This window comes from Lygodium microphyllum, chromosome 8 (genome assembly GCF_053477565.2).
Source record: "Lygodium microphyllum isolate KBCC chromosome 8, Lygodium_microphyllum_v1.1.10, whole genome shotgun sequence".
Classification (NCBI taxonomy): domain Eukaryota; kingdom Viridiplantae; phylum Streptophyta; class Polypodiopsida; order Schizaeales; family Lygodiaceae; genus Lygodium; species Lygodium microphyllum.
This window is the reverse complement of record NC_141142.1, coordinates 99,619,699-99,763,877: the sequence shown is the minus strand read 5'-3', so window position 1 is coordinate 99,763,877 and position 144,179 is coordinate 99,619,699. Positions and strand designations below refer to the sequence as shown.

The 144,179-nt window shown below is 42.0% G+C and overlaps 1 protein-coding gene across 1 annotated transcript; it reads left to right on the top strand.

Annotated features, from left to right (window-relative positions):
* The first annotated feature begins 24,322 nt into the window (after positions 1-24,322).
* Positions 24,323-85,292, top strand: MGP1 (MALE GAMETOPHYTE DEFECTIVE 1). The gene is made up of 7 exons (XM_087683280.1): positions 24,323-24,499; positions 24,692-24,794; positions 53,699-53,843; positions 63,062-63,172; positions 78,146-78,292; positions 78,417-78,539; positions 84,796-85,292. Exons 1-7 carry the CDS (start codon positions 24,461-24,463, stop codon positions 84,854-84,856), a joined length of 729 nt encoding a protein of 242 aa, XP_087539406.1. The 5' UTR covers positions 24,323-24,460; the 3' UTR covers positions 84,857-85,292.
* The last annotated feature ends 58,887 nt before the right edge of the window (positions 85,293-144,179 follow it).

Sequence of the window (144,179 nt, the reverse complement as noted above, 5' to 3'; positions counted from 1 at the left end):
GTTCTTTTTGTAAGAAAAAAGGGCATATTGTAAACAACTGTTGGAAGAAGTATCCCGAAAAAATGAAATGTAAAAAATGCAAGACGACAGGGCATATCACTAGTAAATGCCCCAACATTCCTAAAGTACCCAAAGAACTGGTGGCCAACTATGTCTCCAATCCATCTGATGATCAACTTTTTTGAGTCTCTAAACCATCTACCTATAAACACTCTTGTTACCTGATCTATAAAGGCATCCCATTTGTTTGGGGAGGGGGGGACATCTTACATGCTTTGTAATCCAATTCCACCCTGGCATTAAGGGGGGGCGTTAGAAGATAGGCATAGGAACCCATTGTAAGCAAGGGTATATGAGGGAAGATGGGTGTGAATAGCATAAAGGACAGGGGAAACCTTAACCCTAGCTAGGCAAAGGCTATAAAAACAGCCTATGGGTCACTGTCAAGTGTGAGAGAGTGTACCCAAGTTGTACTTGTAAGCAACTTAGTAAACAAGATTTTGTTCTTGTACTTTGAGCTCTCTTCTCCCTCTTATGCACACATTCCAATGCTTGCCTCTCTGATATTCTCACAGGTACTTTTGAAGAAACTTTTGCTTGTCAACTACATCCCATACCATCTAAAAATCTTTTTCATTACTTGTATTCTCAACTAATACCTATATAAATGCATAGAGAGAGAGAGAGAGAGAGAGAGTGTGTGTGTGTGTGTGTGTGTGCACGTGCATGCACACATGCACATGCTTGTGCACACAATCCTTTACAAATGCATACATATCTCTATGCACATATATGTTTATCATTGCAATAAACTAAATTTTAATACATATAGGTCTATCGTTAGTAAATACAATAAGTGCAAAGCCTTCTCAATAAAAGCTTGTTGTCCACACTATTACTACAGTGAATACCCTATCAAAACAAAGCCAACCAAGATCAAAACACCAAAACAAGCACTTCAATACATACTCCAAGCATTTGGGCAACAATACATGAGCATATGAGCACCCAAAGAAGACTGAATGGTTTGTGTGCAACCGCATTCATCCAAAGGCTAGGACTATTTGCTATCAGGACTTTCCAGTGTATTGGGTGTGGAATGCATGACATAAGATGTGGACTAGGAGGAAGCATGGGAATACATGTGGTCAGATGTATTTTGTAGTGCCTACCTGTGGTGAGCTCTACTATTTGCGGATGCTTTTAACAGAGTGTCGGGGATGTACCTCTTTTGAAGATTTGCATGATGTTGATAATGTAATCTATGACACTTTTAGGGATGCTTGCATTGCAAGGGGCATGTTAGAGAGTGATGATGAATATGTTGTGTGCTTAGAAGAAGCTGCGTCTGTGCAAACTAGTGCTCAACTCCATAACTTATTTGTTGCAATTTTGGTCTTTTGTGAGCCAGCTCAGCCTGGCCATCTATGGGAAAGATTTTTGGTGCCAATGGTAGAGGATATCATATATAGATTACAACTACAGCACATGCACACCTCTCTTGATGTTCTGCATCATGAGGCATCTAGCATGGCTTTATTACATTTGCAAGACCTTTTGCACCATGTAGGGTGAAGACTTTGTGATTTTCATGGGTTGCCTGAACCTCATCAACCAAACTCACAACTACATGCTAACCCTCTCTTGCAAGATGAATATGCATACAACACATCAGAATAACATAGGGTTTCTGAATCCATGGAGGGAATGTTGAATGAGGGACAAAGAATTGCCTTTAGTGCAATTATGGATGCTGTTGACACAGATACTTGGGATGTATTCCTTTTGAATGGCCCTGGTGGGTCTAGGAAGACTTTCCTGTATAAATGTTTACTTGTGAAGGTGCGCAATGGCGGCCATATAGCACTGGCAATATCATCATGTGGCATTGCTGCCTTGCTTTTACCAGGTGGTCATATAGCTCACTCACGATTTAAAATCCCATTAGAATTAAATAATCGATACACTTGCAATATTCATGTTCAAAGTGACCTTGCTCAGTTATTGAGACATCCGAGCCTTATTTTGTGGGATGAGGCTCCTATGACCCATTGATATGCCTTTGAAGCAGTTGATAGAACTCTAAGAGATGTTATGAGTTGTGATAAGCCATTTGGTGGAAAACTTGTTTTGTTTGGAAGGGATTTTAGGCAGGTCTTGCCAGTTGTGGTAAAGGGAACGCGTGAGGATATTGTTAATGCTGCATTGTGTTACTCTGATTTGTGGCATTACATAAGGGTACTAAGGCTATCTGGGAATATGCGAGTGTCAACAACAACTGGTAGTGTAGCAGACAATGGGTTCATATGTTGGATTCAAGGAATAGGGGATGGAGTGGGTATTACCGAAAGTTGTAATAAGTTGTGTGTTCCACCTAGCATGGTATTAAAAGGACAATCTATCGAAACCTTGATTGATAGTTTGTACAGTGATGTGTCCAATGTGGGTGACTACACATCATATTTTAGTGAGCGGGCTATACTTGCCTCATGGAATACAGAGGTGGCTACTTTGAATGATCATGCATTGCAACTGATGCCAGGGGAGGTCAGACAGTATTATAGTGCAGATTCGATTGGAGAGACTAACGACTCATTTTTGTACTCTATTGAGTATTTAAATACATTGGACCTTGGAGGTGGATTTCCTCCTCATTTATTATTGCTAAAGATAAATGCACATATTGTTCTTCTTAGAAACCTAAACCTAGGAAGGCGTATGTGTAATGGTACATGGTTGATATGTAGAGCTTTCAATAGGAAAGTGATAGATGCTGAGATAATAACAGGGGCAAATGTGGATGAATGAGTTTTTATTCCCCGGATTACTTTTATTTCGAATGCTATACAATTACCATTTACTATGAAACGGAGACAATTTCCTATCCTATTGGCATTCGCTATGACAATCAACAAGTCATAGGGGCAGACTTTGTCCATTGTTGGGCTTTATTTAAAGGTGCCAATATTTACACAGGGTCAACTATATGTTGCATTTTCAAGGGTAGAATCTTCGCATGGTGTGAAAGTCCTATTGGGTGAAAAGGATGGGGATATGACCACAAACATTGTATACAAGGATGTTCTTTGAAAGCTGCAGTAATGTGCATTGCTTTCTTTGTGGAGACGTAGTTATTGACAACCATGTAGGGACATTGGTTTTAGGTATATGTGAATTGCTCTCTATGCCCTGTTTGGTTGGCATATACTCTCTTGGAAGTAAACATGCTTCATCTTTCACTATTCATTTAACTTTTGCAAATGCCTACCCTAGAGTCGCACAATTACCCAGCTTCTGACTATCAAAAGGAGCTACAATGTACGTTGCGCACAGTAACGAGTGATGATATCATAAGAAGGACACTTGCAAGGGTCATCGAGCATTTATATGATGATGTTAATATTGACATCAAGCTCCCAGTTTTTATTGAAGTTGTACATTGTTTTTAATTTTAAGTTTTGTGTGTGTGTGTGTGAGAGAGAGAGACACTGAGAAAGGGTGCTTAGAGAGAATTGGAGAGAGAGAGTAAAAGAGAAAGAGGAGAAATGGATTATTGAGCGAAGTTGTCGTGTGATAGTACGGCAACTTTGCATGCCGCGAAGTGGCCTAGCGTTCCACGTGAGAATTGGAGAGAGAGAAAGAGAGAAAGAGAGAGAGAGAGAGAGAGAGAGAGAGAGAGAGAGAGGAGAAATGGATTATTCAGCAAAGTTGTATAATTTATCACATAATTCGCAAGCCTTTCATTTACAACTTCAGCTGGAACTTCATTTCCCATTTTCTTGGTTTGTGCAACGATTCGCCTCTTTAATTCATCTGATGCAAAACTACTATCTTACGAAATTTCTAAAAGGCTTCAGTTTTTGTATTCTTGCTAGCCCGTATGCATTTGTCTGATCATATGAATAGTTGAAATTTCCATGAACAGAAACCAAAAAGTCCTCCCTTGAATTCTGATCTTGAATATGCATTGATGGTGTTGACTATGATCTCGTGTGTACTTTACCTCTTGACTCTCAAAATACCTACTACTTAACTCAATAGAATTTTTGCATGAGGAGATGCATTGCTGTTCCTCTTCATAACATTATGTCAAATCCAACTGATCTCTCAAACTCTTCAAATATGGGAAAATGGTATGTGACCACTTTAAAGAGCTAGCGAAGCACATTGCATAGTAGAATAGGTCCACAAAAGTTAAGATAGGGTTTTTTCACCACTCTCCAACTTAAATTGAAGAAGCCTCCTCCAAGATCAAAGGTTCGAGCTTAAATTAACTTTCCCCTTGGTTCTTCAAAGACTAAGACTTTCCATACGTACCTAGTTTCATTTATGCAATGCGTCCTAGAGAATATGCTTTAAAATGAACTTTGTGCCCAATCATTCATATGATTTGAAGAAGACATGCAATATTGAATCCATGCTATGCAACCAATCAAGTGATGCTTCCACATGAAAATTATGTTTCCCCTGAAGAAATTGTGCCTAGCCTATCTACATGTGTTCATGCGTCATGCAAAATGCAAATACAGTTCCTTGATTATTTAAAATCCTTATCCTCATGACCTCTCAACGCTCATCAAGAAAATATATCAAACTCCACTCCACCCACCCAAAATCTCACTGTCGCTCAAGAAAAATGATGGTCCTCAAGATGTTGACTAGAAAACAACCTATCTCACAACTGGCGACATCCTTCACGACCCTTAGACTCACCCAACTACCATACCCACTCAATCAGAAGTCCCTAACTTATGATGAATATTCCCAACTCTCATGCGTGCAAAAACAATGTGTGCTTATTAAAAGGTGCTCTCTGAAGTATGCATGCAACTAGGATTTACTATATATAGCTGCATCGGGCCTGATGTCGTGCTAGTGCTCAACAACAATGCAAAACGTGCATAAACCCAACCCATGGCATGGAAGTATTTTGAAGAGATCAAGAGATGACCCCTAAGTGCAGTGCATCAAACAAGTGCATCCTGAAGTGCTCGTAAACCCATAATCCTTTGTGATGTGCAAGAGTCTCGACAAGAAAACATACCTATTCCTCCACAATGTTCCGTAGTAGCTGGTAGTGAACTCTAGCTCCAACCTGTCCCAAAAAAACCAAACTTGACCAAGGCCATCAAGTTTCCACATTCAAAAATCCAAAACTTAACAAAAACAAAATCCTAAGCTAGACAAACACAAAAAATCCAACTATGAAATGACAAAACAATCAACCATGCAAACAACTAAGCTAACAAAAATCAAACCTAGCTACAGTTTCACAAAGGGTTTTCAGTTTTCAAAAAAACATTGACAGCGACAATGGGTCTGGGTAGTTTTGGTATTCCTATTGGAATCGTAGGATAGTATGGTTGTGGGTAGGGCTAAGGATATGGCAATCTCCTAGCAATCAATAATCCATGGCCTTGTGGGGCCAACCCTTCTACAACTCGTGCAGGTGAATGGTTGTAGGTCCAGAGATTCTAATGGATGTTATAAAGGGTAGCCTTTTGTGGAGGAAGGATGGCGACAACAATGGTATCCATCTTAGAGGATTGAGAGGTCATATTGATGACTAGGGAATCAATAGGTGGAGAAGGAGTTGTCAACGAGTGCAAAGGAGCTAGTGATCCTTTATTTTCAATGGGAGTGTTGTGTGAAGATTCAATGGGGGTTGGTTTGCTTGACTTATGAGGTCATCAGAGTGAGAGTAGTGATTTGTGTATGGGGAGGAGCCATATGTGTGGTTGTGGATGATTTTAGTAGCCAAGTGCTTGAGCTCTTCGAAGCAATGTTGCCAAACTCTAGTTCCTTTGTAGAATTCTCAGTTAGCAATGTGTAGGCTAGGGACTAAAAACTCTATGAGCATGATGGCAACATCTGTACCATATATAAGTCAGAAGAGAGTTTGTACCATGGCAGTCATGTAGGTCATTTGATAGGCCCATAGTGCTACCATGATCTTATGATCCCAATTGAATGTGATGCTAAGGCGATTTTTTTCAGTCTCTTTTCAATACACTAATGAGAAGTTTATTTGTGGCTTTGATTGGAGATAGTAAGGACTACACAACCTATGAATGACCAGGAATGTAGATAGCAAGTACTTAATTACATCATTGAGAAAGTGTGTCTTAGTCTCACTAACAATTTCCATGGAGCAACCAAATCGTGAGATAACTTGCTCCCAAAGAAACTATGGTGCTTCACGCATCATTCCTACAAGTTGCCATGGCCTTAGTCCATTTAATAATGCAGTTTGTGCTATGATGATGTGTTGAGTCTATAAATATTGTGGGACTAGACCAATAGGTCCCATGAAGTCTATACCCCATTTCTCAAAGCATTGATGTTGCAATTATCAGTGTGAGTTCCATTTTATTATTTCGAATAGGTAACTTCACGTCTTAGCACTCATCATAGTGTTTGACAAATCTGGTCTTCTATCTCCCTTTGCACTCTATACTCCACTTCTTCCCTCTCTCTTTGACGTTCCTCTTTTTCTTGTGCTCTCTTTGCCTTTAGTGTAGTGAGCTCTTCCATGTCCTCCTAGAGCCTTCTCATATGTGTTTCAAGCGTTGCATGCTGAAGGACTAGGAGCTTGTACTCCTTTGCATTCCAACGAGCTCCTAGTTCTTTTCTTTTAGTCTTTTTTTGCAAGTATTCTGTCTTATCTTCCTTGGTCTTGAGCCCTGCTTTTAGCTCCTTGATCTCTTTTTGTTGCATGGCCAGTTGGCGTGTCTTTTCTCATTGGAAAGCAGCCAACATTTCTCTTTGAGCTTCTAGCTTTGCCACTGTCGATTTCTTCTCCTCCTTTGCTCTTTCCAATTGAGCATAAAGCTCCTTGATATGCTCATCATGAGTAGTGGGATGCGGCCTTGCAGTGGTGGTGACCTCAACTCTTGGTTGCTTGTGCCCCTGCTGGGATTCAACATCCGCAACTACTAGTCTTTTCATTCATGTCATTGGGCTCCCTGCACTAGAGTTGAGTGTTGAGCTATGTGCTTTGTCTACTAAGAACTGCACCCATGCCATGAGGTTGCTGGCATCAACTGTAATTGGGGTGCCTTATGTTGCTGCAACGGTTGGGGTGGCTGGCAGTATGGTGGGTGGGATCGGGTGAAGTGTAGCCTTGCCTTTTCCTTTTGGAACAATCAGAGAAAGTCTTCATGCACTTGACCATTAGTCCCCGTCCTGTCTTGCCCATGTGGGCTCATTGCTGCCAATTCCTCGTGTTTGCAATACTGCTCAATGGACATGTGCATAGCTTGTGCCAAATCCTCTTCTTCCTTCCTCCTCAACTCATCGTCTTCTTCTTTTGCCTTCCTTCTCCTTTCCTCCTCTGCCCTTTGATTCTTCTGCTATTCTCTGTAGTTCAACCTTCTCTTTGTTTCTTCTCTCTTCTTCGGTTTTCTTGGACTCTCTTTGCACTTTTAGTAGCTCTTTCTTCTCCTTATTTGTCATTCTCTCTTCCTTCTTCTCTTGTGTTGTCTTTTTCTTGGACTTTTTTGGTTTTCTTTCGCTAGACTGTCCTTTTGGTTCTCCCTCCTCCTCGGTAACTGTTCCCTTGCTTGACTGCTCTCGTTCATGATGGGGAGGTGACCTTCTAGGTGAAAATTTCCCCATACCTGATGAATGATGCTTTGGAAGATGGTTTCTTTCTCTTAGCTCCCTTTGATACTGGGGATTCTCCATCAGCCAGATTGCTTCCCAGGGCTAGTGCCTTAGCGGATTGATCAATGGTTTTCCACACATAACCATTCCGATCTATTTCATCCAACGAGTGAGCTGCCAAGCTCTCCAACATGGGCACACTGATTTTGTGCATGAGAGAGTTGTATATTTGACTGGAGAAGAGGGAATGGACAAATTTTGCATGCATTCTGGTTTTTGGGCCAGGGATGTCTTGAATGCTTATGCCACCATTCGTTAAGACTTGCTCCTTCTTCATGTTCAACATGGCATAAACGTCTCGCTTCTGTCTCCTTTCCACCTTGGCTTCTAGACCCAATGCCTTCTCGATCAAGGCCTTACTGAGCTGAATATGCACTCGCTTAGCTCTTTCTCCCCTCCCCACAGTCACCGTCCCACATTCCCTGTCAAGGTTGTAGGTCCTCAAAACTTCCACACATTTGGTGTGGTTAGGTTCTTGTCCAAATTTCTCGAGGTACTTGGCTAGGTTGCATTGCTCCATGACCCTTCTGGCAGCCTTTTCCTTAGCCACCACCTCTTCAATATTGTGGATACTTCGAAACTTGAGCTAGTTATAGGCACAATTTTTAGGAAAAGGCCATACTTCACTCTTTCCTCATCCATGAACGGAAGATGGTGGGCACGATTCTGTTTTGTTGCCATCTTCAACTCCTGTCATGAAACCATGTTTCACCATTAGCTTTAAGACACTTTCTTGCTAGAAGATAAGCAGAAGTTGATCATGCTTTTATGGAAGAATAACATGCTTAAGTACAAAAAGAGAAATTTCCTTCGAGCAGTACTATTTATTTCCAAAAATTTATGACACTTTTTCTCAATCACAAGTTAATTTTCATGTATTTTGGATGTTGATTGAGACTTAAAATTTTTTCTTGCATGTTTCATTCCCCTTACATGTTTGATTTCACCTTACTTCACCTTACCCCCTCCCCCCTTTGGAATGAGAAGAATCCTTTCTAGGAGTAGAGGTTGAGAGGTCAAGGGCATTTAGCGCATATTCTTGGTGCTTTACTTCTGCATGAGCTAAGCACAGAATTTCAATTTGTATTCTAGATTAGCATAGTGGTCCATGTTGAAAGGATGGATACCTACTTGAGTGATCTAGGTGAGAACATCCATGAGGAAGTCACCGGAGTCTACTCAACTGGCAATGCGTAACTCTTCCTCAGTCAAAATTCGATCTAAATATGGGTGGGCCAGGAGGTGCTCTTTTAGGGGTTGGTTATTACAAATGGTGGTCAGCACCCTATAGGAGGTTAGAGCTACATAAGTGGGGTCATACTAAGAGGTTTTGCTAGCACATTGTTGTTTAGTGTTAGTCATGATTTGGTAGCCCTCTAGCTCCCATTGAAGTCAGAGAGTATACCATTTCCTCAAAAAAGAGGAGTCGATATCAGTGAGTTGTTTTAACTCCTCTATTGCTTAGTCTGTGGCAAGGATAGTGCTCTTGCCATAGGACGTAATGAGGCATTTCTTTCGTGCGTGTTTTATGGAGATCTTAATTGCAATTAGCTTCTCAGTTGCTTCAGAAGCTTTAATGAATACAAATTCTGATTCTTCCTAAGAACAAGGGAATGTACGCATTTTCATTGCTATCGGCTCATCTAAAAGACCTAAATCCAGCCTATCATAGCTTTTAGCAAGTGTCATAAAGGTGGCATCTAAGCATCTAAGGCAAGCAACCAAGTCATCTACTAAGTCTAGAGCCAAGGTTAGAATGGATCTCCCCTCATAAGAGTGTCTAAGGCTAGTCAGTGGTTGGGGTTGACTGAACTAGATAGTTCAGTAGGTGATTGTTGCAGCTTGGGTCACTCTTGAGGTTGTGGCTTGGCCTCTTGTTCGGGCGGGGGCTTGGTTGGAGCTAGGTGTGTTGTGCTACTAGTAGATGCTTCTAAGGCCTGAAGGGCACAAGTGGGATTAGGTTGAGGCAGCTTGTGAGTAGCGGGATGTAGTTTTTGTTGATAGCTTGGTTTAGGCTCTGTTGGCCGTCTAGGCTTTGGAGGTTCTATTCGCAGCCAGAGTCTCTTGTGGTATGTATACCTGATTCATCTTGATGCTTTGGGTGGTCAAGCTTGAGGGCAATTCTTGAGTAGCGCCCTTGGCCATCGTGGATTTAGATACCCATATCCATGTATTACCTCGTAATAGCCTTAAGCTTGCAATAAGGTCTTGGAGACCCAGCGCGGTTGACCGTTCATCGATGTCAGTAGTTTCGTCTCGGCCTTCTAGGTTTCGAATGCAGGTTCTTAACCTTGTGGGGTTGTGGGAGTCTGCTCCTAGGTGGCAGCCCTTGATGTTTAGGTGTCCATTGAAGCTTTGGTTCATAGGCCTCAGCTTTAGCTTCAATGATTTGCCTGTCTTAATGTTTGGTGGGTTGTGATGGCTCATGACTCCCCTCCTTAGACTTGATAGTGGGTTTCTCTACTAGTGGCTTTGCGGACTTTGAAGGAGTCACCCAACCCTTGTTGAAAGTGGTGACTATATGTATGTTGCCTATGGCGAGGTGAATACTCTAGGACTCGTAGTCAACATTGCAATGAGCTTGCTTTTTAAATGTGCATCCTAACAGCGATTCCATATCTGCATCTTTAGTGTTCGGTAACAAATAGAAGATCATTGGTATGCTCTCAAACTCAATAGAGATTGCTATTTTGAACTTTCCCAAAAGTGTATATGATTGGCCCCCAAATGGGCTAAGTTTGGCATTAGTTGGCTGTAATTGTGGTTTGCCAATTTGGGTCTAATGATCATGAGTTAGGACATTAAAGTCAGCTTCCTCATCAATCAGTGCATTGAGGGTGGATGTGTGCTTGGTAGTGACCATCATGCTTAGGTAAGCTAGTTCTAGTGCTTCCTCATCCTCATCTTCAATCTTCATAATTGTGGCCACTCGGATGTTGGCAGGGGATTCTAGCATTGGAGACTCATGTAATGGGTGCGTGGGAGGGTAGTAATTCTTGATGCAACTGTCATTGAAGAAGCTTATTCCCTCTCCCTCTAGGGTTTCAAGTTCCACATTACTAGTTCTGTTGATGGTGCGGACTCTAAAAGGCCCTAGCCCTCTAAACTTCATCTTTTGTTTGACCCTTGACTGAATACAAGAGTACTAAGTCTTCCTATTCGAAAACTCACTGCTAGTTTGACATGCTTGTCAAACTAGCTTTTGCATCTAGACTTCTTTACCAACCACTCTCTCGAGCATGTGCTCAGTGTATGTCAATGGATAATTGTCTCTCTTTGTAGTAGCGTTTACCTTTTTGTAGTTGACGCACACTTTGATCTTTCCATTCTTTTTCAGCATGATCATTATGGGTGAGACCCAGTCCATGTGCTCAATCTCATAAATGAATCCTGCTCTCAATAGCTTATCAGTTTCCTCTTTCACTACATGAGCGTGCATGGGATTCATTGGATACAGTCACTGCTTAACTGGTGTTGCATTGGGTGTCATGGGTATGTTGTCAGTCACTACACTCAGATCTACCCCTTTTAGCTCATCAAGGGACCAAGCAAACATGTCTATATACTCTCGCAAGAGAGCAATGAGACTTGCTTCCTCTTCCTCAGTCAAGTCATCGGCTATAAAGATAGGTCGGGGTGTCTCCACTTCCTTGGATAAATTGACCTCCTTGACCTTGGTGAGTCCTTCTATTGGTTTGTTGGCTTGCCCCTGGCATTTGGCTCAATATCACTACCCTATTGCCTTTTTAAAACTTTATGAATCGCTTTGGTAGGTCTTGCGGCTTTCTTTGCTCATCAACCTATGGTTCCTTGGGCTACTTCCTCCTTTCCACCTTTATTCTTCGGCACCTTAGGTGAACGGGTAAGTCCCCTTTGGTGCGTCTAGTCTTAGGAGGTTGAGGTATTTCAGGATGACTATTTGAGCTTACTAGAGTTCAAAACATACTTTGAGCCAATTATGTTGGCCCACCCTCTTTAAAGATGTATAGTGGCCCTATCACAAAGGCAAAGTGAAGGCTTGAAATAAATGAAAAAGAAGGCAAAGGAATGGGAGGCCAAGAGTGAGAAGAAAGTGAAAGACCTAGTGAGCCATTTGGCCCTCATGGTGGAAGGAAGAAAAATACTAGCAAAAAGTAGGGTAGATGCTGCTCAAGCAAGTCTAGAGGCCTAGCAACATGCCTTCCTCAACACAATCTTAGACACACAATCTCTAAAGAGGAGAAGGCAGTTGATGCGCTTAAAAGGAAGTTGGAAATAGCTTGCAAGGCAATAAAACAAGGGTTGTGCTCCCCAAATCCAAGATGCAAGACTCAATCTAACTTGGCAAGATCAACAATAAAATTTGTTGAGAGTGGGCTTGATGCCACTGGAGGTTAATGCATTAGGACTCCAAGAGGAACAACCACTGGAAGCAGAAGCAAGATCAAGCCATGATGGGGCACAATGAGATAAGAAGTGGGCTCCCCCACCTCCCTTGCCACAACCAGAACCCCCTTAAGAGCAAGATACCACAACAAAAAGGAAAGCCGAGGGTTAAAAGAAAAGAGCTAGAATGCTTGAGCATGCATGCAAAAGAGCAAAAGCACAACTGCCTATAGTCCCAGAGCCTCCTATCCCACTAAAGAAAGACTGCTTACCCATGAGCTGGAACACGAAGCTATCAATGTGGGAGCAATGGGAAAACCATCACCAACCGTTTGATTTCAGTTTCCGATACCCATCGGCCCTGAGCAGACTACTATCAACAGAAGTGGTAGATGAAGTGATCGCCATGGGAAGAAAGCTCAATGACCGATGGCTCTCCAAAAGAGAAGAATCCAAGCACATGGGGGACAGAATCTCCAAACTATTGGGAAAATAAGGTTGAGGAGGTACCCCACACGGTGAAGGACTTTGAATCCCAACCTAAATGGAGGAGAAGAGTCTAGAATGGTAATGTAGATGCCTAGATGTCATTTTGTAGCTCCTTGCCCTTCAAGCAAAATGATCTGGCCTACCTATCGTATCCTTGGAGGGTAAGAGTAAATTTTGATCCTGATATCCATGGCTGATATGACTTCCCTAACTTCCCTAAGATCTACAATGTCAATGCCACAACACCTAAGGAAGCACTCACCTTCTCAAAAAAAGATTTAGGGGACTCCATGGCCCACTTCTTAGGTGAATTCTCTTCCTGTCCGGATCCCACCTTTGTAACGACATGTAGCTATATAAGATTACTTAGGACACTCCTCAAGCAACACCTCACATCAACAAAGTACCATCTTCTACTGTTGCTCTTTTTTTATATTAATGCGGGAATAGATAGCTATGCCATGACTCGACCGATGTTGCGTGCTGCTCTACTCCCATCATTTTGCATGGCCCTCCTTGCAGACATGAACGACAACCATTTCACCAGCTGTAGTCATCCATTTTTGTCCACCACTCCTCTCCATGTTAGGATAGGCCAAAAAGGATATATGCTAAGTAAGAACTTCCTTAGTAAATCATTGAAGGCCCCTACCTCCATATCTCACACTCAAGAGCCCAAGGAATAGATCCTCTATTTTGTATTGCCCCTTGAAGGTCGTAATCAAGAAAAGAAAAGAAAGAGCCAAAAAAAGGGGCCATCTTTCTCCACTGAGAGTCACCATCACTGCACCTAGGGAGTACCCTAGCCCTTTCTCCCATTGCACACTGAGGGCACATCAAGGGCAAGACACACCAAGGGGAGCTCATGCTCACCTTTGGTTAGACCTATCTCCCTAAGTTATGTCCATAGCACCTCCCCCTACACAAACTGGGTCCTTAAGTGTGAGACAACGACCAAGTTGGCTCGACCCGACTCCCAGTTCCACATCACAAGCACACGAATACAGCACAGTGACATAGGCACACCCCTAGGAAACTGCAAAATCTTTCCTTTTTCAGGTACAATGAAGGCAATGAACCCCCAACTTCAGAGGCCCACCATCCACTCCAATAACTTGTCTTCAAGCTCTCAGCTCAAGAATGCCAAGCTTTCCGCACATCGGCAGTGTAGGGTCAAGGCCCTCAATTCAAGTGTAGTCAGAGGGAATATTAATAGAGATTCGACCGAGCCCATGATGTCAAGTGACCTTTCTTCTTAAAGCATAGCAGCAGCAACAAAATATTAATGATCATTGATAGGTCATCATCAGTCTGACAAACGTAAGTTGCCAAACCTTAGTACAGTCCTGCCAATGGTGCTTATAATAGCTCTTCCTCTACTTCCCCCATTATAATTCCCAAGGTGACCCATAGCAGCATCCAAGTTCTAGCAATTACTTCAGTAACCCTAACCAAACATCTAGCTTCCAGCAGGTGCAAGCAAGAGTCCTAGGTCCTACTACAAGAGTTTGATTTGCAATTGCCATGACCACCCATCCAATCCCTAAGCCCTCATCAGTACCTTGCCAATGCCATGGGACTAGCACTCATCTAGGAGGGGGTAATGTTAACCCCAACGCAAGGCAAAGAATGTGTTCCTTCTTATTACAAAGGTAGCATTCTACATCTTTTTTACTAGATGACTTACTTCTTGATTTCTCTCTCACACGAGAGTTACCCCTAGCATTTAACCTTCCTCTCACCATAAGTGCACTAGAGCTCTTTGGCCCTTTATTGTTATTTCTATTCACCTCCTTGGTGAGCAAGATCCTCTCAACACTAGTATTCATAAGACCGCCTACAAGTGCAAAGTTACTCCTGAAAGTAGCCCAACTCTTAGTAAGGTGACTAATAATATTATATCATTCACTAAATCATAAAGATGATGTTTCGAGATATTAATTGATTAAAAAATGTGTTAAAATCATTGAGGTGATTAGACATCAAAGCCCCCTCATCCATGCAGAGATCAATGAGTTTTTTTAGCCAATAAATGTACGAGACTGCACTTTCATTTTTCATACAAGTCACCAAGCTTTTTTCATACACCATAGGCATATGCTATGTCTTCCACATTAAAATACATGAACTTTCAGAGTATTAACATAATAGTAGAGTGTGCTAGCTCATCTAATTCCTCCCATACATCTGGATCCATGTCCTTAGCCTGAATACCACTACATGTGATTGGCTTTACCTACTTCTTCTGGACCAATACATTGTATATATGCTCTTTTCAATATGAAAAGTTTGTGTTGTCAAGCTTTTCAATATTAAAAATTTCATTCTTTGAACTTGATAAAGAAGCCACAATGACAAAAATATGTCTCCACACCAAAACCATCAAGTTATATCCAAGTGCTAGCTTAAAATAGACTAATGGACTATAAACAAAGTGCCCCATAAGGCCAAACAATGGCTATCCAAAAACCAAACTAGCATAAATTTGATGTAAAAATGATATTTAAGTACTCCCAAAGGCATATGAGTTTTTTGCAAGCTGTCCCAAGTATTCCAACTATCTTCTCAGCATAAAACAATCACCACTAGAGACCAAGCACACACAAACTACCTTCACAAATCAATTTCAGGCCACATAAGCTCTGCAAAGTGAGCATAAACTAGCATGAAGAATCCTCCAAACTAACAAATTCATCAAAATCTATATGTGATCCAAAGCTTGGACTAATCTAAGGACCTCCTAATGCGAACAAGTCATTGCCAAACCTGATATATAGGTTTAGAGATAAAATGGATATCCTAAGCTTTGAGATAGTGAAAAAATGTGAGGAGTAGCCTGACAGACAAAAATGCATCAACACAAGTACTTTTTGACATAAATTGCCTTCTAAATAAGCCCATAAATATCACTATCTCAACAAATCATCAAATCTCTCTCGCTTTCTATTTCTTTGTTATCGAACAAGTAGATTCAATGGTTCAAAACAAGTAGAGCTTGACCTTAAGAAAGTCCTCTACTAGATCCAATTAGAACCCTTGTTTAAATCCCTTGCTTTTGAAAAACAAGCTACCCTTGTGCTTGAGCAACCCCTGTGCTTGCATGCATCAAAATCATGTACCAAGCTCTCTTCATTAGCATCCAAAGCCAAGCTATTTTGCTCCACACCAAACACAAATGGCTACCAAATCACTACTAAAGTGGGATACTGTAGCCCCAAATTGAGCTTCAATGGCTTAAGCACCTACTTAACTTGGATCTAGATCTTGACACAATGAGAATAGTGGGATACTGTAGCCCCAAATTGAGCTTCAATGGCTTAAGCACCTACTTAACTTGGATCTAGATCTTGACACAATGAGAATAGTACCTCTATCAATGTGTAAGCTAGTAGGCATTAATGTTGAAGAAGAAGCTCAAATTCTTGACCTTTGTGACAAAGCTTCACTCCTTTCACTCCTCGCTCCAAGCACAAGCTTCCAAAAATATTGAACATTGCTCTAATACTAGTTGAGAGGGAAGAAATGGTAGGATGCGAGCTAAAAGTTATGGTTGAGAGAGAAAAGAACACTAGAGAGTAATGTAGGTACCCTTATATTGTACCCTTATTCTTTGTTATTTTCACTTATATATGATTGTACAATGGATACATATACAAGGGGTACTATTGGGTAGCACATGCTCAACAATGGGACTTTGGACACACTCCTATGGATTTAGGGGCTTCAATCACAAAGCACAATGGCTATCTCTCACCTAGCTTCTTGCACATCACAAATTCTACAATTTGTTTGTAGTGGACATGCATACCTTCCTTTGAGAATAAAAGACACACGTTGCAAGCTCAATCCATGCTACACTCCCTTGATCTTCAAACTCTCTATGACCTCTACATTCAAAAGAGAAGCATAGGCATAGGCATGAGAGGGCAGGAGAGAGAAGAAAGAAGGCTTCACCACTTAGTCCCTCACCCTCACACTCTCACTCCCTTACTCTTAATCTCACCCTCTCTCTCTCTCTCTCTCTCTCTCTCTCTCTCTCTCTCTCTCTCTCTCTCTCTCTCTCTCTCTCTCTCTCTCTCTCTCTCTCTCTCTCACACACACACACACACACACACACACACACACACACACACACACACACACAATGGCAAAAAGCAAGAAGGCAAGAACAAGTTTGTACAAATGAATATCTTGTTCTATTCAATCACATCCTTTAATTACACTTTTTTAGGGTTAGGGTTTTTCCATCACAAGGGATTGATAAAATTGTTAGCTTTTTCAAAAACTCATTTGATGATGGGGTTCCCAATTATCCATTTGGAGGTTTATGAGTGTGAAGGCGAGATGATACCCCACAAAGACCTACACTTGTGAGGTGGTTCACATGCAAGAGAATAGTGTGCATGAGTATTTATGAGCTCTTCCTATCATGCATGAGTGGTAGAGTGGTCCAAGGCATGAATAAGTGTGATGATGCAATGTGCCTATTTTTCAAAAATAATTAGCATTCTGAAAAAGATTGGCCCACATAAACCATAATCCGACCATCATAAGGACATCAATCTCTTATCAAAATTTTGGTTGCTTAATCAATAATCAGCCCAATCTTAAACAATTTAGTGAAATTTGAATGATTTAGTCTAATTTTAAATGGATCAACCCATTACATAAAAGTCGGCCTATTGAAAGTAAATTAGCTTGTAAACCACACAATCGAACCACTAAAATAATTTGGCCCATTAGATCAATTTTGGCCCATAAAAGATCATTCAACCCAATTCTAGAATAACAGCCACAGTTCAGCCTATAGGATCAACACTCAGCCCAATAATTTCACCTAACAAAAGAAAATTTGGCCCACACAAATAAAATTTGTTGCCTCATTAAAGCATTGCCTACACCAAGGCCTCTTATTAGGTGTAATGTTGAGAATGGCAAATGATGCTTGCCCATAGAGGCTAGATGTATGCCTTGAAAAGGCTAGAAGATAGATAAAAAATGTATGCTCTAGGAAGAGATGTTCAGAATCCCATATGCACAATGAGGAGAATGGCACTAACCAAAAAGCTATAAAGGCATGTACTTGGTTGACACTCATAACAAGGTAATGGTACTATCAGTTTGAGTCATTGTCCATTTTACACAAGAATGTGTTTATGAGTCCAAGGTAATCTATCTTGGAACCTAATTCGCTTGCGTAGCAGTTAGTCTATCTAAGTCTATGTCATCATGAGTTGTATCTTCATTTTTCATCCCCCATAGCTCCTGCCATGCTCTAGATCTGCACTTTTGACATGGTATCAGAGTGCAGTCGGGCATGGCACTACTCCTCCAGCTCCATTTCACTCTCATCTAGCTTAACTTGAGCTCAATCCAGGTCAAGACAAGTCTAGAACCCCATCTCCTACTCCTTCTTCTCACTACCCTGCTTGGCAACCATAGCCACCATGCTTGAAGCTCTTAGATCTCACCAATCAGACAATATCTTAACAAGCTTTCTTTTGGAGATCTCTACTCTTGCTCCCGGAGCTCCTCTCTGTCACCTCAGAGCTCAACATTAGGTCATCTGTAGCTGAGCATTGTCAACTGTGCCAACTTCTACTCCATGTGTCCTCCATAGCCAAACAGGACCTGCAACTAATTGAGCTCTTGAATCTCACAATAGAGACCATTTCAGCTCACAATTTCTTTTGTGGATCTCTTCAGCAACTCAGGGCACAACTTCCTGCCACAACAGCTCACAACATTGAGCACTCTATGCTCAAGCATTTCCAGAATTCAGCATCGTTGCCTGTTTGGCACCAACGTCTATTCTTATGGCCTGCTCTCCCTATACACAACGTGATTCTTACCGAGTTCATAGGGCAAGTGAAGCTCCATACCTAAGCTCTCTCCCACTCAAACGCTTTTCGAAATGGTCATCTTTGTGAGTTGCACAAGTGAAAGTTCAGGCCCCTATCCTGAAACCCTAAACATGAAGCCATAGCCATTTGGGTTGAAGCTCATAAAACACTACATTTTCTCACTCTTGCCACTTGAACCAAGTTCTTGCCACTTTGATCACTTGATTTAGTAAGCTCTTAGCAAGATTTGCACATCAAACTAGCAAAGGAGGGGAAGATCTATGAAGATTTGAAGGATTCAAGCTCATCATCAAGCTTGACATCAAACTAGTATCTCTTGATACTACTTTAGTGCTTCTTGGCACTTGTTCTTTTTTAGCACAGTCAAGATCATCTAGGTTGCTGATCATTTGAAGTTGATTTTCTATCACAGAATGCCAAGCATGAAGAATTTTAAACAGATGTTTCTCATGAAGAGTAACATGACTCATACTACTCATCTATACTACATGGAAGAACTAGTTGTTTCACTTGCAGGGATGGTTGGATTTATTTGTTTTGAAGAGCAATCAATGATCCTATTTGAAGAATTCGAAGACATTTCTGTTGCCTCAAAAATAATGATACCTTTGCTAGAGGAAGATAAGAAGAGCAAAGTCAAAGTCAAAGAAGCTACAAGCAAAGTATAGAGTGATAAAGCAAGCAAAATGAAGGACAATATGTTGTATGATCTCAAAAGAAAATCCAATGCAATGTCAAGTCATGAGTCAAAGCCACATGAAATCCCAAAAGCTATGTATCCCAAGATTTATGAAATAGTTCAACAAGTCATGTCAAATCACAACAATGTACCCATCTCAAACTCACTAAGAAAGAAGACCAAAAGGACCTCACAAAGAAGACTAGAGCACAAGATAATGAAGAGCATGAAGACCAAGGAGTCCAAGAAGATCGAAGACACCCAGAAGATCAAGAAAAACAAGGATACCAAAGAAGCATGAAGAAGATAAAGAAATCTCCGCTATTGACAACAAATAATATTTCTATAGTGGATCTCATATTCCCTTAGTGGATTTGCTTCCCATAGTGGATGTAACAAACCCTATTGAAAATCCTATTGAAAATGTAAAGTTTCAAGCTTGAGCTGACTAAGGCTGCCAAAGAGCTAGTCTCTTGGTCCATGTGCGCATGTAGGGGGGGAAAATGCCAATAGGTGTAGGAACTCATCATTTGAGGGGAGGTATTGAGAATTGCAAATGATGCTTGCCCATAGAGGCTATATGTATGCCCTGAAGAGGCTAGAAGATAGATAAAAAAGGTATGCTCTAGGAGGAGATATTCAAAATCCCATATGCACAATGAGGAGAATGGTACTATCAAAAAAATTGTAACGTGCCTGCCTATCGACTATCCCATATGCATAGTGAGGAGAATGGTACTATCAAAAAATTTGTAGCGTGCCTGCCTATTGACTATCCAAGCATGTTTTAACGGTCCATCCAAAAACAATTCTAAGCGTCACCGCCCGGCACTCCCAAGGAATGTTCCAGGGTTTGTCGCCTAGGGTTTCCCGAGTCCACCTTGCAACGGAATGTTTATAGCCAAACCCACTAGGATCGACTTGAAATCTGGATTCCTAGGGCCAAGGTCTCCTAACAGCATTCTAGCGTCAGGTGTTGGACATCCTACTTTACGCAGAGATACCTAATCCGAAGCAGATCCATACCGCACTTGGTTCAAAGAGAATGGAAAATGAGAGGGATGCACCGCTCAACCTCTCTGCCCGTAGGGCATAGTCCCATTCCAGTCCCCTAAAATGACATGAATCGGATTCTAACTTAACAATACCTAAAGTCGAATGGCAATCAATCCTTGTGAGAAGCCTCCCAGTTCTTTGGGACCACCCTACCGTAGGGCGGACCCGTCGAGGATTCCGTCCACCCACTTCCCTTGATAGCTTTAGTTTTCTAATTAGGTTGTACCACATTTATGTACGACATTTAAAATCAGCTTCATTAAATAAGCCTTTTAGGGAACAGGGGTTCGTTCCTGTGGTTTACATCACAAACACGAAAACAAGACAAACAATCCTTTTGACAAACAAGTTCCTTAACTTATCTTTAAGTTAATCTTTGTCTCCTGCCCATACAGGAGAATTATATATCCCTTCTGTCCAACAAAAGTATCCGGTCCAAATCACATGGCACCATAATTTCCATCCATTATCTAGAATAGGATTTCCATTGTCCTGGACGTTGGGCTCATGGCAGTCTACAACTCTAGCAAGGGGTGTCCAAAGCTCCATTGACCCTGAGCGACCTAGGAATGAGACACACTTTTCGTGGTTGGCCTTTTCACCACTCGACCTACGGCTCGTGAATTGAGCAGTGCCCTTTCGAGTTGAAACGCGGCATGACCTTGGAGATGATCCACCCGCGCAAAATATCCTTCCTTAATTACTCCAATTAAGAACCAAGCACAATCAAAGCAATCAACCTAATATCATCTTCTAAGAAGAACATTCCTTCATTCCTATGGCAACTTGTCATTACAGACCCTTGCCATGCTTTTACCATCAAACACAAGCACTTGGAATAATCATCCAATTCACATCCCACAATTAGTTTAATGCAAAAGCATTTAGGATGTTATCTAATCAATCCACAAAACAATGGTATCCTTTTCCAAACATTGCAAAAATAGTCGCGATAGCCTTCCATCGCGTGTTTGCTCTCCCCCTGGGAATCTAAATAATTCCATGCAAAAATTACTTGACGCTTCCTCCATTCAGCCTAGGGTATTGCTCAAGACATGAGTTCTAATAATGCCTTACTTTGATTGATAACCGAACCTTCTTCCTAACAAGTACAAAAGCATCAGTCTTCCTAACCCTTGAGCCTTCACTTGCCCTAGAGTTGGTGTTGCATCTACCCAAACCTAAATAGGATTAATAAACATAGCCACTATTGGATCGATTTCAAGGCACCTAAGTCCTAACCCTTATGGTCGTTGTTTGTGTTAACTATGCACTAGAGTTTCGAGATTGATTTTCCTCTGGGATAGATTACTTACCATGTGATATGTCAAGCGTGCAAGCTCTACGTACTTCAAGTATAGTAAGATACTTTATCTATTAATTTCTAGGAGGGGAGAGTCGACAATACCTTGGAACCTTGTATGCTGTTCATACTACATGTGGATTTGTTGCATAGCATCTAGGTGCAGCTAACTTCCCTAGATACATGCACTTCGTAAACTCCATCTTTCGATTGTTGCGATAAACTTACCCTTTTCAATAATCCCTTCCTGTGTGGCTTATTGCAGGTCTAACACATCTCACGCAACACATCTCATGTGTGAATCAAAGCGAGCATTCATTAACTTGGAAATACATTACTTACGTCTGATACCGTTGTTGGATGGGTAGTGATGTCCTTGCCCAAGGCTTCATTGCTCGTTGTGGGGTGTCCATCTGCGCCCGTCATTTTTCACTTGGGGGCCATTCCCAATCTTTGCAAGTCGCGCAAGACTTCCACACATTGTGCTCGAGTAGTGGAGCCATTTGCGAGTGATGGATAATCTTTCGAACATGTATAGGTCCGCAACCATGGGGGAAGGAGATGCGTGTGCCACCCCCTTCGGAGGGGAAGGGGAAGAATCTCTCTTCCTCTCTCTCTCTCTCTCTTTTACCCTTTTCTTCTTCTTTCTCTCTCTCTCTCTCTCTCTCTCTTTTACCCTTTTCTTCTTCTCTCTCTCTCTCTCTCTCTTTTCCTCCTCTTCTTCTTCCCTTCTTCTCCTCCTCCTCTTCTTCTCTCCTCTCTCTCTCCCTCTCTCTTACTCTTATTCTCTTATTCTCCCTCTCTCTCCCTCTCTTCTTCTCTTCTTCTTCTCCTCTCCTCCTCTTCTCTCTCTCCCCCTCTCTCTTACTCTCTTACTCTCTCCCTCTCTTCTTCTCCCTCTCTCTCCCTCTCTTCTTCTCCTCTTCTCTTCTTCTTCACCTCCTTCTCTCCTCTCTCTCTCTTTCTCTCTACTCACCTCTCCCTTTCTCTCTCTCACTCTCTCTCTCTCTCTCTCTCCCCTTCTTCTCCTTCTATTCTTCTCTCCTCCCTCTCTCCCTCTTCCCTTCTCTCTCTCTCTCTCTCTCTCTCTCTCTCTCTCTCTCTCTCTCTCTCTCTCTCCCCTTCTCCTCCTCTTCTCCTTCTACTCTTCTTTCCTCCCTCTCTCCCTCTTCCCTTCTCTCTCTCTCTCTCTCTCTCCCCTCTTCTTCTCCTTCTATTCTTCTCTCCTCCCTCTCTCCCTCTTTCCTTCTCTCTCTCTCTCTCTCTCTCTCTCTCTCTCTCCTTGCAGCGTCCTGGCTCCCTCTCTGGCTTTTTTTTCTACATGCTAATTGGGGGGGTTTTATAGTGGAAAGGGTGAGGGGTATTATGGGGGGAGGGGGAGAGGGGGGGTGTGGAGAGGAGGTGGAGTCACTGGTGTCTCCCTCCACCCACCTCTCACGGATGCATGGTGGCGGGGGTTCTAGGTGGCTATGGTTGGTCGAGGGAAATCAGGGGGGGATGGGCCGTGTGGCCTCCCCCTCTCCATCATCGTCATCTTCGTCTACGTCGATGGCTCCCTTCCACCCGCCAGGTCATCCTCCTCTCCCATCATCTTCCCCTCGTTCAGTCATCCTTATCCTTTCCCTCCCCCCTCGCCACCTGTTGTCAGCAACGACATGGGGGGGGGGGGGGGGATTCCATTAATTTTTTTAGGGAGGGGTCATTTTTTGCTTGTGCCCCTTGACTGAGTATAGGAGCACTAGGTCGCCTTGTTTGAAGTCGCGTTGCTTGACATGTTTTTCAAACCAGTGATGAGGCCATTGGTGGTGATAGATATAGGCTACATACTTAGGTAATCTTGTGAATGTTGATTAGTTTGGGGACTAGGCTTACTAATTCTACATAGCTATGTGGCTCTATCTATGCTGACACAAGATAGACCTTTATTGGTTGAATCAATAATAGTGCTTGAGCATGTGCTAGTGGTGCTATGACCTCAAAGAACTCCACAAGTATGTATTGCCAATGTTGTGTGTAAAAGGTAGAGTCTAAGATATCTTTGATCAACAAATGTCATAATTTGATGTAGTGGGCCAAATATCTCTTGGAAGAGGCAATGATAGTAGCCCCATATATTGCATTAGCTCAAGAATATATAGTTATGGTTAGAGATCATAGCTTGGATCGCCACATAATCTCGTGGATCTCCATAGCTCTATCAATAGCAATTTATTGGGTGGAGTTGATACTTGTGGCTGAGCATTTGTCTGTGGTGCTATGACTGTGAGGAAGTTTCTAATTGCTTGATGTATTATGTCATCCAAACCCACTTACTGCTTGGGTTCCTTCAATGCATCTTAATGTTCCAAAAGGTAGAGTCCCATTTCATCTTTAGCTGGTGAGTGTCATTACAATGGTCTCATATCTCATACTAAGTATGACATTTGCATATATAGTGCTTTTTTGTCTCCACCTCTTCCATTTGGTATGTCTAATAGCTAGTTAGTTACGTCTCTCTAGAGTACCTCCATGCCCTGCCCCCTTCTCTAATTGAGTGGTTGCCCATTGTTATAGCATCCAAACAAAAATAATGTAAGGTATTTGGTATCTCTTGTTTGCGAGCACTAACTAGCACTTCAAACAAATAATCAATGTGGGTGTGAAATGTAATACATGTAGATGTATCTACATACTACACATGAATATGTATGTAAATACTTATGTATAAAGTTGTTCTACGTAAAGTACGTGACACACATTATGTTGCATATGTGAAGCAGTTCTGGATGCGAACATTGAGCTAGTATTTAGCACTCTGGAATCAATTGTTAGACGTGGGAACATAAAACCAAGCGACTCTGTAGTATGGAATCAATTGTGAGAGTTATCCCTAGTCTAGTATGGAATCCAATATACTAAGTGTTAGGGGTACATCTACATGGTGAGATAAATTCCAAAATTCTCAGAGGCCCGTTTACATCGGAACGCTGTAGGTATTCTTCATCGTCGTCCTCCTGCGTCTGCTGCATCGAGCATTCGTATCAAAGCACAGACGAAGACATGTGGAGATCGATGGCTTTCAGTAGGCAAGCACAACAGGTGAGAGCACTCTGTTAGGGTTTCGGCTGTACGATCTGTTGCGCAGACATGTACATTGACGCTTTCCGAGTCAATGAGAAAGCGTCAATGTACCCCGTTTCACAAGTCTGCGCTGTGACCTACTGTTCCCGCGATTAAGAAATGGAAGTATTTGGCTACTTTCGAGTAAAATTTGCACTGCCCTTTTTGCAGCTTCCGAGAGCAGCTGTCCTTCTCCAACCACATGTTGATCGGCCGATTTTACTAGCCCGCCATTTTGCTGCATCGGCGTCTGCTCCTCCCACCGAAGAGCAAGGTGTTTTTAAATAAAAACGTCTAACTGATTGTGCCTTTCAAAAAATTTCGTCTTGACAGAACGGAAAATGCTGTTCGGTTGTTGTTTATGTACATACATTTGTCGTTCAAGCCTTATGGAGAGACATCATAGTTATTGTTTAAACACATGCACTTGTCCAAGCCTCAAGTTGTATTCTATTACGGAGAGATATCATAGTTATCCAATGTTGCTGTTCTTGGATTCTGGGAGCTTCAACTTAGTGATCTCATGATTGAATTTGTGAGTTGTCTAGCAGAAGAAGCAATCTGAGAAAGAGGTGATTTTTAGAACATGCAATATGGGTGACCCAGAGGTGCTTACTGTCACCAGGAACACATTTGGATCAATGTTATTACCACGGAGTTAAGATCCTTCTGTGATCTTGAATGCTGAAACACTTGGGAGGAGGGGTTCTGTCTGCAGTGTTGAGATTAGGTAAAAGCTGATGCTTCTCCCAACCAGGAGCAAGATGAATCTGCATACTGCCCCAAATAAATATCGTTTAAGGAAAGTCTAGAAATGTAGGCCTGGGATCTTTGACATTGGACTACTGGGCCTTGCTACATGGCAGGATACTTTAAAGGTAATCGGCAACTGGCTTGATTAAGAGCTTAGGGCACACTGAAATTAGAATCAGTCTGAATCCCAAACAAACTTCTTACTTCAGCTCTGAAAATAACAAATTTGAGATATTTAGACCTGTCCTTATATATATATATATATATATATATATATAATATATATATATATATATATATATATATAGATAGATAGATAGATAGATAGATAGATAGATAGATAGATAGATAGATAGATAGATAGATAGATAGATAGATAGATAGAGAGAGAGAGAGAGAGAGAGAGAGAGAGAGAGAGAGAGAGAGAGAGAGAGAGAGAGAGAGAGAGAGAGAGAGAGAGAGAGAGAGAGAGAGAGAGAGAGAGAGAGAGAGAGAGAGAGAGAGAGAGAGACTCACCCTTTCGATAACTTAAAAAATGCAAGGTAACAAATCAACACTAGGATCCTCATTAAGGACAATTACATGGCAAGGGAGTGGTGATCACTGCTAATAATTGAGATTGGAGCAAAACACAGTCCACCACAATGGTTTGAGAAAGAAGGATTGAAAAGAAATTCTTGTACCTTAGCTGGGAACTTGGAGAAGCATAGTAGTCAAGGTGAATTAGCATAGTAGTCAAGGTGAATTAAAGGTTCGTGAAACTTGACCAAGGTAGAGAAGCTTCTTGTGTGTGATCTTGTGCCTCCAAAGAGAGAACACTATCATTGCCTCATCGTTGGACAAAATGTGAACAAAACTACAAAGTCATGTTGAAAAATCAAGGGTTCTTTCTTAGGTAGATCTTCGGTGTCGATATTGATAAAGGTAGAGAAAAAGGCCCAGCCTTGTTGCCATGACATCATGTTCACATGTGAAGAGAACAAAATGTAGTCCTTTGATGAGTGATTGCAATGCACCATGATGCATTGTTGAATACCCCTTTGAAGGGGGTGGGGGGGAGAATCCAAAAACTCATGAATGATGGCCTCTAGGTAGTTGGAAGAAGAGGAAACTTCTCCCAAAAGAGCTAAAGAAGGTAATTGGGACTAGGGTTGTTTGGAAGGGTGTGAAATGTGGTCCTTCAAGTAGGTATCAGAGGGGCCTTGTGTCGTTGAATAGAAGAGGGATGGGCATTACAAATGATCTTCTCGATGTTTGTAGTGGAATTTGTATTTGTGGAGTCATATGAGGAAGTGGGAATGTGCAATTCTTATGGAGCCATAGATGGGTGACATCTTTTTGTCTCTTGATAGAGTAGGTTGCAAAGCCAAAGGTGGCGAATAGCCATTCTCTCTCGATGGAGCAGATTGCAGAGCTTAGGTTGTGGAAGCCACAAACTAGAAAATAGCTAGGAGAAATCTTTGTCACTAATTGTAGCTATCTTGTGGAGGGCTTATTGGCTTGTGAGGTCTTATGGCCTCTAGGTGCTAGAAAGGGCTCAATGTGTATCATAAGCGTCTTTATTGCCTTAAGCATAGAACTCCAATAGGTGATGCAAAATGATCTTTGTCACTTAGTATGGAGAGTTGGCACACAAGATAAACACACAAGTGGTACTCATGACATAGAACCTTGAAGAGGACGGACATTTATAATGCACTTGGCCATTGCCCACATACACGTGCTCATAGATTGGGCAGTTGATGGGAGAGGTGGAGGATGACATGGTTATGGGAGCACGGGAGGAAGGATTGCTTCAAGTGCTCCAGAGGATTGTGTGAGATGCAAGATGCATGTCCTTGTAGTGTACCTTTGACGAGGCAACATTTTCTCCACAAAACACATTGTTTGGCGATGATGGAAAGAGTTAAAACCCTTTCAAAAATGTACTTTGACCGTGAGCACACAGTTGCATAAAGTTTTGGACAATTAAAATGGTCCTAGATGGTTATTTTAATGGTCAAAAAGTGGCTTATAACGATTTGATTGACTTTGTCATTATTTTGAAAACTTGGCCTATTTTGTAAATTTTTTGAAGAGTTTTGGGCTATTTAAAGCTACTCTTGGTTTTCAATATGTCAATTGCAAGGGATCTTCATGGAGATCATCTTGGTAGCATTGAACTATTGCTTCTTCTTCTTCTGTTCGTGTTGAGTTGCTAAGAGTAGCAAACGAGTCCATTTGTGAGTTAGAGTTTGTGCTAGATTGAGGTGAGCTGGAGTGTTTGTGCTTGATCAAAAAGGTTGTTCATGGTGGATTGAAATAGAGTGAATAGCTGTTCATGGTGGATCGAAAAAGGTTGTTCATGGTGGATCAAAAAAGGTTGTTCATGGTGAATCTCTCTTTTATTGGTGTAATAAAGATTTTAGGATCTGTTCTATGACTTGTCAATTGTTGTAGTAGCTATGGTAGCCTTCTCTTCTCTTTGTCTCTATTAGGTCGCACAAGGTTGGAACAACCCTATCTCTCTTTGTCTTCCCTAGCTGAAAAATGTATTTTCCACTTGCACGGGCAAGTTTTGCCAAGTGGCAACCTTCTAATTCCATTTTTCAGCATTATTTGCACTATTAAATTAATTTCAGTATTAAAAGTTTAAAAATTAATTTAATAATTATTTTAGTGCCCAAAAAACTAGTCTTACCAACCAATAATTAAATTGACGAGGTCAATTCATCTCCCAAGTGTTTTCGAGTTTTCTTTACCCCCTCGGATTGGCTTTAAGTATCATTAAATGCTAAATCCCTATTGTTACCAGCTGACACTTATGGCTATTAAAATGTCTTAGGCCAATTTTCGGCACTAGATACCACCTAGTATCTATGTAACATTACTTAAGACAACTTTTGCCTTTGACATCCATTGATTTCCTTGGGTCCTTGGCTCGTAAATATGAAATAATTTGAGTTGCACTTCACATGTGCAACACATACTTAAACATTTGATTAATAATTAATCCAAATGTTACGTAAGGCAAACCAAATTTCACGTCCTTGTGGTAGCCCTCCCCTTTGAAATCTTTGTAGTCGTTCCGGATTGCATTGTTGGATGCATCAAAAGCAAAGTATTGCACCAAAATTTTCACAAGGCATCATTGTCCACAGCTACAAAACCATGCTATTGCCAAACACTGGAAATTACCAGTTAGTATAACATAGCATAAGGCTCCCCAGTAATCTCAAAAGTGTTGCCAATATCATGGGATGCATCCATCACTCATAAGCTCAACTTATTTGGCAAAACCAAACCATAGAATAGCAGAAACTAAGTATAAACCATGGTTGAAACATCAATGGCATCATAACACATACTGCTGTCTATACAATCAACTGAATTCCATTGAAAATCAATGACCATTTATCACAAATCAATATAAGATAAGCAGTTTGTAATGATAAAAAACCAGTGATGCAATGCTGATCATAGCTGATGCTACACCAAGCATAAAGTGATGCAAATGTATAGCTCTAGAGTTGTAGATAATAAACCATACCATATGCATACCAAACGTTGTGATTAGTACATTGAATTGTGATCTCCTGGCAAACATACTGTTAGCTATAGTTTCCTGAATTTATGCTGAATACATTTGAGATCCACTACATCTAGACCTGTCCATCACTAAGTAGCGGAGGTGCTAGCTCCCTCACGAGCATAAGGTAATACTTCGGACCCTTCCTCAGTTAAATGAACTTGACTGAGCTTGGCTCTAATTGGAAAGCATCAAGGTAAAGTTGCAACAGCTAAGGATGGTTTACTAAGTCATCCTCCTCCATTTGTTTGGCATCCATGTTGAATAGTTTTGACTCTTCACCGAATACCATCTGGAAACCTTATCCCTAAATCTTTCACTCCTTATATGCCAATATTTGCTCAGGTACTAATATCTCATCTAGCTCCTTAACTTTGGGTGGAATTTCAGCAGATACATTCTCTAGCACATCACCATGAAAGGCCTTAGTAAGCTCATATGAAAGGCATTGTGTATCTGCCAATCCGAAGGCAATTTCAGCCTATAACATACATCACTGATCCTCTCCAACACTTGGAATGGCTCACAGAATCTCACACTTAGCTTTGGGTATAATCTCTCTTTGCTCTTCATCTTTTTCGACCTTGCCTTTTCAAAACGCAGAAATATATAATCACCCTCTACAAACTGCAAAGCATGTCTATGACTATTAGCTACCCACTTTTGCTTATTTTGCGACCTTTGAAGTGCATACTTAATCTTCTTATAAGTTGCATCCATGCTCTCCACATAGTGATTAGCCTAAATTTTTTTATCCTTTGTGTGCATAATAGGGGGTATTTTCTTATCTCCCTTTACCACTTCAAAAGGAGTCTTATTATGGTATGCAAACTCAACCAATGGCAAATATTGTGCCCATTGTGCTTTGTGGTCTGATATATGGCACTTGAAAAGATCCAAAAGTGTGGAGTTAGCATTGTTATATTGACCATTAATTTTTGGATGGAAGAATGAAGAGAATTTCAGTAGTATCTATAATCTCAAATAGCCCTTTTTTCTTCTTCCTTGGGATAAAATGGGTTTGTTTATTGAACCTGTGTAGTGTTTGACAAGCAATGGAGGTTCAATGTTAGGCAATGGCGATGGCGGAGAGAGAGAGAGAGAGAGAGAGAGAGAGAGAGAGAGAGAGAGAGTGTGTGTGTGTGTGTGTGCGTGTGAGTACTGGTAGTAGAGAGTGATGCACGATGTGTGGTTACGAAAAGATGTACCACTCTTTAGGTTTTTGATAGTTATATGTAAAGGACTAAAGTACAAGTACAAGGATGTGTTCGCAGTTGAGCACGTATAAAAGGCACGGTGGCCCTTTATTCCCAACAACCTTCCACCTAAAGGCAGTGGTCCTGAAGCTCGAGAAAAGAATCAGCTAAGTCTAAGTATGTATAAAGCTGAAATACATATACTATCCAATTCCCATCATCTGTTGGCAATGAACAAAGCACTTTGTTGGAAGTCCCTTCGTGAGAAGTCTACAAGATTATTACCTGTATGTACCTTGACAAGCTCAATGCTTTTGTTGTTAAGTACATCCTTGATAAAGTGATACTTTCATGTGTGTGCTTTGTCTTTGCATGAAAGACGGGATTCCGTGCTAGCATGATAGCACTCTGACTATCATAGTGGAGGATAGGAGTTTCAATAATGCCAAGCTCTCCCACCAGACACGAAAGCCATAAGGCCTTCTTGCATGCCTCAATGGTAGCCATATACTTTGCCTTTGTAGTAGAAAATGCAACACTTTTTTGTAGCTTGGAGATCGAAGAAATTGCTCACTTTGTGAAGGTGAATACATACCCTGAAGTAGACTTTTTGCAATCTGCATGACCAACATAGTTTGCATTGGTAAAGCCAACGATAGATGCCTTTTGCTTTCCAAAGCAGATGCACAAATCCTTTGTGCCCGTAAGATATCTCATGATACCTTTCACTGCTTCCAGGATGTGCCATGTACTTGCTAACCACTCCCACCGCAAATGCTATGTCAGGACGTGTAGCAACCATAGCATAAATCAAGCTATTCACAATTGAAGCATATGGGATCTTGGCCATTTCAACCTTTTCATCATCTGATGTAGGGCTGTTCTGTGCACCAAGTTTCACATATGGAGGTAATGGTACACCAAATGCTTACCCCCCTTTCCCCCCCTTTGTATTGAAACGCTGCAAAATCTTGGATACATACTCGTGCTGTGATAGATAAAGAAGATGTTTTGATCTGTCTTTTGAGTATACACATGCTAAGAATATGATTTGCTTCACCAAGATCCTTCATATCAAAGCTGCTATGTAGGTTTTGCTTCAGTGTGTCTAACCCATGAACATCCCTACCACCAATCAGCATATCATCCACATACAAAATCAATATAATAAGGCTACCATCTGCTGCCTTCTTGGTATACAAGCAGTGATCCACTTGACTTCTTTGAAAACCTTGAGATTGCATGAATGTACTAAACTTATGATACGATTCATGCGGTGCTTGTTTCAGCCCATACAAGCTTTTGTTGAGTTTACATACCATCTTTTCTTACCCCTTAGCCACAAAACCTTTTGGTTGTTGCACATATATGTCCTCATGCAGATTACCATGTAAGAAAGCAATCTTTACATTGATTTGTATGAGTTCCATATCCTCACATGCAACCAAGCCCAACATGGTTCGTAAAGTAGTCATTTTGACTATAGGAGAAAAGATCTCATCAAAGTCAATCCCATGTTCCTACTTGTACCCTTTGGCAACCAGTCGTGCTTTGTACTTTGGTGAGGAACTAGAGGTTACCTTCATTTTGTGAACCCATTTGCATGATAGGATTTTTTGCCCCTTAGGCAAATGCACCAATAGTACCATTTTTCTTTAGAGATTCCATCTTTGACAGCATAGTTTATGCCATTTCTTGTTGTTCTTTTGGTCCATTGCTTCCTTGAAGCATGACGGTTCACCACAATCTATCAACATGACATAATCAGCAACATAATTTGCACCAAGAACAAACCTATATGGTTGTTTGGTATTTCTGGTCGACCTATGGACCCAATGATCAATGTTTGTTGGTTGTTCAGCTTGCAAATCTGCATTATAAGCTTGCTGTTCCAACGTTTCAGCATGCTGTATTGCCTGTTCTTGCTGTTCCAAAGGCACATTTTCTTGCTGAAATTGTGGTATATCATGGGTAACTTCTTGCTAATCAATTTCAACATCATTCCTTGCATTTTTAGGGTCATTTACAGCAAGTATTTGTTGCTGTACAATAGGCACTCTTTGCTGTTCTACAAGTATTTCTTCTTGGAACACAACCCTTTTCACTTCTTCCATCTTTTTGGGCTGTTTATGCATGTGATCTTCTCGGAAGATTACATCATTACTGTGTACAGTTTTCCTTTTTTCGGGATCCCATAACTTACACCCCATTTCTCCCTCATTGCCATATCCTAGGAAAATGCATTTATAGGACTTTGCCTTCAATTTGCTGTGTTGTTCTTTGCATATGTGCATAAATGTCTCATAGCCAAACACTCTCAAGTGTGCATACAAAGGTGGCTTGCCCGACCACACTTCTTTAGGAACTCTCTTTCCCCAAGACTTGTTTGGTGACTAATTTATCAAGTGTACGGTTGTCATAGTAGCCTCTGTCCAAAACCCATGAGGTAATGTAGCATGAGACAGCATGGCACTATTAGAAGTGGATGCAACAATGGAAGCATAAATGTGTGCTAAAATAAATTGCTAAACACAAGACAAAAGAGAAAGGAAAGAAGGAACCCCAAAGAGCACTATACAGATGAGAACTTAGATGTATGCTCAGGAAATGGAATCCATATATCCAATACGAGACAATAGCATACAATAGTGAGTCATTGGTTGTGTGGGCACTGATACCTACTCTATCTCGTAGAAGATCCATCCGTGATGGTGATTGAATGATTGAGGAGGAGGAGCCTAAATAAATAAGACAAAAATATGTCCTCATTATGATTAGGTTGGCCAGCAATAAATGCTAAATATGACCAAAATGAAGACCATAAAAATGGCTAAAATTATCTAAATAATGCCTAGTCCTAAAGCTTGCACATGCTTACCCATGAGTTGACATATATGCTAATACCCTCTCTTAGAGCATGGGTGATTTGATACAACAAAATGGTACAATGATAATGAATCATAAACCATGCAACATAGAACCACCAAGTAGAATCATGGATACCCAAGCAGTGGGTGCGCAAGCCACCACCAAGGTGTCTTGGAGAAAACTTGATGTCGATGTCAATTGTACTAGCACCTAAAAATAGAGAAGATCATAATATATCTCTATGTTTGTCACAATGTCTCCTAGTAGCATACATGAAGATCCTCTCAAAAACGCCTCTGGAATATACGTGACCATGGATTCTCTGTCTTTGGCCAAACTGCCAAAGTGTCCTCTCATGTGAGCTCATGATTAGAACCAATCTCGTTCTTTGTCAGACAGCCCATCATGAACCTGGATGTCAATACCTGTGCTAGGATTTGAATCTGCCAAACTTTGATCGATGCGTTAGGGAAGCCTCTCTTTGGATTTTGTGCGTTTGTATAGATGTATAGATGAGATGCGGTTGCCTCATCTGTCCATCCACTCACGCTCCCTCTTTGGCAGTGGAGAGTTGTGAGGGATGTTGTCATCATCACCACTAGTAAGCAACAAAGGAAGGGGTCATCAAGTCGTCCTTGCGATTCGAAGAAGTTTATCCTTTCTGTGCCTTGGCCTCTCTTTGGCCGGAGGATCAGAGTTTGAGTTTGAGGCAGATGATGACTTGTCGGAGGAGTCCGCATCCCACTTCTTCTTTGTCTCTTGTAGCTTTCTAGAAGTTGCTAACTCTTTGTAGTCCTTTCGTCAATGACTTTCTTTCCACAATGGTAACACTGGGTCTTCAACGTCTTCTTCTTTAAGCCCCTCTCTAAAGCTGCAAAAGCCTCATTGAAACCTCCATAAGATGACCAAAGTCTCCCTTGTAACCGCAAGGACACCTATGCTGAAGTAGCATGGTCATATGTGTAAAATTGATAGAAGTGGATGATGTTTGTGTCCTTAAAGCATTTGCCACTCCATCAAACACCGGAGAGAGTTTAGAGAGTACGAGTTCAATAAGATAAGCCTTTGGAAGTGCAGACTTGATTTGTCGAAGCTGGTCTTGGATCTAGGTCACATGAAGTAGAAAAGATTGGATAATATCTTTAGTCTTGAGCGTAGTTTTTTGGAGCTATTTGTGAAGAGTGACTGCCCTCGTGGGGGAAGGTGCCGCATACATCAATTGCAACTTCTTCCATACTTTAGAAGATGTCCGGCAGGAGGTAGCCGTCCGTAGGACTTTTTTAGAAATACACTGAAGCAAGGCCGAATAGACACGTGTATTGTCCGAATCCCATGTAAGCACTGCTTCCTCATGGTTGTTTTCATTAAAATCATCCGATGTCGGAGTAGGGCGTTGAGGACGGGGAATAGCTCCATATATTAGGTACCATAACCGCTTCTGCACAAACCAAGCTTTCATCACAATACTCAATGTGAGATAGTGAGGTTCATGTAACTTATCATCAGTGGATGTGCCCGGAGGAGCCATCTGTAGAGGATGAGAAGACAAGGAGAGAAAATAAGGTATTTGGAGAGGGAACACTGAAACCAGCCTTCCTTGGATAGGGTGGTAAATAATCTGATTAAGTACTATTTATAGCAATTAACAAATTCACAAAAATGAAATGCACACTTTACCATATAATCTTGGACATTGGACACCTTGTTGGCCCCAAAATTGGCGCCCCTTTCGGTATTTATATAACTTAATTGAAGAAGAAGTTGATGTACAATGGGATTCTCCCAATTCCTTGCGGGATTCCAACTCCCCTTGCTGTCCAAAATGACCAACAAGTCTTCAATGTGATTTCCCCTTGATTTGGGCAATATAGTGGCCTTCACTCGCTTTGATGGAGATGAAAAATGCTCCAAATTCAATGATTTGCTAGTCCCTCCACTTGAACAGGCTAAAAATGGCTTCAGCCTTGTTGAATCCAAGTCTTGGATCTTCCAAATTTTGGCACGCTTCCTGAGGCTACTGCTAAACCCTAATTTCTGCTGTAGATTAGGGTTTATAGCAAAGAAATCTGAAATTTCTCAGCCTCTGGTGATCTCAATGTTGTAAACTTCATAGCAAGGTTTTAGAAAGGCTAAGGGATGAGAGAGAATGCTGATGAGAGAGAAAATTCAGACTTTCTTCGCGAAGAACTGAAGAAAATTTATTATTTACTGCTGTTGTTCTGTCTCAACAGCTTGTAGATGCAAAGAATTGAAGAAAATCAGTCATTTAATGTTGCTGCCCTGTCTAAATAGCTTGTAGAAGCTGTCACCTGTTGTTGATTGGTCTTCTCTTGTCCTTGGCTGCCTCAAAAGGTGCCCCAATGGCTGCAAATCAGACCAGTAGCATCTACTCCCCCTCTCTTACAGGCTGAATACACTAAAAATGCCTCTCTCCAACCTGTAAAGACGTTTTTCAGTTTTGCATGGGCTTTTTTGGCAAGTGACATCCTTCCCAAATGGTTTTTCTAATATTATCCATAATTAAATATTAATTTTCAGTCTCTGAATATGAAAAATTAATCCAATAATTATTTCGGTGCCTTAAAAAATAATTTGAGTGGCCAATAATTAGATTGGCTAGGCAACTTCTATTCGCGAGTGTGACCATCAAATTGGCATTAGGTATCATTAAACGCCACTCCCCTAGTGTCACCTACTCACACTTATGGCCAAATGAATGACCTAGGCCAACAACTGGCACGAGATACCACCAAGTACTAGTGCGGCATAACTTAAAGTAACTTTTGCCTTTGATATCCCGTGATTTGCTCGGGTCTCGAGCTTGTAAATTTACTCTAGCCGTAGTTACACCTCACATGTGTAGCATCTACTTAACCATGTGATTATAAATTAATTCACATGTTAAGCGAGGTTTCAAAAATACATGCTCTCATGACAAACACAATCAAACCACAAGCATAGACTACAGGAAATGAGAGTTCACTTGCAGTATTCACCTAAATTTGGCCAAAACAAGAAGAAAATTGCTGCAAAAATAAGAAAATGTGCCATAAATTGCATGATACGACAAAAACGGCTTGATGATGCAGTCGTCCAACCAGGAGGAGATGCAAAAACACCAAAACGTAGGCTGAACACTGTTGCCAACAGGAGAAAATTGTCACAAACGCAAGTTGGATCAGAAATGCAAGCAATAGAGGGGATGACACAGGTTGTACGGATGTTGACGTCAGCAAATGCAGTATTAATTGCAGGAAAACAGCTCGCCTTGGTTGGAACAGCCATCGCTTGATTAGCAATGGTCAAAACAGTCGTGATATTAGCAAAGAAAACATAGTAGGAGCACATAACTTGAAATCCGATACCATGTTAAAAGTGGATGCAGCAATGGAAGCATAAATGTGTGTTGACATAAACTGTTGAACACAAGACAAAAGAGAAAGGAAAGAAGGAATATTGAAGAACACAATACGGTTGAGAACTTAGATGTATGCTCAAGAAATGGAATCCATATATCCAACACGAAGTAGTCACATACAATAGTGAGTCACTGGTTGTGTGGGCACCGGAACTTACTCCTCTGGCTAGCAGAAGATCCGTACATGTGATGGTGATTGAATGATTGAGGAGGAGCCTAAATAAATAGGACACAAATATGTCCTCAATATGATCAGGTTGGCTAGCAATAAATGCTAAATATGACCAAAATGAAGACTATAAAAATGCCTAAAATAATGTCCAGTCCTAAAGCATGCACAAACTCACATATAAGTTGACATATTTGCTAACAGATACGAACCTTCTCTTGTGAGTAATTAATGGTAAATATGACCAAAATGAAGACTATAAAAAATGCCTAAAACTCACATTATGCAAAGTAAAATTGAACCATATCGAAATGTCAACTGCACATTACCATTCCGTGCAATGTTACATGCATAATCGTTCCCCAGGTGGACAACACATGTGTACTGTCAAAAGATGACATACTAGCGAGACAGTAGGGTTTGCGGGGAGGAACATGGAGTGAACTCGAAAAACATGGAGAAGAGAGAAGAAACTCTGATGAATGAAATGATAAAGATTTGAATCATGGAGTGAATGTGATACAAGGGTGCCGTAGCACAAGGAAGATGATGAAGATAGCTACGAACCATGAGCCACAATGTCCTCTTGAAGGGATGTGAGAGTAGTGGAGAGGCTGGAGAGAAGAAGTGACGGACTAAATGAATCAGCCGTGAGGAATGAATGAAAGAGTGGCCTATAAATAGGCACAGTCAGTCTAGGGTGGTGCCCCTTTTTGGGGTTGGAAATCTTGAACGCAAAACGTAGAAATGCAAAAAACGTAAACTGCGGGTGAAGGGTTTCTCAACACCCCCTCTCAGGGCCAAAAAGGGGAACAAGAGAAGAGTGAGATGGAGATGGAATCCTACATGCTGAAGAATGCTCATGCAGCATGTGCCTCTTGGAGAGTGTCCCTCATGGGGAAATTATTCACTTGCCCAAGTGCCCTAGCACAAAGATGATGAAAACATGCAATGCATAGGAGGAATGTCGGACTTTGTGTGGTGCCGAGAACCATAAGGAATGGAAGAAGATGCACTTTGTGATATGAGAATACCACTTGAAAGGAGACTTTTGAAGATAGTCAGGAGATTGGATGAGCTGTAGAACCCGAAAGTCAACCTCGGGAGAGAAGCCACTAGGTTCGTGGCTCCATGCTGGAAGGAATATGAAGGCCTAGTCACCAAGTTGCTGCTAAAGATCCAAGGGTCCCTCTTTGGGTCAGAAGGAGTAGAATTAGGAATTGGAAGCCCCCTTTGAGGGTGAAGTAAGAAAATCATCCTTTGAATCCCAGTTTGGAGAGAAAGTAAATCCAACAACTCATGGCTCACGAACTGTGAAGCATCAGATGACGAAAGGAGTGCCGCCAGTCGTGCCGAAGAAGGTATTTGGGGCTTGGAAGGAGTCGGAAAGCACCTAGAAGTGGCCTATTGAACTTGAGTGGAAGAGGGTGGGGAAGAAGGAGGCTTAAGATGAGCCAAGGGTGGGGAACAGTTGCTGGCTTTCAAGAGAGGATTGGGAAGCTGAAGAAGAGGAAAGAGTCGAGCAGCCATTATCTCTTGAAGGAGTGAACTGATGAGGAGACGATATCAAACAATCACTGTCTCTCGATAGAGCGGACTGCAGAACTGTGGGCCGTGGTAGCCACTGTACCCGCAAATAGATTGGAGAAGACTGCCGCTGGCATTGTAACGGTCTCCAGGAAGTCGTAGCGTCAATCGATCCTCCACGTGCTCAAAAGGACTAAGTGTTCATCGGATGCGTCTTATTGCTTCGAGCATAGTAGTACTTTGATAGCTGATGCAGAATGATCTCTGTGGCCCAAAACGAAGAGGTGGCATAAGGAGTGCTTGGTGGAAGATGCATATACTCTGGGGAGGGAGGGGGGTGGGAATGGGAGCAAAGGCCGAAGTTGGCAAGCATCGGTGGTGTGTCCGGTGATGCCACAGTATGAGCACCCATTACTTTGGTCATCTGTTGGTAAAGAAGCCATGGGTACTAGTGTGCCTTGTTGAAGAATGAAGAGCTCAGCCACGAACCATGAACTAGAATATTTGCCTCAAGGGCTAGGAGGGCAATGGAAGGGCTGGAAGCGAGTTGCCAGTGGGAGGAGGATGCGACTAGCAATAAGAGGTTGCAACCAGTAGAAAACGCAAGTGAGGAGAGAGAATAAAAACGCAGATTGCAGGAGAGAGAGAACAGTAAATGCAGGCAATGGAGAGAGAAAATCTGTTGTGACAGGCTGAGGGGAGAGGTAAACAGCAGCAGCAGCAAGGAGTGAGAAAATCTGTTGTGACAGATTGAGGAGAGAGAAAAACAGCAGCTAGGTTGCAGAGAACAGTTGCGAGCAGTAGGGAGGAGCCGCTGTCTGGTTGAGTTGCCAGCAACAAGGAGGTGGAGGTGGCAGTAGCAGCCTTGAATGCAGGCTGGAAAACAACAATCGTAGGAGGGAGCAACCGCTAGTTAGGATCTTGATGCAACGGAAGAAGAAGAGAAGTGGATGCCGAACCCACCATCGGTATTTACCTTCACTGGAGTGGAGGATCTTTGCTGTTGTTGAGTAGATCTGGCTCTGATACCATGTGAAAAGATGACGTACCAGTGAGATAGTAGGGTTTGCAGGGAGGAACATGGAGTGAACTCGGCAAACATGGAGAAGAGAAGAGAAGAGAGAAGAAACTTTGATGAATGGGATGATAAAGATCTGAATCATGGAGTGAATGTGATACAAGGGAGCAAGGGTGCCATAGCACAAGGAAGATGATGAAGACAACCACGAACCATGAACTACAATGTCCTCCTGAAGAGGTGTGAGGGTAGCGGGGAGGTTGGAGAGAAGAGGTGACGGACTGAATGAATTAGTCGTGAGGAATGAATGAGAGAGTGGCCTATAAATAGGCACAGTCAGTCTACGGCGGCGCCCCTTTTTGGGGCTGCAAATCCTAAACGCAAAATGTAGAAACACAAAAAACGTAAACTGCGAGTGAAGGGTTTCTCAACATCCACCACCATTGTAATCAGATAGCCGCTCACGGTGTGGTGTTACATGGAATGAGACACTTGAATCAAGAATCCAGGTGTGCATGTCATCATCAGAATCTGCAATCAATGATTGTGCACTAAAAGAAGCAAAGAGTACATCATTGCCACTGTCACTCTTGTGACAGACTACATTGACTTTCTCTATCTTCACACTAGTCTTCTTTGCATGTTGACTATCCTTTTTCTCATATTGTGTTATCATTAGTGTTCTTTTCTTTGCCCTTTTTTTTTCTTCTACTTAAAGCAATCCTGTTTGAAGTGCCCTTTCTTGCCACAATGATGACACTCCACATTTTTCCCACGAGACTTGCTACGTGCTTTGCTGTCAGAATTGCCCTTTTGTTGGGATCTGCCTCTAGTATGCAGTGCATTGGAAGACTTGTTTGCTGATATATTTTGCCTATTGAGCTCCTCCATGAGTAAAGAGCTTTCCACACGTGAATATAATAGCATAGTATTCGAGTTACTCATTGCTGTCCTAAAAATGTCCCAACTTTCAAGCAAGGTGCAAAAAATGTTGCCTTGGAACTCCTCATGAATGTGAAATTCCAATTCAATTAGCTGGCTGAAAATAGAGTTAAACTCATTCAAATGTATAGACATGGCTGTACCTTCCTTCATAGGAAGGTCCATCAAAAATTTTCAACCAATAAACCTTACCGGCTGCAGTTTTTTGAGCATATGACTCCTCAAACCTTTGCCACATAGGAAGGTAGATTTCAGTTTCTCGATGTTGAAAAGCAAAATGTCTGACATTGAAAGCTCTATGATAGAGCATGCAAGCTCATCTAAATTATCCCACTCCTCTTGATCCATAGTTGCTGGTTTTACTCCTTTTGTTTTGATGGGCTTCACTTGTTTCTTTTGCACCAAGACATTATAGCACTGCTTTTGCCATATAGCAAAGTTGTGTGCACCTTCAAGCTTCTTAATGTGCAAAAGATTGCTGCTATCCTGCTGCTAGCCACGATTTATAGCTTAAAGATGACTTAAAGGCCAACAAATGTGAGCCCAAATGTCACACAAATGAGCAAGGTTCAAAGCAAGTACCAACCAACAATGAAAATTTAAATAATTGCAGAAATTTCTCATTTGCAAATTAATTTTCAGAGTTACAAAATGTGTGCTACAGCACACCACAAGCAATTGCAGCCATATCACAGGCCAATACATCAGTACATGAGAAAGCCCCAAATTTTAGCTGCAATTTTTGCTCCAAATGCATCCATGGGCACCGATTTGACTCTCATGGTCAAAAGCCCTAAAATTTATCTGCTCAAAACTGCTCAAATGACATTAAACATAACTCCCGAATGGATTGCACAAGCCAATTTCACAAAAATTGTCCAGGGTCTTATGTGCTTATTTTTCATAGAAACTGCATTGCTGGTACGTACTATGACCAAATTTGACCCAAATTTTGCAAATTTTGCAGAAGCCCCAAATTGTATGGGGTCCAATGTGTCAAAATTTCAAGAGTCGTACTTTGATGAGTAAAATGTCCCATGTATGCCAAAATCCCCAAATTTTTGGGTTAGAAGCATATGCCCAATCTCTAAGATTTGTTGAACTATGCTTGTGTGCATGTGAAGGCCCGCAAATTTTAAACAAAGGATAGACTTTTGATGGAAAATAAATGATTTCTAAAAAAAAGGGGAAGGCGTGACAAGCAATGGCTGATTGCGCATTGAATCTTGTGCCTGCGTTGACCTGCCTTGCGACAACCTGCTCTACATTGACCTACCCGTCGACGGCCTGTTGCATGGACAACCAGCTACATTGCCCGTTGAGGGCTTGTCTACCGTGCGCTGACTTGTCCACCCTACCGAGAGCATGTCGGCTGTTGTATGCTTGACTAGAATTGATGACCTGCAACCTTCATCTCTAATACCAGTTTGTGGTGCTTGGCAAGCAGTGGAGGTTCAATGTTAGGCAATGGTGATGGTGGAGAGATAGAGAGTGAGCAACAATAGTAGAGAGATGCACGATGTGTGGGTACAAAAAGATGTTTGGTAAGTAGTGGAGGTTCAATGTTTGGCAATGGTGATGGTGGAGAGATAGAGAGTGAGAGAGTGAGCAACAGTAGTAAGAGAGATGCACGATGTGTGGGTACAAAAAGATGTATTACTCTTTAGGTTTTTGATAGTTACATGTAAAGGTCTAAAGTACAAGTACAAGGGTGTGCTCACACTTGAGCATGTATAAAAGGCACAATGGCCTTTTATTCCCAATAACTTGCAAATATAGTTCATATCCCATCATTCTCAAAGATAAAATCCATAGCAATGTTGTGCCAAGGCTTTTTTGGAATAGACAAGGTTTGCTAAATACCCAACATCTTTTGCCTATCATACTTCACTTTCTAGCACACAGTGTATGTCTTGACAAACTGCTCAGCATCATGTTTCAAAGCTGGCCAATAAAAGAAGTGCCCCACTACCTTAACTGTGGCATCAATACCTCTATACCTCGCATAAGCATGACTCTTAGTTATCACCTCGGCCCTCAATTGCTTTGTAACACACAGTCATCCATGTGTCATCAGAAAACCCTCTTTAAGCAGAAAGTGCACATGTCTCCGGCCATTGCAAAGCTGATTATATACATTCTCAAAGTTTGAATCAGTAGTATATTGATCTCTCATGGCATCCAACACAGTGTGGTAAACCATATTGATAGTTGATAACTGAGGCTTATGTGATAGTGCATTGGCCACTGCATTCTTTTTCCCATGAATGTGTACAATTTGAAAATGAAACATAGAGAGAAAATTGAAAGTTTGCCCATCTCATATGCCTCATTGACAACTTTGTTTGCGTCAAAAAGTACCTCAATGTTTGATAATCTGTGTACATTGTGAGATCAGCCCCTAACAAGTAGTGTTTCCATGTAGATAGTGCATGAATTACAATCAAGAGCTCTTTCTTATAGACTTGTAAATTTCTATCTGCACCATGGAGAATGCACCTTTCATAAGCTACTACAGGGCCATCTTGCATTAAAACAACCTTTATGTTGTTTCCACATGCATTACACTACACAACAAATAACTTCTTGAGATTAGGCAACATAAGCACAAGATCCAAAGTCATTCTGCAAAGCATGCAAGTAATTTTAGCAAAGTTTTGTACATACTTTTTGCAATACGAACAAAGTCCCATAAAGGAACGAATCTCATGAACATTCCTAAGATATGGCTATGAATGAATTGCCTCAACTTTTGTAGGATCCATATGAATGCCATTAGCTAATACAATGTGCCCCAAAAAGTGGATCTCATGCAAGAAGAATTCAATTTTCTTATCATTTATCAACATTTGGTGCTTACGTAACTCATTAAATACTATTGCCAAGTGCTTCTGATGCTCGATTTCATTCATTGAAAAGATAATCATGTCATCAAAGAAAGTACCCACAAATGCCCTATGCTGTTGATAAATGCAATCCATTATTCTATTGAATGTGGCAAGAGCATTAGTAAGCCCAAATGGCATGACAAGAAACTCATATAAACCAAAAGATGATCAGAAAGCTGTCTTAGATACATCTTCTGGCCTAATCCGAATTTGATGGTATTTGCAATCTATGCAAGATGTCATTGATTCTAGGGATTGGAAATGTGTTTTGTTTCAATCTATACGGTTGGAAATGGCTGCCCCTTGCAATCTATGCAAGATGTCATTGATTCTAGGGATTGAAAATCTGTTCTTTATTGTGATTTTATTTAGCGCACAATAATCAATGCACATGCACCATGAACCATCCTTTTTTTGCACTAGAAGCACTAGTGAACAAAATGGAGATGAACTGGGTTGAATCAGCCCTTTCTCTAACAGCTCATTCACTTGACTCATAATCTCCTCTTGTTGGGTTGCACTAACTATGTAAGGTGGCTTGTTAGGGGGGCTACTACTGGGGATCAAGTCTATGCTATGCTCCTTAGGCCTTTTAGGTGGAAGCTACCTCGGAAGTGATTGAGAAAAGCAATCAGAATACATTTTTAGAAATGACATGCGATCTTTATCCAAGTGAGTCACATTCCCAACATTTTCATCATCACTTTTATCTTTAATGAAAACTAAGTAAGGTGGAAGATGATTTTTCATTACTTTGGAAATGGCAAAAGCAGATACAAGAGGAACTGATTCCCCTTTCACTTTTACATCCAAAGTATGAACTTTACCTCTATGATAAAGGGTCACAATTTTATCATGAGTATCAACAATTGTATGTACATGATAGTTGATCTCTAATTTTGCCCTATGCTCTCGTACTATCATCCTTACCAGCTTGCTGTTTATTAGGACATCTCCTTGCCATATGCCCCTCTTGCTCACAAATAAAGCATTTATTTGCAGCCATGAATTCCTTACTATGTGCATCATGTTTCCTAGACTGCTGTATCGACTGTAGTAGCAGTTCCTATAAGCTGTGACATGCTGGAAATTATGGATTTAATGCAAAAATCCTGAATTCCCTTTGGTCATATAACATACATACTTCACCACTTGCTCATGAAGGAGAATTGACCAGTAAGATGTAATGGGCAGCAAAGCATCCTAAAACCACTTATTGTATTGGTCTAAGTTTTTGCAATTTTTTTGCATATAACTCGTTCCATGCTGTCAGCAAGTCCATTTCAAATGTGCTTGTGAACAAGTTTGAAGCAAACATTTGCTTGAACTTAACCCTAGTGGTAGAGGTGCTTTTCCCTGAATAAGAAGTGTAGACCATCATTGTAAAGCATTTCCCTTCAAAAATATGGCTGCCTTATGAATTTTAGACGCCTCTGAGAAGTTGCCTCCTGAATAGGCTGCATCAAATTGTTTGAACGTGAGAGCTTTCAGCTTGTCTTGTGCACCACTGAAAGTTTCAAACTTCACAATTTTGCCACCCTTATCATAGTTCTTTGTTGGACCTATGGGAGTCAAATTGTCAAAAATAGGCTGTTGCTAAAAGGGTGTACATTGCTGCATTTCCATCATAACCAGCACTAGCAAGTGCATTTGCATGACTAGGACTAAATCCTTGTGCTCCAACAGCTCCAAGGGGTGCAAATACATTTCCATATGGCCCACTTTGTGCCCCAAGCATCATGCTTATGTTGCTATACATGGGATTGTGCATTCCACCTCTGTTACTTGGATACATTAGGTGTTGAGAACCATGCATTGGCTATTGCATACCATAGGGATTGGTGCCATACAATCCAGTATGTGGTCCTTGACCAAACATTGTATGAAAAGTGGTGCCACCACCAAAGTATCCTTGTTGTCCCATGTTTGAATTTGTATGAATACCCTGCTGTCCATATTCCTATAGATTGGCACTACCCAGTTGGCCATGCATTTGCACTTGTTGTCTCATGGTTACCTAGTGTTTGTGCTCATTAGTAGCTTTGGGCTCTTCTAACGTAGGCTTAGGCATTTCCTTCTTTTCTTCTGGTTGTTCCGAAGCTCTAGAAGGTGTCCTCTTCTCTTTGCCTTTGCTGTCCTTCTTTGGGGCATTCAAGAATCGAGTAAGTTGAGGATCCTTTGCTAATTCAGCAAAGATTCTTGTTGCTGTCCTTATCCGGTCTTTGAACCTATCATCAAATTCTTCATCCTTTTGCTGGTCATCAGCATCTTGAGGCATGGAAGTCCTTGCATTTGGGTCATTTCCCACCTTTTCAGCTTGCTGTCCATGCTGAGAACCATAGAAACATGAAACGGGGAACGGGAATGAGAAATTGGAATGGGGGCGCCAAACCTAGGGAACGGGGACGTGGGAATGAGAACGGCATTTAAAAAATTAAAATTCATGAAAAAAATTAATATTTCACTCATAATCTATGTGGACTTTGGAGTGTTAAAACCAAGGTATATAATCCAGAAGAACAAATCATTTTAAGTTTTAACTTTAAGATATCATGCATCATTCTAAAACTACTCATTAGAAATTGAATTGCAACTTACAAGGCTCAAGAGGTAAGCTATTCGATTATAAAATGCATAATACATATGCCATAAATGATTAAACAATGAACAATGAACTAAACTTTAAAGTCTAAGCTTAAAGAATATGCCTATGGTCCCATTGCTAAAAAACCTAAAAGTTTACAGATATGAATTTTAATTTTGAAAGAACATACTCATTGCCCCAAAAAAGACTACAAATATAAAGTCTAATCTCTAGACTGAAGCAAAATGCGGCATTGCCAAAATAGCCCAAAGGGCAACTGCAAGATTGCAAGTACAAATATAATATCGGCATGGCACAACAACCCAAGTGTCAGAGGCTGCTCTAGCTACTCCTGAAGTGCCAGCCTCATCATCATGTGTACCATGAATTGCTGCATCTTTCTCAACATCAGCATGTGTCTCCTCTTCTTGCTACATCTCCCACTCTGTGAATGGATCGGGCTTTGTTGTCATACTGTTACATAACATCCTCAAATTGGTACTAACGAATACTAGATCATTTGTCCTCTCCATACCAAGACTGTTCCTCCTCTTTGAAGCAATGTGAGCGTATGTACTCCACAATTGCTCCAAATAAGAGGAGCTAATTGACTGACTTAAAATATGAATGGCTAGTTGTTGCAACTCAAGACCATTCGAACCATAGTCCTCCCACCACAAAGCTGCCTCAATCTTACAACGATCTTGTGCATCCCCACAACCAAAAGAACCCCAAAAGGTCCTATAACATGAAAGCTGATCTCTGATCTTTCGTCTAATGCCATGATTAGGCACTAGACGAGACAATATAAGTCTCCATGCATCCATAACACTCAGTGTCATTCTCTTAACCCTTGCCTTGGAACTCAAGATTCACAATAAATGCAGCTGCATGCATGGGTGAGCTATAGAAGTTTCACCTCATCACAACTAAATGATGTATGTTCTCATACGTCTCATCATTTGACGCCAACTCCTACAACTTTTCCTTCAGCCTATCTATAGCCTCATATACCTTGCCAATGCAAGGTTGCATAACATCCATAACCCTCAATAAATGCACAATAGGTGATACCATAACATCTATCCGCTTTACATTATCCTAAAAGTGGAGTTATTTGCTTTCTCCAAGCACAAGATACTTGTGGGAGTATCTGCCAATGTTAATGAGGTGAACTCATCACTAAGAAATAACTGTCTCAAGGCACCACTGCATTCTCTTAATCAGTCTAGCATCAAGAAGTTAAAGGCAAATCTGGTATCATAGCAGCTAAGAAATCCGTTTCTTTGAATTTAAAACTTACGAAATGTTTCTTAAAGTACGAGACGTTTCCGAGAGTAAAAAACGTAGACGTTTTTAAAATTTTTCATTTTTTTGGTGAGTTGGAACCCAAAATATGGTTTTTTTAATAAAAACTATTGGGCAATGTTAAATATGATGATGATGATGTGTAATGACTTATGAGGGCTTAAGGTTTTGGACGAGAGACTGATTTTTTTGTGATTTTATTTAGTTATTGGACTTTTTAAATCTAGTATCTATTCTTGTCTTGAGATTTAAATATTATACGACTTTAGTCCATTTATGAGTTATTTATGATATATTATGATTCATTTTTGATTTTGACATTTTGTTAGTTTGTTTTGAAATGAGAATCATGATGTTGCAACTTGACTCAGTCCATATTATAGATAGGCTATTTACATGTTAATTTCAATTTTCTTTGTATAATATGTACGATTCATAATCTTTGAGTTTCAAACCATAGTATAGCTTGTCCAAAGACTAACTTTGACATAAGTGACAAGTCAATAATGGATCATGGATATATAAAGTATAATGTATTATTCTCAATTGACTCTATTACTAGTCAAGCTCAATTAGCCATCCTTTGTTTAAGAGAGAGTTTCATAGAGGTTTAGAACATCTTTCCCTAGTCAAAACTATTAAAAATCCCTATATAAAAAAACACGCATTTTTTATTTTACCCCCTCTTGAAAGAAACTTACGAAACATGTTTCTGACGTTTCGTTTTTAAATGTTTTTGACATTTCTGGCTGCTATGTCTGGTATCAGAGTATTTTAAAAGTTTATTCTTCGATCGAAAGAGAAGTGATAGATGAAGAAACTAGTGATTCAAAACAAAGGTAACCATTTGAGCTCTTTACTCTATGATAGGTGCAATCCATGACAGGTTACCAATATCCTTTAGTAGGTTGTTCAAGCAATGAGCCATACAATATGAAACTGTGATATGTGGATAATATCCCTTTATAATAGCACCTGTTGCCCTATTTGCGGGCTCTCCATCTGCAACAAATCCCACAATATGCTCTGGGCCAATAAGCTCAATACCTGTAATCCACTCTGCTGCAAGTACATTTGTTGACTTTCCTGTTCCTGATGCATCATGTGAAGATTTGACATGCATTTTCCCACGAGAATAAGCAACCATACCATGAATGGATCGCTTGCATGTATCACTCCAACCATCAACAATCAAGGAAACTCCATTTTTAGCCCACATGCTCTTTCTAGTCATTACTGCTTGCTTAACAAGGCGCTTTTCCTTGTCGAGCAAAGTGGTGCGTAAGGTCTCTGATGATGGAGGTACATACGAAGGGCCATACTCACCAATCTTCTTGCACATCAATTTAAAATACTTTGACTTGGTTGCATGAAATTGAATGTGGTTATGATAAAAAAACATGCCACTTATGTATCCACCTCTTTTTTCTTCTTGGGATCCCAACTAGCATCAAGTGTGCTCTGTCTATGTGCAACATGTGGTGTTGTTGATGCCATGGTTGATGCAATGCTTGCAGTAGGTGTGGAGGTAGCACTTCTTGATATTGACCCTGCTCTAGACACATTTGATGGGGATGGTGTCACAAAAGTTGCAGGGTTAATTGCAACATGCCGTGGTCTAGATGCAAGATAAGCTTGTTGACGTGCTACACGGTCATGAAGCTCCCTTTGCTTCTCCAAGGTCACATTCGGACAAAACTGTACCTTTGAATTTGACTCATGTAGGAGATGAGCTCGGGCCTGATTATGCATAAAACGGAACAAGTGGCAATTGGTATTCCATATTCTAATATTTAAGTAACTTTGAAAAATTAAAATCAATAAAAATTCGAAATACTAATGCTCGGCTCAATAGATTACCTTGTTTGCTCCACTAGTTCTCTTGTATGGGCAAAGCTTGCAAGTCCATGGTCGAGATCCTCCACCAGTTAATGGGCGGTTAGCATTTACTTCTTCCCACCATGACCAATCATCGGACCTTCTTCCTCGATCACCAGCCCGACGAGTGGGACGGAAAGATGAAGCCATTTCAGGCTGAAAATTGAAATAAAAATGGCTCAAGAGAAGTGAGAACTGGAGGTTGAGAGAAGGGAGAAGGCTCAAGAGTCAAGAGTCAAGAGTCAAGAGAGAAGGGAGAAGGAAGAAGAGAAGAGCCTAGAGGAGAAGAATGGAGAACTTGGAACTTAAAGAATAATGAAGACTGAAGGGAAGAGGAGAAGAAAGAAGAGAAGGGAGAAGGTCCAAGGAAGAAGGAAGAAGAGAAGGGAGAAGTGAAGAGAAGGAAGAAGAAGGAAGAAGAGAAGAAAGAGAAGGAAGAAGAAAGAAGGGAGGTTGGAGGTGAGGCGGGAGGAGACGGGGGCGGGGGGATTGGCGCTGGCCACTGATGGGAGAACAGGGATATGTGCCGTGTGAACTGGTCACGGGGGTCGAAAACAGGATCGCGCGGGAGTAGCATGCAAGAAATGCGCGGCAGACGATCGGGCGTAGAGTCGCAGATGATTGCGGGTGGGAGCAGTGGCCGATCGAAGGTAAGTGGGTGCCACGTGGCGTTTCTTGTCCCGTTTCAGATAGGGAACGCATTCCAAAAGCAGCAAGGAATGCGTTCCCTGTTGCGTTCCCCGTTTGAAACGGGACAAGGAACGTTCCATTGACTTGCAATACGTCCCATGACGGCTTCGCGTCGGGGATGGCGATTCCGTGTGCTGGGGGGCCGTTCCAGTCATTTCATGTTTCTATGCTGAGAACCTTGTCCAGGATCATGCACTACATATCTCCCTTTGGCTTCCAATCAAAGGCACCCTCAAGGTTTGAGAACCCTTCCTTTGCACGTGCCACATTCATCCCACACTTTTGATGCACCATCAGATGGTCTTAATAGTGATAGTGTCAATGTAGTTCTAGCCTCCCATGACTTTACAATGACTACCTTCAACATCTTTATGAAGTGTATTTGAGCATCTCTCCTTTAGTACTCCTTTTTTTGTTAGGCCATATTGTCTTTTGTTGTTTCTCATTCACGTATCCCATTCCATCCAGTTCACCACGTGAATGACCAAGTTGAGATGCATCACCACCACACGATCCCATATCATTGTGTGAAGACATACTTGTTGTAATCAATAGAGCTAAGCACAATTTCAGCAATAATGCAAAGCCTTTGATTTGCAATCAGGTGCCTTGGGCCCACCAATTCAAATGATTTGATAGTATCCCAACGATGGAACCATGAAACCACCTTTTTTCTATGGAGGGGTGGTAATAACTTGATTATAACTTACTTACAACGAGCAATAATTAATGAAATGTCGAAACACAAACATTTACCAATCAATCTTGGACATTAGACACCTTGTTGGCCCCAAAACCATGGCCCCAAAACCGGCGCCCCTTTCGGTATTTCTTTATCTTTAATCAAAATTGAATTCTAAAACAATGGGATTTCTTCAATCCCTTGCGCAACCCAAAAGCCCTTGCTGTCAATAATGGCCAACAAGTCTTTAAATTAATTTGCAATTTTTTCCCTAGCGAGCAAGAGACACGAAACCAACCTTCCTTCCGTGGAGGGGGTGGTAATAACTTGAAAAAAATTAATTACAGCAGGCAATAATTAATGAAATGCTGAAACACAAACATTTACCAATCAATCTTGGATATTGGACACCTTGTTGGCCTTAAAACTGGTGTCCCTTTTAGTATTTCTTTATCTTTAGTCACAATTAAATTCGAATACAATGGGATTCCTTCAATCACCTTCACAATCCAAAAGCCCCTTGCTGTCAATAATGATGAGTAAGTCTTCAAATTGATTAGCCCTTTGATTTGCTCAGGCAATTGGTCTTCACCGACTCCTTGGGAAATGAAATTTGCCCTAAATTCAAATGTTCGTTGGTCCTTCACTTGAATCTTGCTGAGAATTAATTTTGAGCCTTGAAAATTCAAGTCTTGAGGCTTCAATCTCTTGGCACAGCGTCTTGAGTTTGCTGTCAAACCCTAATTTTTGTTGTAAGTTAGGGTTTACAGTACAGAAAAATACAATTTCTCAGCCTCCAAGGATTAGAATGCTGAGATCTTTGGAGCAAGGCTGGGAGATGGTTGGAGAATGAGAGAGAATGTTGAATAGAGAGAGAATTCAGACTTCTATCACAAGAAAATGGAAGAAATCAGCAGCTGCCTTGTCTAGACAGCCATGAAAGCTGACTCCATTGATGCGACACATCGGATATGATGTTCGTTTGGCTGAAACAGGCTCAAACTGTTGTCACTTTGCTGTAGTTTCTTGGGGGCATGTCACCAGCTCTTGGAAGGTCTCTTGCTAGCTAGAAATGGCATGTCAATTGTTGTAGCAACAATGACAGCCTTCTCTCAGTCTCTCTCGGCTCACACAAGGTTGGAAGGACCCTCTCTCTTTGTGTCCCCTAGCCTCAAAAATGTATTTCTCACTTGCGTAGGTGAGTTTTGCCAAGTGGCAGCCTTGTAATCCCATTTGCCAACATCATCATTTGCATTATTAAGTTAATTTTTAGCTTTAAAATTTTGAAAATTAATTTAATAATTATTTAAGTGTCGCCAACTGACACTTATGGCTAATGAAATGTCTTAGGCCAATTTTTGGCACTAGATACCACCTAATATTTGTGCAACATTACTTAAGACAACTTTTGCCTTTGACATCCACTGATTCCCTGGAGTCCTTGGTTCGTAAATATGAAATAGTTTGAGTTGCACTTCACATGTGCAACACGCACTTAAACATTTGATTAAAAATTATTCCAAATGTTAAGTAAAGCAAATAAAATTTCACGTCCTCGCGACAGCCCAAATGTTTAAGTAGAGCAAACAAAAAATCACATCCTTGTGACAATTTCCTATGAAGAGGAAGAGCAAGACATTACTATTCATGACAACTTGGAAGATGAGGAAGATAATGAAGATGAAGAGGCCAAATATGCTGAAGACTAAAAGAGATGGCACATGCAGGATGTGCAGTTTTAGAGAGGGTGGATTTCATGTGGTGTTAAAGGCAAGACATTGGAATATGCATATAACTAGAGTCGAACAAGAGATAAAGCAAGCAGCCCACAGGTAGTCATGGAGTAGGGAGTGATCAGGGCAAATATTGGCGCATTTCCCGGGCTGATGTCTGTTGTCTTCTTCTCTGCCTTACACATGGTATTGGTGGCATGCTCCTAGGCTGAAGATTGAAGGGTTTTTTGTCTGCCTTTGGACTGAGAACAAGGCATAGTTCAAGGCTGCTTTGCGCATGTTTAGGGCTGATCTTTGAAGGCTGAAAACAGTGTATTACAGGACTGATTTACAGCAGCCTATTGTTGTAATAAAATTCACTGTTATTGTGGGTGCTTTGCTGCCCTGAATCAAGAGATATGGTGGACTGTTTTGCATGATTTATGGTTCAGTGCTGTCATGGGTGCAAACCTGATGTATAGGGCTGAAAAAGAGGTATTTTGGTGACTCAATGCAGTGATTTCTATGTCTATATGGGTAGAGTAAGTTCAGGATTGTTCATATGTATGTATGGGACTGTTTTTGAAATACAAATACATTGTTTATTGTCTAGACTTTTGTATGTGATTTATTTGCATATGGGCTGAACATAGCCGTGTTTATACTGAGCAATAGTCTCAAAACCTGATGTGCATGTCGTATGTGGTTTGGATACAAGCTATCATGAATTATATAGAGGCTACATTTGGGATTTGAGTTGAATTGGTTTCCTATTAGTGCTATTGTTATCTTCTCTCTTTCTTTTCTTTTTTTACACTGAAATTTATTTCTCGATGTTGTGAGCTTTAATTTCTTGAGACCCAGTGTTTTTTGGCCATACACGCCATGTTTCTCGACAAAGTGAATTTTTAACTTTACACTCTTTCGACACTCAAGTTGTGACACTTAGGTTGTGCACATGTGAGGTGCACAAGTAAGATTAAGTTTGATGTGTGCCACGGTGACCAATTGTCCTAGCCTTTGCAATGTAGAAGAGGAGGGACAATGTGGTATATGTCAAAGATGTCAAAGACTGTTTGGTGTGCATGGGAGGCTTCCAGGAACTATCACAACTATGGCAAATTTTAAAAGAACTCATTGGTCGAGAACTTGTTACTAAGGTGGACTTCTATGCTTTATTACCTACAAATATTTGGTAGGCCAAAACAATGATGTTGGTTTATTGGACTTGGCCAGAACCATTATGTTGATTTATTGGACTCTATTTGGACTTAGCTAAAATATTATAGTATTGAAAGGGAAACAAATTTGTGGGAGTATTTATGAGTGGTGGGAGTGGTAAATAGATCAAAGCCAAGGTGCTGCCCTTTATGTAGACAAAAGAGAACATAATTGTTGTGGATCAAACAATGGTACAGGTGTAGCTGGTTATTGAGAGGCTCCAAACGAAGCCAATGCAGCAGCTAAGAAAAAAGAGTGATGCACTGATTCTTACAGAAGGGTAGTGGGTGCTTGTGAGGTTTGAGGTGGTTGAGGAAGCAAAGTGGAAACAAGAGCTAATTTTGAAACTCCTTTTAGGTATAGGGTTTCTTTAAAATCACTTAAGAGGATCAATTCTATTGCCTTTAAATTGGAGCTGCCTGAGCATTGGAAGATCCCTGTATATTTTGTACCTGAGTATTGTCACTACCCTTCCTAATCCTGAGGAGTCACTTTTTTACTTTTTCCGGGACTTAACCTCTTCATGTAGCTCATACTTTTAGGTCTTTTGCATCAACCAAACTTAATGCAGTTGAGCTAATTTTTGCAATGAATTGTTGTTTGTTGAAGTGCAAGTGTAAGATCAATGTCAAAAACCTGTTGGGTATGTGTTGATGAATGAATAGTCTATTGGTATTTATCACTATCTAAGATTAGAGACTGAGGGCGCTTTCAGCTCTTGTAGAAGTCTCAGTTAGTCTTCTCTTCTGCATGCAGATCCTCTTAAAAGAATATTTTTCAATATGATGAAAAGATACAGAACTTTTGTTGATGGTTTGATGAGCTCAAAGGTTACATTGGATCCTGATGATCCTCAAGCAGTTAGTGAGTACAGGGGTCTTATGGATAACATCCGGAAAAAGTGAGTTTGTGATCACTGTCTTCTGCATAGTCGTTCTTATGCATATCTAATCTTAAGTTGAATTGAGGATGCAAGCGTTATTCTGAATCATGTTACTCAAGTGTTGTTCCTTTTGTTGAAGAATTGTTTATTGATGATAATGATGTTGTTCTAATCACAGTTGGCTATGCCTGCCATTGTCATACCCAGTGATTGCTTTTGGCACAAAGGAGTGCTTCAACTTAGTGAATATGCTGTTGTAGTGGTTCAGTTTGTAGTGGGGTAATGTTCACCCTTAAAGTTTCTACAACAAGCATCCGCTGGTTAATCACCAATTTGTCCCTCCTATTACCCTTAGGAATGAGATGGATCAATCTGTTGGTTAGTCTTTCTTGCATGAGCCTGATCTCGCTCTCTCTTTGGCAGCCTCTACTGGGTAAAATTAGCTCCATCTGGTAATAAGGTTTTATGCATGTGATGCTATACATATGTAAGTTGGCTTCATCTCGGTAAAAGTTCAATGTTCTGGTATTTGTTATGCCGAGTTAGGTCTGGACATCTGCTGCTCTTCTCTAGGAAAGCATTTACAAAGACTCTTTCTAGATTCTGACATATTTGGTGAGTTCTTCTAGTTAGTATGGATTCCATTCCAATGTTTCTGACTACATTTGCGACTCTCTCTTTTGTCTATAGTCTATTCTGTTTGATTTGCTGAATACATTTTGTCTGTTTAATGTTCATTTGTGGCCTTCATTGTTTACATGTAGGACATCCTCAACCAGCAAGAAGTATGCTGGTACCTAAACTGTGCCTCTGTACTTTCACATTCTTCTGTCATTTTGATGCTAATGTACCAAGTGTAGGGACAAGCTGTTAACTTTTGTGAAATACATGAATGCAACCTATTTCATGTCTCAAAAGTTGAAGTCTGAGTTTTTATAGATGCACTATGTACATTGTAAACCAGTTTGGTTGGGCCTTTGTTGTATCACACATATACAAGACAGGAACTGACTTTTTGGATGTATGTTCTCAGTTTTCAACATCCTTGTGTTGGTGCAAGTGTCTAAACAAGCTGTTAAAGTTGACAAGATGTATGACTTTAAATCTGTCCCTTAGTCAAATTTAAATCTCTAAAGATGATTCTTCTCCTGCTTTCATAGATGTGTCATTGTCCAATAGTGTATCTCTTTGTTGTATTCAACACACACAAGACAAGACAATACAAGCTTCAACCTTCCCCATTGAAGCTAAATAGTAGAGAGTTTACAAGCTCTTTTTTAAGCAATTCAAGTTTTAGTGTGGCTTTACAACTTTGTAACATGCATATAATTTTAAGACTTTGCATGTTACTTTATTTTGTGACAGTCGTGGCATAATTTTCTTTTGAAGAATCCAATTTCTTTCTAGAATAAAGAAATTTCGTGTATCATATCATTTCATAAGAGAGTAGTTGTTATTCACCGTGTTATCCAGTGTCTCAAGATGCTTTTGTTGAACCTGTACTCAAGAAAGCATGAGGTTGCTACCCACTAGTAGAAGATAGGTATTCTCAGAGATCCCACACCTAGGGAAAAGTTCATCATAAATACTGTGTTGCACCATCTTTGATGCACAAAGGATATGCCATATGATCTCCTTACTTGGCTTGGAGGAAGCTACATTGTGCACTAGACATGGTCTGCTGCCTAGTGTTTTGGCTTGGCTCTGAAATCCCTTTGTAAGGAAAGTGCTTTTGTTGCTTCAATTCTTGGGGCACAACTAGCAATTTCTTATATATATCAACTTGACCTATCTCATGAGTTCTTTGATCCATTCTAGGTTCTAGAGTGCACACCCCCGCTGAATTTGTTGGTCTAGACCATGAAGAAACATTGACAAAGCCTCATCATCTTACTTGCCTAATTAGAAAGCCATTGCAAGGACCATGCCACTAAACTAATTGATTGAAAGCATGCCTCCTTCAAATGAGCAAACTCATTCTCGTACCAAGCAGGATACTATGGGGTAATGGATATATTCTCAAGGGACTTGCAAAAATCTGACCCACTATAGGTGAGTATGCTAGTTTCTAGGCCAATATGACTGTCAAGTTGTGCTGCCACCGCACACATACTGCACTAGTAAGATGACATGCGGTTAATGAACTTTCTCCTTACCTATGCATGCAGCAAGAAGTTGATACAGAACTCGTGCGAAAATGCATTAACTTGAGGATAATCCACTATAGCATCATACTAATAAAAGGAAGCCTTGGGTTGACCTTTGAGTGGAAGATTTTAAGTCCTTTTGGACATGGACCATCTTTTGGCAAGTGCCTGCGAGGTAGCCCCACGTGGAACTACTGCCTTAGTGTGTCTAGTCTAGAGTGCTGCTCATTGAGGATCTCTCATTTGTGCTTGGATTATCTCATGCGACACTCGTGACTTACTCCTAAACATGTAGGAGATCATCATTGCCAATAGTTTGTCCATCTTTTGTCACTCATCATAGAACTCGCTTATGCTTGATGTTGGTTGCCATGTTGTGGATCCACTCATCTGTGTATAAGTAGTACGTCCAATAATGAGAGCTTTGTTCGAGGCTCACGAGTTTGGATGTTTGCACATTGGGTTTCCATGTGCAACACAATCTATAGTTAGTCTCTTCTTTGCGGTTCTCTCGATAAAGCGTAGTCTAATAAAAGTAACCTTCAAATAAACATATCACCTTTCTTTGTGCGCTATCTCGCCATTGTAAGTGAAACTCAATAGTTTGTCTACTCACTATTGTAAGGTGTTAAACACCATTACTTTGGTTTGGCTAAGGCTCACTATGACAGATATTGGAAACCTCTTGAAACCCTATTTTTTTGCCACTTCAATGTTTTCATTTTTGTTTCTATTGCCGTTTCCATTTCTACCTTTCTCATCTCTATAGTTATTGGAAACTCCTTGTTTTTTTTTGTTTTTTGTTTTTTTGAGTTTCCATTTCTCTTTTCGTTTCTTGGTTCCCATAATTATGTTCATTGCATTATGAGGTTGCTGTTGAAATCGGCTTCAGAAGCCCAAAGGGCAGTAGATCACATTTTAGCAAACACTTAATTCAGTTTAACAATAAATTTGGCAAGAAAAATCCACACACAACTAGAGCTAGAGTGTTCTTGTACCACAAACGACACTTGTTGATCCCAAAGCTTGGTACCTCTTTTGGTATTACTTTAGATTATTGATGTATGCTTGAAACTGGTTACAAATGGCTATACTTCAACGATTTCTCATGGCACAACTCATCCATGGGTGTAGAATGACCTTGTCTCCTTCAAAATTGGCCCCTAATCAGCTGTAGAGTGTCCAAAAATGTGAAGGAACTGTTCAGCTTGCCAAACCCTACAAATGACAGTGAGCATTTAAACCGAATTTCACGAAGCATTTGCCTAGACACCTTGGTCTTCTCTGTCCGTGGATTTCATAGCAAATCTTCCCAAATCAAATAAATATGGCTCTATTCTTGTTGTGGTAGATAGGTACACAAAAATGGCACACTTCATGCCTACCACCAAGACTAACACAGGCGCAGCTACTACTAGACTCTTTCTCAGATACATTTTCAGATTACATATGGGGTCCCCAATTTATATCTAGTTTTTGGAAGAGCCTTTGCAACCTCCTTGGAGTCCTAGTTAAGTTATCCACAACTAGTCATCTACAAACCAATGGTTAAATAAACAGAACGGGACTTGGACCAAACTACCAAGCCTCTTTGCATGGAACTCGTTGTTAGAGAAGGGGTGATGTCACGGACATGCCACGATCAAGTGTATAGATTAATTCTGCTCATGTCATATGAATCTAGACCCCATGCAAATGCACCCTTAATAGGACTTCCTAGAGCCAACCATGCGAATCCACCCTTTCCATGTCATTGTAGGACTTTCTAGAAGATATGCCATGCTTTTGCCTGTATCATTGATGATGTCATCATGGAACATTCTAGAAGATCTTTAGCCACCCTCTAGCATCTATAAAAGGAGGGGCTCGTCATAGAGCTCCTCAGTCTTGCCAATGCTAGTCTTGGGAGCTCAAGGAGTTCTCTAAGTAAGTAACTTTGAGTTCCAGTTCTAGTTCTTATCTCGTCATGGCATCTAGTTTGTTTTATCTTCCATTACACTCCTGTTATCTTGTCACCTTGTAATCTCATAGTACGAGATCTTGTCTAGTATTGTCTTGTATCTTGTTCATCCCTATCGAGGGAGATCTTGTAATTTTGATATCTTGTATTCATACTTACGGTCTTGAATTGTGGGATTTTTCGTATCTTGTTAAGTTATCATTGTACCTTATGCCCCTACATGGGATTATCTTGTAATTAGAATTCTTCTAACAAATCTTGCATCTAGTCTAGTCTCTCGAGCACAGTAGTCTAGTGCTTCCATCACACTCTGAGATCTCAAGCCTAGTACACTTTCTTGCAACTTTGTCCAGGAAAAAAGCAACATTTCACAGTTGGGCAAGGGTTGCAGGAGGCCATGTGGTTTGTGATGAGATACCTTGGCCCTATTGCAAGTATTACATGATTTTATATATTCCTTAACTTCTTTCCACATCTGGGGCCACCAATAATCTCTTGAAATAAGCTCTAAGGTCATATTAACTCCAAAGTGTCTTGCTGTTGTGGTGTCATTGTGTTGTTGAAGTATTTGGAGTCTCGGCTTTCTTGGAGGGATGTAAAGTAGATCCTTATAGTATAACAATCCATTAGTTTCTTAAAACTCATGAACTTCATTTCCTTTTCCCTCTTGATTTTTTCTCTTGACATTGTTGACCAAATCATCATGCGGTAGGGCTTCATGGATTAATTGGATCAAGGTAGGGTTGTCTTGGTGAGTGGAGATGGCTGCTAGCAAGAGGTGCTTTGGCTTGAGTAGTATTGCTTGTTGTTGATCAAAAGCTTCTTCTTCTTTCTTAGGTGCTAGGTAGGATCTTCTTGATAAAGCACTTGCGGAGTTCCCAGAGTTGACCATGTCTTTGAGGGAAAGGGTCTTTCTCGGTAGGATCATTTGGATTGCGACAAGGAAAGTTTCCGTGGGTGTAGTTGGGATCAAGAGACCCTTTCTTATATCAAGGTCCGGTTGTACGGTCTCATTTACGATCAGATATGGTCCGGTTTTTTTTCTGATTGGGTCTCCGATTGGGGCTGGGTTCTATTGGCAAGGCCTTATTTCTTTTCACTTTTCTTGCTTCCTCTTGAACAATCTATTATTGCGCTGGTGGCTTGCATGATATAATCGTCGAGTGTTTTTTCCTCAAGTACAATGAGCATGAGGTCCTTGATGTCATCTCGAAGACCCCATCTGAATTGACTGATAAAATACTCCTAATGCGAAGTGAGGTCACAGATAAAGTGCCTATATTTAGATGCATAAGCAGAGGCTGTGCGGTTACCTTTTCGTAGCTTTCGAAGTTTTGCTTCTGTTACTCGACCAGTGTTTGCATTTCCAAATGTGGAAGTGAGCTCACAAAGAAATGCCTCATAGTTATGGAGTATTGGTATATTCTTTTCCAAGATTGGGACGAACCAAGATAAACCTTGATTACAAAGCAAAGTCCCAATGAATCCCACATTGGAAGCGTAATCTAGATACCTATCCAGTTGCATGCGGATATAGAGCTTTGCTTGTGCAGGAATGCCCTGAACTTCGAATGGTCACCATTGAACTTCTTTGGCATGCTGATCTCGAGTTCTCTTGTTGGAGGTTGATAAACATGTGGAATCATCTGATCACTTGCTCTGTTATTTTGCAAGCCTCGGATTTGGTCTTGCATCTCTTGAAGCGTAGGGCCTAGATGCATAGGGTGTTTTATTTGAAGCTACGCTTGTTGTTCATTCAAGTCTTGAATTTGTTGTTGGAGGTTTTGAAGGGAGGCCATGATTCTTTAAAGGGTCATCTCCACGGTGCTTGGTTGGGGCTAGAAAGGAGTCTTCATAAACTGTTATGGGAGCACTAGACTATACTCAAGAGACTAGACTAGATGCAAGATTTGTTACAAGAATCTTGATTACAAGATAATCCTATGTAGGGGCACAATGTACAATGATAACTTCACAGAATAGGGAAAATCCCCTAACCCAAGAATGTAGATATAGACAGTTGGACTCGATAGGATATAAAGGATCCCATAACTTGAGACCGTAGATATGGATACAAGATATCGGAATTACAAAATCTCCTCAATGGGAATGAACATAATACAAGACAATACTAGAAAAGATCTCGTACTACGAGATTACAAGGTCTCGAACTTACTTACTTGGAGGTCTCAACCTTGAGCTCCCAAGTTTGGCATGGCAAGACCGAGGAGCTCTATGGTGAGCCCCTGCTTTTATAGGTGTTGGAGGGTGGCTAAAGTCTTCTAGAATGTTCCATGATGATATCATTGATAAGGCCTTCACTTTGTTTCTTTTGAGACAAATTTAGCCCTAAATTTCAAATTGGTTGGTTGGCCTCTTCAATTTTCTTGAAACTCTTCACTTTCAGTTGCTAGAATTCAAGTCCTTGGCCCTCAATTGTGAGTAGACATCCCAAGATGGCTGTTAAACCTTAATTTCTACTTGTAAATTAGGGGTTATAGCAGAGATTAGTCAAAACCTTCATCTCCAATGGCTGATTTTGTTGGAAGTTGTTGAGGAAGTGTGAGAATTGGTTGAAGGATAAGGAAATACTGAGAAGAGAGAAGATTTGGACTTTCGTTATGAAAAAATGGAAGACATCAATTGTTGCCTTGTTTAGACAGCCATGAAAGTTATCTTCATTGATGGAATACCTTGAATATGATGTTGTTTGGTGGAAACAACCCTCAAACAATTGTCATCTATTGTTGTACTCTTTTGGGTATGTCACCAATTCTTGGAGGGTCTCTTGTTGGCATAGTCACAAGTGATGCAAAATGGGACAGGGGCGGGGAGGAATTGCCATCACTTGGACTATATACTCACATGGAAGGGACATGGAATGGAAAGTAGCTATTGTCCCTGCAATCCTTAAGTTCAAAAATGACAGTCTCTTGTGAATATGCCTGTTGGCTTGAAAAAACATTCACAGTATTAATGGTAGCCTTCTCTCTCTGTCTCATATTGTGCACAAGGTTGGAATGACCCTCTCTCTCTCTGTCAGCCTCAAAAGCCTTTTTCTCACTTGTATGGGCAAGTTTTGCCAAGTGGCAGCCTTCTAATCTCATTTTCTAGCATTATCTAACTTACTAAATTATTTTTGGAACATTAATTTTAAAAATCAATTTATGAATTGCTCTAATGCTCAAAAAATCAATTTCACCAGCCAATAAATAAATTGGCTAGGCTAGTTTTGTCTCTAAAGTGTCCCTAAGCAGTTATTAATCCATTAGACCAACATTAATTAAGTAATTAATACCTAGTCTCTAATGTCACCACTAGGATTAGTGGCCAATAAATTGGACTAGGCCTAAATTTGACACAGGGTACTATCTAATGCTTGTTAATCATAACTTACTACAACTTTTTTCTTTGGCACCAATTGATATCTTGGGGTCCTAGGTTTCACATTGTGAAATAATCGACTTGCACCTCACTTGTGCAAGTCACATTTGCACATTTGATTAACTTCTAATCAAATGCTAAGCAAAGTAATAAAAATTTATTTCTTTGTGACATGTCCTTTGAATGTGAATTGATACAAAGATTTGGTCACCCATGCTTTTGAAGTGTCAAAAACCACGACCTTGGTATTTCTCAGGGTCACTCTATCTCTACAAAAGACATGTAGTGTATCCAAGTGGTGCTACAAGCCCTTCGGTGAGATTGGTAAGTACAATGTCATCAATATACAACATAATTATTATCAATACTCAAGATAGGCTAGCTTTAGCTTCATCTCCCTTGTCATTGTAGTTGGACATCTCATGTAAGTATAATTCAAATAGTATGAGTTAAAGTGGGCATCTTTTGGTGTTTTTTTAGGATCTTAGGGTGGGATGTTTTATTTTTTTGGTGGGGGTTCAAGAGGGGGGATGGAATTGTCAAGCATTTTAGACACCCACCCACCCTCACCACCAGGCACAAAAGCACACCCCACATACACCACCCCACCACACCCACACGCAGCCACCACCCACCCCTAGCCATACCCCCCCTGTCAAGATCACTTAGAGAACGCCAATATAATTCTATCTCTTATCATGGCCCTGAGGGTAAGATAGTTCTAACACATCACATTGATGTGGCTCAACATCTACAATTTGGAGCTAATTTAGTTTATCTCATGGTGTTATGTAAAGCAGTCAAAGTAATAGGTCTGCTAGTGTAATGAAAATGGTCCTTATGTGTAACTATTTTTGAGTTCTACGCTTTGAATTATATCTACTCAATGTAACCATCATGCCTTGATCTGTTTTGAGAGCATGGGTTAATGGATACATTGTAATCAAACAAGAAATCAAGTAATTGTTCACACAACTTGACAAACAACTAACTACTGACTAACATTATCACAATAAAAAAATACTAGCACAGGGCAATGCGTCAGTGCATGACACATGCTCTTGTTCTAGATAGAAGTGGGTATGCAAGGTCCAAAATCAGTGCCCTTGCAGTACTTATTGGAAGATGCTTTACTTTAAAGATGGTAGTGGACCATGTTGTGTGTGATAATACAGTGATGGTGGGTTTATTGCTGCAAATTAGCTTTTCAATGTTTGTTGTGCAAGTATCTAACTCATGGGGGCAAGTTTTGCAAAATTGCATGTTAATATTTAATAAATGTGGCATATCATGTTGGGTCCCTCCACAAGAAGGTTTTAAGTATTTTAAAACTGTTGCAGCGTAAACAATTGCCATTATATTGCCTTGGCATATACTTCATTGACATGCATTCTCATGTGTTCTTTTCCTATTTAAAAGAAGCACTAAGTTGATAATGGATCTATTCAATGTGGTATGGGGCTTGCGTCTGTTTTTTTCTAGTGCTATCTTAGATGTGCAAGTTTGGTTTTTGGATGTGTGTGTCGCATTGGTTCATTAAGGAAAGTCCCATCAAACATTTGCACAAATTTGTGCTGAACTTTAGGAAGGTGTAAACTTACTGCCAATAAATTTAAACCACAAGAGAGACCATTTTTGGGGCTAGTTTTATTCATTTGTTATTATTTCAAAGTGTCATTTATAAGCATTTCTTCACACTCTTATGGAGAGGTAAACTCTGAAACCTAACTTTTTATTATGGATAGGGTGGGAGCACCTACGAGGACTGAGAAGATTGGTATGATTCTTGACAAAGAGGCTGAGGCTGCTCCTGACGTAAAAACATTTTTCAAATTCTTGCCAAAGCTAAAGGCAAAGTATGTTGTATCTTACTAGTCTGCTCTGATGTCTCTTAAGGTCATGTGGCTTTTGCAAATATTAGAGTTGAATTATTGATCAGCTTATTCTGTTTTTCATTGTAAAATTACAATTTACAGTCCATTGTTAGTGCTACCTGCCTATCCTCCACATTTGTGAGCCTGTTTGAGAGCACACTTCCTAGTTTGCACTTTTCATTTAGGTATTTATTTGATCTATGCATTTTGAGCTTGGAGCTGCCTTATTTTCACATGAGGTGTGGTTCTTGTAGTGCATCCCATATCGTGTAGCACTTTTATGGAATATAGATATCTTGAACTTCGTTTTTTCTGTCTAGGTACCAGGCACTGTTATTGACACTTACTGTATTAGTTATCAGTAAAAGAGCATGTTGATGGATAATGTGGGTTCACATTCTTTCTAAACTTCAAGAAAAGGCTTTCAAAAAATAGTATCAGACTTCTGTATACCCATTGTAACATGAGAATGTAAAAGTTTGAAGCATATGAGTTTGCCTACAAACACAATAGAAGAGCTGGAAAAGCCAGTAAATCATCGCATGTGAACATTTTCCTGCAAACACTATCGAAGAACTAGAAAGGCCAGTAAATCATTGCATGTGAACATGCACCATGTCAAAAGCCCCAAGCCCCAATGGCATTTACGTCACCATCAATAATCCATTGATCGAGAAATGAAACTAGGATGCTATGAAATAGTATGCCCCTGATGAAAGTAATATCATAGAAATGTAGTGAGTACAAAATAGACATATGATCATCGTTGTCCATTGTTATGAATTGTCACGGAATTATGATTATCATGAACAGTGCTATTAGTGAGTACAAACTGTCGTGCAGAATTATCAATATAGTGGGCCAGTGTCACTCAATAGGAATTTGTGCCCTCATGGGTGAGAGCTATTTTGTGCAGTTGCCTAGAGAGGAGCATTTGTAGGCAGTCCTGGCTTTTGTATTATATTGCACTGACCTTGTTGATATCTAGTGTGTGTATATATATTTGTCAGAATATTTGTGTGTCTGTTACAGACATAGAATCATACTTATTCCCCTTGACTTTCACCCGTTCACAAGCTCACTACAAGATTGCCTTGAGATGGTTGCCATAAAGGTTGGTTTCTTGCTCTCATTGTTACTCTCATGGCTGCTTTGGAGGATCGAGTTTCAGCTTGGGAGGCTCTTTGGACTTCATCCACAGGCAGACAGCTTTCAAGAGCTCATGACAACTTGAGTTTTGGGAAACCTGAGTTTAAAGCAGACAGGTTATCTTTGACCCAGACATACTTCACTATTATCGAGGTTTTAGGTTGGAGTTGGACATAGATAGCCAGTGTATGCTACTTTGTCAGCAGATACACTCTCTTGGTTGTTAGAAGTGGAGCAGCAATAGAAGTGTGAACATATGCCGTAATAAACCGTTGAAGCACAAGACAAAAGAGAAAGGGAAAGAAAGAATAGTGAAGAACACAATACAGATGAGAACTCAGATGTATACTCGGGAAATGGAATCCATATATCCAACACGATATAGTCGCATACAACAGTGAGTCAGTGGTTGCGTGGGCACTGTCACTTGCTCCTCTCTCCATGGAGTCTCTACACGTGTGATGGCAAATGAGTGATTGAGTGAGGAGGAGGAGCCTGAATATATAGGCTGAAAAAGGAGCATAAAATGCTGGTCGGTCAGCCATAAATGCTACAAATGACCATAAATGGCACAAATAAAAAATGCATAAATATATCCTAAATAATGTGCTCAGCCTCTACATGGACAAACTCACATGAGTTGACATATTTGCTAACACCCTCTCACAGATCATGGGTGATCTGATACAATACAATGGTACAATGAGAAGGAATCATAAACCGTACAACATAGAACCATCAAGTAGAACCATGGATACTTAAGCAGTGGGTGATCAAGCTATCACCAAGTTGCCTCGGAGAGAACCTAATGTCGATGTCGATCGTACGAACTCCTAAAAATAGAGAAGAGCATAACATATCTTTGTGTTTGTCCCAATGTCTCTTAGTAGCATACATGACCATCTTGTCAAAAATGCCTCTGGAACATACGTGACCATGGATTCTCCACCTTTGGCTAGATTGCCAAAGTGTCCTCTCATGTGAGCTCATGACTAGGAACCAATCTCGTGCTCTATTAGATAGCCCATCATGAATCTGGATGTCAATCCTGCTCTAGGATTTGAACTTGCTAGACTTCGGTTGATGCATCAGGGACGTCTCTTGTTGGATCCTATGTATCTATATAGTTGCTGCCCCATCTCGCCACGTGCTCACACTCCCTCTTTGGCACTGGAGAGTCATGAGGGATGTCACCATCACCACCCCTAGAAAGCAACTGAGAAAGGGGCCATCAATCCCTTCCCGCGATCCGAAGAAGCTGATCCTTTCCGAAGCCTAAATCATCTCAAATACCACTGGTTTGTGTGGCCAATAAAAAGCACTTCAAATTCTGTTTTGTGGTCAAATGCTTAGGCAAGATTCCTTATTCGAAGGGATGCTCTTTATAATTGGCAATGAGAATATTTTTCTTGGACAACATGTTGCTAGTATATAACCAATTGAAGTGAGATGGAGAGGTTCCAGGTAGGCAAGTTTGCAGTTACAAAAAAGAAAGCAATGCAACAATAATCTTTACATGTGTGTATATTCTAGTTTGCTAGTATTTGGGATGTATTTTATTTAATGGAACACAAGCAATACTCAATTATTGGTGCTATCTATGTATAGAAGGATTATATTGTTTTCTTTAGTGATAATGGTCCTCATCGATTTGGGGTAATGTTGGCTGTTCTTCTTCATTGCAGTCATCCTAACTTTATCAGGATGTTCTAGGTTGATTCTTGACAGTGAAGTTTATGTATGAGGGCGAGGTTTTATGGCTAGTGGGAGTATATATACCCAATTTAGCTTGGGATTGTTGTGAACTATGGAAATACATGTAGTGTCTCTCTATGGTTTGATTCTGTGGTGGATGGCCTCAAGTGCTAGGCTTTGGATGCTTTGATGGCTTCCTCATTGAATCAAGATATGTGGTCTTTGCTCCACCCTTCCGTGCCTAGATATACATACGGTTCTCTTGAGCATCTCGATACTTGGGCTAGATTGGATAGATGTATGTTTGCCGCAATGACTCTTTTCTTTCTGCATTGTTCAATATGTGGATGGAAACATTACATGTTCTTTCAAAGCATTACCCTTTGGTGTTAGAAATGTTAAATACACCTTGTATATTTCCTCAAGTCGTTTTGGTTTGAACACACCCTATCCACGGGCACTTTTTGCTCTCTTGTGTGGGAGGGGGTTTTTCCCCATGTGAACACACTTCAGTGTGTAGGCTTATATAACCTTATGGTTGTACCTTGTATTCTCATTCTTGTGATTTATTTTAGCGAAAGTACTCTTAAATGCTTTTTTGTGTGTCTACTTTCACTCTCACTCTCTACTCCACTTCTTGTCTATGGAGCTGTCCATTCGATAAAATAGTGGTGTCAGAACCATTGTGCCACTAGTCTCATCACCATTGCTGCATCAGTTGCGTCACCAGCTCCCACGTGTGGAGTCCCTCATGGCATTGCTCCCCACAGCTGCTGTCACCTCAGTTGTGACATTTTGTGCTGCATTCTCTCTCTGTGCAGCCAGTGCTGCGATTTTACGTGCAGTTTTGCGCACAGCCCTTGCACCTGATGTCTCTCAGCCTTGCATGCAGCCTCTCTCAGCCCTGCCCACTAGTTTTTGCAAATCTTTAAAAAGAAACAAAACTCAAAAACCCTAATTTTCAAATTTGGGGGGTTTCTGAATTTCTGAAATTTTTGGTCTGTTTTGCCTGGCTCTACCCTCAAAATTGTAGAAACCATAATTTTTGGATTTGGGGGTTTTCAGAACTTTTTGCAATTTCCAATTCTTCTTGCCCGTCTCTTCCTTGATTTCTAAGAAATTTTGAGTTTCACATGCTTGGCACTGCCGACCAACCCAATTTTTGCAGCTTCATGAAAATTTCACCATAATATTTGGGGTTTTTTCTAGAATCACCTTCCATTGTGTGGACCTTCATTGAACTTGTGCAAATTCAGCAATTTCTCCAACATTTTTAATCAAAATTTTGAAATTCCGAAACATTTCAGCTTGCTGCCCCAAATATTTCTGTGTGCAAATGCCCGAATAGCATCTACAGCAACATTTGTATTGGTTGTAAGCTCTTTCTCATCTCATGTTACTTTTTAGCCTTTTTTTTTTCACACATAGGTGTTGGGACAACAACTCCCTTGTCCATTTTCAGATAACTTTGAGTAGTTGTCTTAGTTGCATTTGTGTATCTTGCATGTACTAAGATAGCATATAATCAGAATGAGTTGTTTGTGATGCTTTCTATTGGTGACAAATTGGATAGTAGCAACTATTTTACTTGGTTGTACATGATGAAATATATACTGGTTACAAAAGGCTTTTGGGGAATTGTCATGGGTTTAGAGGTTCAGCCAGCAAGCCCTAATACATTGTAGGTGTTACTGCTTCTACTTTTGGTGGTTCCACTACGTGTTCTAGCTCTTTAGGAGTTACTACTCTTGGTCCTCCTACTATCGATTAGGTACATTGGGATATGTGTGATGCTCAAGCAAAGCTTTTGATCGCTCTTTCAATCAAGAGACTCATTGTTCCACACATATGCCCTTTTCTGATTGTGAAGAGTGCTTGTGATCTCTATTAGATCAGGAAGCAATTAGATTCGAGGATGGCATGGATGCCTATCCTATACAAATTATAGATTGGCATGAGGAGTTGGTGAACATTGATAAGGAGATATGTGAGAGCTATCTTGTCCCTAGTGTGCTTGATAGACTTCCACAGTCCTATGAGATGTTTGCTACCACCTTACAATTGGTTTCTCAAGGTAATGGGTATTGATATTCTCTTGATGTGCTGACAGTGTTAGCAGATTAGTTAGCTCAGGTGCGAGTTTGTGCTCCAGAGGCTGTGGCCTTTTTGTGGTATTTTTTTCTAGCATTTTTGGTGCCCTTTTTAGGGCTGGGGAGCATTTAATTTTGGCCGACCAGCATTAAATGCTGGCCGACTGCATTTATTGCTCCCCCCATTTTATGCCGATATATTGCTGGGGCTCCTCCCCCCCTGGTGTACTTCATCCATCATTTGTGGATTCTTTTGGGGAGAGATGAGCCGGTGCCAGGGTGCCCACACAGCTAGTGATTCATTGTTGTATGCTGTTGTCTCATGTTCGATATGGATTCCGTTTCCCGAGCATACATTTGAGTTCTCATCTGTATTTGTGTTCATTCATTCATTCTCTTGTCTTGTGTTTCAGCAGTTTATTTCAGCATGTTATTTATGCTTCCATTGCTACACCAGTTCTGACATGGTATCAGATTTCAGGTTGTGCACACCTTGTGTTGTGTTTTATTGCTGATTTCAGGACCGATTTACCCCTCTGCTGCCTTGGCGACTGCTGTCAACTTGATTGCAACCAGATTTTGGCTTCCATACTTTGCGTTTTGATCAGCATCTGCATTGCCTACCTGTCCAACACCTCTTGTTGCCTGTGTTTTCCTTATCAGGCTGCTGGTGACAGTTCCCTATACCTGTTTAGGCAGTGTGTAGCCTGCGTTTTGCCGTTTACAGCACTATTTTGGGCTGGGCGATTGGCAGAACAGGCCGTTTTTGCTGTTTCTAGCAGATTTGAATTGATTTTTTGACTTTGTGCAGCAGATTTGGGCTTATTTTGATAGCTTTTGGGTTATACTGCATGTAAACTCTTGCTTTTTGCAGTCTGTGCTCGTGGTTCTCCCAATCCCTTCTTTTCTCTACTTCTTTTCTGAATCTTCTCCAGATGGCTCCTCCATGCACATCCACTGATGACAAGCTCCATGGATATGATTATTACACGTGGAGTGCGGTGATGAAGGCTTGGTTTATACAGAAACGATTATGGTACGTGGTTGGCGGAGTTATGACACGTCCTCAACAACCTTCTCTTGTTCCATTTGATTTTGAGGAAGACAACCATGAGGAGGCTGTGCTTACATGGGATTTGGATGATGCTCGTGCTTATTTGGCATTACTTTGGTGTATTTCCAAAGAAGTCCTACCGGCAGTCACCTCCTGTACGACAGCTTCAGATGTATGGTTAAAGTTAGAGTTGATGTACGAGGCTCCTTCTACTGTGAGGGCCGTTACTCTCTATGGCCAGCTCCAACAACTGAAGTTTGAATCCACAGATACGATTCAATCCTTCCTACTTCGTATTACCCAACTCCAAGACTAGCTTCGCACTATGCAGTCTGCCCTATCAGAGGCGCATCTTGTTGGTACGGTGCTCTATAAGCTTCCTCTGGAGTTTGATGGAGTGGCGAATGCTTTACGGGCGTAGACATCTACAACTCCTGTCAGTTTTCTTCACATGTCCTCGATGCTACTTGAGCATGAGGCTACTTTGCAACTACAGGGGAGGCTTCCGTCACATTATGGAGGTTCAGGTGAGGCTCTTGCAGTTTCAGAGAGGGGTTCAAAGATGAAGAAGTCGAAGGCCCAGTGTTACCACTGTGGCAAGAAAGGTCATTTAAGGAAGGATTGCAAAGAGTTAGCGGCTTTTAGGAAGAAAAAGGAGCAGAAGACGAAGCGGGATGTGGACTCCTCCGACGAGTCATCATCTGCCTCAGTTTCTGATTCCAATCCTCTAGCCAAGGTGAAGTCCAAGGCGCGGAAGGGATTCTCTTCTTCGGATTGTGGGAAGGGCTTAGTGGCTCCTTCATTAGCTGCTTTCTAGTGGTGGTGATGTAGACATCTCTCACGAATCTCTAGTGCCAGAGAGGGACTGTGAGATGGGGCAGCCGTGCCTTATCTATATGTCTATACAGATGCACAAGATCCACAGAAGGACATCCCTGACACATTGACCGAAGTGTGGCAGGTACAAATCTTGGAGCTAGGATTGATATCCAGGTCCAGGCTTTCGTCTAGAGCCCACATGAGGGGATACTTTGGCGGCTCTAGCCGAAGGTGGGGATTCCATGGTCACATGTTCAGAGACACATTTGATAGATTGGTCTCGTATGTCCTGAGTGACATAGGTGACATAACACAGAGAGTTACTATGATTCTTCTCTATTTTCAGGTGGTGCTCTTATGATTGACATTGACGTTAGATACTCTTCGAGGCATCTTGGTGGTGGGCTGGTGAAACCAGCCTTCCTTCTTGGAATGGGTGGTGATAACCTGATTTAAGAGTTAATTACAATAATAAATGATTGCACATAAAATGAAATACACACTTTACCATAACATTCTTGGACAGTAGACACCTTGTTGGCCCCAAAATTGGCGCCCCTTGCGGTATTTTTTTAGCTTTCATTTAATTGGAAGGAGTACAACTTGAGATTCTTCAATCTCCTCCTGCTAACCAATTGCTCTTGCTGTCATAAATGACCAGCAAGCCTTTTGGGTCATTTGCCCCTTGATTCACCCAGGACTTCTTCTCCAATTTGACCCTTGGCTGGCCAAATGTTGCCCCAAATCAATTTGGGATGGGCTGGCTCTTGAAATCCCTTGACAATCTTCAATTATCAGCTGGTGATTTTAGTCTCTTGAGCCTTCAATCTCTGGCATGGATCCCAAGGTGGCTGCTAACCCCTAATTTCTACTGTAAATTAAGGTTTATTGCAGAAATTACAGATCAGCCCACGAAAAATGGCCGAAATCTCCTCCAAATGGTTGAGAATGGCTGAACATAGGCTGAAGGAGATGGGAGAATGCTGTATAGAGAGAAAATTTTGAGATTTGTTGCGAAGAACTGATCAAAATCAGCTGTTGCCCTGCTGTACCAGCCCCAAACGGATGCACCAACAACAATAAGAGCATCAGAGACTGTGATCTTCAGGAGAAAGTGCATCAGCAGCAATTGTTAGCTTCCCAAGGTCAAGAATATGCAATCTCCATCACCAAAATGGTTTCCAATGGTTGGGAAATGGCCCCAAAAGCTGGTAGCCACAATCCAACACCTCTTTCCAACATCTCCAAAATGAAAAAACGAGATTTCCCTCTCCCTTCAGCCCTATTTAGCCTTTCCCCCACTTGCACGGGAAAGTTTTGCCAAGTGGCAGCTTTCTTAATCCATTTTCAACAATTTCCAGTCATTTAATTAATTTTCAGAATTAATTAATTCTGAAAATTAATTCAGCCCTTAATCCATGCCCAAAAAATTGACCTTGCCCATCCAAAAATTAATTGGCTAGGCCATTTGCAACCCAAAGTGGTCCCATGCAGTAATTGACCCTTGGACAAGCATTAATCCATTAATTAATGCCTAGTCCCTAGTGTCACCACTGACACTTAATGGCCAATTAATGGTCCTAGGGGCACACTGACACCAAAATTCACCTAGAATCTAACAAGTGTAACTTGTTACAACTTTTACCTTCGACACCCATATTTTTCACAGGGTCCTTGGGTCTCCAACTGTGAGAAAGTAGCTTGCACCTCACATGTACAACACATGTGCATCTTTTAATTCCACATTTGATTAATCCTTTAATCGAATGTCAATTAAACATAAGCAAAGCATCAAATTTTCACGTCCTCATGACAACTGGCCACTCACTGCTTGGATATCCATGGTTCTTCTGGTGGTTCTATGTTGTATAGTTTATGATTCCCCATCATTGTACTATTGTATTGTATCAGATCATGGTTCAACTCTGATCTGAGAGAGGATGTTAGCAGATTAGTCAGCTCAGGTGTGAGTCTGTGCTGCAAAGATTGTGGCCTTTTTGTAGTATTTTTTTCTGGTATTTTTTGGTGTCCTTTTTATGGCTAGGGAGCATTTAATGCTGGCCGACCATCATTAAATGCTAGCCGATTGCATTTATTGCTCTCTTCATTTTATGCCTACATATTGTTGGGGCTCCTCCTCCGGTGTACTTCAGCCATCATTTGTGGATTCTTCTGGGGAGAGAGAAGCTAGTGCCAAGGTGCCCACACAGTCTGTGATTCACTGTTGTATGTTGCTATCTCGTGTTCGATATGGATTCTGTTTCCCGAGCATACATCTGAGTTCTCATCTGTATTTGTGTTCATTCATTCATTCTCTTGTCTTGTGTTTCAACAGTTTATTTCAGCATGTTGTTTATGCTTCCATTGTTGCACCACTTCTGACAGAATGTACTTCTATTGTAGGAGTAGAGGAGTCTCAACTACTCTGCTTCTACCTCGGATGATTAGGCCCTTGTCATTGAACCTATGTTTATAAGCCCATGGCTCAGATAAGTATTCATGCACAAGCATATTTTATCATGGTAATTGTTATATTAAAATGAATAATTATTGCATTATCAATTTTTTGACTATATGATGCAATTGATTCACTTTGTTTGACAGACTTGTAATATTTGAGGTTATGTATGCATGGCTCGACTTTTTAGGAGAATGCACTTACTTTGTCCGGAGTATATGGGATTCAAGTTTCAACATGCATTTGTTTTTAATGATAATTTAAGATGGAATAACCATAGCCCCTCAAGTAGCCAACAAGCAAACAATATTTTTGTGCTCATATTGCTCATAGAAATGAGAAAAGAAAACCATGACTTTTGCAATTGTTGTCATGCAATGTATCTAAATAGACAAACATTTTATATTTTGCTTATTTTTTCATTCTAAAGACCATGTCGTCTACATTTCAACCGCACAGTATAAGTGACCAAGTCATCAGGATTATCGCAAGCCTATTGTGAGATCAAAGAATGCTTCAATAAAGATTGATGAGATGGTTTGTCAAATGAACTATTCTTGACTTATGTTGATAAGCTTAAGGATCCTCTTGTTCGACTTTGTCAACCCATTTAGAGAATGGGCCACATCCCATTCGATTGGAAGATTATGGTGCTTGCTTATTACCAAAAGTCTTCTTCCCAAGCTTTGTAATAGTGGAGACCCATTTCCATTATGGGATCATTGTATAAAATCTTCTCCAAGATTTTTACTAATAGGCTTTTAGAAAAATTCTCTGTTGTCGATTCATCCAAGGCAATATGGTTTCGTTAAGGGACGGAATATTAAGCATAATCTACAATGGGGATAGATTATGCTTAAGCTTTTGGTCAAGAGGTTGCTATGATTTAGTTGAATATGAAAAAAGCTTTTGATTATGTCAGTGGGTCTTTTTTTCAACAATCAATACTTGTAATGTGTTTTGGCTCTTGAATAACTTTTCTTATTGATGCAAACAATTGCTTGAATTGTACCCGTGTTGACGGTGCTCTACCTTGCATCAAGAGAGTGGGCCACCAGTGCAATGCATTCCCTTTCAAGAAAGTGGCTTCATTTCGAATATTTGAGGACTTAGTGAAGTTTCCCCCTGAATTTAGGTTGCATCAAACTGTTGAATGAAAGTCAAAGCTTTTAGCCTATCTTGTGTACCATTGAAGGACTCAAAACTTCATTGCTTTTTCAGCCTCATCATAGTCTTTTGTTGCTCCTTTGGGTGTCAAGTTGTCATATTCTAGCCCTTGCAAAAAGGGTGCATTCGTTGAATTTACATCAAAACCAACACCAAACGGAGCATTTACATAACCGGCACCGATTCCTTGAGTTTCAAAAGTATTTGGGGGTTTCAAATGCATTACCAAATATGCTACTTTGTGCCCCAAGCATCAAGCCAACGCTGCCATACATAGGGTTTTGCATATTTCTAGCTATACCATAATACATTGGGCCTTGCACACCATACATTGGCTATTGCATATCATAGGGATTTGTACCATACATTCTCGTATGTGGTCCCTGTCCAAGCATAGCATGAAAAATCGTGCTACCACCAAAGTATCTTGGTTGCTCCATTATAGCATATATGCTCAGCTGTCCAAAATTAATTGGATTGGCACTTCCATGATGGCCTTGCAATTGCATTTCTTGTCCTATAGGTACTAATTGTTTTGCTTTCATAGCATCTTTAGGAGCTTCAAATGAAGGCTTTGGCATTTCTTTCAATGCACTTGGCTGTTGGGAAGGTGTAGAAGATAACTTTTTTTTCTTGCTCTTGCTGTGCTTCGCAGCATAAAAAAATCGGGTGAATTGAGGATCCTTTGCCAATTCAGTAAAGAGATTTATTGCTGTCCTTATCTGATTCTTGAATTGGTCATCAAATTTCTCTTCACATTGCTAGTCATTAGCTGCATTATGCCTTGAAGGCCTTGCATCTTGCCCAACTTTAACATTTTTAGCTTGCTGTCCATGGTTTGAGCCTTGTCCAAGATTAGGCATTGCATTTCCTTATTCCCCATGTGAATGTCCATACTAAAGAGGCATTATCACTGCTTGATTGCATCTCATTGTAGGAAGACATATTGCTATAGTTTCTTAGCTGAGAGTAAAAATCAACAGTCAAAGCTTAGGCTTGCAATCAGGTGTCTCGGGCCCACCAAATCAAGGGATTGAGTGGAGTCTTGGCAATGGAACCATGAAACCAACGTTCCTCCTCGGATAGGGTGGTAAAACTTGATCAAGCATTTAATTACAACAAGTAATAATTGAGCATAAACTAAAATGCACACATTCCTTAACAATCTTGGACAATAGATACTCGTTTGGCCCCAAAATTGGTATCCATAATCTCCTTAACAATCTTGGACAATGTACAAGTTGAAATTCCATAATCTCCTTTGCTGATCCAAAAGCTTCTTGTTGTACATACAATCAACAAGCAAGTTGGGCCCATTGCCTCTTGAATTTTACCTAGGAATCGCACAAATGAAACCACCAACTAGCCAAATGTTACTCCAATTTACATTGGATGACTTGGCATATGAAATCCTTGTTGATTCCATAAATCTCAAGTGCTGATTTCAATATATGATGCCTATTCCTATTGGCATGGGTCCCAAGGTGGCAATCAATCCCTAAATTCAAAAATTTAGGGGTTATAGCAAAAATCATCCTGTTGTGCATCGAATTTGGCTGAGATTTGTTGAGAATGACTGAGAAATGCCGAGAACTTTTAAGAAATTACTAGAGAAGGTGAGAGAAAGCCAAGATGAGAGAGAAATTTGATTTCTCGGTGAGAAAACCCTAAAATCTACTTGTCACTTGCTCTAGCTTTCATTTAATGCAGTCACCTATTGCTAGGCACCTCCAAAATGCTATCACTTGATTAGGAATGTTGTTGCTAGCCCTTAGAAGGTATCTCCTTGCTGTTCCCTATTTGCTGAGTCTCCTAGATGGTTGTCTTTTGCAGCAAATTGCTGTTGTCTTATCAAAGAATGGACTAGCAACTCTCTCTCTCTCTCTCTCTCCTCCCCCCCTCTCCTCAGGCTCTAAACTAATTAGATGGCTGAGACCTAGCTCCCAAAAACATTTTCTCAATTTGTATGGGCATTTTTGCCAAGTGGTAGCTTTCTCAACCCATTTTTCAGCATTATTCAGTCATTTAATTAATTTTCAGAATTAAATCATCTTGAAAATTAATTTTAGCCCTTTTGACTTTGCCAAAAATTAAATGTGCTCATTCATGAGGGATGTCCAACCTTTGTTGACTCTTAGATTGACATTATTTAATTAAGTAATTCTAGTCCTTAGTATCAACAGTGATATTTATTAGCCAAATATTTGTGGTAGGGTCAAATTTGACACCAATTGATCCTCAAAGCCCAGTTGGTATAACTCATCACAACTTTTGCCTTTGATATCCATTGCATTCTCGTGTTCCTTGGCTTGTTACCATGAAATAACTGCCATGTGTACCACATGTGCTAAACAACCTTGGATATTTGATTAATAACTTAAGCAAATATTATTTGCAAGATTAAAGTATCTTAAAATTTCACGTTTGTGTAACGAGATTTCTTATAGAAGGTTTACACGTAGGGTATATGTTGCGTTGTTGCAAGATCTCTAGTAGTTGTGTCTTTTGTACTACATGTGGTGAGATTCTTGCTCTTCCTTCTATATCTTGTGAAACCAGCCTTCCCTCTCGTAAAATTCACAATGCAAATGTTACCACTTAATCTTGGACATTGAACAACATGTTGACTCCAAAATTTGGCGTCCCTTGTGGTATTTCTTTAACTTGTATTCGAAATGGACGGAGTACAATTGAGATCCTTCAATCTCCACTAATCCAATACCTCTTGCTGTCATAAATGAACAAACATTCAAATCAATTTGTCCCTTGATTTGTAGGAGATTGTCCTCTAGCTGTGCTCCTTAGGAAATAAAATATCCCCAAATTTAATGCTGGTTGGCTAACCACTTGAATCCTCTTGAAATGCACTGATTTCAGTTCTGAAAATTGAAGTTTGAAGCCTTCAAATTTGGGTACACTTCTTGATGTGGTTGTCAAACCCTATAGGCTATAATTGATTAATGCCAATTCTCTAGCATCACCACTGTCACTAATGGCTAATTAAATGTTCTAGGCCAAGTACTGATACCTGATACCACCTAGTACGTGTCTAGCATAACTTAATTAATTTTTGCCTTTGGCACCAATTGATATTTTGGGGTCATGGGTCCCACAATGTAAAATAATTGACATGCTCCTCACATGTGCAAGTCACATTCGTACATTTGATTAGCTTTTAATCAAATGCTAAGAAAAACAAGAGTATTTCACATTCTCATAACATCTTACCTAGTTGCTAGATAGGTTTGGGGCTTCATTTCCTAAGTATGGACTTAAGTTACGCATTAGCATAGTGTCATTCATTTGTGAATTTTGGGCAAGATGCTATCCATAGTCACTTTACAATTGGAGCATATTCATCTTGTTCTTTTCCTGTGTTGGGTTGGTCTTTGGCACATATGATAGACATGTGATGTATGTATTTTTAACGCGATCTCAAGTATATGTGGTCATATGGGTTGTGTTCAAAATTTGTCATTGTGGCAAGTTATTTGCATGGTTTTTGCAGGTGGTTGCTTCATGGATGGATACCATTTGCACCACCTTTGTTGTACATGCTTAGTTTGACCCTTCTTTTGTTATTGTGGCCCTATGTCTTTTTAGTCTTTTGGATCCATGTGTAGTTCTCTATTCTTGCCATAGCCATTTCACAATTGGAGCATATCCATCTTGTTCTTTTTTGGTGTTGGATTGGACTTTGGTACATATGCACACACACAATTATTTTTTATGCGGTGTCAAGTATATGTGGTCACGTGGGTTGTGTTCGAGGATTTGTCATCGTGGCAAGCTAGTTTCATGGTTTTTGTTGGTGTGATCCTGTGAGAGGTGACTGCTCCTTGGATGGATATCATTTGCACCACCTTTGTTGTGCATGCTTAGTGTGACCCTTCTCTTGTTATTGTGGACCTATGTTTTTTTTAAAAAGCCTTTTGACTCCATGTGTAGTGTTCTACCTGTCTTTGGGTCAGCTCGGTTGGCCTGAAGGACCCTTATAAATGTTTCACTTCATCAATTCTAACTTCTACCACTACTTCTTGTTGTTCTTCGAGAGGTTATTTTTGCCACAAACATGCAAGTGTGCAAGTACAAATGTACATACATGTGTGTGTGTGTGTGGGGGGGGGGGGGGGGGGGTTGTGCATGTGTGTGAATATGTGCATACTTATGAGATACACATCTGAATCTGTAGCATCAAGCATCAAGCAGCTCACTTTTGCTTGCTCTTAGTTCCTAAATCCCTCAGGTAAAAAAGGAAAACACTGTCAAAGTAGATGTACATTGAGCTCTGAAACAAACTTGTATGACATGGTTGCATGTTCTTGCAATAGTATATCTGTGATATAAAGCTAACAAGTCCCTCTTAAAAAGTGGTGCCAAACAAGACTACTTGTCTGTGCGGCATATGTAGCTATTAAGATTTTAGCTTTCCAGCTGAGTTTTGTTGGTGGTTTATTTCTTGATTTCAGTTTTGTGGAGGTTGCTCAAACAGTTTTCTTATCTTGTTTAACTTGATTTAACAGAATGGGTATCACCCAAGAGTATGAAGGGGATAAGATGATGTTGGAGGCAGTGGAAAAAGTAGAGAAAATGATTGGAAGAACGTTGGTTCGGCAGGACAAGGAAGGCATGAGTCTCTTAAAGAAAGAATTTGAAGCTATTAATAAGGCGTAAGATCATGACTTGAACTCTTCGATTTTATGAGTTTTTCTACTATGAGACATGTTTACACACATTTTGTGAAGATTGGACATGCTGTCTTTAACACGTCAACGACTTGCTATGAATGTACAGGCTTGGCGTCAGTCCAAAACAAGTGAAAGACTTGGCGAATGAACTTGAGACTCAGTGTGCAAAAGCTGATCTTGAGAAAATGAAGAATGAAGTAGCTGAAACTATTGAAACTCACAAGAAAAGGTAAATTTTCAGGAGTGCTCTTTTGCATTACATTACATGAGAGTATCCGATCAAGTACATTTGCAGGCTGAAGGGTATGAGAACTTGGTGAACACATCATTGTTATTTGGTAGACAAACTTTGTTCATTATCAGGTCTAGTTGGAGGCGGATGTCCCTGTATTTTGTTTCCATCTGCTTTGTTTCCCATTGGTCTTTGTCAGTGTACACTCATGTGTGCTGGAAAATTTGCATGAAGGCTGAGAAAAAGCTTATGCACCTTATGCACCTCACAGCCATTCTCTTGGACAGGTCAGTGGTATCTTTGTTAGATCTATTTTGGCTGTGGGAATGCTGAGAGCAGTGAAAAAAGCATAGCCATCTCTGTGTATGTTGTTTCAAGAAACTTGATGAACCAAGACAATGATCCGAATGTGTGCAAATGAGGTGTATTTTAGAGCTGTTTTGGAGATAGCTATGAAAGAGAAACTGTCACTACTAGTACCATTTTGCACTAACTGTTTAGCATCAGGTATTAGAGGGTTTGTTGTAATTATTGAAGCCTACATTGTCAGACAGGATAAGGCTCAGCATCCCGAGAGGCTGGCTGGAAGAATGATTAGGAGCAAACAACATTGTAGGGCTTGATGTCTTCAAGCGGAATGTAACCTTTACATGTCATGTCCCTCATCTTTTCACCCCCATCGTGGCCGTCTCCTGCAGCCCCTTGGGCATGTTCAGCAGAGCAAGAGGTGGCTAACAGTCGCTCTCTCTTAGTGGAGCAAACTGGGTAGCCGAAGAAGAGGAAGGAGTCGAGCAGCCACTGTCTCTCGAAGGAGTGGATTGATGAGGAGACAGTATCAAACAATCACTATCTCTCGATGGAGTGGACTGCAGATCTGTAGGTCTTGGAAGCCACTGTACCTAAAAATAAGTGGGAGAAGATTGCCGTTGGCATTGCAACGACCTCTAGGAGGTTGTAGCGCTAATTGATCCTCCATGTGCTCGAAAGGACTTAGTGCGCATTGGATGCATCTTATTGCCTTGAGCGTAGTACTATGATAGCCGATGTAGAACGATCTCTGTGGCCCAGAAAGGAGAGGTGGCACAAGGAGTGCCTGGTGGAAGACGCATATACTCCGGGGGGTGGGAAGCAAAGGTCGAAGTCGGCAAGCATCGGTGGTGTGTCCGGTGATGCCACAGTAGGAGCACCCAATAGTTTGGTCATCTGTTGGTAAAGAAGCCATGGATACTAGTGTCCCTTGCTGAAGAAGGAAGAGGTCAGCCACCATGAAGCACGAACGGCAATGTCCACCTCAAGGGGTGTGAGGGCAGTGTGAAGCACGAACCACGATGTTTGCCTCAAGGGGTGGGTGGGTAGTGGAAGGGCTAGAAGTGAACTGAAATATGCAAAAACGAGATTTTGATGCAACGGAAGAAGAAGAGAAATGGAAGCCGAACCCACCACCGATCTTTGCTTTCACTGGAGTGGAGGATCTTTGCTGTTGTTTGAGCAAATCTAGCTTTGATACCATGTCAAAAGATGACGTACCAGTGAGACAGTAGGGTTTGCGGGGAGGAACACGGAGTGAACTCGGCAAACATAGAGAAGAGAAGAGAAAATAAACTCTAATGAATGGAATGATGAAGTTTTGAATCATGGAGTGAATGTGATACAAGGGAACAAGGGTGCCGTAGCACAAGGAAGATGATGAAGACAAACCGCAATGTCCTCCTAAAGGGGTGTGAGGGTAGTGGAGAGGCTGGAGAGAAGAGGTGATGGACTGAATGAATCAGTTGTGAGGAATGAATGAGAGAGTGGCCTATAAATAGGCATAGTCAGTCTAAGATGGCGCCCCTTTTTGGGGCTGCAAACCCTAAACGCAAAACACAGAAACGCAAAAATGTAAAGTGTGGGTGAAGGGTTTCTCAACAGGAGAGAGGGCTTTATAGGTTGCATTCCCCTTCTATGATGCAGGGTCCTTTGCAACAGGCTATTGCTACACTTGCTCCCGCTTGTGTACCATCTATTCTACAGGTTCCTTTTCCTCCAGTGGTTCCCTCATACCCTTCCTCATGTTCAGAGTGGGATGATCTTGGTGATGCGGCTGTGGATTTCTTGGCTTGTAGTATTTAGAGGTGGTTTTCTAGGATTGCGAGGAGCTTCTTCATCGTCAGTCTTCATTGACGGACTTCCTTGACATCCACATTCCTCTTGCCACCCCAAGATCCATTTCTTCCTTAGCTTTCCACCACATCTAGGATTTGAGAGGGGGTGTTAGCACATATTTGCCATGCCTTGTCATCTCCCACCCGTGAGCCTCAATCTAAGTCAGACGAGAATATTAGGGGCTCTGACATGTCTATCAAGTGTTTTCATTAGTTGTCATCATCATGTCTGTCAAGTGTTTTCTATGCATTTTCATTAGTTGTTAGCATCATGTGTGCATTTCTAGGGCAGCTTCTATATTTCCCAATTTGCTTGCACCTGTCAGACATTGTCCTATCCAATTGGGATTTTTGGTGGCCATCTAGTGTTTTTTTTTGGCATTTATTGTGCCACGACCAGTGTTAAATGCTGTTCGGCCAGCTTTTTGGCACTTGCAGGGTGTAGTTAGCAAGATTTTGGGATTCTTGGCTAAATATTGCCCCTCCCACACCTGGCATCCATCCTCTCCCATCTTCTTATCCTCCTTGGTAGGTGCAAACTTTGACACTGTCTCCTTCGTGCTTGTTGTTGCCATCGTTATCAGCCTGATTTGGTGCCCTCACTGATGCTATGGGCCACATGTAGGGAATGATCAGTCTCCTTCCACTTTCCCATTTGTATCCGAATTCTTTCTTGTTTAGTGCAGATTTCATTCTTCTTTTCTTGCAGTCTCTCTTTGTTCTTTTGTCTCTGTGTTTGTGTTCCTCTACGCTGCGTACTCTCACAGCTAAACCCTAATTCTTGCTATGTCCACCAAATTTGGCTGGTTTACTCCAAATGGTTGAGATTATCAGAGAAAAGGTTGGAGGAGGTGAGAGAATGATGTGGATAGAATTTCCCTAGAAATGGGTGTTGCTTTACCTGAATGAGCCCCAAATGTTGTCGTCTTCTACCAAGGAGTGCTATAAATGTTGTTGCTAGCCCTTGGTTGTTGTTGCTTGCTCTTGGGAAGGCCAAATCTGCTGTTGGCAGCCTTTAGAGGGTCTCCAACAGCAGAAAATCAGACCATCAGCCTCTTGTTTCTCTCTCCCACTGCCCACATACACTCAATGAGTCTCCATAGCCCCCCAAACAGCCTTCTCCCCCATTGCATGGGCATTTTTGCCAAGTGGCAGCCTTCTAATCCCATTTTTCAGCAATTTTTAGCCATTTAATTACTTTTCAAAATTAATTAATTCTGAAAATTAATTTAAATCCTTTTGATCCTACCCAAAATTAGATGTGTCTAAGCCAATAGCAACCCCAAGTGGTTCCTAGCCTCAATCGACCCTTGGATCTGCATTAATTAATGAATTAGTGTCTAGTCCCTAGTGTCACCCTGACACTTATTGGCCAATTAATTATCCTAGGGTCAAATTGACACCAATTGCTACCCAAAACTGATGCCACCCAAAATTGAGTTGGCATAACTTGTTACAAGTTTTGCCTTTGACACCCACTGCCTCCTTGGGTTTCTTGGCCTGTTACCATGAAATATTTGCTTCCACATCACATGTATCACAACATTGCACATTTGATTATTAAATTAAACAAATGTCTCTAGCAAAAGCAAAGCATCCAAAGATTTCACGTCCCCATGACATGCATAATGAACAAAATGACTCAAATCAGGTTTTTTCTTGTGTGTCCTAAAACACCTTTTCCAAAATGTGTCGGACATGAAATGTTTTGGGTCATTTTTCTTTCGTTTCAAGTAGCCTGAAACATCGTTTTGGGCAACTATGCATGTGGAAATGTGAGCATCTACCTTGCCAATAGATATGGTATCCATTGTAGAAAAATTATAACCCTTCATAGACTCTCCAACTGCTAGTAGTTCATTTAAAATCTCTCTCTAGCAAATGCAGTTTAATCTGTGAAGCTTCCTTTGAATGTGGTCTCCTAGACTAGTTGACATATTGCAAGGTTTCTACCAATCTTGTACAAGGTGAGTTGGATAAGGGCAGCTTGGAATCATGTCCTTGCAAGATCCTAACAGAATTGCCCAATGGTTGTTAAATCAACTTGCTAATGGAAATGTTGATATACTTTTGTTTTCATACTAGCTCATATGGCTACTTGCATAATTAACCAAAGCCAATTTGGTCTTTTAGAAAGATGAAATTAAATGCACATTGTGATGACGGGCCTCATTCCTCAACTTTTCTCATGGAGATTCCTCCCAAGTACTAAATCGGTCCATAGCTAGTTTTGTTGTCTTGTAAACTAGACTCTTGGCACTTGAACTGGTTGCACACGCACACACATCTAACTTTCAGTTACAAATCGTTGCAATTAACCGAAGATGCTACCGGTCATGTATCACTGTCTAGCTATTGCCTAACAACTACTATTATCCATAAGATGATCTCATGTTTATTGGACACACCACAATCCTTAGACGCACATCACAATCCTTAGTTGTAACTGGACCTTGGAGTCTAGATTGCAAATGATGCATGAGCACACAAAATTTAATGCTTTGCTTAGTATTTGATTTAGTTATCAATCAAATATGCAAATGTGAGGTGTGCATGTGTTGTGCAAGTGAGTTGCATCACAATGATGGGCCAAGGACCTTGAGATGTCAATAGGTGCCAAAGGCTTATACTAGTCAGGTGGGTGTGTGGTGTCAGTCTAGGTGTAGGGTATTTATTTAGGCACCAAATGTTAGTAGTGGCATTGGGAACTAGGCATTAGTTAATTAATTAATGACAATTTAGGGGCTAATTAATGCTCAAGATCTCTTGGGAGTCGAAATTGCCTAGTCAATTGAATTTTTGGATGGGCACACTTAATTTTTTGAGCAGGGACCAGAGCTGAAATTAATTTTCAGAACTATTAAATTTTAAATTTAATTAGATTACTGAAAAATGCATTAGAGAGGCTGCCACTTGGCAAGACTCGCCCATTCAATCAAGGGAAAGGCTGTTGGAGGCTGGCTGAGCCTCATTCAGAGGTTGGTGGAAGTTGGGAGAGATGGAAGAGAGGCTGCTACAGCAGGTCACTTGCTGTTTCTGATCAAGAGAAGTCAGTCCAAGGTGTGGCGACAGCATCAAGAGGGTGCTGGTCTGTTGATGATTCCATTTTGGGCAGGCGACCACCATTAGAGGCCTCAATATTTTGTGGGTGACAGCGCTAAAAACCTGTTTCTTTACAGGCAGTAGCAGATTTGAGTACCTTCTCATGATAAAATCAGAAATTTGTCTCTCCTCAGCCTTCTCTCTTTCATCCACAATCGAATCCTCAGCTATTCTTAGCCATTTACAGCGGATTTCAGTCATGGAAGGTGGCAGCAGAGCGTTTGCTGCTGTGAGCCCAAATTTACAATAGAATTTAGGGTTTATCGGCCAGCTTGGAAATTGAAGGCTTCGTACTTGGAATCGGCAGCTGGATTGGAGCCAAATCTCAGTTTACTTCTTCTGATTCTAATCAAAGCTAAAGAAATACTTGTGCCAAGTTCTAGATTGTATGCTAACAAATGTTCTCATCATCCATACACATTAAAATAACCAATTAACGAAGCAGGAAAAACTTTGGAGAATTCGCCTAGAAAACAAAGAAGTTTGAAAAGACAAAACGTGAGCAAAGTATAAAGCTTGGTTTAAAGAAAGTTGATGGGTAAAATCTGTTGATGTAGAATGCTTACAATCATGGCAGTACATTGCAATCCCTTTGATAGTGCAAAGGCACCTGGTGGGATACATGTATTTTCCGTGTTATTCCAGCTCAAAGGAAATGTGCATGCACATGTATGCTTGTGCAGGCAACGCTGCAGTGAATAGATGTTGTGTGGCAACTTTTTCGGCGAAGTTTGTAACTTTAGGGATATCTTGTACTATATCCTTGCCATTAGGAAAGATTCGTGTACAGTGATAGAATTCAGTACAAGGATTGGCTTTTTATTTTTCAAAAAATTGTATTTTGAACTTGAACATGTTAGAATTCATATAATTATTGTTGCTGGTTAGAGCATTGAGTCTACAACTTCTCAGCATGTTGATATTCTGTTGGATTTGCGTGTTACTGATCAGATCATTGGGTTTACGACTTCTCAGCTCGTTGATATTATGTTATTTTTGCATTGCAGTCTTGATATGGAAGAGATTCAAGTGGATCTGAGGACTTTAGATCATCGGAAATATCTGTAAGGTCTGCTATTCAGTGGTAACTCTGCATTGGAATCTGCAACACCCTGGTGATGCTACAGCTGTGTCAAGACACTTGACAGGATTTTGGTTCTCTTTGTAATCCACATAAATTTGCTCTTTCGGATGTTGTAAGGGGCATCTTTCCATGATGATGCTTTTGTCACACCCATCTTGTCTTCCTCACTTCCAATAAGTTGAAGTTGCAAGATTCCCGATTTTGTTGGAAAATACATATGGAGATCTTACAGATTCTGGATACACTTTCTTTTGTGGCAAAGCAGGTTGGACATTTTTCACCTTGTAGCTCCCACACATTCACTAGCAAATAAGAATAGTGTAGGAAATTTAAATGCACTAAAGTTTCACTCTTATTCTGGATTCTCCTAATATTCTATCAGACTGTCAGGGTTTTAAACTAAAGGAATTTCTTTTGTTATATAGTTCCTCTCACTTCGCCCTGCATAGAGAAAATTATATGTAAGTCAAGCCTCTGATACAGTGCAAGTTTTCTGAAGGGTAGAATTTCTCAGTTATGCCTTCACTTGCAGGGTATTTGAGTCAATCGCTACCAGTTATAGTATGTGTGATTGGCAAGGGTATCTGCAGCAGCCAAAATTTTCCATACATTGTAAGAAAATGGGATTGCTGGGCTGACATGAGGTCTACACAATTGGAAATAAAATTGAGAGGATCGGAAGATGAATGCTAGATGGGGGACAGATAGAAACATCGAACGAAAGATAGCGAGCTAGGTATGAGGGAACGTGTGCAAATTGTAGTTGTAATGCTTGGCTGCCTGCCTATTAGACACTAGAGAAAAGAATTAGTAGTTGCACACTTGTAGGTTGGTAGTGCATGCAGGCACATGTTGTGTACAAAGCATACTTCTTCTAGTTGCTCAGCTTTGCATGGCGTGGAAGGCATCTACTTGGGGTTGTTTCATAAACAGATTTGCATGGAATGCCAAGTGAATGGCCAGCAATGGCAGGAATTCGGCTGTTTATGCAAGATTCATATAAGTTCTGTGTACCAAACACACTATCTTATAAGCAACATTATACAGAGAAGTTTGAACATGCCACAATGGTGATGTTTCAATTCAAGTTGCCTCCATTAGCGTATTATCACTGAGACTGGACTGGGGAAGGAATGTGATTAAATTCTTCAAAGGTGTATAAGACTTTTGACAGGGTACTTTAATATCCATATGGGAGGCTATTTTGCTGCCCATACAGCTATTAGAAGCAGCAATATTCAGCCTAGAGAGACTGGTTCTTCGTATCTTGTTCCACCATGTAAGTTGAGTCCCATAATGTGGGAGGGACTTTTGTGATGTCTTTGGAGTATGTTTGACTCTGTACCTGGTGAGATGAGAGATTCTAGGCCAGTGCACTTGATGGGCTCTCCGATTGGTGAGCTGCAACGCAACCCCTAATAGGAGCTTATAATTGTGGAATTGGATGAGGAGCTTCTTCAGACACATCAAGGAGTGTGTTGTTTTTATGTTTGATTTCTAGTAGGAATAAGTATAAGGTATCTATGCTTGGGGATTTCACCCTTAGAAATTGGTTGAAACCTTTTGCAGAGTGGTAGTGTAAACTCCCATCTAAATATGCTGTTCCTTTCTACCTGATAGGTGTTCTCTGTGGGTAGTAGTTCTAACCTTCCAGTCTATCCACAGATGACCAATGGCTATAAGCATGAGGCAAGCTTGTGGATTTCCAGGATTTTACCTCTGTAGAAAGTTGTAATGATAGTTCATAACCATAAATATAGATTGATGGGTGAGGTGCAAATGTTCCATATTATGGAAAGGGAAAGTTAATCCATGCTGTTGCACCATGCCATGCGAACCACGTAAGTCTCTTTGAACCTGCACTCTTGGATGACTTCATCAATTTAAGGGACGTGCTGGCAGTCATTTGATGTGCTTACATAATAAAGGTTACTCAGCCATCAGCAAGGGTATGCCAAATGGGCTTATTGACTTTTGAACATGTCATCTTGGATAACATAAGAAATCAGATTTCCCAAGGCAACTTGTCATATCTTGCGTGAGCTCTCAAAAGAAAACATGAGTTCAAAAGTACTTATCGTTATGTTTTGGTTAGGAAAGTGATACTCGAATTCGATAATTTGATATGGCTTTCTAGTTTTGGGGCATAAAAATTGGAGTATCCTCAAATATTGATAAGCGTTATAGAAAGACCAATTCGTTTTCAACCTAATTGATATCAACATTGGAGTTGGTTTTCTAATGGTGTATGCAAGGTTTCGAGCATGAATACTAAGGATAAATATAAACCAACATGCAATCGTTTGGTTGTAACAATAAGCTTTTTAAAATAATTCTAAGAATAAATGTAAACCAACATATAGTTGCTTGGTTGTAGTAATGATATTTTAAATGTGTTAGCTTGGATGCATTGTTGATAATACTAAAATGTATTTTAAATCACGTAGAAATATATTAGGGGTGAAATCTAATTTCACATTTGATCATCTACCCTAGATTGACATTAGTTTGAAGTGTTCTAAGTGTTGAAAGAACGATGGATTTTTAGAGATTGAGAGACGAATAAGGCCATGTATCCATGAATGACAATGTTGTGTCAAGAAAATTGTAGTGCATGTAGGAACATTATTAAAAAGCATTCATTAACCAACACCATATTCTTAGTCAAGTAATTATGGATTATTCGTGAAGGAATTTCAAGATTTCTAAGAGGGTAAAGTTTAATAGAGGTTGAAAACCAAGTGATGCCTCTCCCTCTTGCTTTAATTGTAATGGAGTATGACACTTAGACATGGGATTGGTAAGCTTTGGTATAAGCCTAGTATATTGTTTGGGGATAGTTTTGGTTTGTGTTGGGCTAAACTCAATAGTTAGGATATTAGACAAAACTGTATATTATTTTAGAAGCTTGAACCTCCTCAGCCAACTCTCTCTCATGTAGTTGTCTCAAACTTTGCTCTAAGCTAACAATGTATCCTTTTTCCCTACCCAAGGAAACAAAGAACACAAGACTAGCTTTCAAGTATTAACTTACCTTCCCATGTAGTTGAAAGCTTGAAGGCTTGAAGATAGTTTCAAGGTCCTAGTCATATATTGCAGAAGTAACAACTCAACTCCTTCACGTTCGCATTGTGCATGCCCATTGTTGAGAGAAACAAATAGGAGGAGAAAGAAAGGAACAACTCACCAAGCTCATCACTCTCTCCTTTACACACAACCTCGAACTCAACTTTTTACCAAGACATGATAAAGAGAAGAAAAGTAAAACATGACGAAGAGTTTCATTATCTGAAGTTCCTCACTCGTATATACACTCTTCTTTACTCTCAAGTAATTGTTGCACAAGTAAAAGAATAAAAGCAAGATGTGTTGTAGTTGAAAGTTTGCACATGTGACAAGCTAATTTCATCCACTTCAAGCCTTTATATATACATGAAAATTAGAGCTAGGGTTTGGTTCCCTAGTGAATTAGGGTTAGAGTTAGGTCCTTGCATTTTAGGTTTTCACTACTTTTTGGACATCCTATTCACTTTATGGGTTCATGATCAGTCTGGTATTGATGCATGCTTCTATCTAACGTTAACTTGACCTGGTCTAGGTTGAAAATGAAGGGTACATTTTTGCAACCTCATCCATTACGGGTTGACAATTACATCCACAAGAAATATTACAATCTGGATGGCCAACTCTCACATAACAATACAAAAATAGACACGCTATCATTTAATAAAGTTATAAATAAGTAGATGCAGTCTAAAAAATAAAACATAAACTTTGACACTTGCACTTTGACTTTGTTCTTCGAAGATTAGAGTTAAAAGTATTTTCCTCTTAGATGGGTGTTAGTCCCATGACACTCATGTTGAAGGTAGCAATTTGTGGCTTGCATTGAAGATGTCGAAGGCTCAAATAGTTGATGTTGAAGTGGTCTTGTTGGAGGAGTGGTGGTTGTCATAAAACGATGAAAACATTGTTGCTAATACTCTCAAGAATGTTAATTGATAGTATGGATGATGAAAGAGTTGGCAATAGAGGATATCATTGTGGAGAATTGTTAAGTAGGTATAGAAGGTGGTAGGGGGTGTAGGCCATGAATGTTGATGGGTCTTCATGTTGAGTCTTTTGTTGTGCTTGCAATCAATTGTGCTCTCTATGGGGGAGTGTCGACCTTATTGTGTAGTGTAAAGGGTGCTTATGTAAGTACAACTAGGAGGTGGGTTGAATTTGAAGCAAGCCTAGAGTATTGTCTCACACTTGAGAAATTGTTTGGCGCAAAGTTAGAGCTGCTATGCAATACTAGGGGTGACAGGTTGTTCAATCGTGCCCTAAATGTCCCACCCTTAATTCGCCATGAGATTATGAAGTGGGTAAGAAAGGGATAGGGGGTTAGAGGTGAAATCGGTTGACCAAGGCGCTAAACATCCTTAACTTGAAGATCCCTATGTGCATGCATATATATAGATTGGAGCATTTGCTTTCTCTTATCTCTCTCTCTCTTCTCGCCTCTCTTTTTTGGATAATTATATGTTGCTTATACTTCACAATGTGGTTGTAGGGTATGTGACAAACATCCCTTGCTAAGTAAATCCTTCTTCATCGATTCTTGTAACTTTATGGAAAATTCTAGGTAGAAAGGATGTGAACAAGACAAACAACTATCAACCATCCTCAAGCAGAGATATGCAAATAGGATGGAAGAAGTGATGTGTGAACATGGTATCACACCATGATAGCATGATCGATCATGATATTCACATAAAAAAACAAAGATGGTAGATCACCCATATTGAGTGGGTGCTTATTGTAATAACTTCACCAAAAGTCAAAGGTAGTTGTAGGTCATGGTGAATGAGGGGTCTAGGCCTTTAGTAAACTTTCTGATGAAACCATTGGAGGATGATTTCTAATCTCTTGGCTAGAACAATTAATCTTCTAAGGTGTTGATGCATTTACTTTGGGATCTTGGGGAAGATTTGTCTCCCATGAACCTTCTTGTTATAGTCCCTCGTGTGCCATCTGGGGTATGGACAATATAGCATACTAGTTTGCTTATATGTCATTGAGTAGCAAAAGCAAGCCAAACATGCTCATTTGACTAGAAGACAATGTATTGCCATTTTGGTTAAAGCTTCCAAGGAGAATTGGTTAACACAAGACAAAGCTTTTGTTTGCATCTCAAGGCTTCAATGCAGGGTATACTCTTTTATTCCTATTGTCTTAGAGTCAGCAATCTTCATTAAGAGCATCTTTGTCCAATTGGTCCAACCGTGCGTTTGTGATAACGAGCTTCGTAGAGCAGTTTGAGCAGGTATGCAAGGTGAATGACTTGACGGATAGTGCTCAACATGTGCAAGCTTTTGGTCTTTGCCTTGGGGATAAAGGACAGACGCGGTACACTAGTTTAGGCAATGCCGAACGTAACAACTTCAACAATCTCAAGAGTCTCTTCATTAAGAGATTCTCTAAGGCAGGGTACTTGGATAACCTTATTGTCTAACTAATGAATGCCAATCAAAAAGATGAGGAGGATATTCAAGATTATGTCACCCATGTGCGGAGTCTTCTTAAGAGAATCCCAACTGCAGAGAGCAACCTAGCGAATGAGTAGTCTCTATTGTATTCATAAGTGAAATTAGGAGTGAAGAGATTTACAAGGCCTTGGTGAGCAACTCGAACCTGAAAAGGGATGTGCTAGCTAGGGTCTTCTAAGAAGCCATACGTGTGGATGACCTGCTCAAAGAGAGAGGCTCGAGGGCCACAAACTGAGATAGTGTAGCCTCTAGAACCTCAGATAGAGCTACCACCATTAATGACAGATCTAGCCAGAGTAACCAAGAGAAAGGAAAGGGTGTTGTGACTTGGGCCAGGAGAATCTAAAGCTAGAGTTGGCCAAGCTGCAAGAGATGATAAGAAGACCTACTTGACCTCACGTGCAATGCGTGCATTGCGGAGGGAACCACCTCTTGTGGCCGAGTGCATGGACCCTAGATCTAGACCTTGTGCCAACTGCGGTAGATTTGGCTACGATACTATATGTTGCCATTTACAGAGGAGATTACCATACCCACAGCCATATAGCTAGCCATACTACTTAGGAAATAGATCGCCACCCTTTGGAAGGGGATCTCCATTAGCTCTCCCAACGCTTAATGATGCCAAGCCCCCAGGATGGACATTAATCCCACATGCATACCTAGACCACTTGGACCCTTTGTGACCCATCCATCGCGATGCTTCGATACACTATGTAGAGGAGCCGAAGCAGGACGACACATATGTAAACCCTTATATCTCTTATGACAAAGAGGGCAATCCCATTTTGATGGATTTTAGACCAGTACCGATGATGGCATTAGGTGGGGGAAGGGGTAGAGGCCTAGGAGGACAAAACTAGAAACTAATCGCATACTAGACTTGAGGCTACCTGGGGCACATTTCATCTTGGTGCCCCGAACGAGAGCAAGCCAATCAAGAAAAGGCCGACCTGAGATGCCCTGAGTGTGGAATGCTGAATGCCCTAAGCAAAAATTGTCCATTAGCTCAGCTATCATGCCATTTGTACCTTTGGGAATATTTGGAGTCGAAACGCTTGATGGTGAAGCCAATCCCATCTCATTGAACATCATGACTAGAGCACAAACGAAGCATGCCAGCATTTCATTGCCAAGGCCTAGCAATCTAGATGTAGCCTCAACGGGAAAGAAGATTCGCCAAATGAAGAAAAAGAGGGTTGACCCCAAAATAACACCAAAAACGGACAATGCGACCATGAGAGGAAAGCGAGTCACAAATGTAGAGGCTAAGACTTCAACACCCAAGATAGTAGAGAAGGGGAGTGCCAAGATTGGAGAATATCCCAATCCAAGGCACCAACAGTTAGAAGTGGTCGACAAGGTTAAGGAGTGGGTGAGAGAAGCCCAAGAGTATCTAAAGGATGTCGAGCCCATCCTAGAAGATGAGATGGACGAACTCTCCAGTATGAGCATGCCTATCTCACCAACACACATAGAATCAAGAGATGTATCTGCACCTCAAGCAGCACCACGTAGACAAGGCCTAGACACCATAGGTAGGCAAATTGCCCAAGATCAATGGCAAAAGAGTATAAGGCATGACGAAAGGCAAGCGGCTAGTAGTCTACTTACAACATTGATATCGGCCCCTATAACTTTGTCGATGGGGGATTTGCTTAGGCAAAGTATCTCATTATGGCAAGAGTTAAAGCAGTGAGTAGAGGGATCTAATGAGTCAAGAGCAACTGACTTGCATGAACACGACACATCCACTCAAATACCTAGCCTAACACTACACTCAATGCCTAAGTCCTTGCGTGTAAATTCTTTCTGGGAGGGCATAAAGATGTATCCAGTCCTACCAATGGTAACATTAGGAGACGTCACAAGAAAGGGGATCATAGACACATGAGTAAGAGTGAGTGTGCTTAGCCATGTAGTCTTGCAGGCTTGGGGTAACCCGTGGATGGAGAGAGCAAGGTTTAACGTCACACTAGCTAATGGCATGAAAGTTAAACCATTCAGAGTATTGAAGGATTGGCCCTTGAAAATAGCATGTGTCCAGTTCTCAGTGAATATAGTTATGAAGGGAGTAGACTATGATATTTTGCTAGGCAACCATGGATGCCGAACACACAAGTAATTGAAGACTGGGGTAATGGTCTTATATTCCTAGGTAACATATGGGAGGTAGTAAGAGTTGAGATGGATACCTGGAAGACCATGCGGGTCGACTTAGATGCCATCTCCTCTATCTTGAAGGGAGACTCACAAGCTAGTAACTCTTATGGACCACTAAGAAAGTATATCCCTTGCTCTAAGAAGGAGATTGGATACACGTCCTAGCCACTGCATCGACTTGCCATTCTCAGACGATGAAGAGGATTATAAGCAAGCTGCAAGGACAGCCAGTGAGTCTCATAGAGCCATTGCACTTCAGTTGCGAAAGGGAAAGACCCCATCAATGCCACTTTGTGTGATGGCCAAAAGCCCTGGTAGAAAACCACCACCTACTCCTTTTCACATCACGTTAACAGACTTGAGCTCCAGGGTACCCTTGAGTATTTGATAAGGGAGCTAGCTAGTCACCTAGCTACCAATCTTAAGCCACTCCAAGACCTCGTGGATAAACCAAAATGGAGATGGACTAAAGTGCATGACCAATTCTGGTGTACAACTGGGCATTAGTCACACGGATGAGAATATAGGCCTAGACAATGATGGGCAGTCAGAATGTAGCAATTCGGACATGATGAGTACGAAGACTGCTACTCCACGAATGAGGAAAGTGAAGAAGAGATCGAGACGATAGAGTACGACACAAACCACCAACTAATCGAATAAACAAGAGTGGAATCCAAGCCACGGAAAGTCAACGTCTTTAGAATTGAGAAGGGAGTCTTCAGAATAGAATGCAATCGCACTTGGTTGGATCACTTAGGTGTGATAGACTATGAGCAAGCAGGATTGGTCCAGTCAAGTGTTACACCTCTCCTTAGGGCAAAGTCAATCTCAAAGCAAGCGGGATTGGTCTAGCCAAGTGTTGCACCTCTCCTTAGGGCAGAGTCAACCTCAAAGCTACGACCACCAGGGGAAACTCTTTCCTCTAGTGAGGGTTGCGAGTTTAACTCAAATTTGGAAGTAAGCTCTGAGAGCAACGCAGAGATACCCCGACCACCTAAAACTAGACACACCAAAGGGGACTTTTCGGTCCAGCTACGGTGCAAATGGTTGAAGGAGAAAAAGAGAGGACAACCAAAGGGGTCGGAAGTCGAACAATAAAAGAAACCCTAGGACTTATCAAAGCACTTCACTAAATTCAAGAAAGGAGATGGGGTAGTGATCTTGTTGGGAGCAAAGAGACAGGGATAGGCATGTGAACCAATTGAAGGGCCTGCCAAGGTCAAGGAGGTGAACTTAGCAAGGGAAGGAGAAAAGCCTCAACATGTATTTATGGCTGACGAAAAGCAAGAGGAGGCTGATCTTGTTGCCCTCTTGTGAGAGTACATAGATGTATTTGCTTGGTCCTTAGACAAACTCAAGGGAGTCGATTCGAGAGTCATAACACATATCCTATGACTCTTGACGCAACCCTAATGAAATAGGGACTGTACTTGATGAATTTGAAGCATACTCATGCCATGAAGAAAGAGATCAATGAACTATTAAAAGTTGGATTCATTTACGAGATTGAGCATACGGACTAGGTGTTGCCCATTGTAATTGTCCTAAAAAAGAATGGTCAAATTTGAGTGTGCATGAACCACAAGAAAGTCAATGCAACAACTAAGAGAGACAATTACCCGTTGCCCTACACAAACCACATGTTGGAGAGAGTGGAAAAAAAAGAAGGCTAAGTTTCTTGGACGGTTTCTCTAGTTATAACCAAGTTTGGGTATACCCTGATGATAGACATAAGTCAGCATTCGCTGCAGAATGGGTGTATTTGCTTACATAGTCATGTCATTTGGGCTGACGAATGTACCTGCTATCTTTCAACATCTAATGTGTGCCATCTTCAAGGATATGCTCAGGTGAGAGCTAGAGGTATTTGTTGACGATATATGCATGCAGTCCAATTGGAAGGAACACTTAAAAAATCTTCACACAGTCTTTGAACCGTGTAGATTGTATAGTCTCTCCTTGAACCTCATAAAGTGCTAGTTTTGGATGAAACACGGATGTATCTTAGGGCATGTGGTGTCCAAGACAACATTGCCACTGACTTCTACAAGATCAGGGTCATTGTCAACTTGCCACCCCCAACAAACTATAAGGGAGTTCAGTGCTTCCTTGGACACATAGGGTACTATCGGTGCTTTGTCCTAAACTATGCATTGATTGCTAGATCACTTTACAAGTTGTTAATTGTATTCGACTGGACCGAGGAGTACCAACACGCTTATGAGGAATTGAAAAAGGCTCTTATCACAAAACTAATCTTACGAGTCCCAGACTAGAACATAACATTCTATATGCATATTGATGCATCGAAGTTTGCTGTTAGAGGTGTTCTATGCTAGCCTGGTGAACATAGTCTTGACTATCCAGTGAGCTTTGCTAGCAGACAAATATTGAGATGAATTAATCCTTCAACTAGAGAGAGAAGGCCTAGCCATGGTGTTTGTTGTGAAGAAATTTTGGCATTATCTTTTGGCTACGTCCTTCACCTTCTTTGTTGACCATCAAGCCTTGTGTTATCTTGTGAACAAACCTTGAGTTATAGGATGCATAGCTCGATGGTAGGAAAAAGGTCGAAGTTGCACTAAGGCCGGAACTAGTGGAGAAAGCATTAGGACTGGCAAATGCCAAAGGAAAAAGACAGAAGAGGGATGTCTACAACATGTTAAAGATGACAAAGGCAAGGGTGCATACTAACAATGAAATCAGTTTAGTGGACATTTACGACATGCTACTTTCCAACTGCAAGTGAAAACAGTGCATGCACTCTTTCCCAGTCATAGATACAATGCACTTATGATGAGAATCCAAGTGTCTATACTTGAAAGTGTCGCGATAGGAGCCCTAGATGAAGTTAACTTGAATGCTTTTGTTCGAAGAACCATTGAATCTTAAGCCAAGGTGCTAGCATCTAGCTAGAAACCATCGGGAGATGAGTCATCGAGGCTTCCACCTTTGAATTCGATCGCAGAACACCTGCAACCAAAGCATCGACTATAGGGTTTGCCAAGGTGCTACTAACCATTATTATTCAAGAGGCAGTGGGAGGAGGAAGAAAAGAAGGCAATTGTGGTTGAGCTTGAGGCTAAAAAGGAAGCCTTGGCATCATTTTAGTTGGAGAGGACGCGCCAAGTAGTAGGGTATCAGAAGGAAACATGTGAGCTAAAGGAAGAACTCAAGGAAGAGGAAGAACATTGACAAGAAAGGTTTGAGGAAGAAAGACAAGAGTTGATAGGGTTACAAAGAGAGTATAAGCTCCTTATCGTGCAATAGGAGGAATTAAGAGGGCAGTTGGAAAGGATAGAGGAGGCAATAGATAGACTTGCAACAAAAGACACCATAAAGCTCACAAAGAGGAAAAGCATTATAAAGAAATGGAGAAAATGGAGAATAAGCTGGTGTTCCATGTTGGAAGAGCAAGAAAGGCTTAAAGGTGAGATGAAGCACTTGGAAGAGGAGAAAGAAAAAGCTACCTAAATGTGGAAAGAGGACGAGCCAAGAATGGTGGCTTTAGCCCAAAGACAAAATAAAAGTGTAGAAGAAATAAAGCAAAGAGCTGAAGAATGGGTAGCTAAGAGCGAGGAAAGAGTGAAGGACTTGGCAAGCTGTCTAGCCCATGCAGAAAGTAAGAGAGTACTAGCAGAGAGCAGGGAAGAGGCTGTGGAGACAAGAATGGTGAGCCAACAATGTGATTTCCTCAACACCATTCTAGATATCACACAACCAAAAGAGGAGGATGCCATGGAAGTCTTGAAGAAGAAGTTAGAGATTTCCTGCAAAGCTATACGGCATGGCTTGTGTGTCCAAACGAAAGAAGTAGAAACTAGTCTAAGCCAGCAAGAGTAAAGAGAATACTTACCAAGAGTAGGGTTGACAGCTCAAGAAGTAGAATTTCTAGGGTATGAGGAGAAACAGAGACCATTGGAGTCCGTGAGAGGAGAAGAACAACACCTGCCACAAATACGGTCGAAACTGCTCTTTCAATTGGTCGCTCGCCCATAGGGATTCTCTTGAAGAGACTCCTCACATGGGTTATGTAGTTGTGAATGTCCTCCTTCTCCTTGTGCTTGGCATTCATCAAGAGTACTAGTAGATTATTGGAGTATCCAGGCTTGGCAAATCTCTTAATGAAGAGATCCTTGAGGCCACTGAAGTTGGCTCATTCTACGGCATCTAGGCTTGTATACCAAGGCCTTCCCTTGTCACCTAAGCAGAGCCTGAACACTTGAGAGCGTTGAGTCAGGTCGTTGAGGCCGTTGGCTTTGTAGACTTGCTCGAGCTGCTCTACAAAGCTGTATGGATCGTCGTGGGGTTGGTATTTGTCGAGTTGCTTGGCAACAATAGGGATTTTAGACTGGCTCTTTGAGCCTTGGTTCGCTCCTAATCCTGCGAGCAGCAATGTCGCTAGTGCCACAACACTTTGCTCTGCTGCCGTGTTATCTAGCAGTCGCTTCATGAGAAGCTTGCTCAACGTCAAGTCTCCTTCTAGGGCTCTCTCGTGATCTGTTCGGTTTCTACCTGCTAAGTTCAACACTCCTGTACATCACGCAACTCCGTGCTTTGCCTTTGGCTCCTAGCCTGCTGGTCCCTATTGTATTCGACTATGCTTTGCAAAGCCTTGTGGGCTAGTTTTCGCTCTTCCTCTAGGTCTGTGATGATAGCGTATCCCGTCCTGCCGTGGTGCTCGTACCGAGCGTGTGCATCATAGCTGCTGACCAACTGCTGAATAGCCTCCAGGAAGACGTTCAAGTTGAGTTCCTCATTAGACCTATAGTTTGAGCCTCCTTCTGCCATAGTCATGTTGTCATGCTCCACCAAGCTGTCGATTAGGTTGAGTAGATTTGTCAAATCCACGTCATTGATGCCACCTGCTTGGTCCTACTTCGCGCGTTGATGGTTTGTCCACATCTTGGGTCCTCTCCTACTGGTGGGTTCCTTGAGTGGTTTATCTGAGTGAGTTCCTTCAGTTATTGAATACAATCCTCAATTTATGGTCACTTAGTGTGCGTGTTTCTTCTCGTGCACTTGTGCTCAATCAGGCTTTCAATTTTCTTTAGTGCATTCAAGTGCGGGAATTCAAGGTGCGTGTAGCAAACAATCTGGAAGCGTCTTACGCACTCTCGCTTTGTTTCGGGCCTGATAGGCTTGTTGGTCAATTTTCTGGCCTCCTTGACAGGGTTCAGGGTTTTTCTAACATGTTGCCTCGTTTGCTTTTAGCCAATCAGGTTCTAACTGCTCAGCGCTTTGTATCTAGATCTCTGGGTCTCGCTGCTGCCTACTTCAAGCTACTAAGCGGCTGCTCCCTACGATTTCATCTATTCCGTGTGCCAGAATCAAGTTCTGAGCGTCAGAAGGGCTTTCGACAGTTTGCGTTGCTGAGCTCTAGCCGGGTCAGGTCAAATTTCTGAGAATTTGATAAAAATTTACACTCGGCCCAGCTGGTCCAAATTGCAAGGTCCGAGTGGGTCACTCGGACGGGGGCCGAGGGCCGAATTCGTGACTCGGATAGGGTAGACTCGGACGGCGCCGAATGGTCAATTCGGACGAGGTTACTCGGACGGGCCAGGGACTTGGGCCGAGGGCCGAATATGACACGTGGCCGAGGGCTGAATCCTATGGCTCGGACGGGCGAGGGCCGAATTAGTTGATGGTCCAAACGGTCGACTCTGACGGGCCGAGTGGGCCGAGGGCCGATTAGGGTTTCGGGCCGAGTGGGCCGAACGAAAGAGGGCCGATGGCCGATTCTGGGATTCCGCCCAGAAGCGACCGCTCAGACGAGTCGAACGTGGTGCGACGACGACAAGGAGAGGTCGATTTTGCTCGATTCTTGAGATTTAATGAATCATAGCAAGCATAAACCTCCAGATCCTATCTAGGGGGATGGGGGAAGGGATTTATATACCTGAATAGAGCGGTAGGGTTGTCGATGGTGAGATTGCATCGAATCGTGCGATGGCTCTCTCTCTCTCTCTCTCTCACTGAAATGGTCACAAATGAGCTCTCCCTTGGCCTCTTGGCTCTTATGCCCCTTCCCGGGTATGGTGTTGATGCCCCAATCACTCACTTGCCGATCTTAGGTATCACAAGCGAGCTTTTTACCATTTTTTGCACGATTTTTGCCGTGTTTTGCAACAGTAAACCCTACCCTTCTCCGGTGTGATTTCCTAATCCTAACCTATGCTAAATGCAACAAGAATCGAAAACAAAAAAGTGAAATAATTTCTCCATGTTTCCCAATCATCAAACAAACAAAATATCCCAAAATACTTACTTGTTTTGAATATCAAAAACACCTAAACTTCCTACCTATCTCAAGCTCTGTTTCGAGGATGAATCCCTTACTTCGATGCTCGATATGAGGCGCGCAAGTACTCAAGCTTGAATCGTTGGTCCCGGCAAACGGAACCAAAATGTAGTGGGAGCTCACGCTCAACCGCCAAGACCGACGGACCGCTTATTGCTTCAAGCGTTTCAAGCGAGCTCTAATGGCTATCTCTCACCTAGCCGATGCACAAGAAAGAAGATGAGGAGAAGAGAAGAAGAAGAGAGTTCTTGTTAGCCACACACCAAAGAATGAGCTTCCATTCACTTTTTGAACTTTATATATACAAACCCTAAAAACCCCATGGGCGCCCATCCCTTTTTACACGACCGGCCATTGTGGCAAGGTCCTTTTTCCATTTCCCTCTTCTAGCCCCGTCTAATATTTTACAATTGGCACAGGAGGGAGCCTAGCGCTCTTTTACAAGAGTTTTCCAAGTTTTTTGAGGCGCCTTTCATTCAAAATTGCGCTTCTTGCCCCGGCTTAGCTTTGGAGGTCGCATGTGTGTCTTTGCTCTTTTTCCATGTTTTTTCTTGGTTTTTCCTTCCTTTTTCTGCCATTTTGACTTGGGGTTAACACCTAGCTAATCATACTACGTACTTGCTCTAAAATTGCCCTATTCATGCACTTAGCCGCCATACCATTCTAGAGTGGGGTGTAGAGGGTGGTCAACTAACATTGAATACCCTCTTGTCACAAAACTGTTCAAAGGCTTTAGAGATGTACTCACTCCCATTATCTGACCATACACATTTCGAGACTAATTCTTAACCAAAGCAAAGCGAACACTGAAATGTAGCCAAGACTTATGATTTTTGCTTAATAGGGTGCACCCTAACCTTATGTGTATAGTCATCAATGAAGGTAACAAAATACTTCATGCAACCTAACGACTAGCAGGACATGGGACCTTATACATCTGAGTGTATAGTCATCAATGAAGGTAACAAAATACTTCATGCAACCTAACGACTTGTAGGTCATGGGACCACATGCATTCGAGTGAAAAAGAGCCAAAGGCTTACCCATGCGTATCATACTAGACTTTTTGTGTGTATTATGTGTCTGTCTACCATATAAACAATGATCATAAGATTCAAAGCACTTATATCAATAAGCATAAGATACTGCAAACGGATAAGCATTTTCATTTCTTTCAAGGACATGTGCCCAAGGCGATGATGCCAAAGAGATATATGTGGACCTATATCCACCACCAAAACATGGTCAACTGGCCCAAATACAAGCAAGTGATAGAGAGTATTAGACTTAGCACTGTGTGCAATGACAAGATTCTCATGGGTAATCTTCCATGAGGAATCACAAAGAGAAACTACATAACATGCATCATCCAAAGTACCAGCAAAGATAAGGCTCTTCGTAAGAGCTGGTACATGACGTACATCATGAAGAGTAGACACACTATCTTAACAACATCACCAATACCAACAATCTCTAATGCCAGGTCATTACCCAAACAGACAAATCCAGTCAAAAACTATGATAGGAGTGGAATTACTCTCTATGAGGGATCACATGAAAGGAAGCCCTTGAATCGATCAACCAACACTAAGCATACCCTAACAAAGCATTAGTCAGTTATGAAGTATTGAGAGAAGAAGTTGCAAGTATGAAATCGTCATTAGAATAAGTTTGCACAACATTAACCTCTTCAATCTTAATACTAGACTTGCTAGGGGGACAATGCTATGAAGTATTGAGATAAGAAGTTGCAAGTATGAAATCATCATTAGAATAAGTTTGCACAACATTAACCTCTTCAATCTTAATGCTAGACTTGCTAGGGGGACAATGCTATGATCATCATTTTTATTATGTACTTGCCCTTTTCCTTGCGCTTGTCCCTTAGACACAATAGCACCTAAAGAGGACTCTTTTTCAATTGGCAACAATATATTCGATACATAGAGAGAGAGAGAGAGAGAGAGAGAGAGAGAGAGAGAGAGAGAGAGAGAGAGAGAGAGAGAGAGAGAGAGAGAGAGAGAGAGAGAGAGAGAGAGAGAGAGAGAGAGAGAGAGAGAGAGAGAGAGCCCTAATTCTCTCTCTCTTACTAGTTGTCTTCAATGTCCATTATCTAGGAGGCTTAGTCGAGCATGGGGCCTAGTTTGCAAGGGTAGAATGATCCAAAGAGGGGACCCAGAATTGTTAAAGAGACCCATCACAGATATGCTTTATCAATGAGGGTGAGAAGAGCTGGTTGGAGAGAGTGAATGGGGCATAGAACACAAGATCAAGGGTGGGACTATGGTGATGGAAATGGTGGCTACAACAATGAGGATGCCATATCTCATGAAGCATGCTACTTGGGGATCTCAAAGACTCTTGATTTTTAACAATAGATTGTGCACATCTTCAAACACGCCCTCTACCCTTGCACTGGCTTTCATCCCTACTTTGTGATTGCAACTTGGCATACTAAACTGTGGAGTCTTGGAATAGAATGTTATCAAGCCATGGTGAAGATGTCAATATCCAAAAAGGGAGAAGTGCAATAGTGTATCCTTGCTACAAGGGCTACATTTAGGGAGCACCCACAAGTGAAGTAGGATATGCATAGAAAAGGCATAGATGAACTTGTAAAGATCATGCATTTATGCCCAATTGCATATACATTTTTTGGGTGACACAGATGATCCTTTTTGCTAGCAAAACATGAATGAGGGTGTGCCTCATTTCATGCTCGGCATGCATACTTAAGTTAGATGTATAAGAAATTAAGAGCTTGAATTAGGATCTTGAGCTAGATTTTATGTGCTTGGGCTTTGGTTAGTTGCTTTGAGATTTTGTGCTTACTCACTTACGGGTATTGAAGCTCCATTAAACACATGCTCCTAAATGTATTTTCCATGGACTTGGGCTTCTTGGATGTTTTGATGTATGTGCCTTGAGCTTTTCTTGCTTACTTTTTATTCCAAAGTCACTTCCAATGGAAGACACTTATACTTACTTGGCAAAGCTTAGTTCTTTGAGGTAGTGGGACTCTTAGTTCATGTATATGCTCTCTTGTATGCTATTGGATACAATTACCTCTACTTGTGGGTTGATTTAACTTTCTATCCTTTGGACATCAACACTTACCTCTGTCAACTATTTTTTAGTTATCTATACATGTATATTGGTTATTTACTGATCGTCATTGCTTTTTTCTCAATCAATTGTGCATTTGGCAAATCTTTGCAATTGCTCTTGAGATCTTCTACATGCATGATGTATATGCTTATGGGATGTATGGCTTACTAACAATGTGTATGCTTATGGGACATATGGTTTATTGAAACTTTGAGTTCATGACAATCTTTGGTACTAGTGATCCATACCTATTCACTGCTAGTTGCATTCTTCCATATATCCTGATTGCTACCTGTATATCCCTGGCAATGGAAGCTTGCCTTCTTGGCTATTTGCCCATAGTTGGATTTTCATATATTAATGTATTTATGTTAGTATTATTTTAATTATACTTTTCAACATTCTTTTGGAGAGCATATAGTTTGTTTTAGCACTCTTTTGATTATAGTTTGTGGACAACTATACCCTCATTTGTTCCCACCCTCTTGCCCACCCTTGTGGATCAATTTTGGTTTTGTTGAATTTAGAAAAGCCCATAAACATTTGCAATCATTATGGCATGTTCATTAATTGATAGTGCTATTTTCAATATTGAAAAGCTTGATGGCAATAACTTCCAATAATAAAAGATGCAAATATAGCGAGTGTTGGTGCAGAAGAGGCAAGTTAAACCATTGAAGTTAGAGGGCATCAAGCCTTAGCTTTATTGCACAGAGAATTGAAAAACTTGATGAGTTATGCAAGTCCACTATCATTCTATCATTATCCAAGCACATATATTTCAATGTCATTGACATTGAGGGTGGTTCTTATGCATTATGAAAAAACATTTGTGACCTTTATGACAAGGAAAGTCTTGCATCTCAATATATTGGATGAAGAAGCTTGGGACCTTCGCATGAAGAAGAATATGTCTATGTCTACTCATTTGAATGAGTTCCATTCCATTTTTAGCAAGCTTGTCTCACACAGCATTCAGTTTGAGGATAATATCAAGTCTTTGTTCTTGCTTGTCACACTGCCCAAGTCATGGGATACTTTTTGTAGTGCTACAAGTGTTCACCCCCCTTAAGGATGGTTTTAAATGAAGTGATGTAGAGAGTGCTCTACTAATAAAAGAAGTAAATAGAAAAAACATTGATGAAGTCTACACTTCTCATGCATTGACTATTAGAGGAAGAAATGGTGTAAATGGCAATAGTAACCATGGTGGAGACTTACAGACCAACTGGGGCAAGTGCTTAGTCTCATAGGAAATCTCGCAGTAAGTCTCACACTCATAAGTTCCCTTTGTTGATATGTCACTATTGTGGGTAGTAGGGTCATATTAGGCCACATTGCCATAAATTGTGCAATGAGAAAGGCAAGGGAAAAGTACAAGAAAATGCAAAGTCCGGTTATATTGTACCTAAGTCCAATGTGAACATAGAGGAGATAAATGCATTGGAGTACATGATGTTTGTATTGTTGCAACTTCATCTATTGATGCTACTCAGTTGATCGATGCACTGTTTGCTTACTCTCAATGTTCGCTTCTTAATTCAAGGACTTGCTTTCATGTTAACCCCCATCACCATTTCATAGCTACCGTACTATTACGGATTTAGTTACACTAGGAGATAATGATGTATTGGATATCATTAGCATAAATTATATTAGACTAAAAATTTGGTACTAGTACATTTGTGCTTCATGATGTATACTGTGTCCCTCAACTTTGACGAAAAGCCTTGTTTCAACTAGACAGTTGGATGATGCTAGGTACAATGTATCCTTTAGTGATTCTTCATGGAAGATCACCTATGGTAGTTTGGTTTTTACTAGAGATGCCAAGGTTCGCAGCCTCTACCCTTTGCTTGTTTCTAGGCTTGTTGGTGGAATTAAAGACTTGGTCTATTTGCAACATCTCCTGACCTTAGATTATTCTTGTTTTGACTCTTGTGATCATTATCTTTATCGCAAGAAACTCATAATTCGCATAAGAAGTATGGTTCTACACATGTGGGTGAGCCTTTGGCACTTGTGCATTCAAATGTTTATGGCCACATGCCTTGTCAATCTTTGGGTGGTGCAAAGTATTTTGTTATGTTCATAGATAATTTTTTCCATAAGGTCTAGGTCTATTCCATTAAGTAGAAACTGGATGTCTTGCCTATGTTTTAGCACTTTCTTGCCATGGTTGAAAACTAGTCTAGGTATAGGCTCAAATTTCTATGATCTGATAATGGGGGTGATTATTTCTATAAGGCTTTTGAGCAACTACGTGATGAAAGAAGTATTAAGCGTCAGTTGACCGTCCCATACACCCCACCCCAGAATGGTATTGCAGAGTGCATGAATAGGACTATTCAATAAAGACAATCATGATGTTAACTTTCATGAGGATGATATGCCCAATGAGACATCCCGCTACAATTATTGATTATATACTATCCCTCGATCTGCCCGTTGTGCAAGATCAGTCTATTAGATCAAGAAGACATGCCATACATGCCCCATAGCTAGCTTTGAGATGCTCTACTAGAGATTCAAGTCCCCATGATCATTATGAACCCTCTATGAATTATGTCATAGTGACAGGCTCTGTTGATCCATTTACCTATGAAAAGGCTATGCACACAGGTGATTCTCATTCTTAGGAGAGAGCTATGCAATTTGATTTTGACTTGCTACAAAAGAACCATACATGGGACTTAGTTTCCTTGCAAAATGGGAAACATGCATTGCCATGCAAGTGGGTGTACAAGTTGAAGAGTATCCTTGGTCACCTTAGGCTAGCATATAAGGCTAAGCAAGAGCATGGTGTTGACTTCAATGAAGTATTTTTTCCCATTTTCAAGATGACTACCCTACACTTGGAATTAGCCTTGGTTGCTCAATTGAATTTGAATCTTTATTAGATGGATGTTAAGATTGCTTTCTTACATGGAAACTTGCATGATGAGATTTATCTATAGCAAACCTAAGGGATTTCTAGAGAAAGGCAGTAAATACCTACTACTGTGCAAATTGTAAAAGAGTCCTTATGGGCTTAAGCAAGCACGTGGGGAGTGGTACCACAAGTTTGATGCTTTCATGCCTTCACAAGGGTATTCCTAGAGTGACATGATCCGTGTTTATACACCAAGAAGGCCCTTGATGGTAGCCTTATTATTTTGGTTCTTTATGTTGATTATATGTTTATTGTTGGGAGTGCTCTTACTAAGTTGGATAACTCAACTCAAGAAGAGCTTTGAGATGAAGGATATGGGATAGGCCTCCCGCATACTTGGTATGTGTATTATATGTAATCATTCTAAGGGACTTCTCTACTTGTCCCAGAAAGAGTGCATATACAGAGTACTTGAGCAATTTCATATACAAGGCAGTAAGCCTATTGGCTATTATTTACCTTCTCATGTGAAGGTTAGTCAAGCCCATTGTCTCCATAGTCATATCTAGAGTCAAATAAATAGAGGATTGAGATAGACAAGGTTCCTTATGCATCCACAGTGGGTAGTTCGATGTATGCCATGATAGCCACTCATCCTAACATAGCATTTGTGGTGGGAGTTGTGGCACATTATATGGCTACACCTAGAAGATGACATTGGGATGCCATAAAGGGTATATGGGATACCTGAAAGGCGCAGCAAATACACATTAGGGGAGTTTTGAGGTCTCGAAAATGCCTTTTAGGATGTGGAGAGAGAGTGCTCTAGACCAATAAGAGCAAAGCCTCCATAACGGAACTTCTATTTAAAAAAAATTAAAAAATTATTTTATAAAAATATATAAATATAATAATATTACGAATTTGTATTTTTATTATCTATTTTTAGTCTCTTATATTTGTGATTATGACATCTTTTGCATTAATGACATAGAGTCTCGGCTACTTTTATTTAATGATATATCTAGATTAATGATAATGATTGATGTAATCAAAATTCAAATTAGTGAAAAGCATTGCGCTCAGTTTTTTCCCTCCTTTCTTTTATTCCTCTATTGTTTTTCCCTCCGTTATGGTAGCCTAGTCCTCTCTCTCTCTCTCTCTCTCTCTCTCTCTCTCTCTCTCTTGCGTGTCTCTCTCACTTCTACCATGGATATAGAAATTCGACCTTCAACAAGGCATCCAAGCTCCCAAATCACATCCATATCAGTGTTTAACTCATTCCAAACTGATGGAAGATGGATTCCTACTATCATTAGCAAAGGTAGTTGGATCACCATGCAACAAGCAAAACGTGGAAAAATGCAAAGACATGAGAGCTCGTTTATCTCTGCTTGGAAGGGCAGAATCCGAGATTCTAAGCTTGGAGCAAGTAAGAATAGCATCAAAGAAGTACTAGTGCAACATGTGTTCATGCATAGAGAGCTGTGTTTGGAACTTGGATCTTCAAAGCTTCCAATGCATAGACCAAATTGTAAGATTTTGATTCTTAAAGTTTTTCCTTTCTTAAACATGGTTTAGGTTTTTCCATTATAATATTTGTTTGTCTTGTAGATGTTTATCCCTCTAATCTTGAGGAATGGCAACTAGTGGAGTCTATTATTGATGTTATTGATGTTACACATGGTTCAATTGGAGAAGAAATGTATAGAGGCAGAAAGAACACAGAGCTTGCAGAGAATAGAATATTATTTTATGACCATTCTTATGTTATTCCTATGCGGCGTTGCCAATGGGGATCAATAAACCTCCTTCCTTTGCCAGATTTTTCAAGCTTTGAGTGGCCTTTGCCAAGTCCAGCTACTAGTGAGGGCTATAGATGTAAGATATTTTCTGAGATCCAGAAAGTATTAAAATCTAATATCTCAAGTAGGCTAAGCAAAGTTACTTTGTTTATGCCTATTAATATATTTATTGATTTCTTCTCTAATATGGAGATAAGAATAACAAAAACCATGCTTTCATTGAAGAGACTAATATATGATCATATCATACAATTTGTTGATGAAGGATGGGATACAAGGACAGAAGGAAAAATTATATGTAAGATAGATCAAGACTCTATAGCATGTAAATATATGATTGCTACTCAAAATTTTATCCTTAGCTTTTACTATAGTCGATGGCATTTTGTTGGTAGTAGTCTAGTTGCTTTAGACCAAAATCTTGATGATTTCAACAAAGATCCTATAGTGGATCTTGATATTTGGTTCAACGAGGATATTATTGCAATCTTAAAGATCAAAAAATCATGTACGCTACATCAAGTGAGGATGGATTTACAAAATGAAGACATTGAACTACCATGCTCCTTTGTATTCCAACTTGACAAGAAACGAGTAAGTTTTCACATCATATTATATCTACTTAGATGTATATCAAGATCTCACTTCTTAACTAACAAACATTTGTAATTTATTTTTTGCAGATATCGAAAAGGAGAGAAAAGAATATACACTGCAAGGACATTCAAGAAAAGATATCTTTATTGTCAATATAAAATATATGTCCAAATTTTGTAGCAGATGTCTATCTGCCATCTCTATGAGATATACAAGGGCTGAAGGGCAAATTTCTATATATGAAGGCTTACAAGGCGATATGGCAAAGCTATTTCTTTTTTTGAGAACTATCCTTTTTAGGAGTCCTTTTGCCTTTCTTTGATGTCTTGGGTATAGAAGGTGTGGGTAAAGATGTTGAAGCTGTGGCTTCACCTTCCGTGGTTATAGGCACCACATCTCCTTCATTGTGTAAATCCCCACCAATCTCTGTTGTTGGTTGTATACAATTGACCATTATATACTTCAAGAGCTTTGCTATGACGTACCAAACATGCTCAGATGCATAGCAATCCTTCGAAAAATGTCACACATTAATAGAAAAAATAGTTTTAGTTCATTATTGTTCTTCCAATAGACTATATTTTTATCATCAATGGACTATTTGCAATGAATATCTATCTTAAAGTTTAGCATCTTTCATATTATCTTTACATGTTTATCATCATTAAGATAAACAAAGTTAGCCATTCTTCTAGCATTTGCAATCACCCTCCAGCCACAAGAATGGCTATCATCCTGATGAGGACACTGCAACCACCAACACAAAGTAAAACTATGAAATTTATGGATGGTAGTTCATAGAATAAACTTATGTTTCAATTATTTTAATCAATAACTTACTGCAACTTGTCTATATTGCATTGTTGCAAGCAAATTAGACGACATAGGGGGCCTTTTCTCTAGCTCTTCAATTAATCTTTTTGCACCTCTATATATAAAATATATTGAAATTTAGAGTACTTACAAAAAAAAAGAATTGAAATATCAAGGAGCCCTTGGATAATATAACTTACAATTTAGCATTTCCATGGCTTCCTTTCATAGAGTTGATTAAAAAACATTGCTTATCCACATAGTCTATTGCAATCAAGCTCCAATGAGAACTCAAAGCAATCATATCTCAACAAATTAGTAGGATAAAATCTCAAAAACTTTAATAGAATATTGAATCACTTACTTTTCATTATATGAAATTATAAGGAGCTCCAAAGTATTGAAGTCAATCAGATTGAACCACTGCTCAACAAAACTTGTATCAAGCTCATTCCTCATAAAGAATGAGATAGATGGATCAAGAACCTCAATTTTTTGTTGCATATTCAAAGGAAAATCATGCATTACACACCTAGAAAAGGTATAGAAATAGTGAGTATAAATAAGAAAAATCTTATTATTAAAAAAATATCAAAAAGTAGAAGTAATTATGGGTGAATATACCTTAGGCTAGCAAGAATAATACTGTCATTTATTTCTCTTCTTTTATCCTTAAGAATTTGAATACATGCAGCATTAAAGGAGATAATCTCAATTCTTTTGTCTAAGTCACCAGGTAAGAAACAAAACACATTGAATCCTTTTGGATTAGCTACTTCAAGAAGGGTGGCCAGCTCATTTTCAAAGGACTCTAGTTGCTCTGCTTCCCTTTCTTCAGCCCTTTGCCTCCTATACTCTCTCCATTTATCTGCATGTTCCTCTTTAGCTTTCTCCTCTTTTTCATGTTGCCTTGTATCCCTCTCATGGGTGACATCCTCAACCTTGGGACCAGAATCATCTTTCTTTCTCCTAGCTGGGGGCACATTAAGGATATTAAATGTCTTCTCATCAATGAGGGGAATTGGCTCAAGGACCTTTGAAAATCTATATCTTAGCCTCCTAAGAATTACCATGTCCTTGTCCATGAGTGTGAGCCTATGAGCATGAGCAGCACAAATATAGGCATCTTGAAAAAACTCAACTAAAAAATCCTATGTTGCTTCTTGTATACAATTAAGGGTTGTTCTTGTCCATCTGAAACTATCCAAACTATATTTGTCACAAATCTCCCTGACAAGCATTTGAAAAGACAGCTTTGGAATTGCATTGTTAAGAGCCTTTATTGCCTTCCTAATCTCCCTTAGGCACCTGACATTTTGAGAAAACTTTCTCTTTGGCTTTGACTTTCTAGAGAGCTTCTGAGGCTTTGAAGATTGATGAAACTTTGATGTTAAACCCCTAGGATCGATCTTCTCCTTCCTTGCTATTGCTTTAGTCCTAGCCATCTGCCAAAAAAAGACATGTTACTTCTTGTCCAGTGTGTCCAGTGAAACGTGAATTTCAGATAAGAGACCTCCTTGCAGCATGTTGTTTTCGCGTTTCATTAGATAACACATAAATAGCAAAAGAATCAACAAAACAAAGAAAAACAAAACATTAATCTAAGGAATGCCATTACAATTACCGAAAATCTCCACACCATTAAAGCCATAGAAGCAATGTATAAAACATTAGGAAAAATAATTCTTTATAGTGCTCATAGGCTCACACTAGGGAAAAAGTTCGTTTATAGTGCTCATAGGCTCATAATGTTATAAAACATTAAGGAAAAGTGCAGAAAACCATACATTCTTTGACGCTTTGCTGGGAAAAATCTGTTTAGAACCAATTTTGTCAATAGCTCTGGTGAAACGCGAATACGTTCTTCACAACCACAGGTCGAAGACCCTATTGCATGACCACGAAAATGTGCTCCATGACCATAAAAATATGAAATGAATTTGGCCGTTGTTTCCCTTTATTGGGGGATGTTTTTAAAATCGATGGTACATGCATTACTTGGCGAAGTGTTAATTAAAACATGTGCGATATATTCTCGAAAAAAGGGAGTGCGCACGTCTTCTGAGAAATTTGATACGATGTGTTAAGTGAGACACGTGCGCACATATTCTGAGATATTTTATACGTGCAAAAATATTGGAAATTTTGTCCAAATTTGTGGTCGCGTTTATTTGCCATCATTACGTAAACTTTTTCATTGGAACTATCAACACACGTTTGACAATCAATATAAAAGCTTTTCGAAGTCATCCTCTCTGATATTGTCTTTCTTTCTCCCGAAATTTTGTTTCGATTTCCCTTCAAGGTCCTTACTTGTTTGAAGAGCAGTTCAACAATTTCTGATAGGTAACAAAATTTTGTTATTACAAGTATCTGAACAAAATCTCATTGATTAGTATAGAAAGAAATTTCAATAACACTTGAAAAATTATAGATGTCATGTGCTTTGTTGTCTTTTAAAAGGAGCATGGCACTTCCAGAAAGGATTTATCATAAATTTATGTGTTTTAATAGAATTAATTCATAGTTCATGTTTCTCTTCTGGTTCTGCATCTATTGACTGATGAAACGCAAAATAATGTCTCTGGTTAGTGGTATGTTGCTAACTATCGCGTTTCACCAATGAAATTTTGAAATAACTTTCGTTTTCAAGTAGTCTTCGGTGAAACACGATTTCTTCACTGGCTTTTGCCTCTGGATACCTTGTTTTCGCGTTTCATCGGTCACTTAAAATTTTTTCTCATTTTTTGTTTTTTTGTCTTGGAAAACGCAATTTTGGGGCCTCTTTCCATGGTTCTATCGTGTTTTATTGGACATTGTTGCCATTTTGCTTTGTTTTCAGGGATAAATCTTTTGTTGGTCAAGATGGCAAAGAGAAAGCTATCTTTGGAAGGAATGGATGAGGAGGAGCTAATGGAGACTTCTGATGATAGGCTCTTTGATTTCTTACACACAACTGGAAATTCTTCCAAGTTTGGCTATATCAGGGAAATTTTCAATGTTCCTTTTGATTTGAAGGTTATTGGAGGATCTTGAAGATAAACTTAAGGAGTACAAATATTTTTATGATAGACATGTGCAAGGTTTAGAAGTCAATGGATTTGTTCATTATAGTGATGTCATGGGAGCCACCAATACAGCCAGGTCAACTTTGCTAGGCAAGTTCAACCTCATTGATGAGGAATTCAGGAAGATAGAAACATGTTTCCCTTTCCACAGGTATCAACACCAATGCCTTCTGATCCACAAGGACGTTGGATTTATTATGTATCTTTAGTACATGGAAAATTCTTCTCCAATTTTAGACCAACAGGGAAAGCTAGAGGATATTGCAAGTATGGATAAGGAGGTCGAAGAAAAGGAGGAGATGTTCCAAGAAGATATTGAGAATCAACTTGTCCAAGGTTTTGATATAGGTTTATTTAAGAGTGACAATATCACAATGGTGGAAGAAAAGGAGATCAAGTCAAGTGCACAGGTTGATGAAGAAGGTCCTCTTGCATGTGTTCCAACATTTTCCACTTATCTTATCAACAAGAAGAGATGCGTGTTGCTAAATGATATTCAAAATCTTTTTGATCTTAGAGAAGATTATTGCTTAGCAATCCTTGCATGTTGGGGCCAAAATGACATGAATTTTATAGGTTATGAACAAGAACCACCAGCAAGTCTTGATGTTGAGGGAGAGAATTTCCAAGACAGCTCTATAGCCTTACATACATGTATTAATCAGATCGTAGAATACGAAAAGGGGGGGCTACCTACAGAAGAAGAGGTCTTGCAGGTCCAGAAGAAACTTCGTATTGATGATGTAGGGTATGAAGAGAGATTGAAGTCTCCATCAGATGAGAAACCCAAGAGTTTAATAAATCTTTATGATGATAGTCTTCTCGAAGAAGACGAACACCCTAAGGTATGAAATATAATTCGAAGTTACCCATTGAGTTTATGTTAGACTTTATTATGCATTATAGATAAATATCTTATATCTTATACTGTTGTGGTTTGTTGTATAGATTGAGATTGAAGATCTGGACAACTTTCTTGGAAGGGCCAAGGACTCTAGGCCAATGAAGCTTGGGAAAAATCAAAGCCTTGGCCATTATATTGGAAACTTAAACAATCAAACATTTGTAATATATCATAGTAGATTGTCAAGCTCTCCAAGTCTACCAATGATGGCTTTGAGAGCTATCTCAAAGGTAATTGGATCTCAAGTTTTCAGCAGAGGTTTGGACAAGATCATTTTGGTGGAGAAGGAAGAAGTCATAAGAGTTTTTGGCTTCATGCCTGGATACAGTGGATCTAGAGCTGGATATTTTGGAGTTCTTGGCTCCTATTTGCTCTCTTATGTAGGAGACAGTAAGAATTTGAAGCTTCTTCCAGGCTATCGAAAACAGGAGTTTTTGAAATACAGAGGTCCTATTGAGTGGGATGAAACAAAAGATTTCTCTAGAGGCCCTGTCGAGCTACCTGAAACCAAGGACTCCTCTAAAGGCCCTGTTGAGGTGCCTAAAACTAAGGACTCCTCTGGAGGCCCTGTCGAGGTGCTTGAAACTAAGGACTCTTCTGCAACACAATCAGACTAGAAGATGCCAAAGATCAAGGGTTTCTTGAAACCCATCTTTTCCCAACTCTTTGTTTGGTTTGTAACCATTATGTAAATCTTTGCTTTGCGCAAGAATTTAAATATCTATATTTTCTTCTTTGGGTAATAATTTTTATAGTCCTTGCTAAAGATGATATATTGCTCGATGTGGTTGTATCTTTAAGCTTGAATTTATGCCAGATTTGTCGATAGAACCATTGAAATACCTATAATAAAGTGTTGGCTTTGTGTCTTCCACCTCCATGTCTTGTGTGTCTGAAATATTTTGTTCTTGCTTGATAATGTGATTTTTCCATACCTTGGGTTGACCAGATAGATAGAGATCCATATTGTTTAATAAAGTATGAAGCATGGTTGTATAAAATATGCTGCATAGTCAACAAATAAAGAAAGTTATTAAAAAACATTATATGAGTTCAACAATGAAGAAACAGACATATACAAACTTCTTACCATATAGTGAGTAAAGTGTTGATCACCCAAGCTTCTATCATCGCCTTTTTGAAAAGGTTCAATTGGTTTTTAAAGTCTTTGAGATCATCATCATTCCATTCAGACTTATCACAATAAAAAAACACTTTGTCTAGTGTTTCCCAAACTTTAGCTTTTCTATTCCGAGCTTGTCCATTATCAGTGTGATCCTTAACTGCATTATGTAGGGATTTCCACTGATTAAATTTAATAGTTGAGCCACCATTTCTCGAGTTTATCTTGCCAAGTCTCCCATGAAAGCCTAGAAACCTTCTAGCCTTCACTCCACCAATAGATGGTTTTTTTGGGACACAATTACCATCTTTAGACTTTTGAAGATCTGGTTCAATAACAACATTGCCACCATGCAAACCAATTGCAGAGAGAACTTTTTCAACCTTTGTTATAGCATCTGTTCTAGTTGATAATGGCTTCAGCTTCCATGCAAATCCTATATAGAGATGAGCAAGCTTTTCAATTATCCTGCAAAGTGCATGAAGTGTACAAATATGGGCATTCGCTAAAGGAATGTCCAAGACTGGTTTAAAATGTGGATCCTTACTGTGCCTAGAGGGAGCTCTATTCCAATTGCTTGAGTTTAACTTTGCAGCTAGCGATATGCAGTATAAGCAAGGAGATCTCGAGTTGGCTCCTTTGATACATTATACATATATTTGAGTGTCTTTAGGTCACCAGCTATGTGCCACTCAATCCTGTAGTTCAAATCCTTCAACAAATAGCTCTTCTCCTGCTTGTTGCCTTTGAATAACATTAGGTATTGATGTTTGATGAAAAACCCAATATAATATATCAAAATTCTCAGTATCTACCTCAAATGCTCCTAGCCACCAGATGTTATATTCAGATTGAACACTAAATGATTCTCTCCAATTTTTTACATTTCAGAATCTCACTTTGTGGGAGCTTTCGCTCAACCACCAAGACCCACGGACCGCTTATTGTTTCAAGTGTTCCAAGCGAGCTCTAATGGCTATCTCTCACCTAGCTAACACGCCGTCGATCCTACGAGTGTAGTGAGCTTACCTTGATGCCCGATCGAGTATCCTTCTCTCTCTTGCACTCCGGTAGCTCCACGATTCTTGATGCTAGCTCAAGCATCCTCAAGCCTCCTCCATCTCCAAGCTCCATCCTCCATAGCCGCGCGCGCAAGAGAAGGGAAGAGAAGAGAAGAGAAGAAGAGAAGAGGAGATGGTGAAGAGCTTTACCCTCTTGATCCCTCACTCTCACACACACTCACTCCCTCACACTCTGACACTCCCTCTCTCAAGAGCACACCCAAGCAAGAAGGAGAGAAGAAGGGAGGAAGAAGAAGACTCTTTTTGCCACACACCAAAAAATGAGCTTCTCATTCACTTTCCAACTTTATATACGAAGCCCTAAATCCTTTTTGGGCGGTCATCCCCTTTTCCCTCTTTTACATGGCCGGAGGCCCTTTTTCCCATTTTCCACCATTCTAATTTATCCTATTCCCAACTAATGCATATACTTTGCACAGGAGCGATCCTGGAACTCTTTTACACAGATTCGTGGGCGCTTCCGTATTTTAATGGTGCGCCTTTTTCCTCTTTCGTTGCCTTGGCCCGACATCGAAGCTTCTTGAGGGCCGTGTCTGAACATTTGAATTTTTCAGGGATTGGTTGCCGGTCAAGGCGCCTTTTTTTGCTTTTATCTTTTTCTGCTTTTATCCTGCACCTTTTTTTGCTATTTTCCCTTCTTTCCATTTTTCGCTCCTTTGTGCTACGGAAACACGGTAACTTTACCTCCCTCCTAGCCAACTGCCAGTCCCATGGCACTGCGGTGGGACATAGTGGCAAGTTAGGTCGGCTGTTAGGTGGAACAGGTAGGTGGGTGGTTAGGGATGATGACCAGGAGAGATTTTGGCGTGCTTTAGGCTCCATGAAGATACTCGACATCTGTCACACGGTTGTGGCGCTGGTTATGTAGCCGGTCATCTTTTGAGTATGAGAAACGCTTGAAGCAATAAGCAATCCCTTAGGATGATGGTATTGGAGGGATTTATTCTAGAGAAACCCCTGGAATGCTGTTTGGCTTGAAAACCCGTGGCTCCGATTGAAGATCCTTGTCTTTGATTTGAAGGTCTTCAGGCCGGTGGAATCAATAAGCGATCCGTGGATCTTGAGGCGTTGGGCATGGATCATTGGACGATGCAGTTCCAAGATCTATGCCAATGGCAGTTCTATCTCAACCTGGTTCAATCACGGTGGCCATCAGCAGGCGGATGGCTGGATGTCGGCACATTTGGGTCATTAAAGGGTGCCGTGGGTGATGGTTTTCCACGGGTAGCCATTTCTTGAGAGTCGAACATAACCTGCAAGAAAAGTTGTGCCCTCCCTAAGGGGTATGTCTGCTTGCCATGTAGTGTGTGGTGCTCGTGGCAGTGGAATTGGGAGATGGGTCTAACCTTGGGCAAGCCCTTGGTAACATCCCACACTTGAGGACCCAGCTTGTGCTTCATTGGAGGTGTGGTGCGAGCCTTAGGGTGATAGGTCTAAAAGTCCTACCCTTGATGTGCCTTAAGTGTGAAGTAGGGGAGGGGGCTAGGGAGAACCCTAGGTGCAGTGATTGTGGTACCTTTTTTTTTTGAAATGATACATAGGCCTAAGTGCCTTGGTCGAAATGAGGAGGAGAAGGGGGGCGGAGAGACTTGCTCAAAAATTGGCAACTCTGCATGTAATCTTTTAGATTCATGCAGACATGAAGGGAGGTAGTGGAGAGAAAGGGGTGGTTGCATCTAGTGAACTGGCTATCGTTCATGTCCTCTAGGAGGGCTAGGCAAAAAGAGGGAAGGAGACTAACCCTCATCATGAGACGAGCCATGGCACAATTATCTATAGCGTTAGGGTCAAAGAATAGGGGAGGCAGGCCGCGCTCTTGTGGAGTCGGGTCCTGCTTAAGAAGTAGCCTAAGATAATTACAAGTGGTTATAAAAGCGGGGTCAGGACATGAGGAAAAGTCTACAAGGAAGCGCATCATAGACTCATCTAGGCTTTCTGCGGTAAAAAGAAGGGCGTTGTTAAAGGATGCTATAGTGGAGTTATAAATGACGGGAAATTCATACTGCCCGTGGAGGGTGGCATCAAAATCTACGCCTACCCTTCAAGGGTACGCCATGTAAGTAGGGTCGTTCCGCTCGAACGACAGGGTATTACAAAAAGCCATCTAGGCGAGCATGCTTATGTCGCATACTCGCCTCCTCCACAGGGGTTGGCTTCTATAGTTTTGTACACTGTGGGGGATTTCAAAAATTTTATCTTGCCAGTAGTTGGCCGCTTCGATGCCCCAAGAGGTTGGGGTCTTTTCCCGCTCCTCCAGCTATTTTTTCCCCAACCGCCACCAACCTCGATCACCTCATCCATCACTTTGAGAGGCAAGACCCTCCGCAGACTGTTGGGTAGGAGGAAACTGAAGGAGAATGGTTCCTTTCCTAGTTCATGTACCTCCTACACCACCAGTTCTGCGTGGAATCCTGCGGGAAGATCATCTGGGCACGGAGGGAGAGGCAGGGACGGTAGCACGGCTAGTTTGGCTCTCAGCTTCTGTCTGGCCTCCTCCACCAGCTTTTTTCGTCTTTCTTTAGAGATGGCTTTTCTTTCTGCAGCTAGATCTTCTTGTGCGGGTCTTGGGCCTGTGGCAAGGGGGGTTGCGGGACTACGTCTTTCCTGAATCGATTCACATCGATTTCCAGCTCTGCTTCTTTCCCCTGCCATTCTGCATGTACTGCTTCTTCCTCGAACCCGAGGGCATCTATCTCCTGGGGGGTTAGGCTGGCCCGCATTAGATATTTCCGTTGTTCCTCCAAACTCAACCTAATTTCCACTGGTAATGGTGGCATCTATAGTCCATCGTGTAGGGCTCTTCTTGCCATGCCGAGCTTCCTTTGCACCGCTTCCAGTGGCTCTCCTTGTGCTGTGTGGGTGGCGTCCAAGATGGTATCGAGGAAGGCCTTCTGTTGAGTGCTGAAGGCCACTTGGGCTGCCTCCGCCTTGCTCTCTATGATGATTTTCTCTTTTTCTGTTAGAGCAAGGTGGTGCGCCAGTGTCTTCACCCTCTTCTCGTTGTGCGCGGCCCACTCCTCTACCCTTTTGTTCATTACTTCCAGGGCCTCTCCCTGTCTTAAGGTCAGCATCATGATTTTCTGTCCATAATCCTCTAGTTCCCTAACTAGCCTCTCTTGTTCTTCTCTTTCAGAGGTCAGTTGATCTGTTAGGCGCTTGAGTTCCTTCTCCTGCTCCTCCATGCCTCGTTGTCTTTCTTTGTCCCTGGGATTCAGCTCCACCCCGAGTGCATCAAACTCAGCAGCTTTCGCAGCAAGCTCCTGATACTGCACTATTAGGAGCTTGTGCCCTCTTTGCATGCTTACTAACTCTTGCGTCTCGTTTTCGAGTAGCTGCCTCCAATGTTCCTCCCTCTCATCCCTAGCCCTCAGTTCTTGTTTTAGATCTGCAATCTCGCGCTGCTACAAGGCTATCATTCTTGTCTTGTCCAATTGGAAGGCGGCCACGGTTTCCTTCTCGGCTGCCAACTCAGCCACGGCTATTTTGCATTCCTCCTTCGCTCTCTCCAATTGGGAGAGCAGCTCGGCGACGTATTCATCGTAATTAGCCGGTGGCATCATCGTTGTGTGAATGGGTGAGGTAGAGGCTTCGACTTTTTTCTTTTTGGGCTCTTGCCTAGACTCTGCATCTGTGACTGGCCTTTTCTATCCTGTGGCCGTAGTCTCCGTGCTCTGCCCCTGGCCCATTTCCTTGTTGATAAAATACTGCATCCACGCCACAAAGTTTGACACATCTGCGCTAGTGGGGATGCTGGGGGTGACGGTGGTGAGTTCCGCGGGAGGTACCAAGAGGGTAGGGATCGGATGGAGCGGGGCCTTGCCTTTGCCTTCGGAGACTGGAGGTGGCACGAACTCTGGCACCTGCGTGCTAGATCCTGGCCCCTCTTCTCTGCATGGGCTCAGGTTCCTTAGTTCGTCTGCTTGGCACTGCTGTTCGATGGACCATCGGGTGGCCTCCGCTAGGTCCTCTTCCTCCTTCCTTCGTAGCTCCTCCTCTTCTTCCTTTCCTCCTCCCTTTTCTTCTGCTCCTCCTGCTTTTTCCCTTTCTGTTATTTTTCCCTCCTTTTCTCCGCTTCAGCTTCTTGTTTTGATGCCTCCTTGGCTTTCTGTAACTCCTCTTTTTCCCTCTTCTCCTCCTGTCTCTTTGTTCTCTCTCTCTCTCCTTTGCTTCTTTCAGGGATTCCTTCTTCGCCCTTTCCAAGTCTTCCCTTTCTTTCTTCCTGCCTTCATCACTCTTTTTCTTCCCCTGCGCCGTCTTCTTCTTCGTTTTCCTGATTGTCTTCTTACTAGTTTGTCCCTCCCCTTCCCCTTCTGTTTCCGTTCTGTCGGTGGACCTATCTTTGTCCTGACGAGGGGGCAACCTCTCCGGCGTTTCTCCTTCTCCCTCCTCTGGCTCCTGTGCTGCCTTTACTGCCTCCTGAATGAGTGCAGTCAAGACTCCTCTATAGCTCATGAAAGAGGCCTTGGAGGAGGCTTTCTTCCTTTCCGTCACCTTAGAAGCCAGAGATTCTCCTCTTGTTGGTGCACTTCCCAGGGCTAGTGCCTTGGCTGCTTGATCAATCGTCTTCCACACGTAGCCATTCCAATCCACCTCGTCTAGAGTGTGGCCTGCTACATTCTCTAGCATTGGCACGCTAATCCGATGCATTAAGGAATTGTAACGTTGGCTGGAGAAGAGCACGTGCACCAACTTGGCCTGCAACCCAGCGTCTGTGTCAGGGATGTCCTGGATGCTTATGTCGTCGTTCATGAGCACCTCTTCCTTCTTCATTTTCAGCAAGGCATAAACATCCCTTTTTTGTCGCCTTTGTGTCCTAGGTACCAATCCCAGATCCTTTTCCACCAAGGCTGGATCCAACCGGACTTGCACCTGCTTTGCACCCTTTCCTCGGCCCACTGTTACAATGCCACCTTCCTGGTCCGGATTGTATGTTCTGAGGAATTCTATGCATTTAAAGTGATCCAGCTCCTGCGAGAATTTTTCAATGTACTTTGTAAGGTTGCACTGTTCCCACCACGACTCCGATGTTGTGGATGGTTCAGAACTTGAGCTGGCCGAAGGCGCGGTTCTCCAATTGGATGCAATACTACTCCCTTTCCTCGTTAGTGAATGGGAGTCGATGGGCGCGGTCTGCTGCGACATTTTCTGCTCCTGCCATAATTTGTAACTTCCGTTAGTATTTTCCACATAGCACTTTGCTGTATATGCGAGAATAAAAAATCTTGACTGAATTTTTTTTTTTTTTTGGAAGCCATTTTTCTCATACTAATGCTTATGCTTTTCACTACCTTTACTTTACTGTACCCCCTTTTTATTCATTTCCTATCTGATTCTTTTCACCTTCACCACATACCCAATACCCCCTCCTCTTCCGGCTGAGAGAAGAATCCTTCCTAGGATTGGGGGTTAAAAGGTGAAGGGCGTTGGTTCTGTTGGGGTAGGACTTTACGTGTGAAGAAGCCACGTGTAGAATTTTGGATTGTATTCCAGTTGAGCATGACAATCAAGAGCAGCTGGTTGGATAGAGACTTGGGAGATGTAGGTCAAGACATCGTGAAAGAGATCTCCAGTATTAAGGCGGCTGGCAACATGTAATTCCTCTTCCGTGAGGAATTGGTCAATAGGGGTGGGCGAGCACATGGCCGTCCAAATGATGATTGCAGGTGATGGCCAAAACCCTAAACGAGATATAAGTGGGGTCATATTTGATGGTTTTAACTGCCCTGCGTTGCTCAACATTGGTCATTATTCGGCCACCTTTTTTCTCCCATTGGACTCTCAGAGTAAACCATTGCTGCAAGAACGTGGAAGGCGAGCTTGCCATTTGCGTGAGCTCTTGCATCTCGTGTTCAGGAACAGAACGAGGAGGCTTACGATATGAAGTGACTAGGCATCTGAGGGCTGCTTGCTCCTTTGAGATTTCGTCGTTTACTATCAATTCGGCAATGATTTTGGGGAATTTAGTAGTCATAAGTTCGTATTCTTCCCAAGTGCATGATAATGTACGAACCTCCGAAGCAAGGATTTTGTCAAGAAGGCCTAGGTCTAGCCTCGCATAACTTCTAGCGAATGAAGTGAAAGTTTCATCCAACATCTTGATGCAGGTTATTAAGTCATCCCCAGAAGTCACGGCAAGGTCCTTAGCCAAGGAGAGGAAAGGTCGTATCGCGTATGAAGGTTTAAGACCTGCTGGTGGGGATGGTGCAACTGGACTGGATAGTGGTGACTCCCTCATCGGTGTCACAGGTTGGGCTTTGCACTCTGAAGCACTTTGAGGTGCTGTAGGAAGCTCTGGGGGCATGGGGGTTGTGCTAGGTTCTGTGAGTGAGCAGTCATAGGGGTTTTTAAGTTCTCTAGATTAGGTAGGTTTAAGGCCTGTGGCGTTTGCTTTGGTCGATAGATGAGCTGAGACTTACTAGCCACAGTTGGCAATGGCGTGCTGACTATGTTCTGGGCACCACGTGCACAAGCCTCCCTCACTAGGGTGAGATTGCTTGTAGATGAGCTTTTTGGCTGGCCATTTTTAGGCACCCAAATCCAGGGGTTGCCCTCGTAGTATCCTTGTGCCCGCAAGAGATATTTGGGAATCCATCGCGGCGTGGTTTTGTGTCTACGTCGATAGCATCTAGACTGCCTCTTAGGCCGTGACGGCTAATGATTTTGGCGGTTAGGATCGCGTTTGGGTGGTGTACCCGGATGTGGTTTTTGCCATTTTGGCACCCACATAAGCTTGGACTCCTTGGCCTTGTGAGCACTCTTGGTGGGTTTGGGCCTGGGGTTAAGAGCCTGGCACGAGGCCGTAGGTTTCTCCCGTTTAAACTTGGGCTAGAGTGTGGTCCTAGGGGTTTCTACCGGTGGCTTCGTAACGGTGGAGCAATCATGACAGCCCTTGCTGAAATTCGTCACTATATGGACATTGCTGATAGCAAGATGAATGCGGTTTAGGTTGTAATCCACATTACAGTTTGTTTGCTTCTTGAAAGTGCGACCCAATAATGACACGTTACTGGCTCCTTTAGTGTCAGGCAACACATGGAAGAAAGCTGGTAAACTTTCAGACTCGATGGAAACGAGTACCTTGCACTTCCCCAGGAGTGAATAAGCAGCACCCCCAAATGGGATGAGGTTGGCATTAGTGGGCTGTAGCGTCAGTTGACCAATGGGTGTCCAATGGTCATGCGTCAAGATGTTGTAGTCGGCCCCTTCATCAATCAAGGCATTGAAAGAATACACCGCTCCTGTTGCGACTGTGATTCGTAGATACGCCAGTGCCAGTGCTTCTTCGTCCCGATCTGTAAGGTTAGTTATAGTAGCCATGCGAACGTTCAGTGGGGGTTCTAACATGGGTGGCTCATGTAATGGATGGAAAGGAGGATAGTACTCCTTTATGCGACTACCGTTAAAAAAGCCTATTCCTTCACCATCAAGTGTCTCCAACTCAACATTCCCGGTTCTACTAATCACGCGTACTCTGTAAGGCCCTAGCCACCGAAACTTCATCTTCTGTTTATGTCCTTTTACCAAGTATAGCAGAACAAGGTCCCCTTGTTCGAAGTCTTGCTGTTTGACATGCTTGTCAAACCACATCTTTCATCGAGCCTTTCCACAAATCAGAGAGTGAGTGGCGAGGAGTCGGGTCTACATTAAGCGCTCTAGCTCCACTAAGTGGTTGGTCCAAGCCTCTCTTCCCTCCCAACGCTCCTAGACTGCTAGTCTTAAGCTAGGGATGAAGAATTCTAAGGGAAAAATGGCTTCATACGTCAGCCTAAAAGGCGTCTGTCCTACAGCTATTTTATAAGCTGTGCGATAGGCCCACAAGGCCGCCATTAGCTTGTTGTCCCAGTCATTTCTTGAAGTAGACACGACTTTTGTAAGCACGTTGACTAAGATTTTATTTGTGGATTCGGCTTGGCCATTAGCCTGAGGGTAATAGGGAGAGGACTTCCGATGAATTATTAGGAAGGTAGAGAGAAAGTGGGCAATCACTTCATTAATGAAGTGTGTGCCTTGGTCGCTTACAAGTTCGATTGGACAGCCAAACCGTGAAATGACCTACTCCCACAAGAACTTTGCAGTGGTCCTAGCATCATTCTTCCTCGTGGCTCGTGCCTCTGCCCATTTCGTTAGATAGTCGGTTGCCACTATGATGTAGCGAGCCTGGGAATATTGTGGCGCTGGACTAATAGGTCCAATAAAATTGATGCCCCATTTTTCAAAGGGTTGTCGGGCTATGACAGGGGTCAATTCCATCTTGTCCTTCCGCACAGGCACTTTGGTCCTTTGGCACTCATCGCAATGCTTTACAAATTTAGCTGCATCACAGAAGAGGGTGGGCCACCATAGTTGAGATTGTAGCACCTTTCGGGCTGTTGTGTCCCCGCTAAAGTGTCCTCCAGCGATTCCGCCATGTGCTTCGTTCAATGCATCATGCATCTCGTGCTCACATACGCATCTGCGCAATAAACCGTCTTGTTCCAACCTGTAGAGTTGGCCAGCTATATCAGTTGGTAGGGCTGAATTTTCAGGATAAGGCTTCTCAGCCTGGCCTTCTCAATGGGTCGCTCAGGTAGTCTGTTCTCTAGTACTCGCACTATGTCTTTGGCCCAATACGGCATCAGATCAGCTTTAAATAATTCTTTCTCGCTAGACAGGTTAAAGAGATGAGCATCCGGCAAGTGGTCAGGTATGCCTTGTCCAGCGGCTTCTCCTGTGGGTATGCGGGACATGTGGTCAGCCATGTAATGCTGCTTTCCTTTGTGTACAACCACAGAGAAGTCGAACTCCAGTAGCAGGAGTAACCATCTAGCTATGCGTCCCGTAGCACAAGGCTTGTTCACAAGATACAACAAGGCCTGATGGTCAACAAAGAAGACAAAGGGAGTGGCCAACAAGTAATGCCTGAATTTCTTTACCGCAAATACCATGGCCAACCCTTTCCTTTCCGTCGTGGAATAGTTCATCTCGGTCTTTGTGAGCTACCTGCTGGCAAAACTCACCGAGTAGTCTAAATTATGTTCGCCAGGCTGGCATAGCACGGCTCCAATAGCAAACTTAGAGGCGTCTATGTGTACATGAAACGTTATGTTCCAGTCTGGGGCTCGTAAGATTGGTGCAGTAGTGAGAGCCTTTTTCAACTCCTCATATGCACACTGGCATTTCTCAGTCCACTCGAACACTATCAACAGCTTGTACAATGGTCTAGCAATTAGTGCGTAATTTAGTACAAAGCGTCGATAATATCCAGTGTTTTCTAAGAAGCACTGAACTCCCTTGTAGTTATCGGGTGGTGGTAAGTCAACAATGACTCTGACTTTAGAAAAGTCTAACTTTAGAAAAGTCAGTGGCAATGCTGTTCTTTGACACTACGTGCCCTAAGATGCATCCGTGTTTCACCCAGAACTGGCACTTTAAGGGGTTCAAGGAGAGACGATATAAGCGGCACCGTTCAAAGAGTTTGTTTAAGTGTTCGATCCAGGTTGAATGGACGCATAGATCGTCGACAAAGACCTCTAAATCCTTGCGAAGCATGTCTTTAAAAATGGTGCACATGAGGCATTGGAAAGTGGCAGGGGCATTGGTCAACCCGAAGGGCATGACTATGTATGCAAAGACACCCCACTTAGTGGCAAAGGTGGTCTTGTGCCTGTCTGCAGGATGTACTTGCACCTGATTGTACCCTGAGAAGCCATCTAGGAAACTGTAGGCTTCCTTGCCTGCCACCCTCTCAAGCATGTGCTCTGTATACAACAAGGGATAGTTGTCTCTCTTTGTAGCAGCGTTCACCTTCTTGTAATTGACACACACTCGAATTTCGCCGTTCTTCTTCATCACAATGACTATGGGTGACACCCAGTCTGTGTGCTCAATTTTGTAGATGAATCCAGCTCTCATCAGCTTGTCGATTTCCTCTTTGACAGTATGAGCGTGTTTTGGATTCATGGGATAAGGTCGCTGCTTGACCGGCATTGCATCCGACGTGATGGGTATGTTGTGAGTCACAACACTCGGATCTACCCCCCATAGCTCTTCTAAGGACCAGGCAAATACGTCTATGTATTCCCGCAAGAGAGCGACAAGACTCAACTCTTCTTCACTAGTCAAGTCATCGGCAATGAACACTGGTCGGGGTATCTCCCCTTCCAGGGCTAGGTTTACCTCCTTGACCTTGGTTGGTCCTTCGATTGGTTCGCTCGTCTGCCCTTGACGCTTGGCACCTAGCAGAACCACTACCCTATCCCCTTTTTTGAATTTAGTGAAGCGTTTAGGGAGGTCCTGCGGCTTTCACTGCTCTTCTGATCGTGCATCCCTCGGGTGCTTTGCCCTATCCTGCTTCGACCATCTCCATCTCAGGTGGACGGGTAAGTCCCCTTTGGTGCGTCTGGTCATGGGAGGCCTAGGGATCTCTGGGTCGCTATCCGAAGTAGCTTCCGATTCAGAGTCAAACCCTCCATCTTCGCTAGAAGAGGTGGTCTCCCCTGGTGGCCGCAATTCGGATGGCGATTCGGTTCTAAGTATCGATGTTGTTCCTGATTGGGCTAGGCCTGCTTGATCAAGGTCTATGGCCCCTACACATTCCAACCACACACGATCACATTTCATGTGCATGACTTCTTGCTCCAGTCTAAGGGCTTGCCTTTTCTGCGGCTTGGCGTCTGCTCGTATCTGCTCAATTTCTCGTCCTTCAGTGTCGTTCTCTATGGTATCCACTTCACCCTCGCTCTCATCACTGAAGGATTGGCAGTCTTCGTATTCATCATAGGAATCTTTGTCATTCGACTGCCCATTGTCTCCTAGGGCTTGGTATGCCCCGTGTCGTTGGTCTGGAACCAGGGCCCAATTATACATGAGGCTCAGCTCGTGCACCCTGGTCCATTGCCACTTAGGGTCCTCTAAGAGATCCTGGAGCGGTTTGAAGTTGGCAGTCGGGTTGCCCGCTAGCTGGTCCGCTAGGTATTCTAGTACCCCCTGGAGTTCCCTTTTGTTGGATGGAACTTGGAAGGTAACAGGCTTAAGCCTTCCATGGAGGCTTGCTGCCATCATGTAGACTGGTGTAGAGAGTGCTTCAGTTGTCTTGCCGATTGTTTTGATGGCCTGCTCATATGCCTCATGGTCTGAGAATGGCAGGTCAATTGTAGTGAGAACGTGCATCTAATCCCGCTCATCCTCTGGGCATGGGATATACTTAGTCAAGGACCCATAGGGATTCCTGACCTAAGTGTTCCCTTTGAGCATAGCAGAGATGGCGTCTAGGTCGACTGGTGAGGTCTTCCAAGTGTCCATCTCTATTCTTACGGCGTCAGTCCTATTGCCAAGGAAGATCAAGCCGTTACCCCAATCTTCGATGACTCTAGCGTTGCGCATCCAAGGTCGGCCTAATAGGACATCGTAGTCCACTCCCTTCATGACTATAAAGTCGACAGAGAACTGGACACCTGTGATCTTCACTGGCCAATTCTTCAAGACCCCAAATGGCTTCACTCTCATACCATTTGCTAGCATGACATTAAACCTAGCAGCTTCGACAGGCGGGTTTCCCCAAGTCTGCAGCACTGCATGGCTAAGCACACTAACCCCTGCTCCCGTGTCTACGATTCCCTTTCTCGTTGTGTCACCCAGGGCTAGAACCGGCAAGATTGCGTGCATCTCAAAGTCCTCCCAAAAGGCGTTGACGTGCAAGGATTTAGGCATGGAGTGCAGCGTCAGACTTGGAAATTGTGTTTCTACATCCTGGTCTTGAGGGTCTGCCGTGACCTGCTCTTGTGATCCCTCGACCCACTGCTTAAGGTCTTGCCATAGGGCAAGGTGCTGCCTAAGCAGATCTCCCAGGCTAAGTGTTATAGGGGTGGTCACTAGCGTGGTCAAGAGATGGTTAGATACTCGTCCTTCCTTTAGCCCTGACTGTCCGGGCCAATGGCTGCGGCTGATCTGCGGCTCTGTTGCGTCTAGACTTGGTCTCAGAGGCACTGCTTGTGGCATAGTGACTTCGTCCGACTTAGGTTGAGGTGGTGACATTGGCATGCTCATGATGGAGAGATCATCGATCTCGTCCTCCATGATGGATTCAGTGTCTTTGAGATGCTGTTGAGCCTCCCTCACCCACTCCCTCATCTTTTCTATGGCCTCTAATTGTCGCTTTGGATGAGGGTATTCCCCTATCTTAGCGCTTCCCTTTTCAGCTGTCTTAGGGGCTAAGGTCGCTGCCTCTGCATATGAAACTTTCTTCCTAGTAGGTAAAGACGTAGCACTCTTAGTCTTCAATGCGACCTTAGCTTCTGATCTCTTCTTTTTTTGCCTACGGCTTTTCTTTCCTATTGAGGTAGCGTCAATATTGCTAGGTCCTGGCAGAGAGATGTCGGCCTGCTTCGTTTGGGCTCGGGTCATAACTCGCAAGGAAATAGGTGGGGCCTCCCCATCGGGGTTTTCGACACCAAACAGCCCCAATGGGACGGATGGAAAATTAGCTGAGCTAGAAGACGGCTTTCGCTTTGGGCAGTCTATGAAAAGATGGGTGATTCCACACTCTGTGCACCTTTGGTTAGCCTTGTCCCTGTTTTGCTGCTCTCTTTCAGGGCAGCGTGATGAGACATGACCGGGGTGTCCGCAAGTCCAACAAGTGACTGGATCCTGTGGCTGCCCTCCTAGGCCTCTACCCCATCCTCGTCCTAACGCCATCACTGGCACGGGTTGATAATCCATGAGGACTGCGTTGCCCTCGTCATCATGCGAGACATAAGGATATATGTAGGTCTCTTCGTCATTCGGCTCCTCCACGTAGTATACTGGCTCGGTGGGTGGGTCACATAAGGACCAGGCAGTCTAGGAATACATGTGGGATTTATGTCCATTCTAGGGACGACTGGTTTCATATCGTTAGGCGTGGGTAGAGCCAATGGGGCTCCCCTTCTGAAGAATGGCTGCAACCTGTTAGCTAGATAAGGCTGGCCGTAGGGTTGCGAGTATGGAAGTCTTCATGGTAGTCTGCAATGTGCGACATCGTGGCCAAACCTACTGCAGTTAGCGCAAGGTCTTGACCTAGGGTCTTGACACTCAACTAGCAAGTGGTTTCCGCCACAGTACACGCACTGGATGTGCGAGCGCGTTGGACGTCTCAACATGTCTTGTATCTTGGCTAATTCCATCTTGACCTCAGCCAAGCCTTGGTCTGTCTCGGTGGCCTTCCCCTTATCTTGGGATGATGGGTTTGACGGCTCACTAGAGGTTGACGTTCTCTCTAAGCTTCGTGGATTAGTCTCTTCTAGAGTTGAGCTCCTAGAGCTTCGCTCTTTCAGCTGGTCATCATCGACTCTGATGGCTTCCTCAAAAACTCTAGCCACTACATCCTGCTGTAAGCTTGAATTGCCTGCCAATGCCTTATATAACTCCTCGTCTCTAATTTCGCTAATGAATACAATTGAAACTACTCTGTCAGTCGGTTGCTCGCCTAGAGGGATTCTCCTGAAGAGACTCCTCACATGGGTTACGTAGTCGCGGATGTCCTCCTTCTCTTTCTGCTTGACATTCATCAAGTGTACTAGCAGGTTATCGGAGTATCCGGGCTCGGCGAACCTCTTGACGAAGAGATCCTTGAGATTATTGAAGTTGGCTCACTCCACAGCATCCAAGCTTGTGTACCACATCCTACCCTTGTCACCTAAGCAGAGCCCGAATGCTTGCGAACGTTGAGTCTTGTCGTTGAGGCTGTTGGCTTCGCAGACTTGCTCAAACTACTCGACAAAGCTGTATGGGTCGTCATGCGGCTGGTGTTGGGGTAAAGGCGCCTCCGCCGTGCCACCCCATGTATTACTACACTGACAGTACCCGCCACTGCACACTGCAGGTGGCGGGCGCCCGTCATGTCACTTTATTCTTTATATTCATTTTAGTGACTAGTAAATAAAGGAAGGCCCGATCACACATTGTGACTGTTGGAGTTCCCATTTCTTGTCTCTCTCTTTCTTGCTCTTGCTCTTTCGTCATAGCTCGCTTGCAAGCTTCGATCCTTCTCACCTTTCAACTGGTATCAGAGCTTGGCTTCCTCTTGCTTGAGCTCGACTCGGTGCTTCTCTACCTTCTCATCGACCCCCTTCACACATTGGTTCTCCATCCCGGCAGCCATAGCCGATCTCCCGAGCTTCCGACACTCCTCGACTTCCCGAGCTCCCTCCCAGTATTGTTGGGCTTCTTCAGGGCCTTGCGCTTGAGGTATTGCATCAGAGTTTGAAGGGTTTTACTTCAATTCTCAGTTTTAAACAGGTGGAAGAAGAGGGGCAGCCATCATTTGAAGCTTCAAAGCTCCATATCTCCCTTGCCCTTTGCTTTGGGCATTCATGGCTTTGTTGTATGCCCTCTTTGGGGCCTCTTTGAGCCTCCCATCCACACCAACATTTCCACATGGAGCAGCCACTTCCCAGGATAGCCTGTGCTAAATTTGCGCCAGATTTTTGCCTGCCTACTCATCAAATTTTCAGCCTATATGCCTTGGATCCTAAATGAGCACTTAAACAATGGTTTCTAGAAGGCATTTGAGCTACTTTGAAAGCCTCTTTAGGCCTTGTGCTTGGCATTAAAGCTTTGGGGCTGACATTCTCTGATTTGGGACTGTCATTTACTATTATACAATGCTGGAAATAGGGTAGCCACACTTGGCATTGGCATTTGATGCTTATACTCTACTCCGGTTACCTTGTTTGATGCCCGTATGCGGCCTATATGATGCCTAGTGCCTTGGGAATGTATGCACATGATTATGCCATGATTTTGGCCTGAAATATTGGCTGATTTGGGATTGTCATTTATTGTTATACAGTGCTAGAAACAGGGCAGCCACACTTGGCATTGGCATTTGATGCTTATACTCTACTCCTGTTACCTTGTTTGATGCCCGTATGCGGCCTACATGATGCCTAGTGCCTTGGGAATGTATGCACATGATTATGCCATGATTTTGGCCTGAAATATTGGCTGAAATTTCTCAGTTTTGACAGTCAAACTTGGCTGTAATAACAGTGGGCTGAAGGTGCTTTGGATGCTTTGTCACTTACCTATTGGTACCGGATGTATGCTTTGGGATTTGCCATCATGTATCTGACATTTGGGGACAACTTTGAGCTTATGTTTGAATCTATGGAATGTATTTGAGTATTTTTGACTCAGTTTAATCATTTACTTGGTTGCTATCGGATGTCATTGAGTTGACAGAGATCTTATTTTGGGATAATGTATTGCTCGTAACAGATTAAGCCACTTCAGTTGAGCGGGCACTAGCCTGCAACTATGAACAATGACGACTGGCTTGAACTTGATGAACTATGCAAGTCCACGATTGTATTGTCTCTCACTGAACAGGTACATTATAATGTATTTGAGGAAGCACAGAGTGCATGGGATCTATGGAATAAGATCAAGAATCTTTATGATAAGAAAAGTTCGGCAAGTCAGATGTACTGGTTGAAGTAGCTTATGGATCTGCGCATGAAGGATAATGCGACTATGTCTGCTCACTTGAGACAGTTCCATGCTATACTGAAGAACCTGACTTCGCAGGATATCACATTTGGAGAGGAAGTAACTCCTCTTTTCTTGCTTGGGACTCTGAATGAGTCATGGGATGTATTCTACACTGCCCTATGTGCCTCTAGTGCTACTCTGAAATTGAATGATGTTGAGAGTGCTATTCTGCAGGAAGAGGTTAATCGCAAAAACTTGGATGCCTCTTGTGTTTCACATGCTTTGATAGTTAGAGGCAGGAATGACAGGAATGATCGTGGTCATGGCTGTGGCCGTGACTTGCAGAAGAGTCGGTCTAAATCTCGTGGAAAGTCGCGTAGTAAGTTGAGTGGGCGCAACACTAATGTCACTTGTCATCATTGTGGGAAAAAGGGCCATATCAGACCATAGTGTCATGAGTTGCGCAATGAGAAGCGCAAGGATAAGGGGAAAGAGAAAGTGCAGGAGAAGTCCTCTGATCGCAGCATAGTACCTGCGAAGTCCAGCATCAAGATTGAGGAAATTAATGTCACGCAGACGAAGGATTTCGATGGTGGTGATGAGTTCATACTTGCAGCTAGTTCTTCTGATGTCTCACACTTGATTGAGACACCTAGTATGTATGCACAATGCTGGTTATTGGATTCAGGTGCATCCTTCCATGTGACGCCTTACCGTGAGTGGTTTCACTCTTACCGTATTGTATCTGGATCATTCAGACTTGGAGATGATAGGTCTCTTGATATTGTGGGATGTGGAGATATTCAGTTGTAGTTTTCCACTGGCAGTTCCTTTTTGCTCAGGGATGTACGTCATGTACCTACGTTTACGTGCAGTCTTATGTCTATAGGACAGTTGGATGATGCAGGGTTTCATGTTTGTTTTGGGGATTCTTCCTGAAAGATTATCAAAGGCAGACTTGTGCGTGCTAGAGGCGCCAAGGCTGGCAGCCTCTATCCTCTTGTTGTATCTGGGTCTTCTGTAGACCATGTTTTGGCAGTGGGTTCTATCCCACATGTATCACTTTGGCATGCCCATTTAGGGCATATGTCTTTGAAGGGAATGAAAATGTTATCTGGTTTGCAGTATCTTCCGCCTTTGGACTATGCACGTTTTGACTCGTGTGATCATTGTCTTTATGGTAAGCAGAATAGGTCTACGCATAAGAAATCGGGTAGGCCATGCATGAGTGAGCCCTTGGCTTTGGTGCATTCAGATGTTTGTGGGCCTATGCCGTGTATGTCTATGGGTGGCACAAAGTACTTTGTTACCTTCATTGATGATTTTTCTAGGAAAGTGTGGGCTTATCCCATAAAGCAAAAGTCTGATGTCTTGGCAGTCTTTCAGCGTTGGCTTGCCCTTATTGAGAACCAAACTAGGTATAGGCTGAAATGCCTTAGGACTGACAATGGGGGAGAATATGTCTCACATGCTTTTGAGTAGTTTTGTGATGACAGGGGTATTAAGCGTCAGTTGACTGCCCCTTACACCCCACCCCAGAATGGTTTGGCTGAGCGCATGAACAGGACTATTCAAGAGCGTGTTCGCTCTATGCTTAGCCATGCAAGCCTACCACAGAGCTTTTGGGCTGAGGCAGTTAGTACGGCAGTGCATGTCATAAACTGATCGCCTTCAAGTGGATTAAATTTCCAGGTTGCAGAGGAAGTTTGGGCTGGTAAGCCACCCTCTTATGTGCATCTCCGTGTCTTTGGATGTGAGGCATTCTGCCATGTGCCCAAGGACAAGAGGAGTAAGTTGGATCCAAAGAGCATTAAATGCATCTTTCTTGGTTATGGTGATTCAGGAGAGATGGGCTATCGCCTATGGGATCCGCAGGTGCGGAAAATAGTACGCAGCCATGATGTAGTCTTCCATGAAGACAAGATGCATAGGCAGCCTGAGAAGGTGGTTGAGATCCGCAGAGTGATCTTTCAGGAGGAGCCTAGAGCTCCTACACAGCAAGTTGGACAGCCTATAGCTACAACAGATCCTCATGGTCAAGGTATTGGATAGGCAGCTGGGCAGGCAGCAGAGCCTGCAGTGAGACGGTCTGCTAGAGACAGATGTCCACCTGATAGATTTCAGCCCTCTATGCATTATGTTTTGGTTACAGATGCAGGAAAGCCTTTCACTTATGATGAGGCTATGCGCAGGTGTGACAGTCACTCCTGGGAGAGGGCTATGCAGTCTGAGATCGACTCCTTGCATAAGAATGAGACTTGGGATTTGGTTGCCTTGCCTAAGGGCAAGAAGGCTTTGCCATGCAAGTGGGTGTACAAGCTAAAAAGTACCCCTGGACACCCCAAGCCGGCATACAAGGCTAGATTGGTAGCAAAGGGTTTTAAGCAGGAGCATGGTGTAGACTTTGATGAGGTCTTTTCTCTTGTGGTTAAGATGGCCACCCTGCGCTTGGTCTTGGCTTTGGTTGCTCAACTTGACTTAGATCTATATCAGATGGATGTCAAGATGACTTTCTTACATGGGGACTTGCATGATAAGATCTATATGGAGCAGCCTAAGGGCTTTGCAGAACCTAGCAGGGAGCACCTAGTGTGCAAGTTGAGGAAAAGTCTTTATGGCTTGAAGCAGGCACCTAGGGAATGGTATCATAAGTTTGATGGCTTTATGCAGTCACAGGGCTACAGCAAGAGTGCTATGGATTCGTGTCTTTACACGAAGAAAGCCCATGATGGTTCATTGCTTATTTTGGTACTCTATGCGGATGATATGCTGATAGCAGGGAAAGCTCATGATGAGCTAGATGCTCTTAAATCTCAGCTAAAGAAGAGCTTTGAGATGAAGGATTTGGGATAGGCCTCTCACATACTTGGTATGCGCATTAGACGCGACAGGCATCAGGGACTCCTCTACTTGTCATAGAGGGAGTATATTCATAAAGTCCTTGAACGCTTCCGCATGCAGGACATAAAGCCTATTAGCTGTCCATTGCCTTCTTATGTGAAGGTATCACAAGCCGATTGTCCGCAGACAGATGAGCAGAGGGCCGAGATGGCCCAAATCCCTTATGCTTTAGCCGTGGGGAGTTTGATATATGCCATGATAGCCACTCGTCTAGATATTGCCTTTGCAGTTGGTGTTGTGGCACGCTATATGGCTACACCTGGCAGGAAACATTGGGATGCCATGAAGGGTATCATGAGGTACCTGAAGGGCACAACAGATATGTGTATTTGCTATGGCAGCCAGGATATAGGGGTCATGGGGTACACTGACTCTGATTATGCAGGACATACAGATAGTAGGAAGTCCACTTCTGGCTATGTATTCACCTATGCTGGAGGTGCTGTCTCTTGGATGTCTAGGGTTCAGAAGTGTACGGCTTTGTCTACCACTGAGGCCGAGTATGTTGCAGCCACTGAGGCTTGCAAGGAGGCCATATGGCTAGGCCGTCTAGTTGCTGACCTTGGGATTGATGCTATACCTACACTGCATTCGGATTCTATGAGTGCCATTCAGTTGGCTAAGAATCTGGTCTTCCATGCGAAGACGAAACACATTGAGGTGAGGTATCACTTCATACGTGGTGTCGTGGAGGACAAGTCTGTTGACCTTGTCAAGATCTCCACTGACGAGAATCTTGCAGATCTGCTCACGAAAAGCCTCACTACTGAGCGCTTTGCCTTCCTCAGGAGATTGATGGGCGTTGGATGAGATGTTGCCTTTCCTCATCCCTTGTACCTATGTACAGTTGTATTGTCTTTTTCTTTTCTTTTCTCTCTCACTGGGGCAGATTCGCCTTTAAGTGGGAGGTTGTTGGGGTAAAGGCGTCTCCGCCATGCTGCCCCATGTATTACTACACTAACAGTATCCACCAGTGCACACTGCAGGTAGCGGGCACCCGTCATGTCACTTTATTCTTTATATTTATTTTAGTGACTAGTAAATAAAGGAAGGCCCAGTCACACATTGTGACTGTTGGAGTTCCCATTTCTTGTCTCTCTCTTTCTTGCTCTTGCTCTCCTGCCATAGCTCGCGTGCAAGCTTCGATCCTTCTCACCTTTCAGCTGGTACTTGTCGAGTTGCTTGGCAACAATCGATATTTTGGCCTGGCTCTTTGAGCCCTGGTTTGCCCCTAATCCTGCAAGCAGAGACGTCGCTAGTGCGGTGGCACTCTGCTCAACTGCGGTGTTATCAAGCAGCCATTTCATGAGGAGCTCGCTCAGCGTCAGGTCTCCCTCTAGTGCTCTCTCATGGTTTGTTCGGTTCCGGCCAGCCAAGTTCAGCACTCGCTGCACCTCATGCAGCTCCATGCTTTGCCTTTGGCTCCTAGCCTGTTGATCCCTATTATAATCAGCTATGCCTTGCAATGCCTTGCGGACTAGCCTTCTCTCCTCCTCTAGGTCTGCAATGATTGCCTCTGCTATCCTGCCACGGTGCTCGTACCGGGCGTGCGCACTGTAACTGCTCACCATCTGCTGTATAGTATCTGAAAATACACTCAAATTGAGCTCCTCATTAGACCGATGGTCTGTGCTTTCTTCCGTCATGGTCAAATTCTTGCGCCCCGCTGTGCTGACGATTAGGTTAAATGGCCGTGAATGACAGATCCTCGTTGTTGGCGCTCCTTGCTTGGTTCTACCCTGTGCTTTGTATGTTTGTCTATGTCTTGGGTCTTCTCCTATTGGTGGGTTCCTTGAGCGATTTATCTAAATGAGTTCCTTTGATTATTGAATATGATTCTCAATTTATGGTCACTCGGTGAGTGTGTCATTCCTCGTGCACTTGTGTCCAATTAGGCTTTCAGCTTTCCTAAGTGTACTTCAAGTGCGGAAATTCAATGTGAGTGCCGCAAGTAATTTCCTAGCGTCCTACTCACTCTCGCTCCTTCTGGGCATGATAGGCTTGTAGGTCCAGTTCTGGTTGTTTAGTAAGGGTTTAGGGTTTCCTTGCATGCTGCCTCGTTTGCTTTCAGTCGATCACGTTTTACGGTTCAACAGCTCGCATCCGAGTCCTTGGGTCCCTCAACTGTTTACTGCTAACCGCTAAGTGGCTGTGGACTACAATGTCCCTTATCACGTGTGCCAGAATCAAGTTCTGAGCGCCCGAAGGGTTTCAACAAGTTGCGCGAATGCGTATTTGCCAGGTCGGGTCGAATTTCTGACAGATTTGACAAAAAGTTGCACTCGGACCAATTGCTCCGAATTGCAGGGTCCGAGGGGGTCACTCGGAAGGCCGAATGGCTCATTCGGACAGGGTAATTCGGACGGGCCAAACGGCGCTTGGCCGAGGGCCGAATCCCAAGTGTGGCCGAGTTCTGAATTTGGGACTCAGACGGGTCATTCGGACGGGTCGAGTGGCACAGGACCGAATGTGCCACGTGATCAAAAAGTTCTGGCTTAGACGGTCCGAGTAGGTTGACTTGGATGGTTTGACTCGGACGGTCCGAGTGCCGACTAGGGTTCCGGGCCGAGTGACCGAATGGCGAGGGGCCGAGGGCCGATTCTAGGACTCGGCCCAAGAGCGACCACTCGGACGGGCCGAACGCGGCGCGACGGAGACAACGCAATGTCGATTTTGATCGATTCTTGGGATTTACACAATCATACCAAGCACAACCCTCCAGATCCTATCTAGGGGGATTAAGGAAGGGATTCATATACCTGAATGGGTCGGTGAGTGCGTCGATGATGCGATCGAATCACACGGGCTGGGGCTCTCTAGCTCTCTCTCTCTCTCTCTCTCTCTCTCACAGAAATGTCACAAATGAGCTCTCTTTTTGGCCTCCTGGCTCTTATATGCCTTCCCAGTTGTGGCATTGATGCCCCCAATCACTCTCTTGTCGATCTTAGGCCTCATTAGCGAGCATTTTTGCGCATTTTGCATGATTTTTTCCCTGTTTTTCCCAGTTTTGAAACAGTGAACCCTACCCTTTTCCGGTTCGATTTCCTAACTCTAACCTATGCTAAATGCAACAAAAATCGAAGGCAAAAAACTGAAATAGATCCTCCATGCTTTTCAATCATCAAACAACCAAAATATCCCAAAATACTTTCTTGTTTTGAAGATTAAAAGCACCCAACTTCCTACCTATCTCAAGCTCCGCTTCGGGGTGAATACCCTACTTCGATGCTCGATGTGAGGCGCGCAAATGCTCAAGCTTGAATCCGTAGTCCCGGTAACAGAACCAAAATGTGGGAGCTTTCGCTCAACCGCCAAGACCCATGGACTGCTTATTGTTTCAAGTGTTCCAAGCGAGCTCTAATGGCTATCTCTCACCTAACCGACGCACCGTCGATCCTATGAGTGTAGTGAGCTTACCTTGATGCCCGATCGAGTACCCTTCTCTCTCTTGCACTCTGGTAGCTCCACGATTCTTGATGCTAGCTCAAGCATCCTCAAGCCTCCTCCATCTCTAAGCTCTATCCTCCATAGCCGCGCGCGCAAGAGAAGGGAAGAGAAGAGAAGAGAAGAAGAGAAGAGGAGATGGTGAAGAGCTTCACCCTCTTGATCCCTCACTCTCACACACACTCACTCCCTCACACTCTCACACTCCCTCTCTCAAGAGCACACCCAAGCAAGAAGGAGAGAAGAAGGGAGGAAGAAGAAGACTCTTTTTGCCACACATAAAAAAATGAGCTTCTCATTCACTTTCCAACTTTATATACAAAGCCCTAAATCCTTTTTGGGCGGTCATCCCCTTTTCCCTCTTTTACATGGCCGGTTGTAGCCTAGGCCCTTTTTCCCATTTCCCACCATTCTAATTTATCCTATTCCCAACTAATGCATACACTTTGCATAGGAGTGAGCCTAGCACTCTTTTACACAGATTCGGGGTGCTTCCGCATTTTAATGGTGTACATTTTTCCTCTTTCGTTGCCTTGGCCCAACACCGAAGCTTCTTGAGGGTCGTGTCTGAACATTTGAATTTTTCAGGGATTGGTTGCCGATCAAGGCACCTTTTTCTGCTTTTATCCTGCGCCTTTTTTTGCTATTTTCCCTTCTTTCCATTTTCCACTCCTTTGTGCTGCGGAAACATGGTACCACTTTCATCAAGTTTAATCACAAATCTAGCCACTCCCTGTGCCTTTGCCACTAACAAGTAATAAAATTTGATCATTAAGCATTGTAGGGTGGGCAAGTCAAGGAAAATATTGTTAAATTCATTGAATGTTACCTCCTTTTTCTTGCCCTTGAAGGTAGCCTTGATATGAAAAGGCTCACCTAGAATCCCCATCACCTTGTTATTAACTCTCTGTCTGATAGTCCTAACCACAAATGGCTTCGGAAGTATGCAATTGTGTACCTGTCCTTGCTTCATATTTGATTGTAAAAGCTAGAAAAGTTGCATATAAGCATCTCGACTGATACCAATACTATCCAGTGTCTTCTATACTAACTCAGAATCCAAAGAATGATCCTTTACAAATGACTCCAAGCATTGTTTCTTTGCCTTTTTAAATTTCTTCTTCTTCAAAATATCCTTTGAAACTACTGATGGAAGAAGATGATAATAAAATTGAGCTGCTTTTAAATAATGTATTTCACTTGCATTTGGTTGTAGAAGAGATCTAAGCAAAATTAACATCACAAATCAATGCAAGTAATTTAAATAAAGCCATATTTAAGATATTTCAAGTAAAAAAAATATACCTTACTACTTGGATTCTTTTACCACAGCCTCCTCCTCCTCATTTGAGATTCTCAATATTTTTAAGAGCTCTTTGTCGATTTCGAAGGCCTAATAAAGTTTGCTTTCATTGATAAGCTGTTGACAACCCTCTAGCTTCTGCAACAACTCTATATTGTGTTTCATCAAAAGATGATTCTCTAGTCCAAGGATATCCTTTTCTACAACAAGGCTAAGTGTATAACCTAAAAATCCATTGTAGCCATCACCAATAAACCTCATTAATGATGAGCTATTATAGAAAGGAGGAGTGCTATTTCTGCTAGGATCTTTGGGATATAGCTTTCCATCTAATCAAAGATCAATATTCTTCTTTCCTTCAAACCTCAATATATGTTTCATAGAATCTGTAACTGTGATAGATTTTATTCTCTTTCTTATCGGTTCATACTCACTATCCAACTCAATATGAAGATGATAGAGAGGTCTTTTATGAGAGCTACAGAGATCATTGGATGATTGATCCATAGCTGAGTTACAGAGATCATTGGGTGATTGATCCATAGCTAAGGATATGATTAGAAGCAAGAACGAAAACAAAGAAGAGACTACTAAGGAGGAGAAAAAAAGAAGAGAGAAACGATGGAGGGAGGCAATCGAGTATCCACCAAAATTCAAATTGAATATTAGTTTTCACTTTAATGAGGAGAGGTAAGATCTTCATTATGACAACCTTTGCCAACTTTATGGCGACCTAGATTTCTAAGTTTGATGTGACCACAAGAATATCACGACAATGACTTATTAACGAATTTCGATATTTTAACTTACCAAAATATAAACCTTTTAAAAATTCTATAAAATGATTTTATTTCTTACTTTTTTTTCTCTCTCTAGGATCTCTTACAGGGCATTTTCGAGACCTCAAAACTCCCCTAATGCATATTTGCTATGGTAGCCATGATATAAAAGTTTTGGGTTATTGTGGGAGAGCTTTCGCTCAACCGCTAAGACCCACGGATTGCTTATTGCTCAAGCTTTTTAAGTCAAATGCTAATGGCTACCTCTCACATAATTGTGTACACTCTCTACCCTATGAGTGTAGTGAGCTTACCTCCATGCTTGATCGAGTACCCTTCTCTCTTAAACCTTCCAATAGCTTTGTGATCCGAGATGCGAGCTCTCCACCTTAAAGCTCCATGCTTCATAATAGCATGAGATAAGAGATGGGAAGAAGAAGGGAAGGAGAAGAATAAGAGGGGAGAAGATGGAGAGCTTATCCAACACGGTCCCTCACCCTCACATACTCACTTCCTCACTTTCTTACACTTCCTCGCTCACTCTTTCAAGCACAAGCAAGAATAAGAAGAGAAGAAGAAGAAGTTAGCCACTTTTTACCACACACTAAGAATGAGCTTCTCTATTCACTTTTTGGCTTTTATACATGCCCTAATCCCTTTTGGGCACCCATCCCCTTTTTTACATGACTAGTCATCTTGCCTAGGTCATCTTTTCCTATTCCCTTCCATTTACAACTCCTTTCACCTATGCCCATCTACACATTACAAATTACACAGGAGGCAGCTTGGCACTCTTTTACAGAAAATTAAGGGGCGCTTTTGCATTTTAAAATGTGCCTTTCCATTTTTGCATTTTCCTTGAACATTTAAGGCTACCCTTGTGATTTTGGCCTATTCTCCTCTTTTTCCTTCCATCAAGCCATCTTTTTCCATATTTTTGAATTTTCCTTTGCTTTCTTTTTCTCTGTCTTGCACTAGGGTGTTAACATTAACCCCCTCCTAGTCAAGTGCTAGTCCCATGGCACTTAGGGATAGTTGTTGATGACGATTCGGGTAGTTGAAGGGTTGCCATGTGGGTCAATGATGGGGCCTTGCACAGATTGGTGACGTGGAGAAGAAGCATTTCCAAATGGTGGAGGTTGTGGAGGCTAAGAGTCGATTGAGTGGGTGTGACAGGGCCTCCAAAGTCGATGGTTGGTTGTGCAGGGTGTTGGATTCCCCTGAAAAGGAAAAGAAAGTGCACTGCCTAGGGGATGTGTCTACCTTACTGTGCAGTGCATTTGTCCGTGTCAATGGAACTAGGAGTTGAGTTGAAGCCTAGGGTGTTGTTCCACACTTGAGGACCTAGCTCGTGCATAGAGGATGTTAGAACCACATGTCAAGATACGAGTGGCCACAATCATTGAAATTGATGATGAGGATGAGGAAGCCGTAGAGCCTACATACCTCCATATCACGGTCACTACAAAACAAACATGTGCTTTCAATGCTTTGATCAACGAGGGAGTAGACTTCAATGTCTTAACTCATGATCATTGGAATCAACTTGGCAGACCACCACTTCAACCCACTAATGTGAAATTAAGCCCATATGGGGCCCATTCCTACACACTTCTCGGCAAGTGCAGAGTTGTCGTTTCTATCGAGTCTGAGACTATCCCAATGATTTTTTACGTGTTGCCAAATGCTAAAAACACAGACACAGAGTCATTGCTGGGGCAAACTTTCAAAAAGTAGACTCACTGCAATGTTGATTATGAGTCGCAGTGCATCCACCTTGCAATAGGCAACGTTCGCATTGTCACAGCTTACAGCAAGGGCTGCGCGACCTCATCACTGTCCGCAATGCCACTGGTAGAAATATCAGTAACCAAGTCCAAGGAGGGGGGTAGTGTGCGGCCGCCACCTCCCAGATTTCATGAATTACAGCTCACAATAGCAAAACCTAAGGCCCAACAGCCTAGATTTCAATGGCAGCCTAAGCAGCCGCACCGCCACCTAGGAGTCGATGCTCCTATCCTCATAAAACAAAAAACTCTAAACCTAGGAGGCCAAGATGAAGTCACAGAAAGCGCCGCATGATCAAGCAAAGATGGGTCCCTAAAGCCCTCTTGCATGCGCAAGGCTACTACGTGGGAAACACTTGGCTGTGGATCCCTAAGGCCTATACGGCCAAAGGCACTACTCATACGCCGCCCTCAAGCTTGATCAACCCAAGTCCCATAAACCCTCCAAACCATAAGCCGTAGTGCTCTCCAAAACCACAGCTATCCGACTCATCCACACGTAAACCCAAGAGAGTCACACAAGCCTATCGGTCCAAACAACAAACTCCATCACAAGAGTCATCACCCGACCAAGTCAATCTGACTCCCCAAATCCGACCTGAATGCAGCAGTCCGTCTGTTGTGGCTACTCCTAATCCACCCATAATCCAAGCAGCCCAACTGCATACTCAAGAACACTTCCAACCGCAACTCTTCGTTGTCACAGGCTCTAGTTCTAGCAAACCTCGACCACCCGTCGGCCTTACACCCTCCTATGAACGCAAATCCTTTTTAGCGCTGGCCGCCGACCTCGCTGAGGACACCGGGGATGACGTGGCGGAATGCATTAAATGACTAGACACCACCTTCATGTTGCTAGCACTAAGCTACGACTGCTTGGACTTAGGACTATTGGAGGAACCCTTTGCAACCGAAGTTAAAATGATGCCATGCTCCTGGGAGACCTTTAAATTCGCATTTGCAAAAGCTTCTCGCTTCGCAGCTGAATTGCTCAATAGCGAGATCTCCAAGGAGCAAGCCATCAAACAACGCCTCATCACTTCATACGATCAGCGAACCACTTCTGCTATCACTGATCAAGAAATCACAGCGCTATCAAAGCTCGCTGATACTGACTCCCCATTCTTGAGTCATTGGTACACTCTTAGGCTGCAATGGGAAGTTGAAGGGTGATGCATAATGACCAATGCTGAGCAACGCCGTGCCATCAAAACAACGGAATACGACCCCACATATGTTGCGCCAACCTCATATAGAGTGTTAACCACTCTTTGGGGCCGACCCATGGAAGAACACATTAAAGGACACCCCTACCTCGACCGCTTGTTGACTGAGGAAGAGTTACACATTGCTAGCCGTATCAACTCTGGTGACTTCCTAAGAGATGTTCTCACATACATCACGCAAGTGGGGATTCGACCCTTTGATCTGGACCGTGAAGCTCACTTAGAATACAACCCCTAGTTCTATGATTGGTTCCTTCACAAGTAACTCCTACACCACCATGCCGAATGCCCTTGCCCTTCTGACCCTAAATCCTAGGGAGGATTCTTCTCAAGCTGGAAGGGGAGGGGGTAAGGTGAATCAAATCAGGCCAATCAAATCAAAATTAGTGAAACACATAAACATATATTATGAAAAACGGATGGGATAGGAAAAAGGGCATGGAAACTTTGAAGTAAAGGGCAAAAAGTCAAAGCCTAAAAAGGAAAATCTACATTGGTTCTTAATGAATTCATTCAAAAAGCATAGAGTTTTTCTTTTTCAGCAATCAGCAAATTACTATGTCAAAAGCACTAATGAAAATTATGGTTTATGTGACAGGAACATAAAATGTCGCAACAAGACCGTGCCCATCGACTCCCATCCACGGAGGAGGAAAGAGCGCAGTATGGCATATCCCTAGAAAACCGCGCCTACAATCAACTGAAGTTTCAGACCATCCGGAACATCGAACAAGTAGTGTCGAAGGAGGAAGCAGCTAAGAGAGTCATCGAGCAGTGCAACCTCACCAAGTACCTGGAGAAATTTGTGCAAGAGCCTGACCACATGAAGTGTATGGAGTTTCTCAGGACATACGACCCCGACCAGGAGTGCGGCACTGTGACGGTGGGAAGGGGAGAAAATGCTAAACAAGTACAGGTGCACTTGAACCCAGCCTTGGTGGAGAAGGCATTGGGATTGGAACCGAAGATAGAGAAAAAGTAAAAAAGGGATGTGTACACCATGCTGAAAATGAAAAGAGAGGAGGTGCTAACCAATGACGGTATCAACATCCACGACATTCCTGATGCGGAAGCCAGGCTACAGGTAAAGTTAGTGCACACGCTCTTCTCCAGCCAGTGCTACAACGCCTTAATGCATCGAATCAGCGTGCCTATGCTGGAGAATGTAGCAGCGCACACCTTAGATGAAGTCGACTGGAATGGGTATGTCCGCAAAACCAGTCCAAGGCCTCATTTATCAGCTGCGGAAGCATTTTGACTGCGCTCATCCAGGAGGCAGTAAAGGAGACACAGAATGCAGAAGAAGGAGAAGGAGAAACGCCCGATAGGTCGCCCCCTCACTAGGACAAAGAAGGGTCCACCGACAGAATTGAGACCGAGGAAGAAGGGGAAGAACAGAAAAGCTAGAAGACGACCAAGAAACCCAATAAGAAAACATCCCAAAGGAAGAAAAAGGATGACGAAGGCCGCAAGAAGGAGAAAGAGGACTTGGAAAGGACCAAAAAAGATTCCCTTAAGGAGGCCAAGGAGAGGGAGAAGAAGAAGAAACATGAAGAAGAAAAGGAAAAGGAGGAATTACAAGGCAAAGAAAGTGTCAAAACAGGAGGCCGAGGAGAGAAAAAAGAAGAAAAAGGAAGAAAAAGGCAAAAAGGAGGAAGAACGCCAAAAAATAGAAGTGGAAAGGCAAAGAAAAGCCGTTGAGGAAGAAGAAGAACTAAGAAGAAAGGAGGAAGAAGACTTGGTTGAGGCTACACGCCGGTCTATCGAACAACAAAGCAGGGCATATGAATTGGGGAATCTGAGCCTGCAAAGAGAAGAAGGGCCTGGTTCTAGCACATAGGCACCGAAAATCGTGCCGCCCACTGTCATTGAGGGCAAGGGAAAAGCCCCAATTCACAATTCACCCGATTCCTCCCCTCATGGTGCCTCCCACCGAACCAACCACCATCACCTCCAGCATCTCGACCAATGCCAATGTTTCGAATTTCGTGGCATGGATGCAATACTTCATCAACAAAGAAATGGCCTAGGGACAAAGCACCGAAACTACGGCCACATGTCAAAAGAGGCCAGCCACTGATGCAAAATCAAGACAAGACCCTAAATGACAGAAGGTGGAAGCCTCGACATCACCAATCCACACAACGATGACACTATCAGCTAACTACGACGAGTACGTCGCCGAGCTACTCTCCCAATTGGAGAAAGCTAAGGAGGAACAAAAGATAGCTGTGGCTGAGTTGGTGGCTGAAAAGGAGTCAGTAGCTGCCTTCTAACTCGACAAAACTAGAATGATAGCCATGCAACAAAGGGAGATCTCGGATCTCAAGCAAGAAGTAAAGGCTAAGGACGATAGGGAAGAGCACTGGAGGCAGCTACTAGACAATGAAACACAGGAACTTGTGAAAATGCAGAGAGAACACAAGCCCCTGATCATGCAGTATGAGGAGCTCATTGTAAAAACTGCCAAAATCGAAGCGCTTATGGCTGAGCTCAATGCCAGGGACGAGGAAAGAAAACAGAACATGGAGCAGCAGCAGAACGAGATCGAGTCCCTGACTGTGAGTCCCTGACCGACTAGCTGAACTCCAAAAAAAGCGAACAGGAGAAACTGGTCAGAGAATGGGAAGACCAAGAACAAAGGCTCACGACCCTGGCTCTAAGGCAAGGAGAGAGCCTAGAGAAGAGATGAAAAAGAGAGCAAAGGAGTGGGCCACGCAGAATGAAAGAAGGGTGAAGATACTGGCACGATGCCTTGCTCTGGTGGAAAAAGAGAAGATCATCGGAGAGAGCAAGGCAGAAGCCGCCCAGGTGGCCTTCAGTGCCCAACAAAAGGCCTTCCTCAACACAATCATGGACACCACCCGCCCAGAGAAGGGAGAATCATTGGAGGTGGCACAAAAGAAGCTTAATATTGCACGCAGAGCCCTGCATGCAGGACTGCAGATGCCAACCCAACCTACGCAGGTTAGACTGAGCCTGGAAGAGCAAAGGAAATACCTACTGCTAGCCGGCCTAACCCCCCAGGAAATAAATGCCATAGGATTTGA

What these genes read in the sequence shown, in the direction of transcription:
- MGP1 (XM_087683280.1), top strand. Translation starts at nt 24,461, where the DNA reads ATGTGGAGATCGATGGCTTTCAGTAGGCAAGCACAACAG. An exon ending in TTTGAAGCTATTAATAAGGC is followed by an intron (nt 78,293 to 78,416) that starts GTAAGATCATGA and finishes ATGAATGTACAG; the next exon opens with GCTTGGCGTCAGTCCAAAAC. An exon ending in ATTGAAACTCACAAGAAAAG is followed by an intron (nt 78,540 to 84,795) that starts GTAAATTTTCAG and finishes TTTGCATTGCAG; the next exon opens with TCTTGATATGGAAGAGATTC.